Source organism: Nesoenas mayeri (genome assembly GCF_963082525.1).
Source record: "Nesoenas mayeri genome assembly, chromosome: 6".
Taxonomy (NCBI): Eukaryota; Metazoa; Chordata; class Aves; order Columbiformes; family Columbidae; genus Nesoenas; species Nesoenas mayeri.
In genome coordinates, this window is record NC_137545.1 from 16577658 (window position 1) to 16699553 (window position 121896).

Genomic DNA, 121896 nt, shown 5'->3' on the forward strand with positions numbered 1-121896 from the left:
AATGTTGCAGAAGGTGGCATGGCTCGTGATGGTGCTTCTTATTCTTTTCTAGTACCTTCTAAAGTTTCCCAGGGCTACTAACACGTTTGTAGCCCAATTTTGAAGCCTTCTTTTTTTAAAAAAAAATAAAATAAAATAAATAAATATATATATATATATATATAAAATCATACAGTTAGAAGGAAGTTTAGCCCCTGAGAGCAAAAGAAAAATCAGTTTTTCCTTTCCTGCTGTGTGCTGAAACAGAGCTATATGTTGGTTTTTTTTTTAAATTACATCCAAAGAAGGTGACTAATAATGACCACAAATAGGGAAGCTTTGCCTGAAGTTGCTAATAGTATTCTATCACCTTATCTTTAAATTGTTTCTCATGGATTATAGACGTTCATAATTATGAATCCCCCAGCTCATTTTATCTGGTACACTAACATAATCAGAATCATCCTACTCTAACTCTCTATAGCAAATCCTCTTTTTAAAGCCCTTGTTCAACATCCTCCCTCATTTTCATTTTCTTTGCTGCTGCTTATTATACTAAAGTCTGGCATCTGAAAATCGAACAGTGGCCTGAGTCATTTTTTCAACACACACCATACCTATTCTTTCTGGATGTTACTGCTGTAAGTATGTTTTAAAACACCAGACTGCCTGCAGTGAAAGGCCTTGCATTCCCATTGTGTTACTCTAAATACTATTACTGTGAAGAAATGATTGACTTCGTTTAACGCACTGTTCAAATAGTCAGCAGAGATGTCTGTGATGCCGGTGTCATCCCCATGCTTTAATTATAATTTTAATCATCCATGATCTTCCATTTGTTTGTGCTATCAGCTAATTATTTTTTTTTCTATCACAAAGCACTAGAATGATGTCTTGGTATTAATGATTTTTGTTATTAAGTAGATTTCCATTTCACTTCTGCTCACTTGCTCTGCTAGCTCCTCAGGTTTCCAAAGATGCTCCTAAAAACCCACGAATCCTTTAATTTCTTCTGCCTCCCAGCCTCTGCACCTAACCAGAACATTTGATGACTCCTTTAGATTTGGATTTGCATTAGCAGAGAGTCACAGCACAGGTTTAAGGCAGGTACATACCTACAGGGAAGCGGAAAAACTCGGCATACCTTGCAGCCAGGGTCCCACAGCTCTGGGGGCCTCTCACACACTTTTCCTTGCCCTGTGGTCAATAATCATAAAATAATTCTGGTTGGAAAAGATCATCAGGTCCAACTATTAACTGTCAACTCTTCCTCTAAACCATGTCCCTAAGAACCTAATCTGTGTGTCTTGGGAGAAAAGACCAACCCCCTCCATGCTCCAACCTCCTTTCAGGCAGTTGCAGAGAGCAATAAGGTCTCCCCTCAGCCTCCTGTTCTCCAGACTGGTCCCCCCAGGTCCCTCAGCTGCTGCCCATCACACTTGTGCTCCAGACCCTTCACTAGCTCCATTGCCCTTCTCTGAACTTGCTCCAGCACCTCAAGGTCTTTCTCGTAGTGAGGGGCCTAAAACCAAGTACAGTGTCTACATCAGATGTCCTTCACAGCTTGCAGCAGACTGTATCCTTTTCTCTCAGGTCTTTAAATTCCCACGAGAGGCAAGACAGAAGAGTGAGGAAACCAGTCTCCTGTGAGGTCTCTGCTTTTAACACTACTCCTGTACTACCTCTGTCAGGCAGATACAGGAGAACTTGCTCTGCTCTGCCATCTAGACACCCTGCAGCCTCATAACATAGCGTCATTCCTGAGACAATAACTCCAGAAGAGTGACAGGTCATAGAATTGTTTTGGTTAGGAAAGACCTTTAAGATTGAGTCCAACTGTTAACCCAACACTGCCAAGTCAACCTGTAAACTATGTCCCTAAGAACCTCAGGTTAGTCAAGCAAGGATCAGACTTGTTTGGAGCAAAACACTCAACTCCTGGCCATGCAGCTCTGTCATCACATAGTGAGCTCACAAGAGTTGACTGCAAAGAAACAAGGTGTTGCTCATTTTCTGAGGTCACTTCAACCCCACCGAAAGCCCCACCAGGAGCTAGAAGCACTCTCATCCTAAAAGGAACTGTGCCCAGAGGCTCCCAGGTGACTGTCCTTGCCTTGCAGCAGGTAGGGGGGGGCTAGCTCGTTAATCAAGCTTATCCTAATATAATCTTGTAGCTTTATTTCTAATGCAGTTCCTAGGGGTGCAGGGGAAAACACTGAAGCCCTATAAGCAACTGCCCCATGAAGCAGCAGATGCTGTAGCGGTACACTGTATACATTTATAAACCACTGAACTATGCCAAAACAAATAGAAAGCACTGCTTTTGTAGGGTTCGCTGTGTTCGTTTCCCAGGAGAATCACTGATGTGATTTGACAGAAGCCATCGTTCCCTGTATATCAGGGTGCAGTCAGCAGATCCCCTGCCAATGTTGGCTTGCAGGAGCAAACAGCTGCTGAAAACACTACCAATTTTTGGGAATTGATACCAGGACTGCAGAACCTGACCCCCACACCCTGCTCAGCTGCCATCGAGAAGTACCGGCTCACCTGCTCTGAAAAGACAGACAATAAAATATAACCCTACACCCGATTTTCTTCATCAGTCATCTTGGGATGCCTGCACATACTAGAAAGCCTGCAGGTCAGCTCCGGGAGCAAGCAGAGACATGTCACTGAGAAATAATTAAAGAGAGGCTCAAGCTGTGATCCTGGATTCATCTTTTAAGAACACCAAAGTCCGGCAGGTCTCTGGATATTGGTTGTTACTTCACATCCACACCTGGAAATGCAGCAAATTTGCTGCTTCTCTAATTTCAACAAGCAGGCGTTAGACGTGCTGTGAGGTTGTTTGCTATTATGCTTTTACATGGTGGATTTAGTTTCTCACCTGTCTGCGGAGGGTTTCTCCTTTCCAGCAGGTGCCTGCCATGCCTGCCCTCTTCTGGCAGCCTGGCACCGGAGAGAAAAGATGGGACTTGCCCAAAATAAGCCAGTTTCATGCAGATAAGGTGACCCAAAGTGGATTCTCACAAAGGTTTTTCACCACCTGCAGTGTGTGCCAGCATTTTCTCGTGATGGATCAATCTTCTATGTGAACTATGCCAAAATATTGTCAAATATCTCTACAATAACATCAATATTACAGCCACAGTAAAGCGCAAAAAGGGGGAATCAGAACAAGGGGAAAGGGGCCTCTTTGAATTGAATGAATTATCATTTTTCTTCCCATCAAGGTTTTTGGTCAGTAGCTCTTTTATTTTACATTCAACAGTAAACACAGGAGCCATTTCCAGAACAGCTTGATGTAAATACACCCAGGCAAATACACTCACCAGAGGTAAATACACTCACCAAATAACTACAAGGAAAGTGCTAAACTACGGCTAAACACACTAAACACCTCTTAATCTGACACCAGAATGTGGAGAGCAGGCACCAGAATGACCTGAAAAAGGCAGAAGCTGCAGGGTGGAGCAAGATCTCAGTGCCACCGACACCTGGGCTGATGTCGTGGTGGACCTCAGGGGCCAGGAGCTGGCCAGGCTTCCAGCTCTTTGCCCTCCTCCTCCACCCAGACAGCCTGGGCTGGCTCACGTATGCAGCAATGGAAGCACAACCCTCTGATGAAAACAAGACCTGCGGCTTTCAGGCAGCTGGGCTGGAGTTTGGGGTGCCCTTTACCCCACTTCTGTTACCCAGAATGAGCACAGATCTCACGAGATGTCTACCAGGCAGCAGAACCAGGTTCTGCAAGCCAGGAGACCCTCAGAGGGGTCAGTGTGGTCCTTCCTCACCACCCACCAGCAGTGTCCAGCTTACTCAAGGGAGACAGCATCCCCAAAAGGACCAAGAGATGTGGGCAGTGCTCTGGTCCAAGTGCCTGGGACAGCTGGGCAGTGCACGACCACCACTCATCTTGGCTCACGCTCTCCTCATGGACAGCTGTGATGCAGTTCTGCATCGTGCCTGTCTTTATGCATATAGCCTGTTCTGCTCTATCCCCACATAGTAACACACATGGCTCTCTGGAGCACTGCACAGAGGTGGTCATGCACACCGAGGAGCAGCTCTATCAGCCTCAGCCAAGGGTCTCCTTCACAGCACCTTCTTACTGAAATCTGTCTGGAGCAAAAACCTGTCCCTGCTGCAACGAGTGACTTCAGGCTCCCTCAGGCTGACCTCCAAGCCTTCCTCGGAGAGGCTGTTCCCCAGCATTCCTTCCAAGTGATAGTAAGGCTGAATCAGCTGTGTTTGTAGCAATGACTATTAGCTTCCTAGCAGCCCTCCCATTCCTTTTACAGGCCACCCAGAACAATCTTCTCCTCCTTTTTTTTTTTTTTTTTTTAAATTTATTTTTTTTTTAGCTGCAGTGGAAGAGTTATTAGCGCCTGAACCCTCAGCTTGTGCGCTGAACACTATGGCTGAGAGAGCTGTGCACCCATCAGCTCCTGTTTCGCATGACCTACCCAAAAAACTGAAATAGTTCTCACTACACGTTCATTTATTGCTCTCTGTTAGTTTGATTTCAGTTGGTTATTTGCAGAGAACAGCCTGTGCTTCTTGACTGATAATGGGGCCAGAATGGAAAGATGCTGATGTAGAACAACCGTTGCATCCGTCTTTTGTGTTGCACTGTTCTTGTTTTCTGCAGAGGCTTTGCTTTTGGATTAAATACTGTCTTCCTTTTAATGTTGCTCAGCTGGAGCTCTGTATGAAATGATTACTGCCTTAAAATAATTTTACAAAAAGTAGCAGCAGCCAGTGGTAATACTTGCCATTCACCTCTATCCCCAGCCACTCCACTGCTATCAAAGCTTTCTCATCAGACCCTTGCCTTTAAATACTTCAGGCTCACAAACAATGAGCATCCTTTGTTATTCCAACCCCAGAATACCAGGATATAAAGGACAAACCACAGCGCTGATGCAAGTATTGAATTAGCAACAAACAGGAGCAAAACCCTTCATATAGGAGTTACACCATTTTTCCTATCTCTATTATGTGTAAAATCTCTCATTTCTACAAAAAAAAAAAAAAAAACACACCAAAAAAACCCACCTGTTAAAATAACATTATTAGAATATTATTTGTGATAGCTTAACATCCGTTACTTTTTAAGTAGGAGAGTTTGAAAAAGATTGTCAGTCCACAGTTACCCTTTATTAAAATCCTGCAGGTCAATATGGGAATAACTACCCTTTATTGAATAGGTAAATTATACATACCAATAGAAATTCATCATAAACGAAAAGTCAGGGGCTTTTTTGTCTTCAGCTCTCACAATATCTTTTAGCATATTGTATAATACACAGTATGTGTGGCTTCCATTATGGAAAAAATGGTTTGTTGCCTGCGACAGACTGTAATTAGATTGTAATATAAAGCAGGGCCAGCATACAGCTCTGTGTTCATACCCTGTGTGTCACAATGGGATCACGTTCCTGGCTGCCTGTTCCCTGTGCCTGCCCTAATAACCATCCTTAACAACACGAGTGGGTAAAAGCTATTTTTCTTTGCATATACTCTACAAAGTCAACCTACAGGTTTCATAAAAAGAAAGTGATATTACACTGACCGCACCAAACATGAATGGAGCAGAGAAATTAGCTTCTCTCCAAGGCTGAGTTTAATCAGTAAGTTCCAAAAACATCACAGATGATTCAGAATGAATAAGTATCAGACCTGTGTGGAAATCAAATTAGTTTTGAAGATGCTCCATCATGAGGCTTTTAGTTCTTTCAGCTCCCAGGTAAAACACTTTTTTTTTTTTCCAGGGTTCAGAGTTAAACACAGTTCCATAAGTTAGTTCAGCTTGCAAAAACGCAAGTTCATTTTTATCTAACCCAGACTGGTTTCTACTTTAATGCTGAACTGGCTCCAAATCCCTGAAAGTGGTGAAGATACAACCAGTTGCCCTGTCTGAGGGCGGCCAGGGACACTTCTAGATGGTGGAGGTCGCAAGAGTTTGTTACTGAGGTGATCTGAAGGACAGAGTAGTATAGCAGGTACAATGGGGGAAAACAAACAAACAAGATACTGTGTATGAATAGAAAAAGAAACAGTATTGGATCACAAGAGAGCAAAACCCAAAGATGAGTAGACTCATGAAAGATCTTGAAATCGAAAAGAAGTATGACCTTGGACATGCAGGAATTCAAAGAGAGGAGAAATTACGAGGTCACACTGGAGAAACCTCAATTTAGCTGCATATTCTCTGGATTGAAGGGAGATTTGGGGCATACGAGGATGTTAGAGGGAAGGAGGATGCAGCAGCTGGCATAGGAGATGTTAAAAAAGACCTTGAGGTGGAAGGAGAGACAGCAAACATGAATGTGATAGGTGTTATCTGAGTGGAGGAAAGGGCTCTGCTGGGCTTGTGGCAATGGCGGCAACTAGTCACAGGGCCACACGTCACCAGGGTGAGAGCTCTGGCAGGTCACTTCCCATCTCTGGCTTTCTTCGCTTCCCCCCCTGAGCAGCTCCCATTAAGATGCTGTGATAAAGCAGGTTCCTCATTTGCATTTTCCAAAACAGGCCAACAGTTTATTTTCTTTTTTAAAAATTCCTTCCTATGACCTTGGCTGTAGAAAGCCCACAAATTCCTTCTGCCCTTTGACTTGACAGCTCATCAGAAGCAGAGAGAGGAACGTTCCAGCTGTTCTCAGCCTATGCACATCAGTGGCAGGAGCCCAGTGTCTCTTTGGTTTCAGTTCTGAGAACTCAGCCTTCCAAGCAAGCCAGTTGGATATTAAAAATCACAGTATAGATAGGAAATAGAATATTGTCCATGTCTAATTACTTCTCCTCTGCTGCCCTTACAATTAAGAGCAATACTAAAGGATCTATGGGCTGCCATCCTCACACCCTGACTGGTTATGTTCCAAAGGGTTGCGTTCACGCTCAGAGGGACACATGGCACACAAGAAAACAGAGACTCCTATTTTTTCCAAGGCAGTGACTGCTTGTGAAAGTCCTTGCAGCAGTTTGTTACAGCCTGTGTCACTGAAAATGCTGCCAAACATTCAAAAGAGATGAGTGAAGAACTGAAAGGTCTGCAGAAAGTGAAGCCAGTCACCAGGGCTGGGATGTTCCGAGGGAAATTAAATGGGACAGCCTCACTGAAGAGTGGACCTGAAATACCGTGAATATTGCTGTCTTGCTGTGACCAAATTAACTTTTGCGTGACTTGGAATAGACCTGACAACTCCATATGTGATCCAAAATAGCTTCATGCAATGCAAGACACTCACTCTCTCCCATTAATAAGGCTTCCTGCCTTACGCAGCCTAACTGCAGGCGAGGCACAGTGCTGGTTAGAGAGGGTCTTAGCAAAGGGCCGAGGCTCTCAGGCAAAGATGTGAGACACAAAATAGCAAAGCTGGGTGTCATGGGTGCAGTGCATTGGAGAAGGATGTACTAGTTCTATTTTCTATTGAAAAACCTACCCCTCTTTGTTCGAGGAAACCCAAATGGTTTCATTTCTATGCTGCAAACAATTCACTTCCTTCTGCTTCTAGCAGAAGCGGGGATTTTAGGCAGGAGGGGAACACGAACCCCAGCGAGAGGCCACCTCTGAAACACACCTACATACACCAGTCACGGTTGCCTCAGCAATGCTGGTTTGCTGCTTGACCTATTTCTGGCTCCAGCAAAGGAGAAAAACAACCCACCATTGATTTTGCAAGCAGTTGTTCTGCAGAATATAGCAGACCAAACCCTGTGTTTATTTTGCTTCCTCGGGATCTGTCAGGGAGGCCACTGGAGAAGTTACAAAGATGTAGAACAGGAGATAAAGAGAACATGTTTTCAGTTCAAGAGGCTGATACTTGCTAAAGCTAACCCACCTGCCCTACCTTTCCCTTCCTACAAGAGGTTGGTAGGAAAATAAATCTTATAAGGGCCAAACCCTGTGAATTATGAAGCAGCTTTGATTCCCCAAGGGAGGGGTTTAGAGCAAGCTCCTAAAGACAGATGATAAATGATCCGTGCAGGCTCCCAGCGTGAAACATGGTCAGGAGCATCCTTGCTCAACAACACTCTCTTACTCTTTCCACAGCCCCTTCCCATGCCTTTGTGGCCACCTTGGCTTAGCAAGCTGTCATTTCTGCTGCCCCCTGTGGACGAACCTTCCCTTAGCCCATTCTGCAGCAGCTGAGGATGTCTTCTGCTGGAAAGCTGCTCTTTGCTCACTCTTTAGAGAAAAGCTGCTCCAGAGCCCCTGGATAGGTGACTGAGCTGAAATCTCCTTTGGCAGCATCGTTTTTGCCAGGCTGGAGGCTCTGCAGAGGTAGAGCCACTGGGCTGGAAGCAGATGGGTACATCTGAGTTCTGCAGAGCTCCGGGCTGGACTAGCGCTGGCCACAGGTCTCCAGGGAAGCACTGGCAGGCAGAGGGGAGCAGACACCATTTTTGGCAGGTGTCAAAGGTTCTGACCTTAAATACTTGTTACTGTGAAGGGTAAAGGCAGAAAAGCAAAGGCTGGCTGTGAGATGTGGTTTCCCAGGCGGGTGCAGCACTACTGGGTATTGCATTTGCATCAGGTGCAAGTCAGTAGGCTTTGCAAATGGAAACGTTTTGGGTCTTGTGCATTAATCAAGAGTCACCAACTGCAGTCACATTTGAAAGAAGAAAACAAGTGATACCTGCCCACACAGAGCAAAAGGAAATGGGAAGCAGGAGGCAACACCACCTAGCAGCTGATTTTTTAAGTATGTTATAATAATTATTATTATTTATTTCTATTTTTCAGGACGAGATGAATGCAAGAGCAGCCAGGCTGGGTGCTGGTCTTCCCAGTGCTGTTCCCTGTCCCTGCCAGTAGTCACCCATAGCTCCTGTTCCCACACCCACCTCAGGAAGCCCAGCCCAGCCAGCCATTGGGATCTCTCTCTGTTTAACACAAGAAAGCTTGAACAGAGCACATAAAGGATGATGAATTTGTGATGAAAGGCACTGTAAATTGTGCATGCAAGCAAAATGATGACAGGACAATCAGATGGTGTTAATGAAGCCCTGGATAACAGAGAAGAAGCAGCAGAACCACAGTGCACTCTCACCTGGCTCCTGCAATTATGCACCCAGAAGCATTAAGCATAATTAGACAGAGCCACCTGGTTTTGGAGTGAGAAAAACACAGCAAGAGTGCCTAAAAAACCAGATCTGCCTGAAAGAGAGGAGGGAGAAGGGCTACAGAGGGCAACTGCCCTGCCTGGAAAGCACCAGCAGTGTCTCCTACTGCAGGGAGGACACCTGGCATCTGGTGTCACGGCAACCCAGGGAGAATAAGCAGGCTTTGCCAGCAGAATAATTAGAGATTTTGTAATCCAGGGACTGCTTCCATGCCTGAGGCTAAAATTCCTGCTCAGCACCTTGCAATCAAGCCTGATGTTTGGTACTCGGAGAGGTAGGAGGTGGATATAGAGAAGTTTCTCCATCCAAGCTGAAAACAAAGGCAGCTGGGTGGGAAATTCCCCTTCATTAAAAGAGTAAAGAGCATTTTCCTAGTAGAAAAAGGAGACTCAAGAACCAAGTCCTCATCTCCTCTTAAAGAGACCTTTTTTCTTCAGCAGTTTTGACCCAGACACTCCCTCAGTCTGTCTCAGAAACTGGAGCTATAAAATCTGCACCAGGTGCCTCCCCGTTGTAAAGCTGCTCACACAGGTGAATAAGTAGTTATTTCTTAAATAAGATCTATACCTCACTGTGCACACACACAAAAGTGTTGGTTGTATATTTAAAAAAATAAAAAAAAAAAAAAAAAGGGAGGCAGAAAGGCATGAACCCATTTCCAGTACACACCACTCACTGCCCTTCAGGGGCTTTCTCAGCTGATGTCAAACCAATGTCATATATATATATCTGACATTGTGTGTATATATATATATACACACATCACACAGGAAAGTAATCTTACTGTATCAATAGCATTGCTGCGGTGCAACATGCATGGGAAGCCACTCAAGGAACTGGTAAATGACCAAGATCTGAAGCATCTCTGGGCTGCTACTGCCCCAGATCCTTTGTGACCAACCAGCCAGTCTTGGCTCACGCCTGCATCTACTGGCAATCGGTTCAAACTGGATAAAAGACACTGGGGAAGGCCAGACTGCTTCCTTTTGCTACCAGCATTTCTGTCTTGATGCACAAAGAAATGGACTACTGAAGAAAATAACCATAATGTAGTATCTGGGAAGACAAGCAAGTTATGCATTCGATTAGGGTAGAATAGAAACATCAGAAAGATGTGGCCCTGGAAATATTCCTGCACCTACGCCTGCTCCTCAAAGAATACAAGTAAATATTTGCAGAAAATTTCCATAGAATCATTATGGTTGGAAGAGACCCTTAAGATCATGAAGTCCAACCATCCTGACTCTGGCACTGAACCATGTCCCTAAGAACCTCATCTATACGTCTTTTAAACCCCTCCAGAGATGGTGACTCCACCACTGCCCTGGGCAGCCTGTTCCAATGCCCAACAACCCTTTCCGTGAAAAATGTTTCCTAATATCTAATCTGAACCTTCCCTGGCGCAACTTGAGGCCATTTCCTCTCATTCCATCACTCCACGCTCTCTACATACGTCACAAACACACCATGTCAGACCTTTTTTACCACCCCTGTCGCTGAAGCCTGGTCCTCTCTTGAGCCTTCGTGCCATAGTGACCAGTGTGACTAGGCTACCACGGGGTGATCCAAAGCCCAGCCTGCATGAAGATTCACAAGGGTCATTAAGACTGTGACCTCCAGATCCGCTCGGGTCCTGGACACTTGTGCCTGGCTCAGCCCTGCATCACGGAGAAGTGTGGTGTCACAGTCACAACTAATGGACCAGAAGTATGAGATGTCCCAGATGTGGTACAATTCACTTCACACTTAGGTGGGTGAAATGAAACACAGGGTTGCCTGGGGACCCTTCATGCTGTGGGTGAAAGTCACCCCACATACCACCCCTTCCAAATCCTGGGCCCTTCTCACCCCCGCATTCCTATGTCCTTGTGCCTCCCTACAACCTCATCAGTCAGCCGAGTCCTACATAGTGACTAAGTGTGACCAGTTTCTTAAACTGTGCCAGGATTGTTGCTAATGCTCCCATGTTGGGCACAAGGGCCCTAGAAGCTCTTTCATGTCTGCATCCAATAGCAGAAACCTATCTGGGAGGTGATAAGATGAGAAAGTTTTTATCAGTTCTTTCTGTGCCTGCAGATAGTGCCTGCCCAGTGCCAGGGTTGCTTTTCCTCTAGAGCTCAAAGGCTCTAAGGCTATTTTTTCCCTTGGGAATGAAAATAAATCACTCCAATCAGCTGCTTTTCTTGAGGTGCTACAAAAACTGCAGTGGAAACGTTATCACGGGTAACAGCTTTAGTCCACAGGACCATGTGTTCGTTTAAATTTTATCATTTAAAAATACTTTCCAGTGGCACCATGCAAATACAGGGTATGGCCAGCACAGGCAGCTACAAATTGAATGAAGTTGTATTGCTTGAAGTTATTTATTTCTGCATTTGACAGCTCCTGATGATACCCTGCCTCAATACTCCTCTGTGCCCTTGTGCATTCAGGACACCAGAGTGACTCAGAGAAGGAAGAGCACACAGGAGACTTCACCATCTGCATGAGCACACCTACCTGCCACCCAAATAACATAGAATCACAGAATCATTTTGTTGGAAGACACCCTCAAGATCGAGTCCAACCATACCCTGACACTGTCACTAAACCATGTCCCTGAGAACCTCATCTCCACATCTTTAAAACACCTACAGGGATGGTGACTCCACCACTGCCCTGGTAAGCCTGTTCCAGCGCTTCATATATGCAAGGAGCAAAACATTTACTATCTTGATGAATTAATTGTGCCTGGTTTACACCACTGCCAGAATTATAGCGCTCCTGAAGAGCCCAGAGATGCCATCATTGCACTTCTGCTTACCACACTATCGTTTGATGGGACAACAAAATGGGGTTTGAACCAGTTATCTTCTCATAAATAAATGAAAATCAGTTGTTTTCTCTGGAAGCTGTGAGTTGGAAGGGGGAATCCTCCCTTGTCCTCAGAAGTGATACTTCCCTGAAACACGGATCTTTTCCTAAAACACTCAGCTTTAGTGCTGCCTGGCACAAACCAGCTTGGACCACATGGTTAAATCTTGTCAAACTTGCAACAAACTGAGAGCAAGATCCAGTAAGCAGCAATCAAACAAGTTGCCACCTTAAAACAGAGCCACTAAATAGAAAAACAGAAGTAGTCGATGCCTTTGTATAGGCTGAGGATGAGCGAGAACCGATGAAACAAAGATAGCACAGGAGAAATGCTGCGTCCTACCTGCTGGGAGCTAAGAAAGCCAGGCAGGGAGTTGGAGAGGCCAAGAGTTGTCTTTGCAAAGAAAAAGGCTTCAGCACACAATGCAAGATGCGCTCAGAGATACAGGGATTTCTGCCCGCTCCCAGCTCAGCAACAGAGCGCCTGATCAGTGAAAACAGATCTATCCTAGCATTTCCCAACTGCACCTCATTCCTCACACCGTGGTATTTTTGCCCATGCTCTGTCTTCCCAACTGATCGTGCTGCCTGGATCGCTGGGTGATGTCCGAGGGCTGCTGCCTTGCAACAGTGTCATTATTGTAATTATCGTTAGGAAGATAACAACACAGCAAGAGGCAAGGGGAGAAGCAGCAACATGACTGACTGACTGTCAGAGCACAGAACAAGTTTTCAGGCCTGGTATTTAAGAAAACTCTTACTTCAGATGTGAAGCAAACAGGATCTAGAAATAGAAAAAGAAAATATATAGAAGCCCTCATCATCCACCTTGGAGGGTGGCTTTTCAGAGCTTTTAGGAACATGGACTCATCTGCCACGTGGTACATCCTTTTTAACTTCCCACACATGCACTTTTAGTAGATTTTGTTCAAATAAAAAAAAAATTACCCCCACAAACAAACAAACCCACCAAACCCAATGCCAACCCCCAAAACCACACACAGTGGCTCATATGTGTACATGCAGGAAAAACTGTCACAAGTTGTAAAGACTTGTCACTTCGTATCTTCCTTAAAATAGAGGTTCTTTCCTAATTCCACCAGTCCCACTCCCCTCCTCTGTGCCTGCAGTTGGCCAGGAATCACTGGAGTTATTTGTGTCCTTATTTAACACTTCAGCCATTCTTCACACCCCTTTTTCGGGAGATGCCAGGGCTTCGAGACAGCTCTACCAGCAGGTGCACCAGGACTCAAGCATGCAGTGAAGGAATACAAACACCGACTAATTAAATCTATCATTAAAATAATTTGTTTCTTGCTGGGACTGTGTCACCTGAAAAGGTTTAAACACGAAAGGTTTCATTTCTGAGGGCAGGCTGCCATCTTCACTTCTGATATTTTAGATTCAAAGTACAAATCAGCTGCAGAGAAAGGATTTATACTGAAATAGTAATAAAATAAAAATTGAAGGCCAAAACTCTGAACTCTCTCTTAGAGCAGTGTTTGGTGAGAAAACCTATAATTTCGCTAGCTTCTAGAATAAATGAGAGTGGGGAGCGATGAGCTCTGCGGAGCACGAATCATAAAAGTGTATTTCCAAGGAACACCTGCCCCCAAGAGGGCACTGTGATATTAGATATAATTCATGTCTCCCGAGCACCCACGGCCTGAGCAGCGGGGTGCAGGCCTGCCTGTCCCTCTGTCCCAGCCCCACTGGGTGCCTGCCCTCCACATCTGCAGTGAAATCAATGGGAAATGCCTGGTATCAATGGGTTTATTTCCCTTTTAGGAAAATGCACAAACAGGAAAGCAACAAAAAGCTTAGTTTCCTGGAAAGCAAAGCAGCAAATGCGATATAAGGTCTTGGGCTACTCGTGTGAGCAGATACATGTTTGCCACCCACCCAATCTGCCCATCCTTTTGTTTCTGCACACTAGATGAACTCTGAATGTCCCTTCCAAGCCATTCTGTGATTCTATACCCGCACCAACTATCTGGTCCAAGATTATCTCCTTCTGCTACTTAGACTTAGTCTTTGCTGATCTTCCAAGCCTCAGCCTAAGCTTTCTCAGCAGTCTTGACAGCTCTGAAGCTTTCTGGTTTGCATCTCTAGCCCCTTCTCTCCTTTAACTCCAGCCTTCTGGTTTGCATCTCTAGCCCCTTCTCTCCTTTAACTCCAGCCCTGACAGACTCCTATATAGAACTGGCTTAGCCAGGACTGACCAGACCTGTGGGAAAAGCCATGTCCGTGCTTATCTGAGCACCTTCATGAGGTGTTTTAGCACCTGACTTCAGAGAAACTAATGAATTCAGCCCCTGACAACTTCCATTTAAAAGCATTTAAACATCTCCTCCATAGCCACAACATTTTGCCATTAACATTCCAACTCTGTGTACTGTAGGCTGTCGTATCCTCATTACAGACCAAATTCTGCAGTCCTTAATTGGCCACAAATTAATTACAATAGGTGCCAGACAACTATATCTCTTTCTGAATGCATAATGCTCTGCAATGAGCCAGAAGAATAAATCAACATAAGGAAGAAATTTGAGTATTGTTCTATTGGGATAGTTAAACTTACCTGCATTTCTAACTCAATTATACTTGGCTTTAACTGTCATAACTCGACATGGTAAGGGAAGCTTCTAATTTCACAACTTTTTACTGAATCATAGAATACCTTGAGCTGGAAGGGACCCATAAGGATCATCATGTCCAGCTCCTGTCCCTGCACAGGACAACCTCAAAATTCATATCATTCTCTTGACCCTCATCACCACCCAATTCCAATACAATTTCCTCTAACTCAAGAGGCACTTGCTGGGGCTCTTCAAGTCTCTGCCTTGCTTAAAGCCCGTCCCAAATCCCTCTCCCTCCTGTTGGACAGCCAGACATTGCCAGCTCTGCCTGGGGACAGAGACAGCAAATCAACAGCCGTGGTAGGCGTTTCATCTTTCAGCTATGAAAAGAGATTATTGAAGGTGAAACAACAAGGAGAACAGAGAAATGTCCCCTGGTCTCAAAAGATATGCAGCACCAAGCCCCACTTCCTACCTGTACATTTTTACTGTTGCCCAGTGCCAAGGGGCTATCTCAGCAGGCTTGCTGGGCTCTTTCCCTGGCCTCAGAGAGAGCAGGGAAGCACAAGCTTGGACACTTCTTTCCACCCAGCAGCCTGTCAATGCTGCACGGCCCTTCCCTTTGGCTCATGAGGAGGTTTGGAGCATCTCCCTGGTAAGTACACAGGAATCGCTTACTTGAAGGCCAAGCCAAGTGTCTGCAGCACGGGCCAAGGAAGAAAAAGCTTCCCAGCTTTTGGAATAGAGGCAGTGGGAAGGAACCATCTGAACAAAGCGAGATCAACATCTCCAGCCAGGAAGGGGGTGTGATGAGCTCCCGAGGCCAAGTTCTCCCCCCACTTCCAGCTCTCGCCCCAACTCAGCAGGCATTAATTCCAGCACCAAAAATAAAAAGCTTCCCTACGCTACTGTTTTTCCTTAGCTCCGGTGAGCCAGGCGTGACTTTCCACTTACCGCAAGGATGAGGGCACAACATCTCATTCTTCTTTCCAAAAGGTTTTTAGAACAAAGCTCCTACATGACAGACCTGCCAGAGGAATCCTCCTGCTCCCTGAGCAACCAGCCTGCCAAAGCCTCCTTAGAGCCTTTTGTCTCCCCCTCCACTCTAATTTTTTGCCTTCAGGTTTGAGATTCTTGGCAGGTGCAGCCAATTGGTGCCGCCAATTGGTGCCAGCTGCAAAATCATGTTTGCAGACCAGCCCGTTGTTAGCCCTTTCCATTCTTTATCTCCTTTGGCACCAACCAAGGCACTCACAGCTGCCCAAGAGGTGGCGGTATGGCCTGTTGCCATATATCCATTCCCTCTGATGGCTTACAAGCCCATTTTCTGTCCCTCACACAGTCTAAATTCTCCTTTACATGAAGAGATGCTTCTGGCATGCAAGGCCTGCCAGGCCCAGGCTTCTCTTTGGTATCTGAACAACCTTGGCTAATCAAAAGGACATCCATAGAGTTTTCTGTTCGGTGTTCCTCTTATCCTGCCAGATTTCTAGGAGACCTCTTACTGGTCCCACAACCAGCCTCACTACTTTTTTGTGTTTGAACTAAGGGCAAGATCTGATGGCACACAGCTGTGGGAATCACAGCTGCTGCTGGACACCAGGAATGTGAGGTTCCCAGCTCTCCGTATCTGCCAAAGGGATAAAACCCCCCACATTACTGCGGGGGAGGGAAAGGGAGAGGAAAATAAGAAAGACATTACCAAGCACAGTTTGCTGATTACCTGCAACTTTGGTTTTCTCCATTGCTGCCAGTACTGTGAGAACATGGCCAAATTCAGGCTGCCTTTGTCAAACATTCAGGGACAAGGCTTTACAATTAGCTTTGTACCTTCAACTTTCCAGGTCCACTTAATACCAGTGCCTAAAAAAAACCCCAAACCTCACAGACGGCTTGATTTTAGAGGAAAGGAGCTAGGGCAACAACAGCAATTCACCTCCCAAGGCAGCTGGGATTCAGTACTCTTTTCATGGGATCTGCCTTATTTTTCCAGCTGCTCAGACATCACACAGGCCAGTGATCAGTTACCTTTAAACAGCTCATTGAAAAGTACTTGGTGAGTAAGGGGCAAATAACATTCCTAGAAATACGAGAATGCATGCCAATAGCATAATTTTCTTTACTGGTTATGCCCTGTTTAATGAGCATCCAATTACAAATTAGCCGCACTGTGACTTGTTCCCTTTGGTACTAATACCCAGAGAGTGTAGCGTAGCTCTGCAGGACAACAGAAGAATTCTATGATTCTTGCCTGCAAAATTTTCACCAGCATTCAGCACCTGCATGAACTCTCTGCAAATCCACATGGATAGAAAACAGTGCTACTAGCAGCGGGGTTCTTTTTCAGTCCAGTGTTCTCTGTAAAACAACTATATATATATATATATATATATATAAAAATCAAATACAGAGTAAAACGTCAAATGTTATGATTAAAGACCAACTTTTAGCCATTGATTGCAAGAAAATCCTTCAATATCAGCTGGGAAAAATTGAAAGGTGTTTCATTGGTCAAGGGTCCTGTCTGTCAACCAAGGGGGGTGCGTGTGACCATGGCGGTCCATTAGTCTAGAAGCTTCTGGGGCTTTTAGTGTTGGGGTCCATCTGCCACATGGTCACTCTGAACGTATGTGGCTGCTCAGCTCATGCCCCATGCTTAATTCAACTGTCACCTTATGGCAACTAAAACTGCTTGAAGGCATTTAAAATCTAAACTACAGAAGCTCTCCAAAAGTTCTCTGGTCTCACTTTTTCTCCATGGCCTCCATAGAGGAGGTGGATTTCAGGGTAGTAAAATTTTCAACAAGGCTCAACTCTCCTCTTCATACTCACCTTCCAACCAGCCCGTCAGCCTCATCTCCCTCCAAAGCTACCACTTTCCTTTGGGAGAGCTCCCCAGACCATATCCCAGGATATCCAGGCACCTTCTCATCCCCATCCCTTGCTTATCTCCAAGTACCTCTCCACAACGTGGAACGCGGAAACCTGGTTCCAGACCTGGTGCTACTGTACTGCCGTCTCCTTTTGCTTTCTCTTCATTTTCTTTCATTAGAGACAAAAGCTGCTATAAAATGAGTTGTTCTAAAATCCAGACCCTATTAGTCAGCACCACATTCTCCTGAACAGTTGCATCCGTTGAGGACATGAGTTGGGACAGATGACTAACGTTTTGAGAGGACGTACCCCCTTGAGTGGCTTGGGAAAGCAGCCGGGGTTCAAGTGAAAAGTGGTTTGAATGAGCCTGAGAACATTTCCTCCTCAGTAGGGTAGAAATGTATTTGAACCTTCCTGGGAGGTGCACGGTCGACAGAAGTGCCCTTTCCCTGACTGCTGGCAGATGAGCCCCACTATCCTGCCATCAATCATGGCACCCTGCGTTTATGGGAGAGCCCTTGAACTTTGAACAAACACCCATGGGAGGCATAACTGGCTCTGCTGGGTTATCAATATCCCCATCAGCCCCACCGGAGTCATTCTGCAATGTGACTCTGTCCTCCTCGGGCTGTTTGTGACAGGCTGGTGCGGCACGATCTGGAAATAAAGGGTCCTGTCTCACATCAGCAGTGAATAAATAACTTTCTATGGGGGGAAATGATCACCGTGCAAGATGCACAATAAAGATACTTAATTTGATCCTTCTCCAAGGACAAGAAGCGACACATTCAGAGACCGTATAGCACAATCCTGCAGTATGTCACCATTTTGCTCCTGTTGGCTTACTGCATGGCTAGAGCATTGCCCCGTCTGTAGCCCTGTTGTCGGCTGCTGTCATGCCCTGTGTCACCCCACAGGCTCACTCTGTCTTTCAGATTTTTAAACTCATGTCTTCAAATAAATTAGAGGGACTCTCAAAATGATACGCAGCATAATAGAGCATTTAGTATTTTCTTGAGATATTTTCTAAGCATCTTGAAGCAATTTTACCCCATTTAATCTGAGCATTAATAATTTCAAAGAGATCTCCCAGACCTTTAGTATAGCTTTCCTCCTACTGCTCCTTTGTCCACATTCAGAATCACCTTGCCTGAAATAGTTTTTATTTCAGGCAAATGAAAGGAAGGGAGATAATTCACTGCACACTGACATTAAAGCTCCCTTTTCAGCTAAGCAAAATTTGCTTTCAAGATTTCAGGTCATAGCTGATGTGTCTGATAGGCTTTAGGATTCAGCTATTTAAAAGTCTCCATGTTCCAGCACTCTGGAGGACAAGTATATTCATGAATTGTGGGAAAACACTGCTGGGCAATCAAACACCTCAGGTATTTCTGCATTAACTCTGGAGCTGGCTCTCTCAGGCTGTACATTCCTGCCTCCAGTGACGCTGGGCTGCCCAGCCTCCACCTAATGACCTGTTTAATTACCCTTGGCCAGGCCAGTGCAGGCAGGTTGGGCCAGAGACATACCTGAGTGACCCTGCCTCGTTGGGAAAGCAAAGCTTTCAACAGGCAGTTTAGCAAATAAATATACCTCACTCTGCTTGAATGCATTAACCTTTCCATAATTGCAGTCTTTAGCGCTAGCAGCCTTTTATCCAGCTGCCTGGCATCCTCCTTGCTCTGTTCAAACCCCACGCTGCACCAAGCTGTGGGTCTCCATGCTCTTGTGTGCAACTTAATCCTTCTTCAGTTTAACATCTCCTCCTCTTTTCATAGTCCATTACATTGTATGTGAGGAAAAATTTCTTCCCAGAAAGGGTTGTCAGGCATTGGAACAGGCTGCCCAGGGCAGTGGTGGAGTCACCATCCCTGGAGGGGTTTAACAGGCATTTAGACAAGGTTCTTAGGGACATGGGTTAGAGCTGGAGTTAGGTTATGGTTGGAATTGATGATCTTAAAGGTCTTTTCCAACCAAAATGATTCTATGATTTTATTGCTCTGTGGATCTCTACACTTACTGGTCTGTTGGAAGAGAGAGGGAGGAAGAAAGGGGGCAAACATTTTCCTCTCTTGAGCCGTTTGATTACATTAAGCATAATTAAAAAACAAAACAAAACAAACTTAACAAGAGGTTCTTGCCAGAAGACAGGATCCAGAGGCATTTTGTGCACATATTTTTCCTTGCAGACAAGAAGCTTTCTGTGAATAATATCGTCATTTTCACAGCACCTAGCAAACATTAATCCTTGCACTAGCACCAAGCGGTAAATATTATTCTCCATGTGTAATAGTTAGCAGACTGAGTGGCTTACCACAAGACAATTTCATTTTACATTACAGTTCAAAACTTCCCTGGCCTCCAGTCTTCTGGTCAGATCATAACTCTGTCTTGAAACGATAATAAATTCAACAATATTTGATGGCCTGAAAAGACATTTGAATTCCCTTTCCCTAAATTGCTTCCAAATCCATCTTATTTTATCTCCTAAATGAATGAAAGGGAATACACTACAAAAGCAGAAGGCTACAGCTTCTTTTCCATGCTCTGAATAAGGGATCCAAATTTCCTAACTGCATTTAACACTCATTTTTGACAGTTGAGGCAGCACCCACACCGTGGGATGTCACGTGAGCCCAGCTTGCCCAGAGAAGTTGCACCATCTCCATCCTTGGGGGTTTTCAAGTCCTGAACAGCCTGGTCTGATCTCAGAGATGACCCTGCCCTGAGCAGGATATTGGGCTGGAGACCTCTGGGGTCTCCTCTTACCTGAGTGGCCCCATGATCCCAGAATTCTGCTCTGTCAGCTGTCCTTTCTCTCACTGGTACACAGACTTCTCCGTGATTTTTGACAGCAAAGGTAATAAGTAACTCTATTTTCTAGAAAATGTGGGACAGCAAGAAACACCTGGATCTGCCGATTACATTTTGGCTATTGTTGACTTCTCTTATAGGTGTAAACATGACATAAGCATCTAAAAAGACAAAAAGCACAGGGGTGCAGCATGGTTGTTAGATGTTTCTCTTTGAAGTTAAAGATCTGTACAAGGGTAGGTGGGGTGTCTGTTCTCCTTCCTTCTCACGTTATTATCAGCCACTGCAGCAACCAACCAGTTCCTTGAAAGATGTGATATTATTTCTTTCTCTCAGCTGACTGATGTTCGTTATATTCAGGTAGCACCTAAAATCCCAGAACAGCTGTTGGGAAGAGGTCTTGCATACAGATTTTGTTAGTGATCATCCCTGCCTCAGAGGCTCTCACCTCTTAACCGAGAGGCACCGTGGCCAAGGGAGAGAACCTTCTCCTGGACTGTGCAGTCTGTAGGTGGCATCACAGACAACAGTCAGTAGGACACCATGGTCCTGTTTGCCTCATGCATTACTGAGCATCAGAAAAGCATTTCTGGGCCGCATGGCTCACAGTGTGCTTTACGATATGAGTGATTCCTGCTGACAAGTAGGAAACCGATTAAATGCTGCTTCACAAACCAGTTTAATGCCAATAAAGACATAAGGTAGATAGGAGCAGCATCAGAGTCAGCATAGTAGCTGACAGGTTCAGAGCTCACCTTGCGCCCTCGTAGGAGCATATTTACAAAGGGGCCAGATCCCACCAGATGCTGAGAGCTCTCCAGTCCTACTAAATGGTTGTAAAGTAAATAGTAGCTGAGGGAACTGAGCATTGCCAGATGAGCCCTTAAGAAATCCCTCACCACTCCTCCTCCATATGGTCATTCTACTTATTGTCCATGTACTGTATTGACCTACTGGAAGCGTAACTGGCAACATATTTTTTTTCATAATACTTTGCACAGCACTGTCATATCAGTATGTTCTCCAGAGAGGAACAAAAGTGCCATTTCCATTAAAACCCTAATTAAAAATACAGCTTGAGCACTGACTGCAGCTGACTTGGCTTTAGCTTTAACTCAGAAATTGGCATCTACAGCCAAACGGTTCGTGCCTGAAGGCTGGTAAGATGTTGCAGTTCCACCACGAGTACAAGGTAGGGCTGAGCAGGTAGAAGCAAAAGGGAGTTTTCAAAAAAGGAGAAGCAAGATTTACACAGCTCACTGGCTGCTACATCCTCCGAGCAGCACAGCAAACAAACAGCCTCACCCCAGCGACAACAAACCAACCAGACAAATTCTCGTTAATTACAAGCAAAAAACAAAACATGCATTATTGTCTCAAATACAATGATAGTCCTTGGCTCCTCATTTGCATCTTCATTAGCTTGTTAATAGGATACCTGTCATGGACCACTTAAAACACACAATCATGTACAAATGCACCCAGTAATTTATTATAACAATAGCTTCCTCTCTTTCTATTTGACATATTTCTCCCGTCCAGAAAATGGTTCAAACTGTGTCATCCAGGGCAAACTATAATTGATGAATACATCTCAGAGAAAGCAATTTTGCTTTCTATGCATTACACAGCCAATTATCTTTTCTGATACCGAGAGCTGTGAGCATCTACTAGCGATGGATCCAGGGAATTGCTGGAGGAAGGACCCAATGGCAGGGCTGGACCTACCAGCAGCCTTCCAATAAATCCACACAGTGGAGGAAACTACTCCTGGTGAAGGAAGAACCTGCTGTACAGGGGGTGGATGGGCACAGACCAGGTCAGATGTTCCAAGTCCGAGAAGGAAGGATGAGGAACGATGTGCCGAAGGAAGCAGCGGGCAGGAGAGTGGCAGTGCCAGTGGTGGAGCTGAGGACAGGGAGGCACAGCACAGCAAGGATAAGCAGGACAGTTGCTTGTGTAACATCTTGAGCCAAACATGCAATAGTTTCTGATTCAGTGGCACAGATAACTATGAGGATGTGAGTGAGAGACATTACTCAGGGCAGAAAAACATCCAGGACAGTCCCTGGAAGAAATTTGTGGTAGCCTACCTACCACCTTACGTCTCAGAGGGATGCTTCAGTTCCTCAAATGCTTGCATCTTTGGTCTCACTTCTTCTCTACAGCCTCCAAAAGACAACTCTGATAAAAATAAGAGGAGAGCAATTCCCATTTCAAGAAACTGAAAAGCTATTTCTGCTGAAAGACACATTTCAAGTTCCACATCCACACCACACAAAGTGAGAAGGCCTACCAAGAAAAATAGGTCCCTGCACCATTGTCATAGAAAACTGAGTATTTACAGACAGCCAAGGAGATTTGTGGTTAGTGACAGTAGAAAAGACCCCTTTGTGCCACTCTGCGTAGTTCTGATTTAATAGAATACCCTGCAGAAAATGGGTCCAGGTCCCCAAATGTATTCCTCATCCAAGAAAGCAGATGGTTCATCACCAGAAGAGCCCTATTTTGAAAACCCAAGTGTAGAGGGAAAAAGAATGTAAATACTCTAAACTATCTACCCATGGGAGCCCTTGCCCTGTGTAGGCATGGCTGGGGACACCCATGAGCCAGGGAGATCCACAAGACACCCTTGTCATCTCTCGTGGAGGAGTAACTTAGGATTCTGCTCACTGCAGAACAATGTTGGGATTTCTCAAAGAGAAGTACGACTTAAAAGAGTTTGGTGGCGGGTTCACTCTAGTATTTACTGCATGGGGGAAATATCCCAAGCTGAACGCTGCTTACCTTCTCTCCAGGAGCCTGTACCCATTCACAAAGCAAACTTTCAGCCGTGTTCCCTCCCTGACAACCATGACTCTGGAGTCTATATTTTAGAACTCCAGAGGCAAACTTGCAGGTGAGGCCTGATAACTGTATGCAGAACAGACTTTCAGGAAACAAATTATCAGGAAAAAAAAAGAGTAGAATCGCAGGAGGGCTGGCTCAAGCTGGGTACCTTTGTGAAGGTTCCACTTGAGCATAACAAACCATAGACTTTTCTATCTCTATAGACCATTCATGCCATGATTCAGTCCAATAGCAATATTTCACTTTGGGGTCTTCTTACTTCTCATTCGATCCTTTTCACTGATCTCATATGTGCCTTTGTTTAGCTGTAGACATTGTTTAGAGTCCAGAGCATTGTAGGTGCTGTTTTGTCTGAATAAATCCTTTTCTTCTCAACAAAGTGCAAACTGGACCTTATCTTGCAAGTGTTCACTGTAGTTTGTAGTTGCTTTTGGTAAAAACGAGAACTTTACAGCTTAAGATTTCAGCAAATCCAGCTTACTAAGTAACATGAAGCAGAGAGTACATTAAAAATCACACAACTTTATACTTCTAGATGATTAATTGTATTCAGTATGCGTTTACTTAAGCTAAATGATTAATGTGAAACTTAAATTGGGCTCATCCGCTGTCCTGTGAGTAGTAAAACCACTGCCATACAGCCAGCTTATTTAGCAGGGAGAGCTCAAAGCAGGCTCATCCAGGCTGTTGTATTTATAGAATAAAGTGGTTGACTTGTAGTCAAGTTGCATACAGTAGGAAAGGTTTGCACAAGGGTCCCTGTGCCCACAACTTATTGGTGTTCAGTTGCGGTTCTGCTTCCTTATGGGTCTCCTGGAAGGAGTTCCTGGCCTGGCTGCAGCTCAAGCCTTTACCTCCTCTAGAGCCTGGACCAAACTGCTGCTGGTTTGGCAGGGGGGGGTCGAGTGCATCCACCACATCATGTCACAAAGGCACTGCCACACAACACTCCGCCCCATCACAACACCTGGGTGAGCTCTGGAGCCCACAGCGACACTCGTGGGACCATGGGGGAGAGCAAAGGCCAACAGCTGCCACACACCATCTATTAAACCTTTTGAATCCTGGAGGAAATCCCCAGCCTCACTTAAGCCTGTTGGGATCACACATCATGCCAAGAAGCAGCGCAGGAGACAAGCTCCTCCGTGAGCTGGGCTACAGGCTGGGTCACACCTTAGGGGAGGGCAGCTTCTCCAAGGTGAAAGCGGCCTCCTCCAACAAGTACAAGGGCCCCTTGGCCATCAAGGTGGTGGACCGACGACGGCTCCCCTCAACCGTCATGTACAAGTTTCTGCCCCGGGAGCTCTCCATCATGCGCAAGATCCGGCACCCCAACATCGTGCACGTCTTCGAGGTCATCGAGCTCTGCAATGGGAAGCTCTATGTGGTGATGGAGGCAGCAGCCACTGACCTGCTGAAGCTGGTGCAGCAGCTGGGGAAGCTGCCCTGTGTCCCCAGGGCCCGGGACATCTTTGCGCAGGTGGTGGGGGCCGTGTCCTACCTGCACGACCGCGACTTGGTGCACCGGGACCTCAAGTGCGAGAACGTGCTGCTCAGCGCCGATGGCCGCCGGGCCAAGCTCAGTGACTTTGGGTTTAGCAAGGAGGTCAACGGCCACCCAGACCTGAGCACCACGTTCTGTGGGTCAGCAGCCTATGCGTCCCCGGAAGTGCTGATGGGCATCCCCTACGACGCCAAGAAGCATGACGTGTGGAGCCTGGGGGTGATGCTCTACGTGATGGTGACCGGTTGCCTGCCCTTTGACGATACCCACATCTGCAGGTTTCTCTGGCAGCAGAAGAAAGGGGTGGTGTACCCCAAGGGGCTGCCCCCGCCACCGCAGCCCTGCCAAGCCCTCATCGCCCAACTGCTGCGGTTTTGCCCTGCCTCCCGGCCTGGCGTGGTGCAGGTGGCCAAGAACCCCTGGTTGAGAGGCACATCTGAGTGAGGAGCCACCTCCAGAGATGCCAGGAGAGCAGGAACACTCTACTGCAGCCAATGCTGTGTGCTGGCAGGAACCACATTATACTCAATAACATTTGCTCACATGAGAAATCCCTGTCCCAGAGGTGCCCGTCTGTCATCAGAACCACGACCAGCTCTCATGGAACACCTTATGTTCAACTACATCTTTCAGATATCGATTCTTACCAACATTTGAAGTCTCTGCCAGAGATGGTTGATGAGAAAGAAATGCCACTGGCTGTGGAGAACCTGAAATGGCAATGAAATAGAGAGATAAAGGAGACTACTTTGATAACACACGCTGTCCAGCTTCAACATAGAAAACTACCAATTACTCTGAACGCAACACCCAAAATCTACTACAGGTTCCTACTGGTAAGTCTCGTTGTCAAGAGTTAATTAAAGCGAGGAGCTGGCATCTGAAACGTGCTTTCACGAGACTTTTTGAATCCTCTTTAAACAGTCTCCACTCTAGCTTCCACCAAAACTGAAGCCAAACAGAAGATTTCCAGTGGGTGGTCTCTGGTCTTCACGTTGCTGGTGCCACATGAGGTCCCACAGCCAGGCCACTTCTTACATGAACAAACCAGTGCACGTGGTTCTGCTGGAAGAGAAGGAAACATCCTTGGTAAAGCAAACATTTTGGGTCTATTAAAAGCAGCAGTTTAAGTAGAACAAGATGTGGCAGCAGAGCCAGCCCAAGGCTTTTCAGCACATGGGCTACAGTAATTTTGCCACTCCCAGAAGGAAAATTAATTTTTTTCTCCTCCTTGCAGCTGCAAAATAAAACTCCATAGCAGCAGCAAGCCCAAATTAGACAGAGTAAGGGACAGGAAGGGTGTCTTGGGGCCATCGATGGCTGGGGAAACAGGCTTGGGAAGGATCAGGATGGGGAGGGAAAAGAAGAAGAAAAGTTGTAAGGATGTGGGAAGTGAGGAGATGGATTTGCCACATGCCTCAGATTTTTACATGGGCAAAGAATAGCTGCAGCTCAGATGCTTCACTAGCAAAACTCCATGGTCAGGGAGGACACAGAAAGGGGCATCAGCTGGTGACCCACCCAACAGCAGGGGAGCAACAGAGGGTTTGGTACCTGGGTTGGTGGGCGTGTGGAATTTGCCACTGAGCAAAAAGCGTCAGAGGAGACTTCGGCATGCAGGACTAAAACTTTACCTGAGTGCATACATCAAATACCTTGATCATTAACTCTGCTGAAAGTTTAAATATTGCTAGTCTCCAGAATGAATGGTCAGATAAAAGAAACTGCTAAGATTGAGTTATGGTTGAAATAATCACCCACAAAAAAACCATCGCAACGCATCGCTTAAGTCGAGCTCATGTTTCCACAGTCTTCCCCTAAATTTATTGGCAAGAAAATTCTAAATAAGTATACATGCCTGCAGAGCATGCCAGAACAGGATGGAATCTGTAGCTAATTTCAGTATCAGAGAAATACAAAAAACCAATCACACAGAAGGGGCAGGTTTTTGTAATGGTGACATTTTTTCCAGTAGCAAAGAAACTCAGGTCACTTGTACATATTTAGCCTCTGACAAATGATAAGGGCTGTTACCAGCCAGCAAAGCACACACCATCTCACTGTACCAAACCCTTCTTTGGTGGTTGCCCCTCATTTGCTCATGCATGGAGGAAGGATGGTGAGTACCATAGCCTTGCAGTGCCATGAGAAGACAACACTGGGAAGAAATTAATGGTAGCATAGGTTAGGCATGGTCAGTAGAGGACCACTGCTCTCAAGGATGGCCTATTGTGGTAAAGATCTCCTGGTGTTGTCACTACATGTCTTTGAGCTAGCTTTCCCCACAGTTTTACACACAGAAAACAGCAACATGCAGTTCAATGAGTGTGGGAGACTGTTTTTCATGTCCATGGCCAGTGGCGAGTTCAGCTGCTGCTGGAGACACTGAAAATGGGGTTGCTTGGAACTGGTGGGAGGAGGAAGGGTTGTAAGAAAAAAACCCTAGAGACCCATGGAAGGTTGAAGAACACACACACACAAAAAAAGAGCACAATGTGTCCAAAGAAAGTTCAACAATTTTCCCAGCTCATTGGATTGTGGGAACTTTGCTTTTCCAGGGAATAACTCTGCTATTTTTAGCATTTTTATTATATGATTTGTCACGAGCTGTCTCAGGAGACTATCAACAATCAGCTTCAAGCAGCATCAGACCACAAACACTTCTCCACATGTGATTTAGAACATCTGGAGCAAAGGAGTCAGCTTTCAAAGCATGCCAGCACCACGCTGCCTTCCCTACATTTCTTCTTCCTCCTTCCATCTTCACATCCATTCTCAGACTGTGCGTAGAAAACGAGCTTGAGAAGCCAAGTTCAGAGGTACGGACAATCTGCCCATGCTCTGTATTTGCTGTAAATGTGCGGAAAGAGCAGCCACCGCCTGCTTTGAAGAGAAGGACGGCTGGGGATCGCTGGCGGCACATTCCCTGCATCGCTGAGCCGCAGTGATTTATATGTCCTGTCCCCTAAGGATGGGAGATGAGATTCTCAGCCTGGAGATGGGCCAGCGTGAGGAATCATGCCAAAGTGTGTCCACTGCATATCGCATCCACAGGGCCAAAAAGGAGGCGCAGGCTTTGCTCCAGTTCCACTGTAGACACGAACTCTGTATTTGGTGCACAGGTGGTGAGACCCTGGCCCAGGCTGCCCAGAGAGGTGGTGGATGCCCCATCCCTGGAGACATCCCAGGCCAGGCTGGACGGGGCTCTGAGCAACCTGGTCTGGGTGAAGATGTCCCTTCTCATGGCAGGGGTGGCACTGGATGAGCCTGGAAGGTCCCTTCAACCCAAACCGTTCTGTGATTTCTCCAGAAATTCTGGATAAACCAGAGAGCTGCAGTAGGTAAACTGTGAATTCACAACGCATTTCTTCAGCAAATTTGAGGAGGGAATGGGAAGATATGAAAAAGGAATTTGGGCGAAAAGCAGAGGAAATGACATGATGGTCCCAGTTGGGAGCTCTGTAATGATCTGCTTGGTGTTTGCACAGAACCTGCATGAGAACAGCGAGAGGTCCGGGACCCGCCAAGCTGATGAGAATTTTATCATTGGCTGGCGGGGGGAGGGTGAAGGTTTCACACAGTTGTTAAATTTTATGTTCATCTTTAATTTCTCTGACTAATCCACATGTACGTGGTGCAATGATACAGGGGTCTGCGCTCACACCATCACGTCTCCACGTCTGGCTTCCCCACATGGCTTCCAAAAGCTGAGCTTGTTAGGACACAGGTTGTGATGCTACCATGCAAATCCCATACAAATCCTGGTTTTTAACAATAAACTCATCCCAGGGAGAGAGAAATCTGCAACTGTGCTTTGTAAAGCGCCGGTGACACGGCAGCACCATCTGCATCTAATTCTCCTTTATACGTTATCAAGGAATAAGTGGCAAAATTCAGGGATGTTTGTCTCTCTTAAAGGTAGAAAACCTGGGATTTTGGCTGTTCTTGTGGGGCAACTTCTCTGTCCTTCCAGCATGTGGCCCAAGCTGCTGGGGTGGCTGGAAACATACTGGTTCAGCCTCAGGTTCACTTTTCCAGCCATTTTTAGGAAGGGAATGGCTATAAATATGGGTCTCATTTGTAGTTGCTAGGATTTTTTTTTAATACTGAGAACTGTTTTCAACTCCAGTAGTAGCCAGTTCACTCTAAAAAAAAATAATATTCCTTTGTGTTGAATTACATTTTTTTTAATGAGGAAAAAGATGTATCCTTAAAGCCATGGCAACTGTTATATCACATTGCAAGTGCAACAATCCAAAAAAAAAGGGAAAAAAACCCAGACAACAATGACAACAAAACACCTCGGGCACAAGGGCCTGTAGGACACACTGGGGCAACATGAGAGCAGGGACCATCTGGCGGCACAAAAACGAGTGCGGGGAAAAGCCACACCAAGGGAAGCCCTTAAAGAACATCACGGGCCAGGATTAGCACAGTGGAAACCCAGAAATAGACCAAACCTATGAGAGGTTTTGCTCCACCCTGGCTGGAGGAAGATGCACCCCCCCCACCCGTGGCATCCCAGAGGAGGTGCTCTCTCTGTTGGTTTAAAATAAATGCCTTTTTACTATATCAGAAACAGCTGAATTGTTTGTTTTGTTTGTTTTTTGGGGTTTTTTTTGGTTTGTTTTTTTAATTTCTTTTTACATTATCCCCAGAATAGCTGATGAAAACTCATGAACCTGCCATCACAAGGCCATGGTCACTATATAATATTAAAAAGTTTGGGATGCAATCAACATTTAGGATCCTCCGCTGCAAGCTTTTTGGACTTCATTATTGAAAAATTCAATGTTAATCAATAGCTTATGGTGATTTTGATCAAACAGCATTGCTTTGAACACCTGCAGTTGGAGTCTTCGTGGTGAAACTTAAGCCAAGGTCCCTTTTCAAACACATGTAGGTGTATTCGCAGCTATTTAATGCTCCTTTGCATCTGAATATATATGAGTTCACTCCTTTTGGCACCACAGTTGGAAACCACCTATTTCACATTCTGATGGATTCCTTTTTTCAGGCTACAAGAAGCACATCCAGCCACCTTGAAGGCCACGTGCCATGAATCCAGCCAGCAAGGACTCCATCATAACGTCATTTTGAGTGGATTCCTCTGCTAACAGGAAGAGATGGAGCACATGGCAACAGCAGATTTTCATGTTTCAGGCTTCAGTTTTGCTTTTTGTCAGAGTTTTGGAAAGATACTGGTGGGGAATGGATTGGTAACATCCAGAACAGATACTGCCAGGGCAGCAAAAATCAGAATTCATTGTGAGAAAATGCATCGTCTCCCATTTTCAGAGAACAGTCCAAAAGGCATTTGATGTTTTGGAGAGTGAAGGTGAGACCAGGCAGTCCCAGGGGTCTGGACAAGGACTCCTGCAGACCTCTAGCACTTTGCCATGTTTCCAGGGAAAATGATTCCCTGGCCAGAGGAACATTTAGCTTTTTCTTAAATAAGTAAAGACCATCAATAGTGGAAAGTTATACAGCAAAAAGATCCTTACCTTGGGTTATGTGCAGCCTTGGAAATCAGTTGAATTATTAAGAAGGGATATTCAGAGTCTTCATATTTTCTTTCCATTTGTGTACAAACTCTTTTGTGCTTCCTACCTCAAAATTTTGCCTAGTCAGTTCACAATCAGTTGTCAACATCTTAAAAGTTAAGGATGAAGGAGAGAGAGAATCTGTTTCTAAAAATCTTTTAGGACACTGTTTCACAAATCGATCATAATCAAAATTATCTGCAATGCCCTCAAACTGTCCCAACTCTCATTTTAAGTTAAAGCTTGAATGCCTGACTCATCCATATGGGTAAGGGAGCAGGAGCAGAACTGGTTTTAGCTGATAACCCATTGGGAGTAAGTTTGGTATTCCTCTCCAAGTCCCAAGCCTATAAATAGCCCCAGCTTACAAATACAGCCAGACATGAAAAAGTGATGTATTTCCTTAAAAACAACAAATTTGTAGAAGCACTTTTTCCCTCTTTGCATCGCAGTTAATTTTTTAAGACTGGCCAAATGAACTCTTCTAAAATTTATTTAAATACATTTTTACAAGAATTACTAACAGTAACTGTAAACTCACCTCCATCCTCCATACACTCCACGTCAAAAGTGCAGAAGAATAGAGAGATTCAGTGTTGCTGAATGAGTGGGTTCTGCTGCCAGTGTTATCCTGCAAGAAAGAACGTGGCTTTTCCTTGCAGTGTCTGTCTCTCTCTCTACATATATATCTGGTGTGTGTGCTTAAAGCAGTAACTGCTCATCCATGTGATGCTTCAGTAGAAGCAAGTGCTGCTCTGACAACAAACTCCAGCAAAGTTGGTTTTTTTCATACATTAAACCTCCCTTTACCTACCTCTCTAGGAGGAAACACTCCCATTAGTAATAAAACAGAAAGTCTCGCTGTAACTGGGACTGACAGGCGAAGGTTGTTCTCCCTGAGGGAGGATGCCACTGCCTGAATTAAGTCTCCCGAAACTACTTGACAGCTCATACAACTTCAGACAGACAGGCCTGTAGTGCGAATTAGGAAATACTGTGGTGGAATGGCTGCAAGGTCCCACTACATGCCAGCAACCTTGAATGAACACTTAATTGGAAGGTCATAGTTAAATCACAGTATCACAGTATGTTGGGATTAGAAGGAAGGGACCTTCCAAGGACTGGAAGGACCTTCCAAGCTCATCCAGTGCCACCCCTGCCATGAGCAGGGACATCTTCACCCAGACCAGGTTGCTCAGAGCCCCGTCCAGCCTGGCCTGGGATGTCTCCAGGGATGGGGCATCCACCACCTCTCTGGGCAACCTGGGCCAGGGTCTCACCACCCTCAGTGTAAAACATTTCTTCCTCTTGTGACAAAATACCCCAGTAAGGATGGAAGCTAAAGAGAAGGAAAGCCAGAACTTATCTGTTAGTGATGCTGGAGATAATTAAAATTCACACTTGCCTGTACTGCTCTACTTTTTAATTTCTTTATTCCATAATTTGTACGATGAACAACGGCAACAAAACCTTAAATTGGGATGAAATTGTTAAGGAAGAAAAGAAAAAAAAAAAAAAAAAGAGATGATAAGACAAAACACATTGAATATAATAGGCTTTGGACTCAAAGTAATTTTTTTGAAAGTCAAGTTAATCTGGTTATTAATACTATTCTTAGGGACTCTATCAAAATCCTAACATCAGGAAAGTTGAGTTTGCAGACTTTTCCAATAAAAGAATATCAAGGAAAGGATTTGTGCTGAAGAATTGGACTGAAAAGGATTATTGTGAATCACTGAGAACAACAGGTTGCCTCTTAAAGAAACACATGCAAAATAAACATTTCTTGTCTCCCCAAATCACATACCAATATTGTGTATATTTAACCTAAGAACCAGTTGCCTGCACTTTTTGGATTTGATGGCAGTAAGGCAGATACAGATATAGAGAAAGTATAGGTCTAGGAAAAGAATTTTATTTGATTCTGGAAAGTATCATGCAACAATTTTTTTTTCTTTTTATGATCCTTGCCCAGCTTTCAGATGACAAATTAGAATTTACGAGTAAAAGTATGTGTAAGGTTAGCACCATAGGAAGAATAGTCTTTTCTTTACAGCTCCATTTGATAAAAGGTTATAAAAGAAAACAGAGGAAAAGGAAAAATAGCTAGCTGACCTTGCATTTTTATTTTCAACATCCTGGAGACTTAAATCTAAACATCAAGATATCACGACTCATCTACCATCTCTAAATAATTTTAACATTCAGCAAAACTTGCTCTGTACATGAATAAATATGCGAGTGTCAAATGGCCGCTATCACAAAATACCAGGTAATATGCAAGGTAAAAAATGTAAAGGCCCAGAAAAAGAAATGAAACAACAGAAACAAAGTGAGGAATTTGCCTCTCTTCCAGTCTCACGCTACTGTAGCTATCGTGACTTGCTGCAAAGATCAAAAAAATAAGAGATGTGTACTGGGTGTGCCTAGGAGGGGTCAAATATCCTAATATTAGCCTGTAATACCCTAATTTCAAGGGCCAGATATCCAGAGGCACGTAATCTAAACTCTCCCATTTCCTACCTGAAATCTTACAGGATTACATCAGACTTCAAATGTTTATTTTCCTTTTGCATGCATTTTAAAAATTTGCCCCTTGTAGATTTTACCGTAAGGTTTTCAAGATCCTGACCAGCTTTCCAAACCCTCCAGTCTTTGCCGAGCAGCAATTCTAATACTGGATTTAGGAGTTTTAAATACCATGTTACTATGTGCTGTCTTCTTAAGGCAATTATCCTAATTTTGCATTATAAACTGATGCTACAATTTCCTTTGTTAAGTATTTCTAATTACAATACATGCAAAATGATTTCAATTTTACAAAACTACTAACCTGACTCAATTATTAAAAGATCATAAAGAAGAGGCAACTTTTGGTCATCGTTGGGAAAACACACCTTGGATGACTCCCACCTTTCAAGGTCACGTGCGTGGATTTTTCATAGCAACATCAGGCAATCAGTTAAAATGATGGTTACGTATCCAGATCACAGCAAAATCATTTACTTCAATCCCAAAGCAAAACGTGCGGTAACCCAAACCGGCTGTTTTTTTCCAACCAATAACAATTAGCCTAGAATGACTATTGCAGTAAGCGCTGTTTTAACCCAGAGAGCCAATGTTAACATTGAACTACCCAAAGACTTCATGGCCATGAACGCTCTATAACGTTACCACCGGGAGAGTAACGAGACTCTGAACTTTTCTTTATCTTTCCTTTATTTATGCTTGGACTTCCAGCACTGCACATCAGATACCCAGGGTCTTAATCTGTCCTATATCAGGCTGCACAAATACAATGCTTTCTCCACTATCCTCGCATCAACGAATCAAACAGGCACATCCAACAAACCCATCACTTGAGTGGTTACCGCTATCTAAAAGAAATGCATTTCTCCTCCTCAGGATTTTAACTCGTGCTTCTGGCTTATAAAAGATTAAGAGCAATCAGTTACACTGAGAGTTGATAATGCAGCTCTTGATTGTATTTTCTGTGCACGCATTTACATCGGGTGCACACAAGTTATATAAAATAGTCTGGAGTACAAAAATATGGTTATAACATAGGAGTACCAAACAGCACAGAATTAGAATGGTTTTATTACCGTAATACCAATTTATATACAGACCCCAAATGAAGGATTTTTTAATTCTGAGTATTCTTCTCAAATTGGCAAATGCAGTGTACACTCTAAAAAACTGCAAATTAACATCACAAATCTATTTCAACTCCTACGCTTTCTATGCAGTCTGCACCAATCCTCTCTCTTGCACACAAAAATGTATTATAAATAATTTTTCACAAAATGTCATGTATATTTTATTGCACATTGTACATGCCAATATCTAAAAGAAAGGCTCAAACCCTTCACTTGATAACTAACCATTTAAATACTTAGCAGTTACTTGTGTTACGAATACTATTGCATTTTCCAGGCTCTAATCTTAACTAATAATCTAAAAGAAAGAAAAAAAAAAGAACAGAAATTATGCCTTGAACTGTATAGCTTTTGTGAAAGAAACAAGCTTCTTTAATATTACTGATTTCTACTGTATAAAGTCATTAAAAACATCTGACCTAATTAAAAATCCTGCTTCAAAATTTCTGCCTTTTTTTTTTTTACTACAAAATTACACATATAGCTGCTTGTATAATTATATATTCCTTCTGTTTTGTGGAATTAGATGTCTGCGTGCTGTACTGACTAGAAAACCAAGTTACGCAGGTTCTAGTGTTAACTATGGGAATTAGTGTGTCCATCTTCGTTCCGCCGCTCTCCCCAGCACTGCCAAGCAAGGAGCCCGTCAGAACACCCAAGAACATCGGTATAAAATGACACTGGGCACAAGTCGCCATCAAGGCCACGTACAGTTCCGGTCAAGCGGATCTCTAGACTAAGGAATATGAGTAATTTATCATTAATATGTAGGTTTATGGTATGCTGCGCTAAAATATGGCTGCTAAAGAAACAGAATGATTTCATGGATGACAGATAGATGCCAGCTGGTAAAAATGCCTCACTGGGTAAGATACTCTGCGTTTTGAGGGTTAAAACTCTGGTGTGAACAAAAAGATTAAAAAGTGGATTGATTGAAACATTTTGCCTAGGATTTCTAAAGCTATTGGCCAACAACAGCTCTAGAAAGGGATAAAACCAGCCAAACCAAGCAACTAAAATTGCACTATTACAAAGAAACAAGTCCGTGAAAGGGGGAGTCACCAGCCGCAGTTAAGGGACGGCCACTTCAAGGAGCCGATTGTTTTTTCGCTTGCAAGTTGGGATGTTGCCGTTTTTCTGGCTGCCTTGTATGAACTTCACGCACACTTTGTCTTGCCTGAACTGGACCAGAAACCTAAGAGAGGGAATAAGATACATTTTAGTCAAAGGGGAAGAAAAACACACAAAGAGTCCAAGTCTTTTCACGTTCATTCTGAGCATCACTCCAAAAAATGTCATTTCAGGTCTATATTAATAGTAAGAGCTGCAGAATAAAAAAAAAAGCCACATGGCTTGAATCTCCTTCAGGTACTTTCTCTTAATTATTGCCTTTTGCCTGTAACTCTGGACCTTTTATATTAATTAGTTTGCTAATCCTTTAGAAAGAAGGCAGTTTAAAATGGAATTTCTAATGTACCACAAAGAGTATTTCCAGCTGCCTCACCATTGTCCAAAGGGATTTTTCTGTTTTCATGGAAGGAAGCTAAATGCTTCTATGGCAACATGGGGAGTGCTGGTCTTCTGGTTTATGGTTAATTTCATATATCTGGTTTCGTAGCAGCGCTCATATTTCTAATCCTTTGTCAGCTTTTACAGCCCCCTGCTCGGCAATTGGGAAAATTCACTTCCTTCCCAGCAGTCTCCAAATTTAGATATTTCCTACAGTCCAGGATAAATTAATCTGGGTTTGCCTCTTCACTTTTACTGGAAGAGAAATTTTGTTGAATGTGGAGAACGGCTTTGAAAAACAAAACAAAACAAAACCCAACCAACCACAACACAACACAAAAAAACCCAACCAAAGAAACCAAAGAAGACAGGCTCCTGTGGAGCCTCAGACTTCTTGGTGATCTGGACAGTGACATTAAAAGCATTAAATGGGGCAGCGCTGCCTCTTGGCTGACACGTGGCGGGTCGCCAACCTAAAAAGTCCTTTGCAATACGGCAGAATTTTCCCTTTTACCATCCTTAAAAAGTCCTCAGCGGGGGCCAAAAACTTCAAAGAATTTGTTCTGCAGCCGGAAAGCACAAATCAAGCTGACGGCAGAGCTCAGGGGAGGAAGTGGCCTCTCCTGCACCCTTCGGTCCCGTGTTCCTGCTGCACAGCGCTGACGCTGAAAAATTCACTTGTTTGGCGTTCCCAGCCATGCAAACATCAGAAAAACGCCAGTAGGTCCGATAGGCATCATCTCTTGTCACCAGTGCTGTGTTTTCCTGGGCATGCTATTCCAATATTAAACATACAAAAGGTATATCTCTTATTAGACATACCCCTGAATCGACAGCATTTTTTGCCAATATCAGCTCTCTTTCCAAAAAGCAGTGTACAGTAGTCAAAATAAAGCCACATTTTCTTCTCAGTGCCTACTTGTATCTAAACTCTGGGAGAGAGAAGATAGTACTCCACCATCAACAGAGATGGAACTGCTAACAATTTAAGAGTTATTTAGTCTGGAGAAACTCAATAGCAATTCATGCTTGAATGTTTTGATCTGAAAGACAAGAAATAAAACCACATCCCAAAAGGCAAGACTCCCCAAAATCAGAGTGTTTTCCAGACCTAAGGCAGGCAGTCCAGACTAGTGTAATGCATGCTTTAACTTGGGTTTAGTAGTTTATTCCTTTGTAGCCACCATTAAACTAGAAACTTACTGGGGACAGCCACACTCTTTTAGAGGCTAAAACCACACACACCCTTGACCAAATTAAATCACATCTGGTTACAGAACAAAGGAAAATGGCAGATGTCATCTTCAAGGAAAGAGTAAAATTAGACTTTAAATAAACCCTCAAATGTGAACAGATCAAAACTGTACTCGCCATTGTGACTCTAGAATACAAACAGTGCTGTGCAGCCAGATAAAAAGTTCACTTTTTGCCCACAGAAATTTTATTTCACTATTGTTAAAGGGTTGCAAATTTTCTTCTTTATTCACAATTAATAAGCTCACCAAATCGACGCTCCTGAAATCAGGGGGCACTTGACACAACAGACTGAGCACATAATGATGCTGGACTGTGGGACTCTGACTCAGGAGGCGTCAGGAGTTCACACACACGTTTTTATTCCATGGCTATAAACACTGGAAGTGCAGTCCTTACTTAAGGCCAAATGCAAAACTGTACCAAGCAGAAATAAATACTAATTTGAGATGGAAGTTTTTTATCAATTAAAGCTTTTTAACAACCAAGAAACCTCAAACAACAATAGGTGCCTGAAACACCATCAGCAGGAATTTTAAGAATACATTTTTCACCTTCACAAAAAAGAAGGTAGAGCTTTATAGACCTGCATCACTAGCATCATCATTCCACGTGTTTGGGGAAGACCTTTTCATTCTGTTTTGGTTGTTTTCGCTAGGACTTGGCACCCTAGTGTCCACCCTAATCAATAAACATCTCATAAGAATATGTGAACTTTTCAGTCACACACAAAAATATTCTCTCCAATGTGATATCTTTTAATTATTTCTACAGCACCAATTCTGCTTCATAGCCCTATTTGAAGCTACCTTAGGCACATTTTCTCTAATGACCTTCAAGGAAATAAGAGCCAAAATGAATACTGGAAATGAGCATACATTGAAAATCGGATCCTTACTTACAGTACTCTGTCAAGAGAAAAGAAGGATTAGTTACAAAAATGTGTTTTGTTTTTCTAATATTAGAAGAGAACACAGAAGGGAACGCAATTTTAAGCAAACAAGACACATACTCATCAGATATCTCAATGTTGAGCTTCTGTTTGGTTTGGCTGAGAGTCGTGCGGTAAAGTTTAGTGGCCATTTCAATCAGGTGGTCGCTGCTGAGCAGGAAATCTCCTTTACCAGCTGCTCCTGAACCCTGAAACAGAAAGCAGTTAGGACTACTAGAATATGAACAATATTAAATGCCAGCCAAGCAGGAGGTTTGATGAGGCGTCTTCTCTTCCCCCTGCAATGAAATAACAGTCTTTTGCCATGTAAATTAAATAGGGATGCAGTGCAGTGTATAGGATCAAAATGCAACGCACTCCCAAATAAACTACAAACCTCTTGAGAAAATTAAAAAACCCAAATCTGCTGGGCCATAACATGCATTTCTTGGCATCCCATAAACAAGAGAGAAATATTCTGCCAGTGTGGCAGGAAGAAGTATATGAGAAGCTAAGAGGAAAATACAGTCAAGAGGTATCTGAACCAGATTGAAGGCCCATTTTACAAGTGGAAAACTCAGCCGCGGAGAGGCTATAGTGAAATGGGAAACATGATTTTCACAAGTAAATGATCGTTCATAATGTCATAACTGTTCTCACTTGGCTTCAGTAGTTTTAAATTTTTGCAGATGTGGCAAAGTTCAATAAACTTCTAAACCTACAGGCTAACCACTATGATTTAATGCTGAAAAGTAATTAATAAACAACATTCATATCGCTGCATGTAAACCAGTCATATTATTGCATTATAAAGTTGTAACCAACCTCCTTGAGGTGCACTGCGAAGAATCCGTCATTCTGGGAGCTCATGGACACTTTGGTAACATCTCCCAGTGGAACCTCTGACTTGATATTCCCAGATTTTTGATCCGCAAGAAGCACGTTATTTTTGGTTAATAAGAAAATCCTGGATGTAGCCTGTGAAAATAACAAAAATGGAAACCATTACCTACACAAATTTGGATCCGGTCTTCATTGAGCACCTAACTAAGACTATGAGCACTTCACAGAGTTAATAAGCTTGGCCTATATTAGTAAACATGTACATCTGATGTTCAGGAAAAGCTGCAGATCAGTTAAAATCAGGTCAAATTTATTTATGTATCTAATCATAGATTGAGAAGCTTAGCTCATTTTGGCACATATGCTTAGATATAAACAGTTCCTTTAATCACTAGCTTAGAGTTCTAAAATTCAGAAATGGAAACTCAGAAACTATGCAAATCAGGATAACCTTATTTCTCATGCTCTGTCAGTCCCCGTGAAAACCAACGTATCTTTTCGGTGTCAACTAATCAGGACTAAGCCTCACTATTTACTGTTATTCATACCAAAACTGTGTTGCAGAACACAAATCATCACATAGGTATTTTCAATGTTACATTCTCCTCCCTTTATCTATTGGAACTACTCTTTAAGAAGATACAAATTAATATTTTCAATCAACAAATATTTTTAAAGCATGAAAGTGTTACTGAATTCATCTTAGAAAATAATACGAGAAACAAGAACTTAATCTACATATCGCTTTTTCTCCTGTAAAACTTTAAATAATGAAATCTTAACTATTATAATTAAGAAGCAGCTTTCTCAAGCACACGGAACTATATATCTTTTTGCATTATTATTTTTTAACTTTCTCAAACATTTTTAGAGCTGTAGCCTATGCAAGTGCAGAAAAGATATTGTCTTCATTTAATTAGTTTCTTCTAAACTATAAAATTAACTTGACGTCAGCAACAGGCAACCTAATTTCACTCCCACAAATGCATAAATGACATTGACATCTGAGAAGCTGAGATCTACTACTTCTAATATTTAGACAGACATGGTGAAAACAATTACATTTACTACAGGAGGATAATGCTTCCTGCTTTAATAAGTATAATTTAAATGCAAAACAAGTTCTTTGTTGGCAGAATAAAGAAGTACCCAGCATATTTAACAGCTTTATTCAAATGATACAAGAAACCTGCCTCTTCATTCCAAAAAACCTTTGATATCAATCAGAAGACAGGCAAAGTTAGCAGAATATGCCACTCACAATTTGAAAACGTAATAAAACTTGATAATGAGGAGCTTAAACAACAGTGTGAACCTTGAAAGTTTATGTTTTCTAAACACTCAAACAGGAACAACATTCTCTAAAACTTTATTTTCTTCAGGTGGCAAATAGAAGATCTAAGTTTTGTCCAGAGACTACATTTAGTTGTGAATCAGTACAACCTGTTACCAGTTGATGAGATGCCTTTTTCTTTGGAAAATTCACTGAAAACTACAAACCCGAATAAGATTTTAGCAATCTTTATATAAACGTAAAATGGGTACTTAAAATCACCCGTTTCTACAAATCCAACATTTGCAGTCTTGACCTTAGAAAAAGGCATTTTTAAAAATCCTCAGACTATTACGTGACAGAAACCAAGTCTCTCTCTCAATTTATTTAGAGCAAAAATTATCTTTGCTTCTGGATAAAGCAATGCCATTTCATTACCTTCCCGTTAGCTCTATTGATCTTATTGACAACTTCCGCAATGATGATCTTTTCATCCACAGCATCTTTCAGTTTTTTGTACTTGGGGTTCTTGCTGATTTCCAAATACGCCCCTTGGAACGGCTGCCCAACGCTGCTCAGCAAAAAGACGAGAGAAACACGAATTAAATAAAAAATCACAGGGAAAAAGTAAACCTACTGAAACCATCACATTCTACTTAGGCTTTGTGGAGCCAGGGAAAGGGTTACTGGTATTTTAGTGCTCACCAGAAGTCTCTCTCTGTCCTTAAATAATTATATTATACATAGAAAATTAGCCACATCCTATGAGTCATTATCATACTAACTGATCAGAAACTTTATACAAGTAATTTCCTCCACCCTTAAGGCCAATAAAAAAAAAAGCCAGAGGAGCTGATCAGCTCTGAATAAAGGACAAAACCAGATGGAAATGTTTCGAAATGAGAGCAGGGTGGGTAATGTTCTACCATGTTGGAGCTTTGGGCTTTGTTTTTTGTTGGTGGTGGGTTTTTGGTCAGTTGGTTTGATTTTTATGTGGTTGTTGTTGTTTTCTGTTATTGTTTTTATTAATTAGCATTATGAAACCACAGTCACTAAAACCATAGATTCTCTGTCAACTTCATCCCTAATCAAACGATAATGACTTACAAGCCCAAACTGTAAGGAGTCCACAGTTACTCTCTACCACTTTAAAATGTCTCAGATAAAAGTAACTCAGATATATATAGTTTGCTGTATGATATTTCATTGTTCAGTCTTAGTGTTAAAAGTACCCAATCAGGGATATAAATAAAATTCCTTCCTTCCCGAGGAGCTCTATGCTGATCAGCTGTATACTGACTCGAAGCAAAAAAACCTCCTTGCTCCTAGAAAAGTTCAAAGGCAGCAGCTTTCTCTTCTTCCAGCAGCACAAAAAGACATCCCAAAGCAAACAGGGAAAAAAACCACAAGCTAACATATACAACCATTAAATAAGTCATCTACTAAAGGGGAGAAAAAGAAACATATACTGAGCCCATTACAGGAAAAAAGGAAATGTCAAAAAGAAAAGAAAAGAAGTAAAATGAAGTAAAACACACAAACAACCAAGCAGAGCTTGAACATGTGCGGAACTGCCCTCAGCAACTCCTGCAGATTCCTTTTCTGAACCCTGAACTTGCTCTACAGCACCTTGTTCCTACTCTGTGCAAACTATGGCCTCTAAAAGTAAACTCTCCTGAGATGGAGAAGGCCTTTGTTTTCAAGAAAAACACAATTTCTAAGCTCATATTCACTTCAATTCAAGTTCTTTTAAGGACATCAGATCTCTGACAGTTTTATTGCATGCAAAGAAAAAAAAAGTCCATTCCTTAAGTAAAATCAGATTCTACTGTGCTTTCTTGAGTAATGGTAGCTCCACAGATAGCAATGACAAGAATTTATCAGTTTTTAAGTACTCAATGTGAGAAACCAAAAAACGTATTTGCAGAGATTCCATATTTTAAAAAATTTTGCAATTAAAAAAATATAAAATGGAAATGAGCACTTCTGGCAAAAAAATATAAAATGGAAATGAGCACTTCTGGCTTTTTTAAAGTATTCTTCAGAAAATATATATACCAACGTATCTAACTCTTAAATTATCCAGTCTTCACATAAGAACATGAGGCTGGATGTACTAAGGTTGAACACATGAGAGCTCCCTGGCGCGTGTCATCAGGGAGTGACATTGTCACTTAATTGGTTGCAGGAACCAGCGTGATGGAAACTAGGGGAAAGGGTGAGAGTCGTTCCCTTCTACGAGTTCTCCAAACTTTTATGATGTGAACAGGTCACAGGGGGTTAGGACAACAAAACATCATGGCTTCTGGACAGAACTGCTCAGTATCACGGGATTCGTGCTGCACCATCTTAAATTAGAAGCAAACTGAGGTCAATTGCCAGGGTTGTAAAGAAAAATCATGGACACTGTCAAACAATGAAAACGCACTTTTCTGCTTAAGGTAAAAAGCAGAATCTTCCTCAGTTTCCTAAAACTACATAAGGATGTTGAACATACTGTATGCTAAAAGCAGTAGAGTAAGTCATTACCTGGCTGGATATAAAGCCTTCTTATCCTTGAAAAGTTCACTTGCTTCCAGTTTTTCCTCATAGATAAGCTTCTGCTGATCTGTGAACTGGTCTCTGTACTTTTTACACTACAAAACATGACATATTACACAAACAAAAAATTATCCTTTCACATCTGATATGAAGCAGCACGACTTAATGTTTGCCTATTGCTCAAGATGCACATTCTTCATATACTTCTGACGTGACTCAGCTCCATCCTACACGCTGCTGTAGCACAGTAACAAACAGCGGAGGGGTTTTTCTACTCACTCCTTCTAGATACTTCTAAATTACACCACAACAAGTATCTAAAACATCTTATTTAAGCATGTTGCATTTGAACATGAGCTTAATCTATCAATACCAGTCATTGGAAGATTATGCTAAAACGCTTCATATATACATATACAGTTTCATGATTGTGGAAGTTTATGTAAGCAGAGAAAAAGAAAAAAACATAGCTGAGAGGATGAATTTTGCAGGCTCAGAAAGAAGAACCATTCCTTGACGATTCACAGAAAATGTAGCCTCCAAGATGAGTAAAATGTCCCATCAGCACTTATATGGATTCTTGCCGTTCGTCTCCATTCAAAGATATAAACCAAACATCAGCTGACCAGTTTCTAAGCAAAAATTTCCACCAGCTACTTCCAATATCAGTCCAAGCGCTAGTCCCAGTCCTGGCCCTGGACACAAGTATTATGAGCTACCAGTTAACAGGGAACAGGCACATAAACTGCTTTACTATTAGATTACAAGCTGATGGCAGGATGCTATCTTCTCCCTAGGCCCAGAAAGGAGTAGGCAGATAGAGATACGCCTTGCAGGCCAAGGACAATGATGAAAAGACACACTTATTCCGAAGAAATAAAATCATCCTGGCTGGAACAGGAAGAAACACATCTTAAAACCAGGCTCCTCATGAACAAAACTATCAAGAATCATGGGATGAAGTTCTATAGAGACTGGGCCAGAATGTGTCCTACCCTCCACAAATGGAAAATCCTCTTTAGTTCCTTGTGAGTGGAATCCAAGAAAAGGTAAGGTCTCGCTGGCCAGTTTTTATCTATTGGTGATAAAGAAGGCATCTTTTTCTTCATTTCCAGGAAGTATTTTTGCATCTGTGATAAAATTGAAGCAAAATGTTTAATTAATGTTCAAATACCAGAGTTACTGAGATAAGCAAGGAAAAGCAGATGCTCTGTGATTAAAAGCATTTAAAAAAATCTTTTAAAAACAGCAACTCTCAGTTTTCATAAAACTGAATATGGCTTTAAAAAGCCAGGTATACTGAGATATGCAGATTTAGACATCATGTAAGCATGGCAAATGCTTAGCCAGTGCCATTCCCACACCTTCAAAACACGATCTTCACAACATCAGAGTATTTAAGTCGTCAGTTTTCCATATGCTGACCTTAGATATTTCCTTACAAAGACTACCAAGGCCACAATACAGCTGTTACTTTTGCTAGAAAACAAAACGCTGAAACACAGAAAATGTACATGTGCTTTGTATGGATATATACATACAAGTCTCTGAAGGGTAAATTCATAAATTTTTCTTCCAGCATTGGCTCTGAAGAATTTCCTGTACTCTCTACGGACCTGAAAAGTTAAACAAACCCTCCAAGTGAATACAAAACAAATTTGTTTCCACAGGTACTCTATTTTATAAAGCTCTATGAGAGAAAATACTTTAAAAGCATCCAAGCATGCAAAGTGTCCCCTGAAAGAGGAACATTACCTGCGTACACTTAAAATACAGGAACCAAGAGGTCAGAGAGTTACCTCAGATGACCTGAGTAATTTCCAAATTTAACAGAGAATTTGAAATACTTTCCTTTGAAAAGGCAAGATATTCAAATATTCTTGATTTCACAGCATGAATCCATTTTCATGGGTTTTTTGCATAAAACTGGTCTGGAAGAAGTGAGGTATCATCAGTAACACATATTTCATTGTGTCTGAAATCACACTGAACTAATGGTAATTATATAGTTAACTCATGAACTGTTTTTTATTTTTCTCCTTTAAGATTTTGTCCTTTAATACAGAGTTTACTGTAATATAAAGGGATTTTTTTTTTTCCAGAGCAGACTTATGCACGTAACAACTCTTCACATAAACAGTCTTAACTCAAAAAGGAAAACAAGTTTTTGCATTTGATAAAAGCACAGGTTGCTTAATGTCAGCAAGCTTGATATGTGCTACTAAAACCTATTTTTTTAAAAAATTAAAAAGTGATCATTGAGAACCATTTTTCGAGGTGATACTGATTTTAGCACAGTATTTGAATACTTCCCTTCAGGAAACCCATCTGAGAGAGACCACAACCAGTTTGCAGCTTTATGTGAAGCCCCGGCTCACGTCAAGTTAGCTGAAACATCCCCTGATTTTTATTTTTATTCTTTTTAATAAAATAATAAACTTTGGCACAGCTTGCAACACACCTGTTAAAAATTTTGAGCAAAAACCAGAGAAAACATCATGGCTTTGCATAATTTACCCCAGAGCAAATGTAGTGGTTTTAGCTAACTTGCTACGTGTTGCTGAGTTCACTGTAACCAGAAAATCAACCCGCAGAGGAAAAACCCACATCAATTATAAGAAAAAGCTCATTTGCCTTATCCTGGAACACATTCTGCCCCAACTTGAGTGTCATGCATTTTAAGAAAAGCCAGTGTTTTGAAAGCAAAGATCTGGGATTAAAAAAAACCCAGATACAAACAGGCTTTGCTGAACTACACATTAAGATGCATCAACAGAATGTACAGCAGTCAGCTGTCTTCATTCTATGCAAACACAGCACATAGTTTTTTTCCTCCTCATTTTGTAAGAAAAATTATTAGAGTTCTTATTCACTGATTTTCTGTAAGGTTTAGTGCTCTGTAATTAGTGCACATCCTTTATTTATTATTCAAGGATGGAAATTAAGACACTCAAAGCCACTACAACCACAATCATCCCAAATCTCACCATATTCTCATAGACTCTCTTTAATGATGTTGCTTTATATTAATTCTTCGTGAGCTGCAAGGTGCAAATTAATTTGGAACAAAGGGACTAATATACACCCACACATCCTATCGGCGCGGCAGGGAAGCTGCAAAGCAAGCACTGAGAAATGCAAGCCATTCCAGAAAAGCCAAAATCTGGATAATACTAAAAATGCTATTAAAATCCACTTATACAATAAAAAACAAAACAAAACAAAACAAAAAACAAAAAACCCCAAACCAGAACCTCAAGAATTAATGGTGTAATCTTGAACATTTATATCGATTTAAATCTTCACCTCCACATGTCACGGGTGAAAATACTTTGCCACCAAAGGAGAACTGCCCGTGGTAACAGTGATATATTGGAATTACAGATTATGTTCTTATTCAGAAAAATCTGTGTGTTTCAGGTAAGACAGAAGTGCTGCTTACATTATTAAAAAAAAACAAACTGAAAAACCACACCGCAGACAGGCAGAAACATATTTCTGCTGTAATGTGCCTTAAAGGTTTGGGATTCATCAGTTTTCATTTAAATGCCGCTGTTTGATATAAAACAGCCTCTGAGTTCTCGGGAGGGACATATTCTTGTTTCAAAATCATAAAAACAGACCCACGTTGGCAGTAGTACATAAAGTGTGATTCTAATCTGCAGAATGACTTCTTAAAATGGCTCCTTTGTATTTCCAGCTCTGGTTTCCTGCGATGTAGTCTAATTTTTATATACATAATACACATAGATGTACATAATAGACAAAGATTACATATAATTGTATGTTTTGTAACTATTTTTCCCATTTCATCATTGTTAGAATTAAGGATGAAAATAGGAGAGCTGGGCTTAACTGCGTTATCAAGCAAATTGTTCCCTTTTATACTTCTACAATACCTCTATTAGCAAAAGTGACACCCAGCCAAACAAAAACTATTCAGATTCCCACAGTTCTTCAGGACTGCAGCTGTAAAAGCGTTTGGAAATGGTGTTGTGCAAATCATCTGGGCACAGACCTGAAACATCTCAAGATGCCATTTTTCACAGTCTGTTTACAGAGCAGAACTACATTTTTCCAGATTACAAACGTGTTTTCTTTTGCCGACCAGTTGTTGGAAGAAAGGGACAGAGAACAAGGGACTCCTGTATATCTCAGTTTTTCTGGGAATTCCTGGTGGCCACTAGCCATAGTTAACAATGTCATGACCTACAAAGGCTTGATGGAAGTGACAGGATATTATAGAATCATTTTGGTTGGAAGAGACCCCAAGACCAATTATTGTTATCAATTATCATTAGCTTTACGCTGTGCTCTCGACACAGGAGTCTCCACCCTACTGCCCACTCAAACAAGCAGAGGTCATGATAAGAAAATACATCCTTGTAATCTTTCTGAATAGGATCTTTGCCAACATGGGTCAGGTTTTAAAGTCAACCACCATAATACGGTCCCTTTAATTTGTCATTTGTCTTCTGATTGAAAACTGAAATTCCTGGTATGACAAAAAAACATCGATACCTAAATACTGCTATAAACAAGGCTTAGGATTTTTTCAGTAAAGTCCATGACAAAATTAAGCAAAGTAATTCTGTGTAAAAAAAAAAAATCACCCCTACTAGTGAGCCCGCATAACTGCTCGTTCATTAAGTGTTAGTAAGATGCCACGCTTTATTGAGTTCACGTTGAGAAAGTACCTTCAGTCCAAGCCAGTAAGCCCAAATGACTGCCACAGCATGCTTACGCCTAGCCTCCTCCTTCAAGCGTCTCAACTCCCTCCGAGCCTAAAAGGGTTAGATAGTGAACAAAAGAGACAGCCCGATGCAGACAGCAAAACCACCGGGAAAAGGCTTCTCCCCAAACAGAACAGCCAACTTAAAATCAAGATATAGAGAGATGGAAGAACAGCGATTAACCTTCAAACTCCAATGTGTTGGTGGGAATTGATGTGAAGCCACATCAGAGGTTCAAAAAGCCTTTTAAGTCGCATGTACAGATAAGAATTTTGTCAGCCCTGTGATCTGCTATCAGTGTTTTCCATCTTCTTTTCTGTGGTATCTCATAACTGGATTCTAATGGAAAACTTCGCTGGCAGTTGCATGATGAAAATGATGCATGTGAAAATCCAGGTTTACTAAACATCTCACTGTCTGGTCCCTTCTTCCACTGGCAGAACAGAACCAACTCTGACACTGCACACATAATGATGAATTACTGGCACTGTATTGAGGGCTTTTATTCTGCAGCTCATTTTTTATTTTGATCTTTATGTACTTTAATTCTCCAGCCTAGTAAATTATGTCTGTATTTAAGGACCGAAGGGGTAAACCCCCCAAACCTCACGCCTTCCTCACATACAAAGAGCTAGGCACCTACTAACATTTAACCAATCCGTTCCATTTTAGGAAAGCCATTTGCAAAGTATTCCAAACACAAAGGTGTGTGTGGGCAACTTAACAGAATCTCACATTTTAGGAGATAATGGGTATGTTTGTTATTCAGTAATCTGATGATAAAATCAAGCAAAATGAAGAGTTCCAGTATTACAGGATGAGTCACAGCGGCTCTAGTTGCTGAGTTACCCTGTTTCTCGGAAAATAAGACAGGGTCTTATTTAATTTTTGCTCCAAAAGATGTGTTAGGTCTTACTTTCAAGGGATGTTTTGTTTTTCCATGAACAACAATCTACATTTATTCTTGAACAAGAAAATCAACATTTATTCAAATATAGTCATGTCATCACATTCTGTTACATCTGTCCTGCTGCATTCTATTGCCAATTAACTTTACTTTTTTATATGTATAGCTGCCTGGACACTATTTAAATTGATTTTTTTAATTAACTGTAGCTGGGGCTTATTTTTGGAGTAGGGCTTATATTTTGAGCATCCTCAAAAACCCTGAAAAATCCAAATATTTTGGAATAATCCAAAATTATTTTTGGGGTAGGTCTTATTTTCAGGGAAACAGGGTATATGCAGAAGCACTTCCAGCCTGTGCCACTGACATGTTTCTGATGTAACTAGAAAGGTTAATTTGTGTTAGATATCGGCTCTCATCGAGAATATTTGTCACTCATCCGCTTGGAACAAAACCTCCTACTATACAGGAAAAACAAGAGATCTGCAGAATATTTGTCTCTTTTGTGAAAAGGAAGGAAACAGAGTACTTGAGGTCTATACTTATCTGAAGAGAACTTTCAGAAATTTAGTTTTAAATATTCTCCTTGGAAAAGATAAAACATCGCACAAGTTAAAACAAGTTTTATCTTTTATCAGATACTATAATTCTTTTTCTAATCTTAATTCAATTTAGATTATCTTTAAATATATATATATGTATATATAATTTATATTTAAGGAATAAGGAGGCAATTTTTCATGAAGTTCCTATGAGCCAATTGATAAAAATAGTTAGTAAAACATGTTAAGAGTTATCTAAATCTGCTAAATAATTAATCACAGAATCATTTCAGTTGGAAGAGACCCTCAGGATCATCGAGTTCAACCACAACCTTACCTAACCCTAGCAGTAAATTAAATTACGTGAGGAGCTCTAACACAGTTAATACACTTTGTATTGCTTTCTGGATGCATCCTCCTTAATTCTGAAGAACGTCTTAAAACTGGGAAAGTAAATACCACTTCCACAGTACTGAGCAATTTTTTGGTGAATGGAATTCTGATTAAAAAGAAAATAAATTATCAATATATTGCATTTAAACAAATGCAGAGGAAGCAGCGTGTCGGTCAAATTTCATAGATACCTAAATATCAAGCTAGAACTGAAAAGATGCAAAGTCTCTCTAGTATCAGGAAAATTCTGTATGTGTTTGTTTGGATTCTTTAGAAATCTAATACAAATCTAATATATCTATATAAAAAAAGCAAGGGTCAAATTAAGCATTATACCACAGATGTCATTTGAGCACATTTATCCATCTAGTTGGCCAGGTGTTCTGACAACAGCCCCGCCACCCTCCAACCTAAATAATAACTGGAAGATGTTTTAAATGTAAAATATTTACTGAATAAAGTTTTCAACTACATTACAAATTAATTGATTTAAACAAAGAAAATTTTGACCTCTAGCAAACAGCATTTCAAATGTTCACATAACCCACGATTGCAGGCTGGGGATTAACAAGAATCTTTCAGTGGGACTTTGCTTCTGAAAACAAACAGCTGATGTTGGAATTCCTGGGATTTTTCTAGGGCTGTAAGTTTAGAATTGCAAACTAACATCATTTTCTGCTCAAAGATCAGGTCATAAAATTGTGCTTGTACTTACTGAAATTTTCTTACTGGTTCAAATCACAGCCAGAGAATCAATTAAACCAATTAAAACTAAAATTTAGTAAAACTTAATAGCGTTGGTTTGAACTTGTAAGTGAAGACTGTCCAGGGTGCAGAATATACAGCCTGGTGAAAATCTCAATTAAATAGCTAATACAGTGTCACTGAAAGCACTTGTTGGGGGGGGGGAAAAAACACACTAAAAAAATCCCCGACCTTCTCTCCCCCCGCAAACCATGCTTTGCAAATTTACATGGAGTTAAATGCATTTCTGAATTTGAGAATACCATAGTCTAGTCATTTTTAATCTAGCCTAATGGCTTGTTAGTGCAAATCACTACTTGGCTGCCATGCAAAGAATTTCCTACTCTACAAAAAACTGACAGACAGAATGTTGTCAGATTTATTAAGTGTGGCATGAATGGAAATGGAAGGAATCAATGATCATGCTCTATTATTCTAAAGTAAATTGTATTAGTTATTAATTATCACTATTTACTACTGATGAAATGTTGGTATTGTTGGGTAATGAAGGGAGGCATGTGATATGTGCATGAAGTACCTTATATCCAAGCCAGAAAGCCCAAATAACAGCAATAGCATGTTTATTTCTAGCCTCCTCCTTCAGCCGTCTCAGTTCCCTTCGCGCCTGTGATGCATTTGGAAACGGGATATAGAAAGGCTTAGGAAAGAAAAGGCTACTGCAAAGTTCCCAGTGGTGCCAGAAAGAAAGAAAGAAACCAGTCACTACAAATAGCAAATATTAAAGCGCGTCCCAGCTTCCCGGATTGCACCAGCTAAAACATGTTAGCTGCAAAGAGAAACATAAAAATTGGTAGTTTAAGCTGCTGAAAATATTCCCAGATAACTTTATCCTGAAGGGCCTTCTTCACTCTATGTAGAGACAATTATGTGCACGATTTGTTGCCACTTTCTTACCTGGGTACCATGCCAGTAAGCGGCAATTATTGTGGCAGCCTCGTTACAACGCTTCTGATGCTTAAGTTCCCGAAGAAGCTTCCGAGCCTATAAACAATTAAAAACATTATTTTATTCAAATAAATAACTATAATTTCTTAATGATTTTCAACTAAGTCACTGCAACCTGTAAAACCAAAACATAATGTCTCCAAATCCCCAGGAAAATAAATTAATTAATGCTCTGCAGCCTAATATTCACTGTTCCAGGGAAGATTCTGTGCACAAGCAAGAGCTCAGGACTGGCAGTTCAGGGAATCTTAGTTCAACATTTAGTTTTCTCCCATATTTACTGCATCATCTGAGATATTGATATGTCTGTCTGCACAAAAGCAACAATACTCTTCCTCTACACAGTACATGTCTTATCCATTTAGACTGCAATAAAGAATGAATCACAAATCAAGTGCCTGGCTCTCGGTCACACTTAAGGCTGCTGTCATACCAAGGTTTTATCCATGGCAGTGCTACCCCGAAAGAGCGTGTTCTCCAATGACAAACAGAAAACCGTAACTCCAGATGAGATTATGCTTTTACCCAGTTTTCTTCAAATAATGCTCATGGGAGAAGACAGCACATTGACAGTCAGACTGAAAGGATGTTTTTAACTAGTTTACACAAAATAACAAAATGTAAAAATCAAGGAAAAAAAGTGAAATTAAATTACAATAGCAAAATTAAAGCCTTCTGGGCAGAAGAGGGCTGTTTACACCTATAGCAAGTAACTGCATCCCCTTCTTTCCCCGGCTGACAGGAGGGGAATGGACTCTAGATTTAAAGGCAGTTCCTCTTCCCTAAATAGAGGAGAAAGCCACATTTCACGGGGTGGAGAAATGTTAGTAAGAAAATAGAAGAGCCCGGGGACATTTTTTTCTGAAGCTGGACAGCAGTAGATGCTTTAAGCACTGTGGCTGCTTTCATGTGAGCTGTTAACCTCATTTTTACCTGGTTTGACAGCATCACTCCTTCAGTTTCTGCTATGACTGCAGGATTATCCCTTCACAAAGCTCAAAACTCTCAGAGAAGCAGCAAAGTTGTAGCAAATTGCGACAGAGGACATGCAAACAGCCATAACGTACTTGCTCAACACAAGTTGAGTACAACACACTGAGCAGCAAGAGGATTGAGGACTGGTGACCCAAATGCTTTATTTTAAGCCTGCTTTCAATTTTGTTCCTTCTGTTAACTGTAAAATAACTGCCAACCATGACTTATTTCTTCCAAATCAGTCCAAAGTCAGTTTTCATAAGGCCAGTGGCAGAGCCCTGGACCATTCCTCTCTGGCCTGACTGATTAGTGCGTACCTGGGATTGCTCTGAACACCAGACTCACTCATTCACGCTCCAGCCCATGGAAAGAGGGCACCTCTCTCCAAATTCTCTGCCAGAAGACGCCCCAAGGATAACCCAGTAGTTTAGCGTGGTGCCAGTCTGCACTGTTTGCAGGGATTTTGAGCCCAGGCTACCAGCAAATATCCCAAACTCACCTCTTCTATGGCAAACACGAGTGTTTAACAGCTACGGCACAGCCACAGCTCAATAGACAGAAGGTAGGAAGGTCAGAAGGCTCACTGCACTTGAAATGTTGTTTTCAGACCTGCTGCTCACCTTACATTTTTACACTGAGGGTGATGAGATCCTGTCCCCAGGTTGCCCAGAGAGGTGGCGGATGCCCCATCCGTGGAGACATCCCAGGCCAGGCTGGACGGGGCTCTGAGCAACCTGGTCTGGGTGAAGATGTCTCTGCTCATGGCAGCGGTTGGACTGGATGAGCTTGGAAGGTCCCTTCAACCCAAATCGTTCTGTGTTTCTATGATTCTCACAGTGCAGACCCAGCTGCAGTAACGGGAGACTCACCTTCCATCCTCTGATGTAAGACTGCACTATAATAGCCGAACTCTTGATCTTCTGGTACTTTTTCTGTTGCTGTATTGGAAACAAATATGCGCTGCTTAGAACAGAATATTGCAACTGTAAAATATTGTATAGTAAAACTTTCATTACTAACATTTGTGAAAATAAGATTAAGGATACAAGCACTAAATACAAAAAGTGAATACATTTTGACCAAGCAGATCAAAGTGTAGATTCTGTGCTCATCTCCAGGGGAAACAAAGCATATCAACAATGCTGGATGGACAATGTCACTCTGTGTTTACAGAAACACTAAGTTCATGGTCAGCAGCACAAAAGTGACATGGATTAAATACTAACAGTGACAGCTTTGTCTTTCCTGCCAACAGAGTAGTACACAAACCATCACAAACGCTCAGGTTTGTTGGCTAAGCTTTTTACCATCTTTTCATAAGACTTGTGCTGTTCCTATTACCCACAGTCCCTTTGTAACACTAAATGCTGATGATAACTTAGGAATTGGGAAAAAACCCCAGCGACATGCTGGAGTATTATCCAAGTATGCCAGTTTGAACAATTAACTTCCTGGACAGCTGAGTGTTTTCCTTCCTTTTTAGAAGTTCTCCACCAGACTAGTGGTTAGTGTAAGACTAAGTATAAGCCTAAGTGGACAATAGTTGAAAGACCTGGCAACAAGTTAAATAAAAATCATGTGTACTTTGTCATGTAGTTGTTTTCTTTATAGTAACAGTTGTGCCAAGCTAGCTGAGGCAACTCCATTTTTAATTCATCCAGAACGTATGAGATCATAATGAAGCCATATGGGCACAATGCAACTCTGTAATGATGCTGTTCATAGAAACAGTGCGTTCAATACTAAAAGTTCAGAGAGGAGAGGTTTTACAGGAGAGATTTTACTTTTTTGAAATTATCCAAGATAACTGAACCAAACACTACTGGCTTTCAAGATGATAAACAGAAGTGCTTAAATGAAAAACTGCGATTGTCAATTCTGCAGCTTCTTCCTTTCCATATCATATATTTTATCAAGCTTCCTGATAAGCACACAATAGCAAAATGCAGCTAAGATGTTTAAGAATTGTTTTAAAACTTAAAAAGAATACTTTTTTTTTTGTCATATAAGTCAATGTTATTTACTAACTGATGAAAAGACAAGAAAGAGTCGTAAAGCAGCACCACTCGGTTCATGACACAGAATAACCAGTCTACAAAGAGATTTGAAACTGTTTTAGAACTGTATCAATAACAACTAGTGAACTATGAGTCTTATGAGCTATAATTAAAATAAATCCCTGGGATCCTCCCAAGCAGCATTCTTGAGCCTCAAATGCAAAGGTTCCAAATAAGGCAAAAATACAAAAAGCCTTAGGAATGACTGAATTCCACAGAATTGCACATGTGTATTACCGAACATATTTACCCATTAACCATATGTTTTGAGAGCACTCTAAGTGCAAGGCAGCAAAGCATTTCAGCTCAACGAAAAAGGCTCTTCCCAGCTGCGCCACAAAATCCCACTCTCCCAGACCTAACAGGCTCTGGTGAGCTTTTTAATTATTTAAGCACAAAGTAAATACTTAATAGTGGTCTCCAGAATCTCAGTTTCCTTTTATTCACATTTGGTGCTTAAATACTATCAAAAAATGGAATTCTTTCAAAACTTCTCCACACATATCAAGGAAAAATATCATATGAGGGTTATATGAAATATCATATCAAGCTTTTAGGAAAAAACATATTAAACAATAAAAAGAACGTGCCCCCCTCATTTAGTAAGGATGTTCTCTTACTGCGTATCTCCTGTACCAAGAAGCAACCACAATCTGGCTCTTTTTCATTAACAAGAAGCGTGTGCGGCACTTCCAACCTCTATAAATCTTCGCAATTAGAGTAGCCAAGTCCTCCAGCCGCTGCTTTCTTAGATCTTCCAGTTTGAAGAGCTGGGTGTGGAGATTTTTAGGATTTTGTTTGATGTAGGAAGAAAAACAGTAGGGAGAAAAGACCAAAAAACCCATAAGCACAGTTATTTTAAGAGAAATCTGTCTTTTACTCAAGTCCCCCTCCAGACACCTTTTGGTTTATTCATCTTCAGAGCTGCAGGCACATACATCAACGGGGGTAGTGGCAGATATGTTGCCACAAGTTAGTGCAAAAAAGTTACATTAAATTCAGGCTGACAGCTACGACAGTCTTGATTCACACCAATTTCAATGGGTCTAACATTAAAAAGTGCTTTTTTAATGCCATATTCCACAACAGTACATCAAAGCACAGTATCTAGAAAAATCTGCAGTGACCAGGCAGTGAACGATGCAGTTGATAACAAGCCGTCCTTGTGCAAAGTGGCTTGATTTTGCAGGGGAAGGCGTTTTTCACTTACCGTCCTTGGGTTGCGGATGAATATCTTTGATCTACCAAATGAAAATTCTTCTTCGGGGATTTCCAATTCACTAAACAGCACCTCTACTCCAGCCCTAATAAGAAGCAAATAAGCTTAATAAACATGACCCCCAGCACTAACTCCTTAGTTTACATATTCACAGATTAATTTATGGAAAGTATATGAAAGCGTATTTTAAATTCTTACATAGCGCTTGACATAAGAAGATGGGAAACCTAACCCATTTACTCACTGGTTATTTAGCTAAAGGCAAGAATAATCACTGTAAAGGTTCAGAATAATTTGATGAAAAAAAGACCTATTTTTATATAATCAGCAATGGCCTATGTTTTCCTTTTATGATTTTACTATTAAAAAAAAATAAATAAAAAGAAAGAAAAAAAGGAAGGACTCTCATAATAAATCAAAACGTGAAACAAAGACTGACAAGTTTGACAAATGCTGATGTTCCACACTCCATCAACTGCATTTTATAAATGTTATCGAAAAAGAGAAGAATTGCACAGAACTTTATGAGGATTCTAATAATGCTATTGTTATCAATAGTGCACTTCCACCATTATCTAGGTAACCTAAAGATTTCAATTGTAGCTAAAGTTATTAATCTATTATGAAAGGAGTTTAAATCATGCTATTGGTGGCCACATGTAAAAATAATTAAGAAAAGCTCATCACATCCAAGCCATCATCTGTAAAATACATGTGGATACTATGCAATTTAAAATTACATATTTAATACAACTGATTTACAAGAGGTATTATCTCATAGATGTTGATAAATAATTATGAACTTTTTTTCTTGAAAGGATAGAAGATATTATGACTGTCTTCGAATAAATGGGTGTTCCTACACTTTGAATGTTGCTATTAAAGGTGAGTGTCATTTTGATCATTCCAGACATCGTCGTTTTGACTAATCTCTCTCTCTCTTTCAGGCCCAAATCAGTAAAAGCTGCAATATATTCTAAAAACCATGTGTTGTCCTTGCTCACATGCAAAATCTTTTCCATTACTAGGTTCGTTCAACACTAAAATCATCTCCTTTGCCAAGGAAATGTAATGTTGAGCCTACTGAAAAGTATGGGTTTCCCGGTGAACAAACTCTTTAAAAATCTCTTCTCCCAAGTAACAAGTGATAGACCAAGAGGAAATGGCATAATCTTGAGCCAGAGGAGGTTTATATTGGATATTAAGAAAAATATTTTGATGGAAAGGGTTGTCAGGCATTGGAACAGGCTGCCCAGGGCAGTGGTGCAGTCACCATCCCTGGAGGGGTTTAAAAGACACGTAGATGAGGTTCTTAGGAACATGGTTTAGAGGTGGGCTTGGCAGTGTTGGGTTAACGGTTGGACTCGATGATCCTAAAGGTCTTTTCCAACCTTAAATGTTCTATGACTATGAAAACCTGGAACCAGATGCTAAGGAACAACAGACAAGTAAAACACTTGAGCCACAATGGCTTAGTTTTTAACTTACTTTTATGATATTTGAAAGTTCATTAAATTAAAAAAAAAGACAACCAAACAGGGCAGATAAGAACACTGCTGTTTTCCTACCTGGCTGGCCCTCTCCAGTGGGGCCACGTCTGCTTGCACAGCATTTTGTACCGTTCCAGGCAGGGCTCATACGCTTGCCTGAAGGCATAACCTGCCCTCCTGACCCGCACGTTCTCCAGCAGACCGAGGTAGCGGATCTGGTGACACACCAGGGCGTCATTGAAAATGTGCGCAGCCTTTTTGTCATTGGGTTTGATGCACCTGAGAAGGAAAACAAACAAAGTTTGCAGTACTGTACGTGTCAACAACTATTATTGCGAGTTCAAATCATATATTTCAACAGTTTACCCTTGAAAATCAAGATTTTGTTTTGTTTTTTTAATTTCACTAGACATAAATTCACCAAAGCCTTGCCACAGGGTAATTTACCTAATGTAGTTTGGATTTTTGGTCTGAAGATTTTTCATCAGGGTAGCGACTGAAGCCTTGAACTGTGAACCTGCTGTCGGTGGTCTCTTCAGGTTGATCTTCGCAGGGTTACCTTCTGGGAACAAGGCTTTGATAAGAGAGTGACTGGCCTTCCACATGGCCTGGGAGAGGTCACGGTACAGAAGATCGTTATTTTTGTCAACAAATCCTTCTACCTGGTACATAACCTGAAAAACACAGAAGAGTCACATCAGAGCATGTTTAGAATTATAACACAGATCTGTTCAAAACTGAACCAAGAAATTAATTTCTTCTTTTTTCTCACTATCCAAGACAAAGGACATTTCAGCTTTCATTTTAAATTTGACATTTGGAAGACTTTTTGTTGGATAAAATGCCTGTGAACATGCTTCCTGAGAAAGATGCATTTCTCACACTGCTAACAGCTGATCAGTTCTGGTTTCTGAAATAGGAAAATAAAATCTGTGATAACTCGGCTACATCGCTACTTGCCAACACTCCAAACTGATCTTTTTTTGGCTGACAAAAGGGTTTTCCCTCTCTTTCGTATCACAACAGCAAAAATACCATTTCTCCCTTCAAAGTACCAATGCTTACATTATTTGCCTAACTCAAATGAGATATGAAATATCACCTCTTGATGTTGCAGCAGCAGATAGTTACCCATGCAGTTCTCAGGGGACTGATATTTTATAAATCTTTCACCAGAAAAACAGTCCAATGACAACAAGCATGAAAGCAACACTCTGACCTGCAGCTGGGGACCCAGGAGGCGTCCAGGCCAACTTCCTGCAGATCTCGGATTGCTCCTGGCTTTTAAAATTTAATTTATTTTTATTTTAGTTTGATTAATTGCAACAAGTCACCCAGCTGGTAATACAGATCCTTCAGCTTCACAATTTCTCAGTTCTACATAGATGTGTACTAAGTACATAGAACACTGAATAAAATATTTCACACAACATTAAGACACTAGAAACTCAGGCAGCATTTTTCTTTGGAGCACATGGTTCTGACAGGAGTAGTCATTGCCACTCCTGAAAAAAACCCCACAACCTGTTCATATGAACTTGTTTATACTTCATAAAAGGAGAATCAGACTTTTGTTGTCCAGTGACTGGGTCAAAATGTTCTCAGCTGAGGATGGAAAAACACAACTTTCCTCCCAAAATAGGAGGAATTCACTGACTGCTTTTCTGGGTAAGTGAATGCCAATAATGATCGAAGAACCCCACTGCCTGCTAAGAATCAGCCTGTTTGATGGATTAAATGCAATTATGATATATTCTTAGCAAATACATAACATAAAGGTAATGAATGGGTGTATTAAGACTGTATTAACTGTAACTACTCCTACATTTATACAGTCCTAAAATTACACTCGGCCCATTGAAAGAAACCGTGAGGCTGATGTGGCCCCCAGTGAAAATGAGTTTGACACCCCTGGAATAGATGATCTCCAAAGGTCCTTTTCAATCCCAACCATCCTGTGACTTCAGCTAATTCAGCGACAAAGAACATCTTTTCCAAAATATCTTGCCTTTAGACATGTGAATTTTTGTCATTCTAAACAACATCTTTATTTCCAGAGACCCAGCAGCACAAGCAGTTCACCATCAAAGCATATGCGACATCTTTCTCCTCTGCTGTAAGGAGTACTGCCCTTGAGTTCAACCAGAGCAGCACCATCTCAGCAAAACTTTCAGCCCAAATCACGAATCTTAGGCTTAAGATGGAAAAGATTAAGACAGGTCTGGGTTTTTTCATAGAACCATAGAGTAGTTTGGGTTGAAATGACCTTGCAAGCTCATCCAGTCCAACCGCTGCCATAAGCAGGGACATCTTCACCCAGATCAGGTTGCTCAGAGCCCCATCCAGCCTGGCCTGGGATGTCTCCAGGGACGGGGCATCCACCACCTCTCTGGGCAACCTGGGACAGGGTCTCACTATCCTCATTGTGATTTTTGATCAACTATTGACTCAAGCAATTTTCCTTCATTACTGTAATATCATTTAATGGGTAAAGAGCCTCCTTTTTGTACCAAACCTTGGCTTCCCACAGGTACAACACCCCAAACCACTTCACATCCTCAGTTTCACCAGGTACCTTGCCAGCGTAATGTTGGATCCTGAAGCAGCTGTGAGGCAAGGAGGTGTCATTGAGGAACCGCGAGCACTTGCTCATCCTGCTCTCGAAATGCTGGTGAGTGGCACAGACTTGGTTCAGCTTTTCTAAGAAGGTGTCATCGGTAACAGTTCCTGGTCTCAGGCATTCTTCATCTAGCATGGCCAGGATTCCAGTTTGGTTCTGAAGTTTCAAGACAAGACCTTTAGTGTTTGTCTCCATTACATTTCCCTCAAGGCATAAAAAGGAGACTGCTCTCTCTCATTTGACTTCTGCAACCCAGAAAATTGTTCTTCAAGCCATCTCAAAGCTTGGTTCTTTTCCTTATCCCCATTACCTCCATTTTTAAAGACTGCTTTTGAGATCTGAATCTTGAACTTCATGCTGGAGTTTCATGTCATTTACTCAGACTGTAGAAACTCCAACTTAAATGAAAGTAGCCATGTTAGGGAGTAAAACCAGCATACATTATATGTTAATTGTTAAAACCTATTCTTTTCCAATTGTTAAGGAATTTTATCCTTCTTGCTGCACTAAGTCCTTGGAAGTCCTCTTATTACATACAAGTACCTTCTGTACCTAAAGCACTCAATAACAAGTCACTGAGTTTTCTAGTTTCCACGTGAAAAGAAATATAACACATCAGGTGATATCTGCTAGTGAAAACAGCGCTCAATGGAAACATTTAAAGGTTGTTTTTTGTGTTTTTTTTGTGGATTTTTTGTGGGTCTTTGTGGATTTTTTTTTGGCATAGAGGCTGCTGAACATTTCTAACAAAGTAACATGCAGTCTCATAAAAAATAGCAAAATAAACTTTTACCATACAAAATAAAATGACTAATACAACGAGTTGCTTCTTTTATAAAATCAAAGTGTGTAAAGATGTGTACAGACTTTACAGCTAAATTCAGTTAATGCATTAAAAATTATTCAGAGAGATTATTGAATATAACTTACATTTTCTATTAGGTCACAAATTATAGCATTGTTGAAATACTCAATATGAGTCCATTCAATCCCCTATTGGAAAAAAAAAATATGTATGAACAGGAAAACAATCGAGGAATATTTTCCTCTAGGCAATTTCAGTTATATTCCAGTTAATTAAGATACTACTTTAAAATTTAATTCTATGTGCTTACCAACATTTTATTTATTAAAAAAAAAGAAATGCAATCATCTACTGCTAACATTTATCTACGCAAAAGGACTGTCCTTGAGCGGCTGCCAAACCCGCTCTCCATTCCTTTCCCCCACCCGTGTCAGCTTCCCATGCACTCCCTGGCCCCCCGCCAGCTGCTCCCACTGCCCACTGGACACAAGGAAACAAACCCGTTTCCCTGCGAGCATCCCAGATCAACATTTCTAAGCTCTTCGTTGGCTTTTTTTTTTTCAACAGAAGGAATAAAGAGGGCTAAATTTAGATAAGGCTATCTGAAACATCTAGAGTCTGGCAGTTGTTTGGATATTGCTAATATCCTATTTTTTTCAAATATCAGCAATATAATTTCCAAGATGAGATGCTAATGCATCAGGAGGTAAGACTGGTAGCGCAAAGGACTGAAAAAATAAAATACGAGCTTCATTTTCAATTTGCATTCTGTGGTACATCTTACAGTTTATTTTTTCCAGAGGGTTGGAAAGATCATTCAAGAAGGAAATTACAGTAATGATGTTTCAAGAGTCTCACCACTGAATGCAAAAATTAAAAAAAAGACTCACCAAAACTTCATGTTATCCTCAGGATTATAAAGCAGGATCTTTATTTAATTTTTTAAAGTGTTTACCCAGCAAAACAGTATCATCCAATTTGCATAGGGACAGTGTATGCCAGGTCCTACAGCTGTGAGCTGGTATTTTGTCTGTGTATCATGGGGAGTGCCGTTAAAACCTATTAAAACTTTAACGTGACATTCGCTCACAGAATCCCATCAATCACCAGAGTCCGGGCTCCAAAGCACATCTTAAATTTAAAGCTCACACAGCTCCCTTCAATAATTAACAGAAAGAAAACTAGAACCAAAATCTACTTGTAGGGTTTTTTTGAACTTGTATGGTCTTGTTACACCCATCCAATTCTCTTTTGAAACGGGATTAGCTGTGGCCGCTGTCAGGGTGTATCCCAGATGCAACTTCATAATCCAAAGCACAGCGTAATTAGCACTAATAGCAGAACGCAATATTAGTCTTCTAATAATTAGCCCTTGCTCGGAACTGCCAGTCAGTGTAGCTGATGAATGAGAATTGGGTTTTGTTTATACCTGGAGAACTTGTAATGTGAAACAAAACCAAAACCAACTTTTTTTTGCTTAACAGTCTGCCACAATAGACTGCCACATCATCCAACACAGACATGCTCCATGCTAGGCCTGTGGTCAAAAAGTGACTCTTCCCTAAAAAGAGATTTCAGTGCACTTTCCTGAGTATCTTCATTACAGGGGCAAGGGGATAGAGGGCAAGGAAAGATCCATTAAGGGTTACCTCTCGGATGTATTCCTCCTGCTCTTCTTTGAGGGTAAGTTCAATGAAGATCTGCTGCAGCTTCTCATTGCAGTAGTTGATAATGAATTGCTCAAAGCTGTTGTCCTGTCAGATAAAACATGTTTGTGTTTGCTTTCGTGTAAACACTCTGGAACCCAGCTGGAGTCACTTGCAGCAGCTGCAAGTCAACAAGCTGCTTTATTAACTGCTCCTTCCAGCTCTTGCGATGCGATGGTTTGAGTAATACTCTATTGAGAATGGGATTAATTTGGAAATTTTAGACCAAATCCTTTCCTGAGGCTTCCTCCATCGGGAGGGACAAAAGCTCTGTAGCTTTATATTCATGATGCCTCTACATTGATTCCTTGGCACAAGTGCTGTCAGGGAATGAGCAACAATAGTTTTACCTGCACTGATCTGTATAAAATGTAGTCTCCTGCAGGTTCTGGTAAATAAAATTATGATGGTAGCATTAGCTCTTGCCCAACCAGGACCACTCAGCAGCAAATAAATATCATACTTCACTGCAGACCGAGCCCCAGGCTGCTCTCCTGGTTGCAGCTGAGCCTGGGCTAAGAGATTATGAGCTCCAGAGGTCAACCCACCACCTCCCTGCCAACAAACTGCTCAGGGAACTGAGCAGAATAACCCACTATGCTCTTTTTATGCTATCAAGTAAATCTGCTATACAACACCTGTGAGGCTCAAGTTATGGTGATATAATTTTTATTACTCAGGGCAACTACAATAATTTATATGGTTTAAATTAAGGATCTGGTTGCTAAAATGAGATTAAGAACACACAAGCAGGTTAGAAAATATTGAGGTAGCACAGATTACTTTTATCATTTTAGTTTTAGATAAAGCAAGATCATAGTTGATCACCAAACTTTCTCAGCCACATCAAACTCTGCCCCTCACACCAATTGGAATTACCAGACACTGCAAAAATTGCATAGCTCTAGATGAGAAAGTTAAAATTTGGCATGCATCAAAAATCAGCACTGCAAACAAGTCATACTTACTGCATTCTGTTGGAAAAAGAAATTACATAAACTGCAGTCAGTACTTATACTACTTCCAGAAAAACACAGAATATAATATATCCATTAGCATTTCTTTGGCACAGCAAGTAGATCAGACTTTTTAACAGATTCATATTTGTATGTCGCTGAAAATGTGAAGTACTGCATAAATGTTACTATTACTGCTTTGGACATGAGTGTATCTGTGGGTTCTATCCAAAGATTATCAAGGGACTGAGGCACATCAGAGGCTATCAGAGAACAGCATTCTTGTGTCCTCACATCTCTAAATCACCATCTATCTTTTGTCTCAAAAAGTCAAATATACAACCTTTGGCAGACACATCTCAACAAAGGGAGAGAACAACACGGGAGGGAAGAGAGAATAAAAAGTTACTCCAGTTACAAGGACTGCGGGACATTTCACTCATATTATACACAGTCCTCATCTTCAAAAGAGGATGGAAGCTGAAATGCAAATCCAGCTAAACCACCTAACCAAAAGGCCATTAGCAATATATTAAAGTAATTGCTAGATGCTTTCCTAATTTGCTATGTATCTGTGACATTTATGGTTTGCAAAAGAAAGGCAAACCAAAACCCACTGAGTTCTTCACAAATCACTCACTTTAAGCTATGAAATTCTACTGGACATTGCCAAGCCATTGAAAATTGCTATTCCAGGAAAAAAAGTCATTGAAGAGCAGAGGCAATTTTTTACTTTATGTATGATACAGTGCAAAAGGCCAATGGTTAATTACAGCAAAGAAAATGAGGAAAAATGTTCAGAATTACTGAAATTCTCAAAACACTTAACTCCAAACAGAACAGAAGACATTTGGTAAATTAGATACACTTCAGAAAGTGGCATTTTCTTTTACAGGTTTTAAGAAACACTGTATGAAAAAATCAGTTAGTGTGTTTATCTTTGGGTAAATCTAAGTCAGGCAACAGAGATTGTGAATTTATTCTCCTTTACTGAATATCTTTACTTTTTAATTATGTGAGGGCTTCACAAAGCATTGAGGAATGTTCACAAATGACCTGTCCCCCAATATTTCTAATGAAGTCTCTTAGAAGTCAATATGCAGAAATAGAAGGGATCTGAAGGACTTCTGACATTGTTTTTTAGGAGGCAATAGAGAATGATTAATGTCAGCAATAGCACATCACTAAATCCATCCAGGAGGAATGGGCTGGAAAGACCCAGCCACCAGAGACTGTACTTGCTCCTCATGTTGATCAAGGGTGTTAAGCAACAGAAAAGGTTTTGACCAACACAGAAGCAGCACAGTCAGACCCAAAGCAAGGAAAAGTTGGTAACTTCAAATATTCTTAGGATAAAAAAAAATTGAGACTATTGCTTCTCAAATTGTCAGCTTCTCTTCCAGGCTGTAATTCTGCTACTTTAATGTTGAGAGCACCACTTCAATCTCTGCATTTTTATAGCAGCATTTTAAACTATCCCTTTGAAATCACTGTGGAATACAAAATATAACCTTCAGGGAAGAAAAAAAATACCCAGCCTCTCAAATTAAATTAAAGGTGCTGGGAAACAGAATGTCAGCTGAGATAGGCTTAAAGTCATGTCAAATTTATAGATAACAGATCAACCAACCACCCTCACCTCAGCTTATCCTCTCCATCTTTTACCAGGTGCAACAATAAATTCAGACAAGTAGAAAAAGTCATTGATAAAAATCAAAGCCTACTTAACCATGTTTTTCACTTCACAAATAATGGTGTCTTGCTCATGCAGCTTTATTCTTTATCAGCCTTCAAACTACTGGGCATCAGGGTGGCATTTCATGAATAGCAAGTTTTTGAACTCTACAAAACTCTGCTCCATGTAAAAACATAGTGCTCATATACACAAGGAGATCACGATGTTGTACTCGCTCAGGTTGTTAGGGTCAACCATGAAAAGATTAGAAAGTTCTAGTCTTGAACCACTGCTATTGCATGAATTACATACAGGTGCTTGAAGCTCTAAGGAAAATATTTTTTGTTCCTCAATATTTTACTTAATTTCTTTTTTAGATGACTCCAGCCATATGTATCATGGAATCATGTGAAAAAACATACACAGGTGTTCCTGACCTTATGCATCGTTGTACCAGTAAAATATCAATAGCAAACAGACAAAAATATTTTTGTCCTAAAAAAAAAAAGGCTAAAAGCCTCTTACTGGTCTCAGGCAGAAATGTCTCCATACACTGAGTCCAATTTCTTGCCTTATATTTACAAACACAAAATATCAAAACCAGGGTATTTACCTTTGAAAACCAGCCACATTCTAACCTCCTCTCCCCACAAAGAACTCTAATTCATTTGTGAGTACCCAGATTCCAGTGACTGAAAGGACACTGAGGCAACTAAGGCACCTACTTAAAGCTGAAAAGTGGGTACTTTTCCATACTAGTAGGTAGAAGTAAATTATTATCTTCCATCTGCATAATAAAATCCTAGTTAAAGTGTTCCTTTTTCTTGTGTCCTCTCCACTGTTTTCCCCAAATCAAGCATATGTTGTTGATCCAAATCTACAGACTTGGCTATACCATCAGTATCACACCTATACAAGGTGTTTCTCAATATTTCCTCTTCCTTCTTCATCTTCCATCACACCAGTTCTTGTTGAGAGCCAGTTCAAAAATCTACATATTGCTCAGGCCAACCACACTGGCAAAAAGCTGTTCAGCATCACCTTTTCTAATACCTTATTTCAACACATACAACTAACAAAAAATACATGAGAAGTAATTAAAGGAAAAGCATAATTTAAAACGTAAATGTTTCAAGTCTTGAAACTGTTGAATTCAACAGAACTAATGTCAGTAAAATGAACTTTTTGATCAATGTGGGGGGAGGGAAAGACATACAGACTGATGCTTTTGCTCTAACTCATACAGCTCCAGAAAGTAAGTTCTTTTAACATTAACGCAGCTCCTAACACAGACTGGTGATCCCAGGTAGCTCCATCAGGCACCCAAACTCCTATTGAGGCTCCTACAGAAAAAGCCAGATGGCAAAAGTAATGATGATTATAGACCAACATATTCACTTCACTGAGATGAAGGGTGGAACGAATGGTAAAACCAGCAAATTCAATTTTTATCCCCCTGTGGTGTCTGGGGGTTTTATGGATGACCACAGAAGCATAAAAGTTTATGGGATGAAACTAAGAAATATAAATGCTAGAAAATGAAAACTAGTAAAATGGGGAAAGTGCATTTAAAGAAAATAAAAAGACACTATTGTATATAGAAAGCAATGAACTGCGTGTGACCCAGTTATAACATTTTTTTAAATTATTTGCAAATTTAGTGAAGATATGTTATCAATATTTATCCTGTGCTTTTCTGTTTACATACACAAACATCCACGTGATCAAACTAAATTGAAAAATATCTCATGTAAACTAGAATAATCTCTGTGCTTCCCTGTAAATATCTCTATAGGCAAAGAACCAGAACTGTAAATAATCCACATATATGTAATCACACTATGTTCCAGTTACAAATAGGCAAGAACCTACAATATAATCATATCCATTCCTTTGCTAAGGCAGAATAGCTGCTGTAGGGCAAAACGTTATTCTCACAACCTGAAGCGCAGCATTTGTTTATACTTGCTCCAGCATTTCAAATAGTTCCTCTGTTGAAAACCGTCAGCCAATGCAATTTCATAAATCTGTGTTTGCAAAATAAGCCTCTCTAAATACTTACATTATAATGTGATTAATTAAATGGTGATTAACTTCCCAGGATGCACCTCTGCTTCTGAGATTCTAGAACTTCAGGAAGTTATAGCTTTAACTGTATTTTAAAATAATCTCCATAGCACCTAGGAGTCCAAGCAAGGGTCCCTTCTATGCAAAGCTCCCTGCTTTGATAACACTACTTCTTCTCTGGTCAATGAGGGCTGAGTGGAAACAGTCCCTCCCTTACTGCAGCCTTTAGCTTTGCAGCTCTATCCTCAGCACATCCCCACTTCTGGTTATGCTAAAATACACGGAACAAACTGCTCCAGCAAAGGGATGGGGCAGAAAGCATTTCTGCTCTCAAACTGTCCTCTCAGCGCCTGGCAAATTTCAAGAATAAGCCTTGTTTGGCAGCCTTTCGTAAAACTGCACTCCAAACCATTAGCTTCGTCATATGGACCAGCTACACAGTGGTGCCTGAAAATTCAGAATAAAGCCTTTAAGGCAACTTGCACAGACAGACATTTTTATCTTTGAAGGCTAGGGCAGGATGAAATATTCACACTTGCTCCATTTCATTCATTTGTACATACCCTAAGCCCTCGTCTGCACAGGAAACGTACACAACAGAAAATTAAACGTGCAAAGCAAACAGAATGAGCCTTCTGCTCATCTCTGTTGAAACCTGCCAGGCCCTCAGTCATTTGCCTTCTATAGCCTTCATTTCACAGAATCACAGAATCACTGCGCTTGGAAGAGACCATCAGGAGCCGCTCGAAAATGTGGATAAACTTAACTGGAACAATTAGTGTCAGGCTTCAACCCACTGCTCAAGTTCCAGCAGTGTTACACAACAACCTGGTCCTCGAACCTGTATTTTCACGCTAATCCTGGTCCCTAAATCCTTGCCCAGAGACATCGCACATGGAGGCACCCAAATTTCAGCATTTCACTTTCAAAATACCACAAAGGGCACAGCAGCGTTCAAAAATAAACACAGCTTTACAGCACCTATTTTGTGGATATTTTAGCCAAGCTTGCTGTTGACATCTGCCAAACCCACAGAGGAGGAGGATTATCGATAGATTTGAATTCCCTAATCTGTATTTTTGGACAGCCAAGTCCTTAAATCTGCTTTCTTGGATGGATTCTGGGTTTGTCTGAAAAATGGCTTTTGTGCTTGACAAAAATACTATCAGAAACCAAAGCCCAAAGAGTATATGGTGGCATTATCAATACTCCTGTATCATTCCTTTGGTAGATTTCATGAAACCTCCAGTTACTTGTAAATTAACTTCATCTTAATTACAAGAAATTGTAGAAGTTACAGTGGGCAGTAAATAAATTAATCTTTCAAAAATAGATGAAAAAAATCTTTTTGATAAGTTTTGATTTGCATATAATAGAACAAGACTGCTATTGTCCTCAGAAGGTGAAGTGTAGAAACTTTCAGAATCATAAACCTGGATTTCTTTATTCTTCTTACAGGAGGAATTGTAGGATGTTTTAAGGAATTATCCTAAACAGGAGTAAGGCCCAAGAAATATTGCCTGCACAATACAGATTTACAGATGAAGCAGTCTTTCAAATACATTTTTGCCAAAAAGCATTCTTTGTTAGAGACAATGTTAGTTCTAAACTTCAAGAAGAGACATGAAAATGAAAATCTGACTTAACAATTAGGTTCAAAAGGGAACTGCATATTTTTAGTCTTTAAGTGATTTTTAGGCTTTAAGTAATTTACAATTAGACAGATATAGTTACTGCCAGTAGCTGCACCTCAGCTAATCTTAATATTTTGAATGTTTAGCCATCATGTTTACAAGTGTATCACACAGCAAACCACTCCAAATTACACTATACTTTTTAGGCTATACATTTTAAGATGCTATTGAATTTTCCTTGAGTTATGCTATTGTACGGTGCTAAAATTTCATTAATTTATTGTTGTTTTAACATAATTAACTTTAAACAATATGCTTTTTGCGAAGTGGTTACTCAAATTCTCAACAATAATTAGTTTTTGTAAGCATTTTCTCAAGATCTTTAATACCTTCTGTGAGCTTCGACTATTTGTTGCAAAACTTAACATAAAAATATTTCAAAGGCACCCTCTTAATTGACCTTACTATGTAACATTCATTGAAGTGACACAAGATGAGTTATACTTTGCCTACAGAGTGTTCATTATAGAATTATTTTATTCAATTTAAGGATTATGATATAACATCTTTTGTTCCAACTAGAGCTGCAGAGAAAATTAGTTTTGCTTTCCCTAGAAAGAATATATTTGCTTTTGATTCAACTGAGAATAAGCCAGCAGCGTCTGATTATAAAATCAACCTGTCTGGAAATGCAGGGATGACTAAATGGGCGGTACTGGAAATACAGCTGCTTCAGGATATTTTAAGGGATTGTTTTTCTATTCACCCTTCAAACTAGAGCATTGCCAAGCAGTCACAATACCAGTAACTGTATCAGTTACCTCTACAAATCTCAACCCATCACATTTCTTTTCCAAACATCTTTAGATTAAAATATGGTACCCAATTTTCAGAAATAATTCCAATGTTTCTGTGATGCTGAACCAAGCTGCTTGGCTGTCACCATGGGTCTTAACTCACCAGAGGAAGCATCCTGTCTTGAACGAATTTACCAACCAATTTGATCCTCAAGTCACAAGGCAAACCTTTCCCACCTTCTCCAGTAGAATCGGCGCTCGGCATTTGATGGAGTGAACAATAACCACCTATACTACTTTAAAGCTTTTGCATTTTTATGAATTGGGAAAGCTACCTTGTAATTTGGTATGAAAGATAAGTGAAAAGAGTCTTGGTTTTTTTCATTTTTCTTCTGCAAAACTACACCTCCTGTACTCAGCTCCCTACTTCTGACCTTCTAAGACACTGACCTTCTAAGATGGCCTGAAGATGCCAGCAGCGCCATTCTAGCGTCCACCTTCCTGAAGGTGCACCAAAGACCACTCCGAAGAGATCTGGCCCTCAGATCTCCATCCATCCACCTGACCACTTGCAATATATTTCCATAAACATGCTCTTATGTTTAAAGCAAACAACACAACCTGGCTTGGGAAACCCTTGAAGAAAGAATCAGCTTCCGTTTTCCTCTTTATAGAGGTATTTTGAATTGCACTTACTCTGATGTTACACTTCCAAAATAAAATTTACACCACCCTCCCAGGTAGAAATACTCTTTTCTGGATTATTTCCATCTTCTATACAATTAAAACGTCCTGCCTGGACTTTCAAGAGGGATGTAGTGAAGTGGATAAGGATTGCATATTTTCTACTGATTTTTCTCTCCAACTGAGTTTCTAGTTTAAACACTATACAGATTCCAACCAAGATCTAAAAATCTCTTAAAATAAACTGTCAGAATAAGATTTATGAAAACTCCCTCTCCCTGGTGTTCTCTAACACAATTAAAAACTCCTCTTTGATTGTTTTTTTTCAAAATACCATACTATCATACACAAACAGCAATGAGCCACGTATAGTTAGCTAAGAATCAGCAGAGAATATTTATCTAAGTGAATTGAGATGGAACGGAATATAACTCCTTGTTTAATTTTGACAGGAAAAAAATGCATATTTTTTGTTGTGGTGTTTGTTTTTTTTAAAGGATACAAAGCTTGTTCAAAGACATCCACAAAACACCTGAGGGCAGAAATGACACTGCCAGAGTTTCTTTTATGACCAGAATGTATGTCACAACAAAATATATTTAATTTACCCACCATAAATATTTATCTATGGTCTAAAAACACAAGTTTGGCTTTCATAAATTTTCATTTCAATTGCCAGACATACTAAGACATCTCTCTTTGGCTTACTTTTCTAGTATTTTTCTGTTAGGAATAACACACTTGATTCAAATTACATGTATTCCGATTACAAATTCATCAACTACTCTATTAAGCTTTAATACCAGCTCTCGTACTAATTTTTTGCTATTATAAAGGTCTTACCTCAAAAATTTCAAAGCCATAGATGTCCAGCACTCCCATTACCTTTTTTCTCACTTTTGTTTGTGCCTTAAAAAGAAATTAAATGCTGAATCAGTCATCTGCACACTTCACACTCATGAATCAAGAAAATAGATGTCTCTTGTAAGTAGGCTGTGCAATTATGTAAACTAAAATGTTAAGTATGGTTTCCCAAAATACACTTAACATGAATATTTTCATAACTTTCATAATTTTTCAAAATATTTTCATAACAGAGCTGACAGCAACTTGTTGAGCTGTGATACAGTTATTTGCTTGTACCATGTGTAACGCCGTGCAACCAGGAAAAATGAAATTGCCAAACACAGTTTTACTGTCCACTTTAATTCAAAGGATTTCTATTGATTTTTTTCTTTACAGGCACAAAACAACAATACCTTAATGCTTTCATTGATTCTGGTAACAAGCCAAGAGAACAGCCGACTGTATAAATTCTTAGCCAGAGCATCACGGGCATAATAAGCCTAAACAGAAGAAAGAAGAAACATGTTATGAACACTGGGTTAATCCCAAATGTTTTATGTTCTTGCCCACAATCCAGGCACTTCCACTCCCTTGCTGCCCATCCGAATTTCCTCAGGAGACTCGCAAACCCCCTCCTAATCCCAAGCAAAGGGACGCGAGCAGCTGTGGCTGGGCCAGGGACATTCCTGCTGGCCAGAGCCGATGGGACACGGGTGACAGTCCTGCTGGCTCTGCAGCATTACAAAGATAAACTCACGCTGGCAGCAAAAGTTTTTCAGCAGCACGGAGTGTAGAGCTCACATGAAATTACACCAGTTCCTCTAAATGAAAACAGTTTGCCACAATACTTTTGAGGTGTGTTTCGTGTGGAACTGTTAAACTTTTTCGTTTTCTGCAATATTTTACTATCCCTCTTCTTTTTGAGGTAATTCACACTTAAAACCAAAACATCCGGTATGTTTGAACACTTAGAAACTGCTGAAGGAAAACCACACTTATTCCAGTGGTATGTTTTATTCATTCCAGGCTAACTGTTACAGTTTTAATGTGGGCAGTTAAGGTTCAGTAATGGAGAATAAATCACCATTTAAACAATTATTTCCTTAAAAATCGAGACCTCTTTTTTTACCTGAGCCACGTTCAGTGTCGTCGAAACTTTCTCTTGCTTGGCTTCAACTGTCCGGAAGCTGAAAGCTCTTTCCAACACAGACTGGTCTATACCCGTCAACTCGCAGATTTCCTTGAGTTCTAGCATTAAAAAGGAGAAAAGTAAATCAAATTAGTCCTTTTGTATCATTGCTTTTTTCCCCCAAACTACCAGCTTTTGAGCAGTTCAGTATTTTCACAAAACAGGTTTTCTTCAACAGAAGTGTCCCCATCCACACTCATTCCCCGCTACTCTGCCAAGCAACTGCTTTAAAACACATGCACAGCACGAGGAAACAAGAGTTATTAGTTTTGAAAGCACTTTCTATCTGGTTAATTTTGTGAGGAAAACTTTTCTTCCATTTAGCACAGGCTACTTTTAATGACAAAAAACTTTGAAATGAAAATAAATGAACTTTCAAAATGTATCAACTGCAAAAACAGAGCCAAATGAATCTGACACTACAGGCAGAGATACCCTACTACAAAATAACAAAAACTCTCCACTGCAGAATAACCAGTTACAGAAATGCACAGCACCGTTCAGCTTTTCAGATGAAAGTGTTAATAAAGTGGGAAAAAAAGAAAATGATCATTTTTGGATTTTCAAGAGAGTGATTGAAATTGTACAGAATTCAACCCATATTTGCCTGTGGGTGAGTTCTGGAAACAATCTGATTTAATTCACCTGTAAGGATATTGTATGTCTGCAGAAACTACAAAATTAACCATAGAATCATAGAATTAATAATTACTTCAAGCAGATTAGTCATTTTGCTCCCATCACTAATCTCATCTTACCGTTTTTATCTTTGATTTTACTTTCATCTAGGCCATTCACACGAGATTCAGGCTTAAATTCAATATTTCCCAATTTCAGAACGGCTGCTACCACTTCAAAAACAGACTGTGTTTCATGATCCATAAAACCAACAATCTGCATTGCATTCTGGAAAGAGGGCAGATAAAATTATGAGAGAAAAGAATCTACATTTAAACAGATCATCCTTGCAAAATTCACCATTTGTCTGTATTAACATAAATCAGAAATGTTTTATGATCACTTTTGCTACAAAAAGAACATGATATGATTACTATACTTAGATAAGTTTTTTTTAATATTAAAGACAGGTTAAAGAAGATCTGGTAATTGAGCTGGCATGTCAGGCCAGTCCACTTCTAGGATTCATTCAGCTTATGGGTTTCTAAAATGCGGAATTTTTTTTTATCCATGTAATTAGTTTATAACCCAATCCAATTTTTCAGTCAAATGACCAGGTACTGCTGTCTCCTCAGTCCAGTCTGTTGCTCTAAAATCCAGTAACTTTTAGAATCTACATTTGCAAACACTGGGTAACAGGGTCCTGTATTCTTCTTGCTCCTGAGTACAACCAAGCAAAAACCCAACCCCTGTTAATTCTTACCCGAACTGTTCTGAAGTTTGCAGCATCATCCACCCCATTCACTTTGGCAGAATCAAGGCCCAGGTAGTTGTACCTACTGAAGTCTTGCTCCAGTTTGAGTTTGCCTAGTAAATAAAATAAAAATCTCATTATTAACAGCATTCTTGTTAGCAGCTCTTTTATTGTCAAGAACTGTTATTAGCAGGATTTTTTCTTTAAGTATCTTTTAATGATAAACCTTCTGAATAAGGACAGGCTTTCTTCTTTGCTTATAGTCTCTTGCAAAGCCAATTCTGACTCAGATATCTGGATAATACCAAACCATGTATTTACTCCAGGTATTGCTATTGCCACTACCACCAATAATTTGAAAAATTAATCGTTATCACATTTCCCACAAAACAAGATGTGCATGGAACAGCACCTTAAATATAAAGACTAACATCTGAAAAGAACAGAAGGGTAACACTTACAGAGCAAGTCTTCTGAGGCACCCGACAGTATCTGATAGAAAATGTGGAAATTTCTTTCACCTCTTGGCTGCTTAACAACACGAGACTTCTCCAGCAGATCTAGAGAAACAAAATCTCACAGGTCAGGGAAAGATTGTTGGAGCAAAATCCTTTAGTATGAATATAAACCCCCACTGTTTTCTACTTTGTTGCTTTATATCATTGTCAGCAAATTAGAAGATGAAAAGTATTAGGCACAAACCTTATCACAATGTATCAAATTAGTACATGTTTCTCAAATAAGTTATTGAGGAAGCCTAATACACTTCTAAATGCTGCAGTGTATGAGCTGCAAAGAAAACTCAGGTTAGGGAAGCAATGTGATTAAAAGATGTCAACCGATTGACAGGATCACCACAAAATTATGATTTGGTGAGAATGATTGTATGGGTGAAGTTTCGAAAAGAAATGTTAAAAGACTAAGCACATGAAAGATGGGTAAATGAAAGGGGGAAGCCAAGTAAAGAAGTTAAATTGAAAAAAATGTGGCACTTTGTAATCCTCAGGTGCAGAAAACTATGAAATAATCCCTCATGGGACGGACAGCGGCTCCATCACAAGATGTTTAAAGTGAAATGGCAAAGCTTTGAAAAGCATCACTGCACTGACTGAGTGGTGTGATGAGAAGATCACTTCGCCCACCGCTGTTAGCGACAGCCACAAGTCTAAGCTTTAACAAAAAGTGTGGGAACCCAGGCAGAGAGCAGAGCGGAGAGTGGCAAGCAAGAGTTCCACACCAGCCAGCAAATTGTCATTTCCAGGGTGCTCTTAAGCTGCATTTATTCTGTTACACGGAGACATTCCAGGTGCAGAGCAAAGGAGCTCCCCGTGGCCGTACCACTACCAGCTCGCCCTGACCGGGGTTAAGCTGTGCCCATGCAAGAAGAAAGCCCCACAAGGGAACTGACCGCAGCTTGGATGTCATGCTTTGAAGAGCTGTCATAAAGCTGAGATCAAGCTTTCAGAAAGGTAAAACACAGGGGTGGCTGCTAAACACTTCCCCTGCCTGGCTGCTATAGTATCTGATGTGTATTAAACTATGTGTTTCCTCAGGTTTCCATTTCTGCTGAAACTCAGCCTGTTTAGTCACAGTTAGAGGAGATGCTCAACATCTGCCCCGTGGTTTGCTCCACAAGTGGAGGAGCAAGCAGGGAAGCAACAGAGTGTATTCTTATTTTCACTAGCAACAGGCAGCATGTTGTGCCCATGCTGCCCACTGGAATTACCCAAATTTACACCCCTTATCCTGGAACAGGAACCAAAGCCCAAACTTCAACCCACAAAGTTATATGTGCCTTAGGAGGCCCTCCTCCAAATAAAATACAGAAAACTGGGTGCAAAAATTAATTTCTTCCCCAATAATTAGACAGTGACAGCAACAACTACATCACAACTGCAGCCTTGTTTGAGTAGATATTTGTGTCTACTCGCAATAACCCTACAGTCTCTCCCCCTGTTTCAGCATCTGGAAGTTTTTGCACATCCTGATGACAAAGTAACCCAAGATACACTCAGACAAGTGGCCGTCACATACCCTGTTTCCCCAAAACTAAGACCTATCTCAAAAATAAGCCCTAGCATAATTTTTCAGGATTTTTGAGGATGCTTGAAATATAAGCCCTACTCCAAAAATAAGCCCCAGTTACAATTCATTTTAAAAGTCAATTTAAATAGTGTCCAGACAGCTACACATGTAAAAAAGAAAGCATCTTTTGGGGCAAAAATTGTATAAGACCCTGTCTTATTTTGTGGCTTTGCCAGCAGCTCATCTTTACATTAGGATGGGGCAGGTTACAGACTTCCACTTCTGCTTTTTTCCATTTTATTGGCTTTTTAAAAATTATTTTATATTTTTAAATTACAGGCAGTTCAGAGCCATGCTGGCTACTAGAGACGCTCAAGCAAAGTGTTGGAATGGACTCACAGCCAAATTTTAGTCTCAAAGAAATAAACAACTTCAGCTCCCGTGGTGGTTGTGAACACTTCAGGAAACAGCTGCATTTGCGAAGGACGCTGAATCAACACCGTTCGTGAAGCGGTTTGGCTTTAAAAATATGCTACATATAAATTTACCCAAATGCTGCCATAAAAGCTTATCTACATATCCTGGCAAAATATTATATGTTAGCCTTCTTCTAATTACATGCATGCCTTCTGCAAATTTAACAGTTTCTTGAGCAGATGTCAAATGAGTTATGGTAGGACGACAACTGCCTTGGATTTTTCACCACCATTTATCTTATTTACATGTTTTTAGAAGCTAGGAGGTTAACTAATTAACAGCCAGCTTTCCAAAGTCCCAATATTCCATACTGTTATCTTCGTAAGTGAGGAAAAAAGCTCCAGAAATCAGTTACTGACAGAAAATCAGGTATTTACCTTAACAAAGCAGTTGCTAGCAATTCTTGTTAAATCTGTGTTATTAATAATTTTCTGCCTTTTTTTTTTTCCCCTTTTCTTCATGTCCACATGCAGGCTGAAATCAGACAGGTAAAAAAGATCCAGACCACTTGCCCTATTCTTAAGATGACTTCTTCCCTTTGCTTGCCCTAATTAACATTTTAATAAATTAATCAAATCTGTTTTCTTTAAATGAACTACTGCACAACCAGTAACTTTTGTGCTAACTCTCACATGATTATAAGTTCTGTGGACCGAACAGACAGACACAAAGATGTTCACCAGATTTCTGCATGCACCCACTCAGTAATTCTCTTTACCACAGCACATGCAGACAGATGGTGCTTATCCATATGAAAATACACACAAACAAAAACCACAAGCTCTACATATTACACTTCCTTATTTATTATGTATACTGACTATACAAAATTACCTAGAGAGAACATACAGAACAACATACGGTGTATTTATGGATTAGTTTATTTTTTATTTTCTGCATTATCTAACGATGCTTCTGCTTGAAATGAAACTTTTAACATGTGCATATCAAAGCAACTGTAAAAATTCAGTTGCTTTGGAAAGGTCCACCCTGGAAACACTTATTAAATCATATTTTTTGAATACCCATCAATTCAGAGGACTCAAAATCCAGCTACATCCCTCAGGTTCTGAAGACTCTTTGTTATTCCTATAAAGCACTGGTTTAAATCCAAAAGATCTGTGTAAGCATCCTGCTAAACCAGACAACCGAACTCAACATAAATAAAAACAAATTATTTTTTTAAAAAATTGATGCTGAATACTTCTGCAAACTCTAACATATAAATTTACTTTATTTACATTACATTATCCCACCAGGTGGGTGAGTGAGTGGCTGCGTGGGGCTTGGTTGCTTGCTGAGGTTAAATCACAATAATGAACAAACAAGTTGTAAAGAAGAACAAGTTGTAGAGTTATCACTGTCACTTTGATAACTTGAACTTTAGAGAAACATTATAGGTTTCTTTCATCTTGTTTTTGGAAAAGATGGTAAAACCTGGCCCTTTCTTAATCACTTGTTATTTGGGCTTTAAGAACACTGCACTCGTTAAAAATAGCTTTTCAAAAGCAGGCCTTACATATACTGTACTTCACCTGCACTATCGCTGCCATGTAGTTAATCATTAAATCACTGAAAGGCTTAGGCAGATTAGGAAAGATCGCCTAAAGCTAAAAATCCAATATCTTTCAGCAGGAAATCCTGGGTGAAACGTGAAAATCAAATATCCTGGGAAAGATAATGTAATATTCCCTACTTTTGTAAAGGTCTAAACAACGAAAGTGTGAAGCATTTTGGATTGTAACATGCGAAACTATTTCAACCATAAAAATTTAGCATACACAAAACCAGTTGAAAAACTAACGAACCAAGTGTGCGTACAAACATCGCCTGGAGAACAACACAGACACAGCATCTGTGGACAGAGAGTCATGTTTTAGCGCTGTACAAGCTATTGCAATTAGCACCTATTAGTCTGAAAACAAACAAACCCATTTTTACAGAAAAAAGATATTATTCTGTAATTACAGAAAACCAGTAGTTTCTTTTCTACCTTTCTGTTGCTCCCATCCCCACTACACTGTGGTAGTTATCATAAGTGGCAAACTAAGAATAATATTGATGGTTTCTGTAAATTATTTCCACAATATTACACCCAGGTGAAAGCAAGTTAATTACTCAACACTCCAAATGTCTTATCTCACAAGTGCACTGGGGAAAAAAATACCACTCTGTGTAAGCGCTGACAAAAGTGTTCACTGCAACAGCAGCAACTGCAAACGCCCCGTGGGAGGACGGAAAAAGCAGAAACACCTTATACTCAATTCAGGGAGAGAAAATATACATTTACCTGTTTGTAAATGCATTTTAAAGCAGGTGGTGGAACAGGTCAGAGGATGGGCTGGCGGTTGGCTGCACCAGGGCTGTGTGCTTCACTTTGCACAGATCCCAGCATCTCTTAGACAGTAGGGAAACAAGCCAGGACCTCCACAGAAAACTCACAAAGAAAGAGAGGACTAGAATGACTCAGGCTGACTCCACACCTCAGCTTACTCAGCTTTCTTCATCCTCCTGTTCACCCCCACACCACAGTGGCTGCTGACATAGGGTCAAACAACCTGAAATCGTTTTTATTTTGCAGTCTAAGGGAGGAAAAAGTCCCAACTGAAGTAATATACTTAAAGATTGCACAGAATCATGCTCATCTCTGATTTTTTCATTCTCAATTTCTTTTTTATGACTGTGCATTATGATATAGCAGTACATCAAATGCCTCAGAAATCTGCGTACTCTGAGTAGCCATGTAATGTAATGAGTCTACACATATTTTGTGCTGTTCAAACATAAAATTATCTTAATAGAATCATATAATCATTTTGGTTGGAAGAGACCATTAAGATCAAGTCCAACCATAACCTAACTGGAGCACTAAACCATGTCCCTAAGAACCTCGTCTAAATGCCTTTTAAACCCCTCCAGGGATGGTGACTCCACCATGGCCCTGGGCAGCCTGTTCCAATACCTGACAACTCTTTCCGGGAAGAAATGTTTCCTCATATCCCATCTGAACCTTCCCTGGTGCAGCTTGAGGCCGTTTCCTCTTGTCCTATCACTTGTTACTTGGGATTCGAGACCAACACTCTCCATGCTACAACCTCCTTTCAGGCAGTTGCAGAGAGTGAGAAGCTTCAGTTTGGGAACATACTGGTTCTGACATCACAAACCTATTACGATTCCTTCTGTTTTATTATTCCCATTCTAATTGTAATCAGAATATTGACCCTTGCATTTACAGCACATTAAACATTTCGTGAACAGACATTCCCATTGACTGCAAACAGCACAGACACGCAGTACACATTGTCACGATAGTTTTACCCTCTAGCTCCATCCCATCAAAGGTTTACTTGTAAGTGAAGCCCTGTCATTAAGAAGTCGGAGTTGATTGAAGGACACCAGGAGAATAGCCCAAGGGAAGGTCACAAGAGCACCAGCCCCTCCACAAAGGATCTTGGGCGGAGGGACCAGCCTCTCACAGAGCATCACCACATTTCAGAGCAGAACAGAACAGGTTATTTCAAATAAGACCTTTTAGTCTAATGGGTCTCTGCTTATCTGTACCAGGCTGATAAAACTAGTAGCTTATCTTCATTACCTCTCTTACCAGCAAAATAAACCAGATGTTCCCTGTGTCTGCTTCCAGGCGCCCACAGGGTTGGAACACAGCCTGGCGACACAGACTGTGATTCAAATCGCCCACTAGTTTCATTGATGTTTGGAAATCAAGCTTGTCAGATAGAACTACTGAAGTTTAATCAAAATATTATGCTATCATCTTTGCATCATGTTAACACCAAGCCAATAGATGGCCAGAAAGCAAAGAATATTTATTAACAAACTAATCATACTTTCCCTTTTAAGGACAGGAAACTTCAGCACTACTTGATTTCCTACTTGATGAATTAATAAGACAAATCCTAAATTTGACTAAAATCAGAGTAAATTCTAAGCAATGTAAAAGAACTTAAGCCCCAATACATCCAGAGTGGTGATACCTCACAAGAGAAATATTTCTCTTGGAATGCAATGCTGCAGATGTGTGGGAAAGATCTAAGGTGGGACAACAAACTTGCTTTAAAACTGTACAGAATTCAAACTCTGTTTTAAAGAGAGATGGATGGGCTATCATATTTTGAGAACACTAAATGAAAGATAATATATTAACACACAGCTACAGGAACTCAGTACTTATCTGTGACATACCCTGTCAAGTATGGGGTGTTTCAACTAGTAACATCTTTTCCACAGGAGGGCTAACATACGAGGTCTTTATTTTTAAATTTAAATTCATCATCTTATTATTAGATATTTATTAAATGTGAGAAGACAGGGACAATGCCTAAAACAGACAACTTTTAGGAAGGTCTAAAAATATGCCTGCCCTTCAATACATATGTCATCACATCATTATAATTACATGTAATGTTACAATTACAACATGCAAAGATTTATAGAGCAGATAAACTATAGAGTAATTATTTGGATCATCTTTTGATATGACACAATATTTTAATTAGATGGCTCAGCACAGTACTTTCAAAGACAAACTGTTGAATATTCATTCTACAAAGGACGTTTCATTTTTATGTATCTGTTTTGAATGTGAAACAAAAAGAAACAAACAACACAGCTAGCCTGCTAGAACCTTTTTGTTCCCATTTAATTATTGATGAATAGACTGAGTACGTTCGGCCTCTAATTTTGTCGACTGCCAAATGTCAATGTTAATAGATAGCTGTAAACGCTTAAATGGTGACTGCTTTGAGTTTCAAGATCTCTTCTTTCACAAAAATCACACTCTTTCAGGCATAGTTCCAAAAAGTGACCTGGGGCAGGAAAAATGTTTGTTCTAAGAAAAACAAAACAAAACAAAACAGAAAAACAAAACAAAGCAAAGCAAAAAAACACCACACACACAAAAAAAAACACCCAATCTATATTTCTGAGTAAAAGTCTTCACAAGGATTTGAAATGTCCATACTATATATGGAGAGTTCAGTTCACCTTGGATGGTTCTTGTTATTTCACAACCAGTAAAATGCCAATGGTGTCAAAAGTCAGTCTTTAGAAAGAGGAACAAATTGAGTTGAGAGGAAAGAAAGGGCAAGGCTGGGTCAGTGACACCTCGTGTAGTCACTCACTGCCCTCCTCCATCCCTCCTTAAAAATAAGAAAAACAAACACACACAGCTTTATATAGCATAAAAGAGGAATTTCTTTTTAAAAGCTGCTTTTAAACTCTCAACAGGAAAGCTAGCCAAAGCATCCTGGGTTGGCATTCAGTTCCCAGCCTCTTCCTTCTCAACAGAGAGCTGGTTAAAATTGCTGAATTGCTACAGATTTCACAGCAGCATCCTCACGTCAAGAACCTCTGAGGACACTTTTTCCTCCTGAACTCAACCACTGTCCATCCTCATTCATGAGAAGCCTTTTCCTGCACTGTGAGCTGTGCTAAAATTAGTATAGAATGCTTTGATTCCAAATAAACATCACAGTGTTCTCCAGCAGACCTTGTATCCCTCTTTCAAATTACACATACATCACCTACCATAAATACGTGACCCACCAAATGACGTAATACAACTGATTCAGGGATTCAAGTATAAAATGATCCCAGCCACATACTCAGTACCTTTTAAACAATGCAGTATATTAATTATTCACGTTTACTTCTTCAAGTCAGTTCTCACTTACATTAAGGCACACCAAAACAACAATAAAATTAAAAAGCAGAATTTACCACATAATAGAGAGAGATTTGACTAGACAAATGCAGCTGATCTTTTCACTAATTTAACCATCTCCTTTTTAGAACAAAACATTTTAAGCTGTTAACATGCTGAGACCAAGAGTAATACTCACAGTTGCTTATAACTCCTCCAAGTGGGTCCCCCTTGAAATCAAACTCAATATCCATGTATTTTCCCTGTGAAGGCAATATGGTTTATTAGTTCTGTTTAATAAAGACTGCTCAAGACATTTTTAAGAAGTTAGTTGATCATTTTTACAGGCTAATAGAGCAATCTGGAAACACCCTGTAAACTCCATCAAATTCTGAAAAACAGAAGATGATTCAAAGCTTCTAAAATGATTGCATTATCACAGCCAGATTTGCATGAGAATAGCTTTAAATCAGGTTTGTAATGCAAGCCAGTAATTTGCTCACTTTCTAAGGTTATATGAAGAAAAAACATGTTACACAAACTTTCACCAGAGCACCAAGAACACAAAAAAATACCTGTAGGTATTACCACGCTTATGAACAGAAAAACGTCCTCAGAAATCTTCTTCCACCCAGACTTATTTTCTCAGTGTACCAATCTTTTTGGAGCACCAACTGAGGCAGCTGAAAGGCGGCCGCCCAGTTCGGCTGGAAGGATGGGCTGGCACCGATCCCTGTTGGTAACTGGGGGGGTGTCTGTCCCCAGGCGTGTGCCCACCTTGGAAAAGTGATGGATTTTCCCCACCAAACTCTTTCCTCCATAACTCAGGAGACCAGAGGCAATAATTAACAGACTTGTCACCGCAAAAGCCATTTCATTTTCAGCTGCACCCGCACCGCATGTTTTCTTGACTTCTCTTTGACTTCTCCACATCACAGAAGACCGCTCTGGTCTTTGCTTCATTTTAATTTATGTGACAAGTGTTTAATGTAGTAATAGCTACAAAATAGACAGACCCAGACTGTGTAGAAAAGGCAAAAAAAGAAAAAAGGCAGCGTAGCTCAGCTCACATTGGCAAGGAAGTGTAGAAAGATAAAAAACTGCGGGTAGTAATTCAGGCAAATTCCACAAGCCACACACAGAAATGATCTCACCACCCTCTGGTGCTTACTTAGAGGACAAAAACAACTTATTGAAATGTCTGGTGTTTGAACTTCCTTATTCACTGCATTTAGGGTTTTCTTTTTTTCTTTCTCTTTTGATTTTAATTAGGGAACATATAAAACAAGCACTTTACATCAACTCCCTTAAAGACATTTTCTAATTTACTGGGTATTTTGGCAAGATTGGCTTGACTCTACTTAAACTCTATTCTTCTCGTCGCTGGCAGCTGAGGCAGGCTAGACAGGACAGTACTTGTGCTTTCTTGTTGGAAATTAATTCTGAGCAGATTCAAATTTCTGAGATAAAGAATTAAATCACATAATTAAATTTTAATTTCCCAAGGACTGAGCCAGCTGGACATTTCCAAAAGTATTTTTAGCTTTGTGTTTATAAACAAGGACTTGAAAGGCAAAATACTAGTTGGTTGCACTTTGTCCTGGAAAGATTTCTGTTTGCAAATGGCATCTCTTCTCCCCTGCGCTGTCTCCTCCTCCTTTTATCCATGTGCTTTTACTCACAACACACCATTTTTCCAGTGTATTCATTCTCCTGTTGTCTACTTAACATGTCTCATATTACTCTTCTGCACACAAATGAGCAAATTACAAAGTTGCATTCAGTCTTCTGATTTTGGCAGGAGAAACTATGATTTACACATTTTAGAATCTCCCAGTTCTAGCTTTGACTTTTTTTTTGGCCAATGGTCAATTAGAATAATTTCACACTCAGTTTCATGCTAAAAACCTCTGAGTTCAACCAGTCAATTATAAAGAATATAAGAAAAAAAAAAAAAGTAATATTAAAAAAGTTTATGTTAAAACTGTAAACACAGTTTACAACATCACAGGAAGAAAACGAAAATCCAAAATAAAAATTTTTACAAAAAAATGAATGTGTATGGATGGAAAATGAGATCACGCAGAAAGATCAACTTGCTAAGCAGACAGATTTCTGGGCACATGGTCACTAACATTAAAGCCACCAGTGCCAGAAAATTAAAGAATTCAGCAGCACTGTAATTATGTTTTCATTTGGTCACAGACTGTCACATCCTAACTTATTTTTTTAAGCCTCTACTCTGATTCTCAACAGAACTCAATGCCCACATCATAAACCAACAAGACTTCTGATAAGGAGGTAAAACATCTTTTAAAAATGCATGTGACCGATAATAATGCACTACTAACATATTGGAGAAGAAGAACATGCTCGAATGTACAAAATGAAATATTGTTTGCTATTGATGGTGTTTGCCTTCACACCATGGCCCTCAGACAACTACAAGAATGTTCTCTCTCCAAATCATTCCTTCCCTCCTCATAGATGTCTGATACAAGGTGTAATAGAAACAGCCAACATAATCACATGTTCCCCTAAATGAAATTCAGATTTGGTCTTGAAAATACTTACAAATCTAGAGGAGTTGTCATTCCTCACAGTTTTGGCATTTCCAAAAGCTGGAGAAAAACAAGTAAGGAGACCAAATCGATCAGTCAAAGAATATTTAAATGCTAAAATACCTATCACTTTATATATATTTAAAAGAATAAAGGACTTTGGACAAAAAAATGTACAGGTATCAGTCACTGGGGATTGACAGAGCGTGACAGACTAGATCACAAATGGGAAAACACCTATGGAAGTGCAAAGAAGTTTTGTCTCAACACTTTATTTTAAAAAGTGAAAGAAAAACATATAAGAGGAAACAGTTCCAAGACAAAAGTGTACCTGGACCGAGCACATATCCTTAGGGTTTGAATCACCATATTTAAAATTTTATTACACAAATAACTTTAAACATAGGAAATACTTCTTTCTCTTCAAAGAAGAAATGAACCTTAGTTCCCAGAAGCGAAGATGGTAAAAGATTGGAGGCCGGAAATGAGGAAATTACAGATTGACACTTAAAAACTGTTTGCATGCAATAGTTTAATCAATGCTTTGAAAATGATCTATTTATGCTATTCCAATACATTTATCCTAGCTTAAGTTGAATATTAATCAGCTTAAATAAGTCTGTTTACAACAAGAGTTTAACATACTCTCTTCAGCATGACCTAAACTCACTTTTTGAACAGATTGGTTTCAATTTCTTTAGCTCAGGTTTTCTGACAGTGAAAACTCTCTGAGAAAGGCCATCCCAGGGCTACGTTAGATGGGCGGCCTCCAGCTGAGAGCATGGGCAAGACAAGAACTCGGACTGGAGGAAAATTCAACATTCATCACACATTGTCAAAGGACACCAAGTCAAACAGGACTCTTCCCTACATTATTAAGAATAGGGCTCAAATAGGAGACTTTATTTATCCCAGAATTTATTTATATAGCATATCTATTCTCAAAGATCAAGTCAATATTTTTTGAACAGAAATAAATACATGCTTTTAGCCTTCAACAAACTTGCATGAGTAGACTGAAGAACCGAAGCCAAAAGGAGAAGTTTGTTGCTCCTGAAGGCCAAGAAAAAGTGAAAGAATTGTTTTAAAAATCTTTATGCCCTGCAATAAATCATCTTTTCAACAACCAAATCTCTGAGCTGCCTTTTCCTAAACACAGTGCTGAACAGTAGAGTCATTTATAACCGCACAGAATCAAGCACAAACGTTCCATTATAAAGCACGAGACACATTCCTCAGTTTTCCCTTAAGTTCATTGTTTCTGAAAGTTAATTTATAGTAGCAACTATAGTTAAAAAAAAAATAATTCCCATAAGATAAATTATATGCATGTAACATTTATATCATTTTCTTGCACTGCAGCTTGACTGAAAACAGAACTACATAACCAAAGAAAAATAAATCTAACCACAAATGCTTAATTTCTGTCTAAAATGTACATAAGCAGCCAGGCTTGCTCAGCAGCCTTGTGGAATAATCCTGTGTCCAACCTTCCAAAAAGCACCAAGTACAACAAGTAATACCTTAAAATGATAAGGCAGCTTTCCGCAAACTTATTTTATTCTTTATGCATTAAAACAAAGATTCACAAACCAACAAGAAATCCACTATATTTGGCAGTCCTTGGAGAAAAAAAATCCACCTTTGGCAAGAAAAGCCTCCACACTTCCCACACTATTTCTGTCTCCATCTGAAATCTGCCTTCCAGAAAAGTGACAAAAGCAACACCCCACGTCTCTGAGAATCCAAAGCAATGCGAGATTGCAGTCCCACTATTCGGCTGTAAGTAGAACATATCTGATCGTCATAGAAAGGCTTATCCGGCATTTTTATCATTCTTATATTTTAACATTTCATCCTTTATATACCAGTGTTTGCTTACAATTTTGTTTTGTGTACAGTCAATGGCTGCATTTTACCCATCCAATTCACCACTGCTCTCAGCTCACTTTTGCATTCCTTCCCGTTTTTTTATTGCCCCTCCTGTTCTCATCTGTAAAGTGCTTGCTTCCTATAGACTCCATCAGGTATATGTATAGATAGCTAGGCAATAAGCAAAATATTGACATTCAACAGTCTTAAAAACATGCATATCACCATGCAAAATTATTGTACAGCAGTCCTGAGAATCTGTCTTAGCACCACAACAGTTTAGAGAACAGTGGGAAAGGCTGAGCCAGGGATATACACAATTAAACCTAAATAAGTCAGTGCTGACCAAGGCACGTCTGAAGGCAGTTACTGGACAACAGGACAAAACTGCAAGCTTTGAGGATCGTATATCCTATCTCCAGGAAAAATTAAGATCCTGTTTCTGGCAGTCATGTCTTTAAATTAAAATGGCTAATTAAAAGATCAAAAGTCTTTCACGGGAGAGCAGGAAAGGCTGTTGTCAGGAAGACAGGCTGACAGAGCCAGCAGGCTCAGGGAACAATAAGTCTCAGGAACAACAGCTATGCATATGGATTGCCTTAGTGTTGTTCCAAGATCCATTTCTTCATCCTTTTTTTTTTTTTCCCTAAAAGAAAAATAACACTTTACAGAGCTTGTTTGTTTACTAGAGACTCTAATAATATAATGTGGAAGGAAATGAATCAGAGAGACAGAAGTTAAGCCTTTTGATACAGTCAAGCATCACCAAGGGAGGGTTCAGAAAGGGTTTGCCCTCAGAGCAGCAGGAGGGAAACAGTTTTCTGCTCAAGAAAACCTCCCTGTAATAGAATAAAACCTTGTAGCTGTCTTCATAGAAAGCACCTCCTATGGTTTTGGACACCAAATAAGAATGAAACAACAGATACAGTTTTCCAAACCAGCTCAGCAAGAAAGCTGGTACCCACAGAGGTAATACACTCGTACCTGGTCTATGAGGTTCTTACCTTCAAGAACGGGATTTGACTGCAAAAGCTGTTCTTTTACTTGATTAACCTCCGCCCCTTTTCCACACACAGCAGCCACATATGACATGACAAGTTTGCTCGCTTCTGTGGGGTGGGAGAATAAAATAAAACAGTGAAAAGTATTGGCAAACAGGCCACAAAATTATTTGCAGACTTGATCTCCATCATGTTTCCACCATGCCAGGCAGGAACTGTAAGGACATTTCATTTCAGTTTTCTTCTGCATTGTTGTGCCACCTGGAAATGAGGAAGGAGCTCAACCTGCTATAAGATCCGTGACATTGCAGCAGCAGCCCCATCAATTAAAATACCTAGAGCCCCCCCTAATCTAAAGAAGCCACCTGTGGATACGGTACCTTACCCACTACTTTTTCATTTAGCCTTCATTTAGGACTGAGTAAGGGAAGAACTTTATCCCTAGTTAAAACTTTGGAAACGTTTTAATCTAGCGTGAAAAAATAGACCCAGGCAGTTTCCAGACACAAAATTACATCAGTTTCTATCAGCAGACACACAATAACATAAGTGTAAACATACAACACTATGCACATGTAATTACAGTTCTAAAGTCCATCAAAAGTAAACGAATAACTGCAATTCAACTTCTCATAACATCAAGCAGTCTGTTTCAAGGTATAACAAAGGTAAAAAGTGAAGCATTCATTAAAGTAACAAAACCAATTTGAAGGTACAAACTTTTAACAAAGCCTGGAAGAACTTTTGGGCTCTCAAGGCTGGGTTCATGTGGGTGTCAATCACCCATACACAGACAGAAACAAAAATTAAATAATCCATCCAACCCTTATGATTTTGCTGTTCAGGACAAAGAGCAGCTGAGAAAGGATTCTGTTTATAAACTGAGTCTGTGATGTTTAGTATGATGCAAGACAGTGAAATTTGAGGCAATGTCAGCTGATACACAATGTAATTACTAACAGCTGGAATCCCTATTAACACAGTAGTTACAAAAAACCCATTAGTTGTTCTTCAGAGATCTGTCACAAATTTAAGGGTGAAGCTATCCCTTGGATTTAGATTCTTTCCTATTCAATCAATTCTGTTTGCTATTATTAAATTACTATCCTGTATTGTAGAGAAAACTGAGCAAACCTGCCGCCCACAGAGCAAGAACTATCGGTGTGTCTGTAAGGTCTCCCGTCTCCTTTCATAGCACCTTGAACCCAGCTCTCATTTTTAAAAATCCATTCCCTTCAGAGCTTAGAATTACAAAATTCTTTGATTTATTTCCTAAAACAATCAATATATTGAAGTAGAGAGCTACTCAATCACTGACAGAAGAAAGCACTAAAGCAGCGAATAAGGTTATTATAAAATAATACGCATTAAGACAACACACAATGACTTCAAGATAGACTTTGAATATCACCGAAAGAAAATGAAGACTCTTTATTTTATTAGAAACTCTGGTCCAATAAAGACACCAGGAAGGGAATCATCACCTTAACATCTAAAAACATTTAAATACACCACTTACTCTGGTAATGTACTGTGTTTTCTTGCACAGTGTTACTATCAATTAGCAATAAACACATGCAGTGCCAAAAGAACAAAATCTGAAGGAAATAAAAAAGCCCAACTCATGACAGTTCAGTTTCAATTCTTGCGGTCCTAACATACCAAATGTCTGGCTACTAGAAATTTAAATAGAATTATACAGCATCAGTACTCACAAGTTTGTTTCCTCAACACTTCCCTCTCCATATCGTTTTTGGTTTGTTTTTTGGTAATAGAAACTTGACTTCCCATCTAACAGCCCCACTTCAGCAACAGCAGTGACGTCACATTTTAGAGAGAGAACAGCACAGATTCCATAATTGACTTGAATTTCAAACCCTATTTTATTCTGTAGTTTCCTTTATAAAGAAGGAATAATTCGTATTATGTCCATGACACTCAAAATCTCTACACAAATCTGAACCTGCCAGAATATTCTCTACAAATAGAGATGTTCAGAAACTCAGCCACTGTTGCAACTTTCAACTAACTAACTAAATAAATGAATAAAAGATGGACTTTGTTTGAATGAGGTGCTTGATAATTCACTCCTTTTTAAAGTCCAAACTCCTAGACAGAAATCCTAACAATCATATCAGTAAGAACTTGATTATTTTGATACACACTTTTACAGAAAACACATGCATTTTCGTGTTACTGAAACAGATGTATGTGTTCCTACCTGCTGTTTCTTTTCTAAGTCACCTCAGCTTTAGATCGTTATTTCAGAAAATAACTGTCATCTTTCTTTTTCAAGGTCAACTTAAGATGTTCTGCAGTTATGAAATCCTCGCTTGATTTCTACCGTTCTGGTTTAAAAATCAGAATTTTCAAGGCAATTCCAGCTTTGCCTGAGCAATACAGTATTCCGGTACACAAGCCAATCTTAGAATTGCAGCTGAGCACAGCACACAAAAAAAACTGATTAAATTTCCAAAGTAATCAGCTACTATTATTTACTTTCCTTGGATAAATGGCACGATCCAGTTTAAATGTATATATTTATTAAAAGACATGCAAAAGCACCAAAGGATTGTCTTCCATAGAAGACTAAGAACATTCCATTTTTTCCATCTTCAGGTTTCCTACAGGGAGAGCCTAAAAGTTTTCTGGCCCTTACAATATTCTCTCACAGACCAGCATTATTTTACTCTTACAGACTCTAGCAGCATTTTGTAAGACTCTCAATAACTCTGTTTTTTAAATATAATCAAAAGTGCTTATTACCTGTTTTTCCAGCTCCACTCTCTCCTGTAATAAGGATACACTGGTCTTTGTCCTGGTCCCTTAAAGATCTATACGCTTCATCTGACAGAGCGAAGCTGCAAAGGAAGAAAGAGTCAATTGAGAATTAGATTTAAAAAAAATACAAACAATAACTACAATCTGTCCTTCACGTCCAGGCAGAGGGAGAAAATAAAAAATTTTAAATAAACAAAACAAACAAACAAACAAAAAACCCACATACCACAACCAAACCCAAACAAAAAACTCCAAGTCCTAATGTTCAGTAAGTGGTGAAGCGTTCACTTTTCACAATATAAAGACCCATAGTAATAAAATAGATACTTTTTCTCACTGGTTCATTTAGACTTCCTCCAGGAACAAGGAAGCATCATCTCTCAGGTTTTCTAAAGATTGCAAGCTCAAAACAAAATCACAAAATTTCAGGGAAATTTAGGTAGTGCTCTTCATTGAACAAAAAGTCATATTCTTCACTGGACAAAATGTCAGTGCATCAACAGGGAGCATTCTGTTTGAAGACATTTAAGAAAAAGGAAACAGGAGATTCATGAGCACTAACAACACCATAAGATGCAATTTATACTCTGAACAGTATGAAGAAATCTCGGAACCTGATAAAATACCGAGCATTTTAAGGATTCGGGTATTGCCAGACTTTTGCATAAATATGCAGAAGTGTTTCCCCATAAGCATGTTCTTGACTCAGTAAAGGTGACATCATAGTGAAATTAAATAATATATTAAGAATCAACAGCTTTCCTGTACCAAAAATGTCCTTCCACGGAGCTCAGAACATCATGTCCTGAAACCACTGCATTTTGAATCCAGATGCACTTTATTGCCATGTGGCAACATATATCTTGGAGACATGCAGATGTGTTACTTATATTTAGTTCTCTTTAGTAGTAACTTCGATGTAGACAAAGAGTAATACTGATTTTGTTTCAACTGCATTTTTTACTTCAGAGGATAAAGGACTCTGGAAAATGAGCATTAGAACCCCTCTGGAAAAACTTAAGCAAGTAGTATCTGAAAAAGGACATCAAAGTAAAATCCAAATAAAAAGGCACACTTGCATTACACAAGTTAGAGAAACTGATAGCCAAACACAGTGTGTTTTTACACTAAATAAATATCCAGTCAGCAGACCAAAAGCTTTGTCAGGTTACTGCACCTAGTAAAATATTTAATGTTTGCGTGTATCTAAGAGTGGATATTATTTACAGCAAACAAACCAGGCATGAAAAAGAGAAAGAACTCTTAGCTCAACACAAAACACATAATGGTTGGAGATTCAATGCACCTTTTAGAAACTCAATTCTTTACTCTAGGACAGTTCAGGAGCTTTGCATTCAGCTGATAATGACAAACAGTATTTCTTTTGAATAACATAGCCATATAGTGCTTTCACATGCAAGCACAGCCCCTTAACAGATGAGCAAGCTTTTTGTAACGGAACTAGATAGGGGAAGCAGGACAACACCAAGTACTGAGAGCCACACAGAGCCTTTTCCACCAGCTCCTATCGCCACAGTTTGAAAATGTCAAATATTAAACCTACATATACACAAATCAGTCCATATTTATTTTTGATACTACTGTCCCTTGGTTCAGGCAGTTCTTCCTTCTGGCGTCTATCCCCCAAAACATTCATGGAGAGCATGTCATATTGCCCCCAATTTATCACCACATGCATATATGACACCATTTATACTCCTCCGTCCCTCAGGAGTATAGACTCATATTTCCTTATTTGGGTTTGGGGTTTTTTTGGTTGGGTTTTTTTATGGTTGTATAGTATTATCAGCTCAGCCATCCTGCAAGAGCCCACCGTAAGAAGTGAGCAGCACTCCGAAAAGGCTGGAGGACAGGTAAATGAAATACTTTACAGCTCCTTTACTAAGTAATCCCACCTTCCTCTCCCTCTCTAGCTCCTGCCCATGATGCTCATGTTGATTCCCCCATTTTTGTGTCTCTCCTGCAGCACATGGTCTAGTTGTACAACCAACCCAGGGCTCCCTCTCTCACTGCTTTTCTCCCCAGTTTACACCATCTAAGGCAATAAATTACAATTTTTCCCTCTGCACAGATGGCTGGGCCATCCACTTCACCACCATAATCAAAGGTCATTAGCTCCTTTTGGTACATACACCCTTGAACCCGTATGAAGACAGATCTCTCAAAACTTCATACCACCTTGATGATCCAAGCATCTGAACTCAGTAGTTCATCTGGAGGTGAAAATGTGTTTATGAGAAAGCAGCAGGCTGTAATGTTTTTAGCATTACAACAAAGTCAGTTTGTGATGTGGCCAACATGCTGGAGATCTAGCAAAAAAAATTAAAAAATCATTCTGATGCTGCTGCTGAGAGACCATGACACAATTTCTGGCATCCACTTCACTGTCTGGAATCCAAACTACAGTAGCAATAACACTTTACCAGACTCTCTTACAGGACATATTTAGGAAATGAATAATATTTGTTGAATGCTGCTGCAGATGTACTTGTAAGCTGGAGAGTACAATGTGTGTCTCTCAGAAGAGCTTATTCCAGCACCCATTACATTCCTTTTTGCAAGGAAAAACAATGAAAAGCAGTAGGATGCAGAGGAAAGAAATAAAGTTGCACAGAGCATCCATGTGAGAGAAGGTTAATATTAATGCTGTGGTGTCCATGGATTTGACTGAGCAAACTGGCTTTCAGCACGAAGGTGAGACTGTGAGATGCTTTTGAACCTCACAGACCACATGGCTCACTCTGTGTCTGCTGCCCTTCAAACAATCTCAGCCATCAACTGCTATTTCACTGTTGAAATAACTTTCTTGGCAGTGGTTTCACACCAGAAAATTAAATCAGCATATTGTTGATATACTGAGTTTTGAGTTAATCAGCTTAGTAACCATTTGTCCTTTCTAACACACTGAATTTTCATTTCCCAACAGGCCCTGTCAAAATATATTTTACCATGTGATGTATTTATTAATTCTGCCTGCACTGCATAGTTAAAAACACCAAATCATGCTTTTCTTCCTCGCTCAGCAGAGAAAATGAGGGTCTAAGACAGCAAGGAGACCTCTGAAGTTGGAGAAGAGAGTGGGATTTCATCTAGTTCTGCATTTATCCAATCTGGTCACAGTCGCTTGGCATACCATCATCTTTTCCTCCCATCTTCTATACAACCCATCAAAGCCTAATACTTCACCAGTCTATCAATTATTATCTACTACTGACAAAAGAAAAAATAAGCTAATTCATTTCAAATGAACTTTTGCACATGTACTTATCAAAAGTTAACTAGTCAAGTGTTCTAAAGTTTACCTCTGACATTTCAGCCACTGCTCCTACAATTCAATCGGAGGAGGCATAACCAAGAGTATATTTAAATAACTAATATTTCTTCGTCTTTCTGGCATTAGACACATTTATGTCAGAGCCTGAACAAAGATCTTTATCTCAAAGAAAAAGATAGATCTATTCATTTATCATGTTGACTTTTATGGTGCACCATTACGCCTCACACTCCTTCCTATCTATTAGGGCCTTTTATCTTTGACATATATAAAAGAAAAAAGACACGAACTTTGAGTCTTTTGGTTCAAACCATTTGTTCAAAAAAATATAATTTCATGCTATTCCCTATTTGTTACAAACGTATAAAATATTTCCATTTAAGGTCAGTTTAATGATCCATAGACCACAAAGAATCCTTTTTTCCCTTTTAGCAACATTAAGAAACACGGCTCTGTAAAGTCAGCATTTGCAATGATAGGTTTAAACCACATACCCTTCTTTGAGCCACCTCACAATTACAGAGCCTAAGGAAAATTTTAGAATAGTTTGTAGTTTAAAAAGCCGTTATAAACCATGTGTTTTGAATTAGTTGGTGAGTGTGTCAGCAGTGTCGTTTACCATACCTTATAATAACCTCTCCTTTGATTTTTAGGTTTTCATGAAAGAAGATGACATTTTCCTACCACAACAAACACAGAAATACTTATTGGAGTTCTGTTTTAGCTAAGAGTTAAGTATAGAAGCAATTTGAAATCAAAATGCCGCCCACACCTCACTCAGGAAGAAGCCTCCTCTTTTTTTATAGCACGGCTCTTTCAGCCGCGTTGCTCCAGATGGCCAGATCTGTCACCAAGTCCCAAACCCAAAAATTCCGACAAAGGGAAACAGCAAACAGGGCTCCAAGGGGGATTTCCAAAGGGCTCTGGCAATTTTCGGCAGTACGATGGCATCTCCATGCTCAAACAAAATAGGGGAGTCGGGAAGAGAGAGGAGCAAATTTCCCACTCACCCCAAAACGAGCATCACCTGCTAGCTCTTCATTTGAACACTTGTGACTGCACCCACGATTAAACCAGGATAAAAACCTCACTCTTCTTGTCCTAAATTCATCTCACGGGAGCAGCTTTTCTCTTCTATCATCCTTTTCCTTTAAGTCAAAAGTCACGAGGATCAGTATTTGTCAGCTCTTGGTACTTCTTTCCACGATCATTTTCCATTCTTCCTCTCATTTCCCTTAGCATTCTCCATTAACAGTAATTAGTTAACACTACCTTAAACTCTTTCCAATTGCTTTTGTCAGGCACTAATAGAGGCAGTTCCCTGCATCACATCTTCACCGGCTGTGGCTTTGATTCTGAGAGTTTTGGTTCCCATTTTAAAACACCTATTGCTTATTGTTGGCTTGCAACCGCCAACTCATTTACTGCTTTCAAAGGAAATCAAGAAAAATCTCTCTTCTTGACTGTTCCAATTCCTCAGGAAGCAGAGCCCTGGTACCACTTCATTTCTGCTTGATTGTGTCTAAACACACTGGGCAGGATACTAGAATTCAGTGCTTATCAAGGACCATGCTGGACTTAAAAGAACAGAAGTAAAATGTAAACTATACATACATTTTTAATGCAAATTTTACACAAAATGTAATTTAGATTCCTTCTTTTGAGTTTAATTAAGAGCATCATTTAAGTTCCTTCTGTTTCTTTCTGAATGCATAGAAGTGCTCTGTAACAGAACAAGAGCTAACAAATTATTTCCTCCTCTCACAGCATGCAGAGGGAAAATGTCAGAACCCTGAGCCAGGAACAGTGGAAGCACATTTTATAAAGTGCTTTGAGGTTTTACATTGTAAATCATTACTATTTGCTATATATGCTCTCCCCCACTGCTACCCTCCATTGAAGCTCAGTGGAAAATTCACCATTCAGGAAAAACAACCGTAAGAGATTATTTATAGTATTAGCTCATAGTGCAGAATCATTTCAGTTAATTGCCCTAAGGATAAGAAGTGTACTCCCATTTTCCATAATTACAAACTGTCTCGTGTTCAGCATTTTGACACGTCGGAAAACAAAAGGTTGATTATCCTGCCATTGGAGTGAATAAAGTAACAGCCACGCTGGTGAAGTATCGGCTGGGATAGACCTTCACCAGCGAGCAGCTGCTCTTTGAGAAGTGCCAATCAGGAAAAAAAAAAATACAACAAGATAAAGAGGTGTGCTAAGACAGATGGAAAGCCTTTTCTCCTATTCATATTCTCCAATTTTATCTCCCTGGTGAGCACAGAAATCTGTTTTGTCAACAGTACTATGTGGTTAACATATACAGCAGAAAGGTTCCTCCTGCCTCCCCACTTTGTTATTCACATTAGCAACTGTGGCATTATTAGATGCACAATAAAGATGCCTAATAAAGCCCAAAGCTATGTAAAGTAGCCCATTTGATTTGTGAGAAGCAGCCGTAATTTATGGAAGGAGAGAAGGCAGAGGAAGGGGAAGAGGACAGACAAAGCCACTCTTGGTTTTCAAGAGTACAACACTTTAAGACACAAGCTAATCGTGAGCCAGAGAGATTTATCTTCTGTTCTATTAGACTGAGAATATAATACACCCTCTGATACTCATATACACACTACAGGTTTAGCAGAAGAGTTGGTTCAGGCCAATATTCTGAGGTCTGGATCACAAAAAAATGAAAATATTCATTGTGATAATCTTGTCTTTCTGGGGATGAAGCAGGTTTCAGATGTGTCCGATGGACTTTGCCTCAAAAGTGGTCTGTCCCCAAAGCTCTTCCCCACATGCTTCCCCTCCAAGCAAGTGGGAGCCTTTATCAGTTTTGAGTACTTCCTTTTTACTGATTGACAGTTTAAGAAAATGCAATTTTTTTTTTTCCAAACCAACGGGTTTTTTTCCTCAGCACTGTACACAAAACCCAAAAACCCAGCCTATTATATTTCCTGCCACACAACCATCACCTCCTCACCCATTCTGATACTTAGCCCGTGGGCCTGGCATGAACAAATAACTCCCATTTCCAAGGCGCAGCATGACCCAGATGGGTCTGTAAACCCAAATAATCCCTCACCCCACACACCAGGCTGTGTTACCAAGGGTGGACACAGCCAGGCCCCTGACAGACCTACAGCAAATGCGTCTGCTGCAATGTGCACTGCAAAGGGTTTGTCTCTTGGGAGACAAGGCATTTCTGTTTACAAAAATAATAATTTTACTGGGCTGTGATATCCTTTGAAGGGAAGTACAGGAAGCGCTTTCTATTTTTTTTATCAAAAACCATATTTAATTAGATGTAGTTTATTTCCTAAGATAAATCAGTACTTGCATGCTTGATTTAATGACTGCCTAAAACAGCAACCCTTTACACTCAGTGGTTTTATTGCAAAAGTATCTGTTGAACCCTTTTAGTAGCCATATTTTGTGTCACAAGCTCTGTATTTTTGCTAGAATTGCACCAAACCTGCGAGGGGAGCAGCTTCATGGCACACCAGAAATGCCAGTGGCGAGAGACTCGTTTCTCCACGGACCTTCTGGAGCTCTGCAGCTTTCTGAGATTGGGATGTAAAAATTAGCATTTATTCCATTAACAAATGCACTCTCTCGTTCAAATGGAGTAGCGAGGGGCTGGAGAGCTGAATGGGACCATAAGGAAAGAGAAGTGCAAAGTGATTTTCCTTACTTGGCTTCTGTGGTTTCAACTAGAATACACAATTTTTTTTTTTTAAATCCCAGTTTACTATTTCATCTCCACACTAACAGATTTGAATCTGAGCTCTTGCATATACATGGAAATGAAGGGTTTGTGCGACAGGGACCTAAAGGGGGAGTAAAGGAAAGCATTCTCTTTCTGCCCTGAAATAGCGAGGCTTTCAATGTTTTACAGAAAATTGAATTAGTTTCTCTACCTAATACATCATGTGTCTGAAAATTATGGAAGTTTAGTGCTCAAACACACATGTTCAAACTCATGTCAGCTTCAACCAAATTTTACATAAAATAGATCTTTTTCTGCAGAACAAGACATGCATTGAGTGGATGCTTTGAGCTGCTGCGCTGTGTGAACAGCACACGAAAAGTGAACTCCCTCGATAAAACTGTAATTCATCCTGACTTCGGTGGCTAAGCATAATCCATCAACATAGAACACTGAGAAACAATTGTTCCTCATTTTTAAAACACTGATTATGGCTAAACACAGGTCCTCACAATTCTCCAGAAAAACTATTCAGGAAAAAACAGGCCCATAGTACAGATTAAGTGAAATACTTAAAAGACCAAACCCTATAATTGTATAAACGGAACAATTATCATGAGGGATTGGCTTTTTCTGTACAGATAGAAATATGCTATTAATAATTTTTTTCCTTTTGGTTTTTTTATTTAATTTTATTTTTAATAGGCTATATCTTTGGGCCTTGCAGTTTGAACACTGGCTCCCACACATGCTCATGCTGAGACTTCTCTTGCTACAAATAATTTTATCACAGAAGTATCAACACTCTCAGATGAGCTTGCTCTATCCCACTAACTGGAAATTAAAAAATTATTCCTTTATTCTGAAGAATTTCAACATGTCCTAGAACTCAGGGGAAGAAAAACAGTGATGTGAGGTGCCCAGTTTCACATATTCACCTCATAGAACAGGACAAGCTTTCAGAGGGCTCATCTCACAGGACGATAGTACATAATAGCATACAAAACTACAATAATAGCATACTGTAGCACAACTACACTCCAGGATGCTGAACACACCCAAGAACTAGAGCATCTTACACTAAAAGGTGCATCTTGGAGTGACTGCACAGCTCTGCATGGTGAGACAGTGAAGAAGTACCAGATGTGCAATGAAAGTCAACAATTTGCCATCAGAAAAACTACTGAGCACTCCACCAAATTCACATCACAATACTGGAGAATTAGGAGTGTTATCACATCCTCACAGCTATTGATAACCTAAAGTAAGTTGCTAATCATCAGATTTGAAGTCTAGGCTTTGTAACAGAAAGGCCAGCATGTAGCTGGCCACAAGTTTATCAGAGACAACAGTGACAAAACTGCAAATAAAAGTCATTCGCTTATCTGGAAAACATATGATGGGCAAAGTCAACACTATATAATTACATAGCAGTGTTGCTACTTTACTGGTAGAGTTACTGAATTTTTCAATTTTGCAAGTAACTCTTAAGTGCTCTTAACAAACTTGTTAAGAAGTTAAGAAACCTTATGCAACCTATTTTTTTGCCTCCCAGTTCTCTTTTCCAAATAAAGTACCTCATGAACCTCCGGACAAAGGAGGCACCACAGCTTATCTCAGCTTCTGAGAGCTTGTTAGCTCAGGTACAACATCTATTCAATCTATACAATGGCTTTTCCTGAAGTTTGTGCGTGAGATTTGTAGATATATATCCAAAATCACCTCTCCGTGAACAGTCAAAGAAATTAAAAGCCTTCTTCAGATTGCTCAAACACGAGGCTTCAGTTAACCCACGTGGATTATTTCCAGGGACAATATATTTGACCCGTATCCTTGGTTGCTCTGCTGATGCTCCAGGAGGATATCGACACTGATATGTTTTTTGTCTGTAGGTAGATCCTCAGTAAGAATTGCCTTGGAGTCATTATGATCGATTTGCAGTTTGAACTCCACAAGATTTAGAAACTAAAAATCCTTTCTGTAGCATATAAAAGGAAACTGTGCATACAAGAAAAATGCAGATTTGAACTAATTTACTGAAATAGCCACAATTAAACTGTCTTTGTAGTTCAGACCTTTGTTTGTAAGCCCCAGTCCCAGCTCTCTTATCTATTCAAAACGTAACTCAAAGATTATGCAGTGTGCTAGACAGTAAATATTAAGACTGTGCACTTCCTGATTCATAACATGAAAAAGTTTATCTTTAATAATCCAAATTACATTAACCATGATGTACCCAGAGCTGAAGAAATCGGAGCATAAAGTTGCCAATAAGAAGAGATTGAATGGAAAACATTCTGCCTCTTGAGGTGGTAAAAGAACAAGAATTTACTGAAGTTTCTTTGAGGCTTTAAACATGACCCTTGTTTATGCTGTATCTAAAATCCTGACAAAGGCTTCTAGCACAGCAGATGGGCATTTCCTGGCGTGTTATAAATTGCTAAAAAAAGAAAAAAAAATAGACAACCATTAAACACAAAGAGACACTTCCAATGAAAGGATGACAGCTGTTCTTAATTGCAATTTGAAATCTCAGTTCTTCAGAGAGTAAACGTGCTGCCCATTCAGGAAAGGCCTAATAAAAATTCTGGTCTGTGGACCCACAATGCATTCAACGGGATTGCTGTCATTTCTGACAGGGTCTTTACCTGCCCTCACTTCTCAGTCTGCGTTTAGGAAGGAAAACAGAGGTGCCTTGTTTTTATGTACCTTCCAGTGTACAAAAAGGCCCAAAATTCTAACGAAAACCAAAAAGAAACTATTGGATCCTCCTTTAAAAAAAAAATTAGTTATATTTAAAGCCACATCAAGTGTTTAAAAATGTTTTTATTTCCAAGTCCCCTCATAACATCAGTCAATTTTCTGATCAGAAGAACCTCATTTTCTTAAGCAGCACAAAAAAGGCTACTCTTATTTCTAGCCCAGGTGTACAAATGAAGAGCTGGAAGAACTATTTAAAATGTTGAGAAGAGAGAAAGAACACTTATGTATCAACAAATTTGGAGAACTCCATTACAAAACTGAATAGTTACTAAAGGTCCTTTATTTAATGAAGTGCCTACTTCATTCACAAAATTTAGTCAGACATAGTGAATGGATTCCCAAGCCTTTTGTGTGAATTACAGGGATCCTACGTGAATTAATAAAAAAAAACCCTCCACATTTTATGTCCTAAAAATATCAATGGCATAATATGAACACTAGCCAGAATGTTCCAGTTCCAGGAAAATGAGAGAAGTTGGATCTGGCAAAATAGTTACCATTAGTTTAGACTACGGGAGCATTAACACACATCTCCAACTATCCAATATATATTAAGGGTGGGTTTTTATTCTTTCTTTTTTTTCTTTCCCTTTTTTATTATCTTTGCTCTAACAATCTAGCCAAACCCCGAACGTTTTTAGGCTTACAAATAAACACAGACTATAACAAATACACTCACATGAAAAAGAAAAAAAGAGAGATCATCACAGATAACATTTGACTCTCAACCCCGAATACGACTGAAGTCAAATGTGCAAGTACGCTGTGCACAGAGGTTCCAGTAAATATTCAAACCCAGTTCTGAAAACAAAGTCATTTTGTTGAGGCTCTAAGCCAGTAGTTAATTCATGAAGGATGCCCCAAGATTATTTTGCTCTGTGCACCATGACAACAATTCTAGAGTTACAGCAGCATCTGGAACAGATCTCGAGTTAAGTGTCCCTTGCAAACTCACTGTGTTTTAAAGGTCCCAAAGTCTTACAAGTTTCTTCAAAAAGTCCACTTGACATATTATTTTTTTCCTTTGGGTGGGGGAGAGGCTGTTGTTTTTTTGGTTGGTTGGGTTTTGTTTGGTTGGGGGTTTTTTTATGTTTTGGGGTTTGGTTAGTTGAGGGGGGCTGTTTGGGTTTGGGTTTTTTTTACTTTGGTTTCGGGGTTTTTTTTTTTTTACTTTGGTTTTGTTTTTTTTAATTTGTGTGCAGGTTTTTTGTTGTTGTTTGTGGGAGTTTTTTGGTTGGTTGGTTGGTGGTTCTTTAAATTGGCTAGGACCACCAAAGCCAGGTAGGTCCTGCCCAGAGAAGGGACCTCCAGCAGCAGGACTTCAGGAGCCGTGACTGACAGTGCTGCCAAATGAGATGGCCGTGGAGACCAAAATCATCTGTAAGCCAGTGGACTTGGTGCTTTTGAATATTTTTTGCCACCTCAATATACACTGTTGTAGCTACTGAGAGACAGAGAGATGCTGGAGGGCGAGACCAGGGGCAGAGTCCACTCCGCTTCCTGGAGTATTTTGGGAGATGCATTTCCCTTGATGCTTTTTATATCCCCTGTAGTCTATATCTGCTCCTCCCTAGCCTAGGAAGTGTTTAAATGCCAAAACAGCACAAAAATCCACCTGGTTCCACACCACTAGACCATCTGATGCCAGGGTGAGCCTGTGCTGTGGCTCTGCAGCTGCACAGCATCCGACATTTTCCTGTCGAAAATCCCATTTCCCAGACACTTGCAGGAGAATGACAGCACCAGTGCCAAACAGAAAGAATTTAAGGGACCTTTTCATTTCTTAATTTAGGCAGTGCTACTTAGAGGACTGACAGAAAGGCTCGTTCCAGTGGACTTTGGAATCCAGTCTAAACGTCACTCCAGACCACTTTCAAAACTAAAATAAAGCACACAACTCATCTATATGCTGCTTTTCCAGGCTGTTTATATTTCTTGGGTGTTGGGTGCATTTTTTGAGCCTCCTTACAATGGCATGTCCTGCTATAAATCAGTTCCTGTATTATTATGCCTTGGTACAAAATTTCACGCAATCTAATACCGGCAGCAAACAAGCAACTACTGTTCTTGTCAATAAGACTATATTCACCTCTAAAGCACTGGGGTGAGATGGCTGCATTATGTGCAATCCAAACCAACTCAAACAGCCCTGCTCAGATTTCAGGAAAATCTTAAATTTATTGTTGTATGCGAGAGAAAACCTTGCTTTATACCCTAAGCCTTCAAAGCTCAGAAAACACTCTTCAGAGAGTCCAACAGGCATTTCCATGTAGCCACATCAGAACTGCCTTCCTCAAAACTCTCTTTTCTCAGAAGGACTTCTGAGGTCTCCTACCAAGTGTAAAATTTGGGGAACCATGCACGATACGGGTGGTGCCAGCAGCCTGCAAGAGAAGAGGCTCTTCTCAGGCACCAGAGTTCTTCTGACTCTTGAAGCAAGTGATGTTTCATCCCTTTTTCATCAATAAACTCAAGGGATTTACATTCATGGATGCACCACATCCAGCACTGCCTCACCTTAGGGGTTAAAAGAGTAATAAGCCTGACCCCTTCCAAAATAAGACTTCAATATTCTCTGTAGGTTTTTTTTTTCTCCCCCTTCTTCATTCATCTCATTCCTAGCATGGATTTAGCAATTACATACTGGCAGTCCTCCCTAATTGCTATTTATGATTTCTGTCAGCCATGGATGTTCCCTCCCTGCCCAGCAGTTAATTTTGCCAACTAACCTCTGAAGAGTTCATCTTCCCTCGACTGTAAATCTCTTCTGAAAGAGGCACTTCACTGAGCCACAAGAATAAGTCCAAAGACAGAGTCTCTGGAGAAGTCAGGAATTATTAGGAGTAGAACAAAAGGTCTGTAAAAAGGGGATAACTGGCAAGGTGAACAAAACCATAGCGTGAAATCAAAAACAAAACAAAACAAACAACACAACAAAACACACACACACACAACCCCCAAAACTAAAGCAAATGAGAATTAGGAATGGACAAATTAAAAAGGAAATGTTAAAATAAACATATTGGGGCAATGAAGGACACTGAACTACAGCACAGGATCTCACCCCACCACCCCCTTCTTCAACAAATAAAGCAAGCTACTGTGTGCCTTAAAACTCTGCTACTGATAGGGAAAAGCTTAGTTTTATATCTAGGCAAAACCTATCCTTCACAGCTGAGGCTTTATCACACCATTAGGACGAAACAGAGAAAAAGAGTTACTGTAGCCTTCGTGTTTCTAAAGACATGCCATCCTGGAATATGAGCAAAAAAAGCCAGAAATAAAAATATAACTTCTATAATCACTGCTGACATTGGCTAAAACTTGAAAACGAAACTGAAAATTGTATTTATTGTCAGAGTAATTGCAGATATCTGCAGGATAAATATTTGGTCCAACGATTACTAATATGATCATTGAAATGGGCAACATTGCTCATTCTTAGATTTTAACAGCCATCAGGTTGATATATTTGTGCTTGTGTCCTATATAAAGGGAAGCTGGTTTTCAGGAGTTGCATGCACAAGTTTGTCTTCAAATTTGAAAGATTTTAAAGGCAAAACCACTGTCTCTTCAGAAATATTTGACTTAAAATAATAAAAAGTAAATAAAATGTACAGCAAAATTGCCTATGTGAAATGCAACAGATGTCTGAAAACAGCCTTCTCCAGATATATTCCTGCTGTCACAGTTACCTCAAATACTTCAGTACACAGCTAAAAGAAATGCATGGTGACTCTGAACTCTTATTTACTTGTCATTAGCAATACTGCTGCCATTTTCTATTTTGTCCCTCAAAATAATCCATGATCCTTGTAAAGTGAGCAGGTGTTTCTGAACACTAAAGGGAGCAAAATGCCACATTCCACCCCACCTCCCATGGACGGAGAGCTGCCAGGAGCCAGTAGTAAAATAGGAAATGTAAGAAAGCACCTACTCTGCAATCCCTTACAGCTAACCTGCTACTGGTAGGAAAGCAATACGACATGATGGTTACAAATAAATGGCGCAAAAAGCTATTTATTTCCTATCACCTTTGGTTTAAAGATGCCAGCAGCTGCCTTTGTCACTGATAGAAGTCAAGGTAATTTAGCAGGATAGACAGCTTGGTCCTCTCTCATGTCTAGCTTAGCCACAAGGTAAGCAAAACAGTAATCACGTCAGCTGAAAGAGTAATTACATCAACTGAATGAGCAGAACAGAAGCATAAGGACTGCACAAATCAAGCACTGAACGCTGAAATGTCATAGTCTGCCCTGCCAGGTCAGAGACAAGTTCGATCTTGCCTTGCAGATAAAGACAAAACAGATTAACAAAACATTGGGAAAAAAAATAAATAAAAAGCTTGGTAAATTTCCTATTACAGCTATGCAAGAAGCCACAGACTATGAAAAACAAGCATTGCAGGAGATCTAAATAACACTTTATTGCATGGTGCCACAACAACGGTGTATTAAGACAGGAACAAACCATTAAAATAAAACCTCTTTGATCAAATTTTATCAGGTATAACGCTATCATCTGACCAGAAACTCTCTGCCAGAAATTCAGTTTGGCTGCCCATTCAAAATGTGTCCATGGCTTTACTCCAGTTTCCAAAGATCATATAAAAAAAAAAAAAAAAAGAAAAAAAAAGTGACCCTGCCCAAACCCTACAATTAAGTATTAACTAGCGTCACCGCAAGCATCAGTCACCCTGGCAGACGCTCCCAAGAACACACAGGTGACTGGGTGTTCACTTCCCTCCTCTGTCCAACCAGGGCTAAGAAAACATGTGAAGAGATTCTTCACTCCCATGTCTTCCCTTCAATGGCCCTATATGGAAAAAATTATCTAGGTATGGATTTCCTGCATGTTATTATATAATTCTCTCTCTTTTTCCTTCTTTTTTCATGTGCTCACCAAGGCTGCTCTTTTCCTGGTACAGTTGGCATTCTCAAGCACATCCTCCCCACACCAAAATCAATCCCACTGAAGCACTTACACGTACCTCAAGGACAGACAGAAGGTTGTACAAAACTACTGGAAAATAACCAAAATGTGATTTAGATTCCACGTTTCCCAGGAGCTCCCACACACAGACAGAGCCCTGGGAACACCCCACAGTAGTTGCTTGAGAGCCCCTGTTGGGGTCCAGTGTTGCTTTTATCCCCCCATTTTCTTTCACCCTCCTAAGGTCCACTTTCGATTGTGTTTTTTTCCAACCCATCGGTATTTTGGCCCAGCCTTTCACAAACCTTTCCAGGTTGGAGTGAGTGGGTAGCCCATCCACCACCACCCAAGGGATCCACTTTAAAATACCCTTCTTCCAGAGGGCATAATGTTTCTCCCTTGGGGCCTGGGGATTCTCATGTTTCAGGTGCCCCTATTGTTGTTATTCCATAGGAGTTTTGTTTTAAAAGGGGAGTGCCACTCTGTTCATCTGATAGCTTTCGAGCCACCTTCAACAGAGGGCACTGGACCATACTTTTGGCCATAATTAACTAACTCCTGGGACACCTTTCCCTAAGTCCAAACTTACTTTTCAGGGGATCTGTGATTGGTGGCCACTATTCCCTCTAAAGCAGCAACAGCCCTTTTGCTCTGGGACATCACCTGTGTTTTTCCTTGCAGCTGAATGCCAAAAGCTTTTAGGGAGTCCAGGAGGCCCCATGTGAGGGGTGTCATTCGTTCTGGGTCAACTGGCATCATCACTGGGTATTCTTGTTTAAATTTAAGCTCCTGGTCGCACATCATTTGCAGACAAGCTGCCTCCTGTACATTCTCCACTAATTGGTTGACCATCCCCACAATGGCAAGGGGATCCCCCTGGTTCCAAAGGGTTGAGGTCTCCAGCTCCATAGGCCGCTCTTTGTGTTAGGGACCAGGGCATGCAGTGGTCACCGGTGGTCAGGAACCCTCCTGGCCCGCAGGAGCCCTCGGCTTCATGTTCACTTAATAGTATCTGATCCCCCAAACAATGACACCCTGCAAATGTATTCCATCTCAGACTCTTTTGGTGAACGACTAAAATCCTTTTTTAGTTTGACTAATTCAGCTGCAGAGTGTGGAACCTCCTTGGTGATAATTTTAGAAGATTCATATTCACCATGCTCATGTTGGTACTCACTTTTGACCAGTGAACGGACAGAGGGAGGAGGCATTTCCATCCTCCATCTTGCCTCATCCACCTCTTTGGAGAGATATATAGGCTCTCTACCAGCAGGCAAAAAGCCACTGCAGCTTGTGCCTATAAACTGGTCTTTAAGAGCTGATCGTAAATTGCTTGCTTGGATTTTTTCTTGTTCTAATTGTCTTTTCAAGGCCTCTGCTTGCCCCTGCAAAGACTGGACGAAGGCTTGCAAAGATTGTATGGTATGGGCTTCGGCACTGTGTTGCTGGTCTCTGGCTTCGACTCGTGCCCAAGACGACACATATAATGGCTTTTCCTCTTCCCGACCAAAGCCCAGCATTTTTGTGCAGGACGCTGATTCGGTCGGTGGCACTCTGCCGGTTATGCCAATTATCTTGTGCCCAATTTACGCCCAATGCTGATGGTTGTGCTTTTTATTTGTTTAAATAATCAAAGAGCGCATCCCTGCCTACAGGGAGGGTGCTGCCTTCACACATGCTTAATTTTGAAAAATCTCTCTTCACAAAGGCTTTGAGCATTATGTTTTAGAAGAGTAAATTTGGCAGAGACCAAAGCCCCTTGTTTGAATTTTCCTAGCTAGCGCTAGCAACAAAATTAAACTGATTATTTGCACAAAGGAGATGCTGAAATAAGAAACACACTATATATAAATTTATTTCTAGACACACTTTATAGGTCATATGCATCAGTGTCCTTATAAACAGTCAAGAGTTTTGCTTTGCTCAGGATTACACAATAGGAACCAACCCCCTTTTCCCAAAGCACACTCAAATGGTACAGTGGGCATACCCACAATCAGTTCCTCCACAGAGGCTGTGACTCAATGGAGATTTACACATCAAAGAAAAATAAGTATGAACATCTCCACAAATCAACATGGTGGTTTTTTACCCCCGTGTCAGAAGCAATCCCACTAATTGCAGTTTGCCTCACAACATCTCTTCATTAAAGTTCCTGAGCAGCTAAAAAAATAAAATTTAAAAAACCCCAAACCTTGATTGCAAGGTGTATCTCCCTGCCCAGATACGTCTGAACCCTGTGTTTAACAGCAGCCTCCCAACATCAGTCAAGCCTAGAATTAGCTGCAAGCTCCAAGGCTGGATGATGCCAGCTCTGACCCAAACCCAGTTTTGCCTTGTATTTTAGACACCTATAGTATTTCAAAAGCATCTTTTAAAGATGGTGAGAAGTTCACCAATTTTAGCAGAGACAAAAGTGACTCTCTTGATTCTGCAGTTCTCATAAGCATCTACGGACAGGTGGGAAGGGAAGCAAGATCACCACAAATAAGATCATTTTGTATTTCTACAGTTTGAAAACACTGTATCCGTACAAGAAACTATAACAGACATTATTTCATAGTCTGTATTTTTAAAGATATTTTGTCTACTTAGCAGGTGTCAGACAACAAAATTTGTATGCAGAAACAATACCAAATAAAGAAAATTTGTGGAGAGATCATATCTATCCAAGACAAATTAGTCTTACACTTTTCAAGACTTGGCACTCTATCCAAACTTGCCAGGAATATCTATTACCATCACGCAATTGAGATCTCGTAACATAAATTAAAATTCAACACTTTCTCAAACTACTGGTCTTAAACTGAATTTCTAGTGTTTCGACACCAGAAGTTCTCGCTCTGAGATGCAGCCTGACTACACAATGATTGTCTTTAGTGATCAGTAATGTTTATGAAACATTTTTCTGCCAAGTTAAGACTCTCGTAATACATATCAGACTGACTGTTGAGCATTTCAGTCCTGGAAAACCACCTTGTACTTGATTCAACTTGATTCAACATGCAGCCAAGGACATAGTACTGACTTCCATAACGCAAAACAAATTGTAACTCGGATTTTGCTTTTAAAAATCCTCCATCATATGACAACAGTAAGTTTTAGGCAGCTGCACAAAGTTAGCAGAGCAGAGAGTCCTTTTAGCAACTTTGTTAATTTAGCAAGCAGCCATGCTTGCTAAACAAAACTGTGCCGAAAGAAAACCTGGACATAGCCAGAGTTCAGACCCAAGAGGGCCAAGAACAACCAGAAGCTTATTTGACCTGATTAATCTGCTGTCTGCATTTCAGCCAATGCATCTGCAAAAGTTACTGATGAAGAGTGAAGGCGAAAAAATGAATCATAACAAAATAACTTCCGGAACTGTTTCCAAATGTTATTTTCTTTTAACCTAAAAGTTTAAATAAATAAATAGATACGCCACTAAAACTTAGACTTGAAATATACATCATATGCAAATAATACTTTGCAATATTATATGTCTGTGTATATGCTACATATTTTAGCCTTAAAATTTGCATTATTTATGGCTCTCTGACTGCCCTCCTAGAATGGGCTCATTGCCACCCAGCATAGAGGAGAGGAGACCAAGCTTCTTTTTCCCTACAGATACCATTCAGATACATACAATATATTTTTGCATTCATCATGAGGGTTTTTTTCATTTTTGGCATTGTGCAAAGAGAAATTAAGAGCTTCCTATGTAACACTACATGACTCAAACATTTTGAACAGCTAGAGGCTTTCACAAGGCAATCTGGACTCTGAAAGAAACACATTTCCGCTAAAACAGACTACTTACTTCACAATGCAGCAATAAAGGCTACCGCTAACAATTACAGGAAAATGTTCTGAAATGCACATATCGGGATCTAAATACATGAAAGAGTAACTTGACTTCTCTTTAAAATAAGGATGAACTAATAAAAATTCATTTTGGGGAGTAGCGGTGTGATTTTTGTTTGCTGTGCTTAACCAGCACAGACTTTTTAATGACAGAGACAGCTGGCACCATCTGTTTTGGGACAGGATGAAAACTAAAACTTCTCCAGTGTACTTACATGTGAGGACTGAGTTCATAAAAGTTTCGGTTTCTGTATTCTTCCACTTTCTCTGGAGTATAAATGGGTAGAGGTCTGTAGGGGTTTAGTGATATCACCACACTGCCAATGTATGTCTGTCAAAGAAAAACAAAAAAATCTTTACAGATTTTTCTTTTTAACAGACTTTCGCTTCTTATATATTATTCTCCCATTTAATATCTATGCAAAAACAAACAAAAAGTCTAATTATAGCAATGAACAGATAAGTACTCAGACTCTGAAACATCTTTTAGCTCTCTCTCAACAATCACCGCTGGGTACCAAGTAACAATTTCTGCCTGACCAAAAGCCTCTTACAAACCTTTTTTTAAAAGAAAGCCCAATCGTACAACATTTCTGTGACTCATTCCGTTGGGGAAGGGAAAGGGACAAGGACACACATCACGAAGAATCGACTCCATCTGTGTGGCAAACGTCACATGAGCTTTGCTGCAGCCCTTGGGCACTCACACAAAACCACGTGAAGGCAAAGCTGGAGCTGCAGGAGCTTCGTGCCGCCTCTACAGAGCCTCGGGCGCTGAAGATAATTTTAATTCCAGGTTCTACACATACTCACCATTACCCCTGGAAAGAGGGAGTAATGTATTGTTTTACTTCATTAGCTCCCGTTCACTCCCGAGCTGAATGAAGACCGATACCATACACCATGATTAATTATCACGTTGGCACACAACACATTTAATCCACCTTCGTTAAGCCCCACAGCTCTCTGTGCCTCCCTCCAGCTGCCAGGGCTGCGTTCAAAACACACCCCAGCGGCAAAAAATGCCAAAACCCCATTCCACCCTACCTGCAAGATACTCATCAAAGCCTAATTAATCCCCAAGTGTTTGGTATCTCTTTCCACAACTGTGAAATAAATAAATAACACCTGGTGAAACACCGTTTTCCAATAAGCAGGCACTTCCTGGGGGGTGTAAAGGCAGTACACAAAAGCCGCAGGTTCCTCTATTATTTGGATTACATTTGATAATAACTACAGAGAAGAGAGGGGCGGGAAAAAAAAACAAAACCCACAATGGTTTTTAACATAGATCTATGGTTTTAAGCAGCTTCTTTGCAGTGATACCTTAGCACCTCGCAATCACTATTGGCTTTCTTCACAGCTTTTCTCACAGTGCAGCACTGTAAAACGCATTTTTAACTGGGAACAGAGGCACCAGAAGCCCAAGTTTCCCTCCAAGAAGAGCACTGAATTACTTCCACAGCTTCTGCCACTAATTAAAAATATTAATTGCTGCAACCCTTCCCTATCTAACTTTCATGTCTAAAGCAATTTTCTGCTAAATGCTAACAAATTTGGTCTTAAGTAGAAAGCCAGGAGAGCACCACTTCCCATTTCCATAGCACACACACGCACAGGTAAGCCATGAACACGCACGGCATCTTCTGTCCCATTTAGAACTGAGTTGAACTAAACTGCAGTGATAAAACAAGTAGCATGAGACTTCCAGAGCCCCTCACAGTTCATCCTTGTAGTGTTTACCACCCATCCGATGAAACAGGAACAGCCACAGCTGACAATTCATCATACAGTAACTGCTGCAATGAAATGTGACACTTGACTAAGTGGCCTCAAGACTCACCATTTCTGAACAACGCATACTCTCTCCTCTCCTTCAGAATTGGCCAGAAACCTTCTGCAAAACATTTCCCCTCCCCCTCATATATCCAAAATAATTAAGATTTTTGCTTCTTATAAACACACGCCACAGTGTGTGTGCTCGTAAATATTTTCTTCAAATAATAATAATTAAAAAATCATTCTAGTTTTGTGGTCATCCTCCCCCAAAGGAGGAAAGTGTTTTCCATCTATGTCTAATCTCTTTGGCTGAACAAGAAGAAAATGAAAAAAATGCCTTTCTACAGTGTTTACTTTGCACTCTCAATGCATGTGGCTTTGGCAATTTGCAAACCTACAGATTCTTGGCAAGAATAAAAGATATCCAAGAGTAGGAAGCTTTCTAGTCTTCTACAAGTGCACGGATACCTCAGTTAGGACTCTTTCCTAATGAAGCATTAATATGTTAACTCGTTTCCTCCTACATCTTAAGAATTTGTGAATTCAGGCTGTTGTGAAATCAGTGCTGGAGAACATCAGCACAAGAGAGATGAGGGTCAGATCTTGAAGATTTTATGTTGAAACAGGAATTCTTTGGAACTCAAAGGCTTGCCCTTTTCAGCTATTCTGTTTATCATAACAGCATAGAATTGCTAAATTCCTTGAAGTATCCTGAAATGCAAGGCAAAGACAAGTGAAAGTGAAAACCTTGATCTTTAATTTTGAACACAAGCATGCAAATGAGATTTATTTAGAACCATCTCCCTGTAGCTAAGTATTGCTTAGATGATGTATTCTGGGAATTCAAGTCAGCTGTTTATTGTCAAACATGAACAAATACAGACCATTTCCTAAAATATCAATATTTCAAAAGGTCAAATGACTATATAGAAACAAAGACATACTCATGTCCACTTTAAACACTAAGCCAAGGCATGCCAAGAAATCACTGGTTTTGCTGCAAAGCTGCTTATAAGAACTAAGATATTTCCTCTTCTAAAAATGCCAGTATCTCAACACCGATGCCTAATAGCTACTTGCTACTGGTGGTCTGTGAGATTCCACATAACGGGGATAAACAAATCCAGAAAATAGCTTTCCCACATAACATCTGCCTTCCCACCAGAACTCTATTATAAACAAACAAAATAAATGGCTTAAATCCTTGAGCATGCAAGAAGCACAGAAACATTCCAGTGCTGAAAGCAGAAAGCCAAAGAGTAGCGGGAGACTCTACTGTGTCACCCCAGGGACTACAGAGACCCTTCATTTTCCCCGTTTTAGGGAAAAAAAATGAAACCCCAGAGGAACAGCCTCACGAAGATGAACACACAGGAGGCAGTCAGGAGATCCGATTTCTTTCTCGGCTTTGACATGGATTTGTTACATGAGTTTGGACAAGATCTGCTGTCTCCTTGAGTTTCGCTAACTAGAGACTCTTGATAATGCTCCTTTCTCCAAATTTCCACTTTACTGCAATAGCTCACAAAGGTAAATTCTGCCTCTGTGGCATGTTTGTCCAGAACCCAAACCAAAAGGACTCTAAACTCATTGTTTATTGGTGCATCTGTCACGTACCATGGCAACACTGCAATGGGCTAGCATTTCACCTGTGGAAAACAGTATTCAAATTTCTATCACGTTAAACGACACCACATTCTGCATGCTCCACCAAAACAATGCAGACAACTCGTTCTTGTCCAGTAAAGGGTTTAAGACACTGAGCAGGAAGAAAATTCTAAATACCAATTCAATTGGAAAAGCTCCAAGTACTGGTAAGAGATGCAGCATCCAAGAGACCTTGATACCTCATTTTCTCCCCCTAGGGCTGAAAGCCAACGTAACTGCTTGGGGCAAGACATTACTGCTACTGTGAGGGCTTCTGTGTCTTTCTAACCTTAAGACTGCCTTAAGAAGAGGCCCAAAATACCAAGACGACACAAGGCTCCCATTGCTCAGGAGAAGCCTAGAGGCGGCCAAGGGCTGAGGAAAAGCTATTGCTAGAAACTGGCAAACTGCCCAAAAGGCCTGGGGACCTTTTCAGCCGAAAGGCTGCAAAAACCTTACAGAAAGCCCAGCAAAAGGTCCCCAGACACCTCTATACCCAGGAGGCACAGGCGCTATGGTGAAAGCATCCTCTGCAAAACAACCTTCTGTCGAGTCTAAAATTATTAAGGCTCTACAAAGATTGGCTGCAAGCATACATCACTTTCAGCAGCTCTTTTGAAAACAAACTCACGGCTTCTTACCCATGGCAGCGTGTAACAGCCCAGAAAAATTGCTGCTGCACACACATCAGTCCAGCAGTAAAATGCCCAACTGCAAGTGTGCTAAATGGCCAGGGCTCAGTAAGGGTCCTCTATTGACTTACTCTTTAAATGTTGGCACATAGAAATAGGAAACAAAGAAATTCTAGTAAAATAAGATTGCTAGTGTAGATACTGTTTCTTCCACTTATTCAGACCACTGTTAATACTCCAGATGTGCATGAAGCACATTTCTTTAGTATAGATCATGCTTTAATGCATTGGGTTCCTATGACTTGGAAGAGTTTAAGATCACACCACTATAACAATTGATTGAAACGAGAGACACTGACGTAAGATCAAAGAGAAGCATGACTAGATTTTATTGGAACAAATCCAGAAACAAGGATCATCCAGCAGCAATTTTTTCTTCGGGGTGGGGGTGCAGCTCTTTGGTTTTGTGGGGATTTTTGTGTTGTTTTTGTTTCTATGTGACATATGCAAAATTGTATTTCTAATACAATACTCACTTTCATTTGCATTTGACTGAACCACTGCGGTTCTGGATCTTGCCAGCTCTTAAGCACATGTGCCCCTGCATGCTCAGAACAGCCGAGGCCAAGGAGACAGCAGATGCAGAGGAAGCCTGTACTTACACGTTTTGTTTTCTGAACTGTCTTAAACTCAAAGAGAAACTTGCAAATTTAACACTGCCATGTTCCTCCACAATGAAGTTTCTTATTTTAACTAACATGAGCAACAAGATCAGTGCCTTACTAAAATATTGCCTATTATTTGAACAAGCGTGCTATATGCTTAAATTTGCTTTTCATTGTGGCTGGCCACAATAAAATAGCTAAATGCACCTTGAATAAAAGAGCTAAATGCACCCTCCTTCTGCTCCATTGTGTTTTTTCAGGTTGAAAACACTTGCAAAGTTGCAAGACGCTCTGTTTGAAAAGAATAAGGAAAAGAGCTACATCAAGACCAAAAGCAAACCCACCTTGGATTGTGATTATTTGTGGGCTTTGATTTACCTTATTATTGTGTGTAGCAATGTAGGTGTTTGCGTTGTTTGGTGGGAAGGGATAGGCTGGGCGCTTGAAAAACACAAAACAAACAAACTAGGATTTCATCCTGGGGTTTGTGGGTGCTGTTTCATGACAGCACGTACAAAATAAATTCTACCTGCCATCCAAGCGATGCAGCTGCACTTTGCATTGAGCCAATACTGGGCTCCAGAGAGCTGGGAGCATGAGCAGAACCTCCGGGTACCACCTGCAAGCAACGATGCTGGCACAACACAACCCCAAACCCCAAAGAGTGATGATCAAGTGGGAAGAAGGGGAACTAACAAAGTTTCCTCAAACAGGACCTTCCACGTGGATACTCCTATACCCAGTAAGGGTTGGACTTGCACAGCATCCCATGGCACTGATCTTTAATGAGCTTTGGCTCCTCTCATTAGTATTCCCCAGCAAACACAGCATCTCTACAAAGTTCCTGATGAGCTCTAAAGAGGTTGGAACAATCTATGAGTTGCCGCAGATAAGAAAGCCTGTTTCTACCCCTTGCCCTCGTTGGAAGGGAAACTGCTGCTAAAAATTTACTTTTCCAAAAGCTAGTCTGCAGTGAACTGAAAATACAAACCAGTCTCTCACACATAGTCTTTCTCTCCTTGATACCGTTTTTCCCTGTAGTTTGGATGGAGGTCTTTCTAGTTATGTTTGTATGAGGGAAGACATATAATACTAGATTTCTGAACAAACACAGCCTATTCCCCAGGATGATTAAAATTCTCTTGCTCAAGACCATCATCCCAAACACAGCGTTGGAGCCCCAGAAATGTAGTGGACAAAGTCTGTATGTTGTAACAGAAAACAAACAATTCTGGTAAGTACAATTCTATGTACTTAATGCAGTTACTAATCACGATAGGCAGCCTTGTAAAACCTGGATGGAACAGGAAAGACTGGAAAGGAAACTACATAGAAGGGCAGTGGATGAGTTCCTGGAATTGGGAAGGGGGAAATAAAAATAAATAAAAGGAATCAGGATCAAGCCCTTAATCGTAGCACAACCACAATCTAAACCAAGATCCGAGCCCCAAAAATCTCTCTGATGCTCAGCAAATATTGCTGCTAACCTCGCAATCATTATGACAGACTGTAATGTTGTTATTAACAAAGCAGATTAATCATCTCGGCTGTCCGCCTCTCTGACTACACTGGGGTGTTTTTATACAAACAAACAGAATTCCTACACAGGACACAATTATAGACAAAACCTGTAAAGTAAGCGATCAGGAACTCAACCCAAAACAGACACTAAAAATTTTAAAGACAGCATTTAAATACCCTGGAATGTCAGTGCTTGCTCACTTTTCAAAAGATAAAGACTTGTTTTCGTAAGCAAACAGTAGCTGGAGGCTGGTCAGTGTCTGTGCCAAGAAACCATTGGTGAAAACATTAGCAAGAGCGCTCAGTCCACAATGTTTCATTATTTCTGTATGAATAAAACGTGGTGAGAGGATGGCTCTTGCCACTCTGCAGCCAAGGCTAACCTATGTTCCTCACAGTGAAAAACAGGTTTTTACAGTATTTGGATGCTTTTGACTCTATTTCTGTTATTTGGCAACCTTTCATTAATCTTCTTTTTGGCGTTTTATTTCATATAACGTGCACTGAAACCACTAGAAAATGCCCAAAATGTCATTATCACCTCAGGGAAGAAATATATAGCACTTTGGGGCAAAGTCAGCACTGCAACAGTCCCCAGGGTCCAATGGGAGGCATTTCCTACATCACCTTCTCTCTTTGCTCAAAACCTCATGCCAGGCAAAAAAGAAAGGGTGCGTAGGGAAGGAGGAGACCCCTACACACAGCTCACAATACACACATAATTTTCTGTGATCCTTATTAATGTTTTCTTACTCCCTTTACGCAGATATTGCATACAGGCCTACAACCAACTGCCTCAAAAAAAGCCATACAAAAAGGAAAAGACAGAAAGCATTGCCTTGAGATAAGTAACTCTCCTCCCACAAAACACTTGAAGGTAAAAAGCAAACAGCCTGCTGGCTGCAAAAATCTTCACCCCTGACTCTGGGCAAGATACAAAATTTGTTTTACCAGAGAGGACTGATGCGCAGGACCACAGGACCAACAGGATTTCTATCTAGATAACAAGCAAAACAAGATCTACAGGGAGGCAGAATGATGCTACTTAGATGACAAGCTATCACGGGAAAAGATGTGCCTTGGGCAGACACAAGCCCTTCTTCATATCTGCCAGAGAAGCTGAAGGCTCCAAGGTCCCAGCCTGCGGCAGCTGCAACAATATTATTACTACAACTCAGCCACTTCCCTCAAAGAGGGAAATTGTTGAGGCACTGCTGGGAAAAATCACTCAAACCAACACAGGCATCTCCCAAGGGAGGAAGAGGAGGAGATCAGAGGGAACTCATGTCCCCTGGGGTCCCACCATGGGCGGACGGGTGGCTGCTCGGCTCTGGCTCTCAAACCATCCTGCCCTTCAGAAAGGGCTCGGCCATCGCAACCTGCCGCTCCGACAGCACCACAAGGAAAGCCCAGGCTGGACTGGCTGGATAAACTCCAGCAAACACTGCTGGCATCAGAAGGTAATGAAACTGAGGATAAAACTGAACTTCACCAATCACTCGATCATATTACAACAAAGATTTTCCCAGCAAGCTGCATTTACATTTCCCAATACCAAAAAAACCAGGTTCAGATTGGATATTAGGAAAACTTCCTTCCCAGAAAGGGTTGTCAGGCATTGGAACAGGCTGCCCAGGGCAGTGGTGGAGTCACCGTCCCTGGAGGGGTTTAAAAGTTATACAGACAAGGTTCCTAAGGACATGGTTTAGTGCCGCAGTTAGGTTATGGTTGGACTCTATGATCTTGACGGCCTTTTCCAACCTAAATGATTCTATAAAAATTCTGTTCTTCAGAACAGCAACAGAATGACGTGGAGGGTTGGTCGCACAAGGCCAATACAGACCATGACAATAGGTCTTGTTCACATAATTCTGTCCTCCACCCTCTCCTTCCAAACATAGCACCTGGAATACCAGGTACAAGCGTGGCAGGAACAAAGCCACTATGCTTCACGGCAATTCAGTAAACTCCTAAATACTGTAAGGTAGCTGAAAAATGGGTGAATCAATATACAGGCAGACATAGCGGAGTAAAGTCAAGTTTTAGGCTACCCCTAAAATATTAAAACAATAGAGACGCAGAGGAAGCAGCTCTGTCTGTGAAATGAGCGCACCACAACAGCCACAAGGATGTTACCTCAAACAGCTAACAGCGAGTTATTACACTGGAATGCCAAATATTTCATGTTTCAGTGATAAAACAACATGTGTTCAGTACCATAAGGCTGCTCCTGCCCAAAGCAGCCCACAAACTCCACGCGCAGAAAATACAAATTAAACGCTGACATCAGAAAGATTCTGTTTTGTTGTAAAGAACAAAAAGCAAAGAAGCATTTTTGTTGTGAGGAACAAAACACTGACCTCTGCAAATTTGGGAAGACTTCAAGAAACAACATAACTGCAGGCAAAAATGTGCAGGGCAGCAGAATAAAGCTGAATCTTGCTTCTAAAGGCCTCCACAGCACCGCTCCCCTCCAGACTCCTCACAAAACAACAAGCCCAGCCCCAAAATAATTTTCAGACTGATATATATATACTACAATTTAGCCTGAATCTCTACCATTTGTGAGTCACTGTAAGCGCACATACAGACAGATGCCCCCCATCCCATTTGCCAGCATCCCAAAAACACAAAGGAAAAATAATTGCTGAGCTGGATGGGCTGAGCAAGTTTCAGCCAACTTAAAGAAAATCAAAATTAAAAGTTCAGGGAGAGAGTTCAACAGAATGAGTCAAAATTCATCAGCGACATACAACCCGAATTTTATGAATGCGTTTGAAGTTTTCCATGCGGTCTCTGGGTCACACATTTCAACCGCACAAACTGCTCCCTGGAACCTTCAAATAATCAACATTGTATTTTTTTTTTCTGCTTGCTAGCTACATTGCCCATGAGCCACATTTTACTTTATAAAGTTGAAGAAAACCTCTCACAGGCTTTTGTTACTGATATTTACACAAAACAACTTTTGCGAAAAAGCAATGCAAATTCTGTCAATGAAAACTTCAAGCGTTGCAAAAAAAGAGAATATAATAAACAATTACAGCTTTTTAATGAGGTTTTTCTTGGTCAGACATACCCCAGACATTTCCAGACATGACTTAACTCCAAGATTCCCATTTCCAATTAACACATATGTGTTACCCAAGAAGCCCTTCAACCCAAAGCCACTCAGCACGAGATTACTGCAGAATCTGATGGACTTCAGTAGAATATTTGGCCAAACTCCAGCTCCACCAGCCTTCACACTTATTTTTATGGCACGGCCTCCAGTTTTGCACTCTGGTATGCAACCTAACACCCAAGTCCATTAAACTTTCCCTCAAATACACATAAAATTGAACAACAGGTAATCAAGCTGTAGCCTGCTCTCTGACTCTTAGGAGTGTTCTTATTGCCCTGTTTGTGCCTCACTGTGAAATTCATATAATCTTGAAGGGCTCAAAGTGACCGTGCCCAGGATGGTCCAAGAGAACCGTCAGGGGATCCACATCTGAATGGTCTTGGCAAGGAGAGCTCTTATCATAGGATCACAGAATGTCCTGAGTTGGAAAGGACCCACAAGAGTTATCGAGTCCAACTCCTGTTCCTGCATAGGACCACGCCAAAATTCGCACCCTGTCTCTTATAGACCAGATCTGGAATTTCGAAGGGATACATGGAGCTGCCACTAGGATCTCTGATATCAAACATTCAGCGTCAAACGTTACTGGCAAAAAGACTACAAAAGACAAAAATTGTGTTCTCTTCTAGTAGAATGAGCCTATTTATCTGGTCACCTTTGGCTATGGGGACAGATGTGGCACCATGCACTGACGGCCTGACCTGACTTTCACACTTACCTATCAAGACTGGCTCACACCATTATGCAACATCTGGCCAACTTCACAGCATTTTCAAAGCTATTCATGTTACAGGTCTCACAACAAACCCTTTTGAAGGCTGTAACTGTAACTGTTTTAAAATGAACATACATAGCAGACACAGCTGTCGGTCTACAGAAAACTGCTTAGAAGCTGATTCTGAGTAAGCCCTGGTTTACTGCTGTAGAAACATTTCAATCCCTTCATATAGCTTCAGTTCTACTTAGTTTTGTTTTTTGTTAAACTTGGACACCACTTTTAGTAATGCCCACAATGAAGCACTGAAATCAAGGGGTGACCTTAACCCCACAACTGAGCCACAAAACGACAAATCCATTCCTGCCGCCTGTGAAAGGATCCCGAGAGCTCAACTTGTTAGAGCTGAAGAAATCCCGAGTCTTTGTTAAGCACCAACAGCAGTTCTTTAATAGTCCAAATTTGGCTTCCCCAGGACAGCATGCAAACTACAGATTTTACGTGGTAAAACACACATTACTTCCAGATGTAACAAAGGCTTCATTGTGCCCATTGGAGTCTAAAAACAGAAATGCAAAGTGTAGTTTTCATGAGTGAGGTTTGGGGAGAAGAGACTGGGTGGCAAGAAGAAGGGAGAGAAGAATTTTCACTTGAAAATTAATGTGTGGTTGTTACCATGAGCACCGTTCCAACTGTTACTGTTTGAAAAGTTTTCTAAAATACATAACAGTGGCACGAAATTTGCGGGGCAGCAGAACTCAACCGAGAAAGCAGATAATATTCCTCAAACTAACTCGTATACTTGGTAGCAGCACGTGGCACAGGCAGAAACATCTATTCTTTCCACCATGGATGTAGTGAATGTTTTGATACTTGCAAAGATCTGCAACGTTTTGCCTTCATAGTGTATATTCACAAACTGTACTTGTAAGGCCTTAAAAAATAAAATAAAATAAATAAATAAAATAAACACATGATAAAACAAGCCTGGAGATAAAAAGGGTAACTGATAGTACAACAAACTACAAAGGAATGATCCAGGGAAAAAAATACCAAAACACACACACACACACACACACCAAAAACACACCAACAAAAATATCTTTTGGTTTTGGCAGCAGTTCACACTTCTCAACAGAGCAGGTTTAAGTACCAGGGTTTCCCAGCTGCAAGGCAAAGGATCCTACAATGCTAGAGAAAAGCGACACCTTGTATTACCTGCCAAAGCACATAATACTGTTAATTACCTTGCACATTAGTGCCAGGCCCGGACGAATCAGAAACAGGGAAATACATGTTTCTCTGTCACCATCTCAAAGAACCATGTGTTTGAACACGCTTGTCAGCTAGCGTGTAATAGCAGATAAAAATAAAACAGATTGCCCATTTGCCATTCAAACTGATTCCTTTCAAGCAGAAGCTCTCCAGTCTAAATGAAGTAGAAACACGTAATTAAATACTTTGCAATCCATAGTAGTTTATGTGACAAAAAAAAATCCTGACAAATCCACTCCCATATGACTTTTGGCAGTCCTTCTTAAGGAACTCCATAGTCCAGGGTACCCTCACAGAGCAGGTTTCTATCCTTAATGCTTTAAATAAAACTTTCAAATATGACCAAATACTAGGCAAGGCAATACCATCTTTTTCAGTCTCTAGGCAAGCAGTTCCCTCTTCTTCTTCATATTTTTATGAGCTAAAATGTAATGAGATGATTCGGTATCACCTGCTTTTACTGTAGGTATTAGGAATGCTGAGTTAACCCCAAAACTGATGTGAAACAGGTTAATTATACAAGCCGCTGACTCAAACAAAAAATATCTCGGAATCCCCCCATGGCAACTGTTGGGAATGAGGAACTTGCCAGAGCTGGATGTAGCAGCAAAGAGGAGCCTGATATCTACCTGCTTGTATCAACGTCCAAGGGTTATCAAGAGGGAGCATTCTGTATCTTCACAAAACAAGGAAAATTTAAGACACAATTTTTTGGCAATGTAACTCTCAAAGGTATCAGGAAGATTTTTCTTTTGAGCATTGTGGAAGAAGTCTTTCTACAAATATATATCATTTTGGTTTCTTCTCCAACAAGGTTTTAATGGATACAGAGAATCCTCATCTTACTTTAATTTTCTGGTTAATTTAATTGTCAGTCCAGACTTCAGAAGCACGCAGGTAAAGGTGATCTAATAGCAGATAGGTCCAACACTGTATTGCCAAGCTAATGCCTACAGAAAAGGGAACAGGCATGCTTGAGTAGGAAAATGACTCCAGGAAAAAGATGCAGCAGGCAAGGAATAGCAGAGGTATAAAAGCAACAGACTATAACTAAAGGACAAAAGAAGCAAATAAAGACAACATAGATCCTCCCATATGGGAGGATGGGAAGGAAAAAGTATAATGAAACCATGAAGGTTCAAATGCTTAGCAAGAAGGAAAAATATAGTCACACTAAAAATTAAAAGCTGGGGGGAGGCCAAGTTATAATTAAGTACAGAACACATTATTTGATTTGTAATAAGCTGCAGACACAATTACTTGCAGATCGCAGCTATGCTTTGGCTTCAATATTTCAGCTTTGCTCTTAAAAGACTTATATCTTTCACCAGCAGCCTTGGAAAGTCCCTACAAGTCACGAAGTTCACACAGCTCCAGCAGTACAACAGATACGATACTCTGCACATCTTAACAAAAACGGACTAAAGAGGGATGAAGTAGGAAATGAAAAGTTTCACTGTAATCTCAATCTGCCTCTTCATTCCTATCCTGTTTCAAATATCAGTTCGCAACACCTCTCCTATCAATCCTCATTCAGAAATGAATATGCTTGAATATTTTGATCACTTCCACATATGTCCAAGCTCACTGTTTCTAGTTTAAAATCCAACCATTCTAATAAATGTAACTTTTTTTGCAAATCAAAGACAGCAGGCAACATTGAAGCTAGCACAAGCATATCAAAAGCATAAACTTTCTACATACACCCGCTCTAATATCCTGGAAGTGCCTTCCCTGGGAGTGAATTCTTTATACCTGCAACATCCTCTGAAAATACAAGCATCAAAGTTACTGTCATCATCAGTTCTGGAACTGTTTTTTATGAAAATCAGAAGCCCACCACATTGTGCAATGACAAAAAAAGTAAAAACATTCTAGATGGAAAAGATCAAATACAAACAGTGCAGTACAGGCAAGACCACAGCACAAGTAAGGTTTTAAATATCTCTAATACAATTAATGCATTCAATCTATGTGCATACTTATAAACAAACATATATTTTAAGAATGACAACACAGGTCCTTATAGAAAGTTATTTGTTAACATATACTCACATATACTTCATCGTGATCAAAGCGCTTTTTCAGGTTATTGATGAATGAATCTTCATTAAGCGGTTCTAAAAGAACCATATCTCCCACTCCTATCATGTTGTCTAAAAGTGACGTCTTCACCTCCATTTTTGCCATTTTGTCCTGCAAAGAAAGGAGGAAAAAAAAACAAACACAAAACAGAAAAGTTAGCTCAAAATTATTCTAATTATTCACAGGCATTATCCAGCAACACTATTTAAATAATACAAGTTAAAACCCCATCAAATAGCATTAAAATATTTTTCCAAATAATACTATCAAATTCATTCTATCTACCCAGGTAGTCCAGACAATTTCAAAAAAATAATTTCTAACAGTCAGTAATGCCTTCTGGCCCACTACACATTAAATTTGAAACTGCAGGAAACAGGAATGAAGATCCCAGTGGGCACCACATCCAGATTTTTTGGATGACTTTAACACCAGGTTCAAGTGTACACAAACCCAAGTTTCAGCAAAAGCTTCACCATCAAATCAGACTAGGGTTTAAATTTGTCAGTTGCCTAATCTGAATTTCTTTCTCACCCTTACTTGCATTTCCCCAACCACATCAACAATTAAATGGAAACAAATTAAATGAACCCATGCAAAGACAAAACCCACACTATTTTATCTTAATTCATAAACTCCGTATTCTGCAGCACCTATATTCCAGTATAGAACTGCTCTTGGTTACAAGCGGCTACCAAATTACTTCATCTCCTAACCAAACCTATTTGGATTTGTTCATTATTTTATTGCTTAAGAGAGCATTTTCTTTGGGCAGCAACAATCCAGCTGACAAGTGGAGACTCTGCACATATACAGATATCTAGATATAAATGGCATGGCAAAAGGCAGAAGCTGGGCTTAAACCGGGGAGCAGGTTCAAACAAAGAAACCAACTCTGATAAATGAAGTAATTCAGACAAAGAAGTCAAGTTCAGGCCAAAACTTAGCACCTGTTTCATCGTCCAGGCCTTTTATCCTTGCAATCCAACCTACTACCTTACACGATCATCATTGACT

At 40.3% G+C, this 121896-nt stretch overlaps 2 protein-coding genes across 5 annotated transcripts; one reads left to right on the forward strand and one right to left on the reverse strand.

Annotated features, from left to right (window-relative positions):
• Positions 1–24189: 24189 nt before the first annotated feature.
• TSSK6 (testis specific serine kinase 6) lies at positions 24190–25026 on the forward strand (the record flags this gene model as incomplete). Its single annotated transcript, XM_080346705.1, has 1 exon — positions 24190–25026. The coding sequence occupies one exon, from the start codon at positions 24190–24192 to the stop codon at positions 25024–25026; it is 837 nt and encodes a 278-aa protein (XP_080202831.1).
• A 9829-nt stretch (positions 25027–34855) lies between these two features.
• MYO1B (myosin IB) lies at positions 34856–121219 on the reverse strand (the record flags this gene model as incomplete). Of its 4 annotated transcripts, XM_080347092.1 has the most annotated exons (30): positions 120850–121219; positions 107652–107767; positions 88877–88971; positions 86114–86218; positions 83251–83297; positions 80876–80939; positions 72974–73072; positions 72522–72625; positions 71899–72046; positions 71081–71199; positions 70365–70451; positions 69949–70014; positions 61236–61340; positions 59712–59774; positions 58737–58937; positions 56609–56835; positions 56240–56440; positions 54663–54756; positions 54073–54222; positions 52265–52333; positions 50370–50456; positions 49993–50079; positions 46833–46919; positions 43677–43751; positions 43131–43265; positions 42124–42230; positions 40033–40165; positions 38304–38456; positions 37560–37687; positions 34856–34979 (listed from the first exon to the last, which is right to left on the reverse strand). In XM_080347092.1, the coding sequence occupies exons 1-30, from the start codon at positions 120982–120984 to the stop codon at positions 34856–34858; spliced, it is 3411 nt and encodes a 1136-aa protein (XP_080203218.1). In that variant the 5' UTR covers positions 120985–121219. The 4 variants fall into 4 exon arrangements, with proteins under 4 accessions (XP_080203218.1, XP_080203220.1, XP_080203219.1 ...); XM_080347094.1 differs by lacking the exon at positions 49993–50079; XM_080347093.1 differs by lacking the exon at positions 46833–46919.
• Between the last annotated feature and the right edge of the window lie 677 nt (positions 121220–121896).